This window comes from Haemaphysalis longicornis, unplaced genomic scaffold (assembly GCF_048455015.1).
Source record: "Haemaphysalis longicornis isolate Haplotype H1 unplaced genomic scaffold, Haemaphysalis longicornis Haplotype H1 scaffold_1, whole genome shotgun sequence".
Taxonomy (NCBI): Eukaryota; Metazoa; Arthropoda; class Arachnida; order Ixodida; family Ixodidae; genus Haemaphysalis; species Haemaphysalis longicornis.
Genome location: NW_027526203.1, coordinates 121081977 through 121215267, shown reverse-complemented (window position 1 = coordinate 121215267; position 133291 = coordinate 121081977). Strand labels below are relative to the sequence as shown.

At 48.6% G+C, this 133291-nt stretch overlaps 1 protein-coding gene and 1 pseudogene across 3 annotated transcripts; one reads left to right on the top strand and one right to left on the bottom strand.

The window, feature by feature from the left end:
- Positions 1-21797: 21797 nt before the first annotated feature.
- LOC144165722 (uncharacterized) lies at positions 21798-96638 on the top strand. Of its 3 annotated transcripts, none has more exons than XM_077695522.1 (9): positions 21798-21982; positions 24264-24310; positions 58016-58054; positions 60662-60697; positions 61693-61786; positions 69529-69698; positions 78933-78980; positions 79817-79852; positions 96521-96638. In XM_077695522.1, the coding sequence occupies exons 1-9, from the start codon at positions 21913-21915 to the stop codon at positions 96584-96586; spliced, it is 606 nt and encodes a 201-aa protein (XP_077551648.1). In that variant the 5' UTR covers positions 21798-21912; the 3' UTR covers positions 96587-96638. The 3 variants fall into 3 exon arrangements, with proteins under 3 accessions (XP_077551648.1, XP_077551643.1, XP_077551652.1); XM_077695517.1 differs by lacking the exon at positions 96521-96638 and adding an exon at positions 86086-86333; XM_077695526.1 differs by lacking the exons at positions 69529-69698; positions 96521-96638 and adding an exon at positions 86086-86257.
- Positions 37507-39236, bottom strand: LOC144165715 (uncharacterized; annotated as a pseudogene).
- Positions 96639-133291: the final 36653 nt, after the last annotated feature.

The window sequence follows — 133291 nt, the reverse complement described above, 5'->3', positions numbered from 1 at the left end:
GGAATGTGAGTACGGCCGTATAATTATACGACTAATAATTATACGGCTAATAAGCGCAATATAAAGTGCCACATGAGTATGCAGTTATCCGCGAAAAACCGCGTGGTAGACACTTTCCCGGAGGCTGAACCGCGTGGTTCAGCCTCCGGGAAAGTGGCCTCCGAGGCGGAATCAACCATTGCAGCACACTCTCGCTGCGCTTTTTCTCGTCCAATAGCTGCCCCTGTAGTCCCTGACCGTGGCAGCGCCCAGTACGGCCACCAGGGCGATGAGGCACAGGCTTTTCTCACCGAAAGTACGCAATTGCATGTTTGTGACTGCCGGAGAAATGAAGCATTCATAAGCGTCGCGCTAGCTTTCCCGGTTGGAGAGAGACTACTGCTCCCCAAACGGGAGAGCAGTACTCTCCCGGTTGAAGAGAGTACTGGCGTCAGAAAATTCAGCTCAATTTCAATGAATCCGCAAACTCACGACATGGTGTCAGGTTCCGTCTCGTTGAATGAATGACGCCGAAGGTACCTCAGCTACGGACCATGATTAGATTGTCTGTGGTTGAGCGTGTTCCTGAGGCGAAAATAGAATCCGAGACTTGCGTACTTACTTGTCACATGCGTGCACTTTTGTTTTCCTTGATTTTTGTTGCGTATCACAAAATGAGAAGACGAAATTTCAAACAATTGACCTTTACATCCTGGTCAAAACATTTACAACCTTAGCCAGCCTATGTTTAAACTAACCAAACACATCCCACCCGCCAAGACGGACCTGTGGTTGAACTTCGCCCCGAAATACACCACTGGCGAATCCATGCAGACGACAGGGAAATTTGGGCGATTGGCGATGCTGAGATAGGGATTGACTCAAAACTTCGGTCTGCACAGCGGCACCCCACAATGCGGGCTTGACATTTTCTAACGCTCCCTTTCTCAGTGCAGACCATTGTTGTTGAAACAGTGTTGGGCATGATCGTGTCTTCCCACGAATCTGCTTGGTTGGTGGCACGCATTGGCCACCTAAAGGCATTGCGGTGAAGCTGAACCAAGGAATTACCGTACAGTACACTGACGTATGTTCCATGATGTAAACCCTCGTTGCAAGTAAAGAAAACATCGAGGGAAAATATGCTCGTGGCCATACTTAGGCAGGTGGCAATATTTTCTACGCATATGAATTTTGAGCAGCGTATCATGCATGACACTGTAATAAAACTCAGGGAAAGAACGAATACATTGTCCCACATTTGCGGCAATAAAAGTTGAGAGCGTTATGGAACTGTCACGGAAAATGTTAGGTCCTCTTGCCAAATCACACAATGATGGTTTCGCGGGGATTAAGCACGTTGCCAGGACTAGTCTCCTTTCTTAAGGCTGAGGGGAGGCTGAGTAAAAGGTGAGGTCAAGGCTAAATACTTTGGCCAGCCTGTTGATGAGGCCCAGCCACGCAGCTTCTTCCTGGTGCAACCTCCTTCACGATCAAGCGACCCCGAGCTAACCTTTGAGACACGCTTAGTACGCACATACGTTCAGTCCTAAACTCATCGCCATTCCCCTTTTTATCTCTGTGCTGCTACACAATGGTGGGTGATTACTCCTTCCTCGAAACTAATTTCTTCACACACCGGCCCCCGCTTCTAAGAGTCCTGTGCTGCGCTGGCAGAACGACGTTAGTTTCCTAGTCAGGTTAGTGCATATAGCAACTTCAGCAGACACCCGTTGCTTGCGCGTTCAAATCCACGCCGAGACTCTCCCGCCTCCAACCGCCAAAATCGAAGTATGCTGTGTATCTTTCCTTACTGGTGACAAGCGTCGCTTACGAATACTTTTGTCAGGGTGATGACCGCTGCTACAGGGCGACGCCGCACAAGGCAACTTGTTGCCTTTGGCGGGCCATTTTACCTTTGTATACACTCCTTGTTAATAAACAAAAATATTAAATAAGAAAGAGCAAACAAAGTAGATGTAGTCAGCATTCTTACTTTGCAAAGAAGCTAGACTGGGCCTAACAGATACCACAGGGATGAAACGAATGATTTTAAATGAATTAGGCATTCGTTCCACACAATTAAAGAAAACCTCGGGTACAGTTTTATAACACCCCAGCGGAACAACAACTTACGTACCCTATGCCGCCTACGTTCAGAGACAGCTCTGCATGCAGTGGAAAAAACGCAGCTGTTCGGAATCTGCCTCCGTGTTTTGTTGTGACAAGGCCCTTGCCGCGGTGGGAAGTTAAAAAAGCAAACTGAAATTGCTACAGTTGTTTTCAATAAAGCCGACCGGTTGACTGGTAGCATAGAGTGCTGGAAACAACTTCCTTTTAGATTCATTAGGAATTAACGGTAGGTGTTTTCAGCAGACAACGTGCGTATATTGCTAAACTTCCATGTGGGTGGAAATGGGCAGGTTTCCACACAAAAATGAGTGTCGTTATTTGCTGTAGACGAAGAAAGACAGAAAAGCTTTATGTCTTGCACGATGCGGGAAGCGGAAGAATTTTTTGCTTCTCAAGATGACCCCGAACAGAACACTCAACGCACAGCCAAGGGCTGATTGAAGAAAGAAACCTGCAGAAATTTGTCTTCTGTGTGTTCCTTGCTAATCATCTATTATTGATTTCTACAAATGCAGTTTTATTATCTATCTTGAATTCCCCCTGCTTACTTCAAAGGAAGTGCGCGTACATTTGTTCGATTTATATTTTTCCTCGCTTCCAATTAGAAGAAAGCCTAGAAATGACGGAACTACACCGGCCACATTAAAACTAAAAAAAAAATGTAGTTTGAGGGTCACTCAAGACGCTAAAAAGTGTTATCGAAGTCCGTAAATAGTTCGTCATTGGGTTGTGTATTTCTTTTACTCCATAACGAAGAGCTTTCTGCCACCGCTCTTTACAGCCCTCCAGCAATTAATATTTCGGAGTGCCTAACAATTTATTATATGACAAATTCACAATCTATTCCCTTCCATGTTGCTAGCAATAATTGTCCTAAGCAATTCTCGCCATAGTTACAGGCGACAAAGTCTTCCATGGTCCCCATATATGACGTGCCGTCAACCATTACGGTTACTCAGAGTGGAGAGAAATGCTTGTGAATCTATTCTCTGCTTGCGATCGATCAGCTGATGCAAAGAGTTTAGACGGTGAAACTTCGAGCGAGTTTCAAGCGATGCAAGTTTAGCGCAACGAAGCAGAGAAGTTAGGGATTCGGTGCGTCTATTTCTGTTAAAAATGAAGCTGACAGCCTTCCGCTGTATTCTCTCAAAATAGTAATGTTTTTGTCTGTATGGGGAACCACAGTATGTTCAAATACTCAAGCATCGGCCTGATAAGCGTCACCTATGCTAGTAGTTTTGTGTCGGAGGTCGCGTGTTTAAGGGGTCGTTTTAGGTAACAAAGCTTATTGAATGGCTGTTTTGTTATATTTGTATGTGTGTAGTCCAGTTAAGGTCAGAGGAAAAAGTAATCCCCAAGTATTTGTTCTCTGTAACATTTTTTAAGAGGATGTTATGGGATCCATATGGAAAACTAAGAATCGACTTCTTTTTTGATTCTGACATTGATACGGTGTTGTCTGGGTTAATCATCATTAACCAGTCCCGACACCACTGTGCAGTGTGATTCAGTGCATTGTTCAATTTAATTTGGTCATCAACAGTTTTTATCTCTTCGTAGAACATGCAGTCGACTGCAAACAGCCTAATTTTCACGTCAACAACGTTTGCTAAATCATTTATGAAAAGTAAAAATAAAAATTACGCCCACCCTCCCGCGAGGGAACCCTTATGTGATGCGACGCATCGGGGGGGTTCAATTGGCGTTTCCATTGGGTTGATTCTCTAAGTCACGTGAAACGTGTTGTGAACGCGTATGATGCATTCCATCACATGCGGGTGTTCTCATACGCGGGAAGATGGGCGTAATTTTACTAGTCGTCGTCGTCAAGCGAAGCACAAGCAAAGTCAAGCGCAGTCAAGCGAACGCACTTGACTGAACCGGCGGAGCGCGCTCACCGCTTTATATTCAGCACTTGAAGGAGAGGAGACGAACGGAGGAGAGTTGCGCATGCGCAGCGAGAGCAAATGCGAGAGAGAAGCGTCAGCGAAGCGCGCGCAGCTGTTATGATAATGAGGCAGAGAGAGCGCGTTGCACACAGCTGTTGGCGAGAAGAACGGAGGAGAGTTCGCGCATGTGCAGTGAGCGTGCGGACAACGGCGCGACAACGACAATGGAGGGACATACGCCCGAATTGAACAAATTGATGCCGATCTGACTAACAGTTATCTCTCCATTGGAGGATACGTCCTTCAGTCAGGATTTCTTTGACCTTTACAAGTAATTTTACGTGCGATATGCGATCGAACGCCTTCGAATAGTCCATAAATATTACGTCAATCTGTTAATGGTCATTAATGCACTGCGTTAAGTCATGCACTGTTTCAACAAGCTGTGTTACTGTGGATAATGCACTACGGAAATCGTGTTGATTGGGATTGAGAATGTCATTGCGTTCGACAAATTCAGATATATGTTTCAAAATATTATGTTCTACTAATTTACTACAAGCACTGGTTAATGAAATCGGCGGACAATTTTCGGGATAACTCGTATCCCCTGCTTTGCGCACGGGAATACCTTTGGCAAGTTTGCATTCTGCTGGTAAAAGGCAATCTTGAATCAATTTATTGAAACTAACACATAGGTATTTGCTATATCTGCATATCTCCACAAAAAACTGTTCGCTATTCTGTCGGGACCACAACAGATTTTTTCATCTAAGTTTAGAAGTAGCGATAGCACGCCGCTTTCTGTAATAGCAGGGGTGCTTAACAATTTGCCTTGACGGTACGGAGCCTGTAAGTCACAGGATAGTGTACAGTCGTCCGTGAAGATAGAATTGAAGTAAACCTTAAATGAGTTGGCTCTTGCTTTCTCTTCTTGTGGTAAGAGCGCAAGCGCCGGTGTTTTATGTTTAGAGCTTACGTAGTGCCAAAATTTCCGAGGAGAGTTCTGGATAAAACTTTGTAATGTATTGTCGCAAAACATTCTTTGGCAGTACGTATTTTGTTTCTCACTAGCTTCGTTACATTGTTTATTTGAATGAAACTGAGGAATAAAAACCGTTTGTTGCACTTTCTGAGCCTTTTTTATTTTACGTTTTCTATGAATTATCTCCCGCATAATCCATTGGTTTCGTTTTTTCGTTACCTTTGCAACAGTGGGAACAAATTTTTTCATGCAGTAAATAATATATTCTTTAAATTTTAGCCGGGCCTTGTCGATAGTGCGATGTTCTTCGATCAAAACTCGTAGAAGTGTAAAGGCTCATGGGTAAGGTAGGTGCTTATAGCTGCATCATTATCCTTATTGAAGGCAGGTACGACCTCAGTACGGCCATGCGCACGACTAGGCGGTGGTGCAGCGAGACTGGAGAGCACTATTTTGTGGTCAGACAACACTTCAAGTACATGAACGGTCACGTCGTTCTCCGGAAAGTGGTCACTGGTAAAGATGATATCTAAGACGGAACCACACCCGTCATGCACTCTGGTGGGAGTGGTGATATGTTGGGTAAGGTCAAACGTAACCAGAAAGTCGACCAATAGGTTATTGATAGCAATTCCCGTGTTCAACGAGCTCCAGTTAATATCGGGTAGGTTAAAGTCTCCCACCAGCACTACCATGGAACCAGCCATGTGCTGGAGCATATAGTCAAACAACGCTTCTAGGTATGCCAATTCGGCGGTAGGCGGTCTGTACACACACCCGATAAAAACGCATCTACTTTTCAGGTAAATCTTGACCCACAAAGCTTCGACATTTGGTACAACAGGCATAACTGGGAAACCCACGTCATTTTTGAAGAAAAAATTCTGCGCCCCCGCACCTAGACTGCCTATCTTTACGCGCAATCCCATAACCCGCCGGAACGATTTCACGGTAGGGAATTTTACTGTGCAACCACGTTTCCACAATAGCGGTGATGTCGAGAGAGAGTGATAATAATAAAGCTTCAAGTTGGTCAACTTTATTTACGATGCTGCGTGCATTGATATTGAGGAGGGTTACGGAGGCCGGCGCCTGGTCACGTGCGTAGCGATATCGTCCTGGCTTTCGTTTTTTCACAGTTCAACTATATCGCTGCGGCTTTCGTCCCAAGCAAAGAGCCGGTTATTGATGCGTACCTTGTCATACGTTGTCTTTGCGGTCTCGATTGTCTGTAGTTTGTGTTCGTAGCTTTTGCGAATTCTGATTGATTGATCGTTGGTTTTAACGCGCCGACGCAACGCAGGCGATGAAGCGCGCCGTACTGGAGGGCTCCGGATTAATTTTGACCACCCGGGTATCTTTAACGTGTTCCGAAATCTCGTACAGACGGGCGTTTTTGCTTTTCGCCTCCATCTGGAAAGCGGCCGCCGCGGCCGGGAATTGAACCCGCGACTTCGTGCTCAGCAGCGCAACGCCTTAGCCACTGAACCACCGCGGCGAGTGCTTTTTTCGAATCACGCGGACAGTTTTGGAGTAGTCATCACTAATAGATTATTCTGAACCTTTAAGCTTTCTACACTGTTTGAGGATACCGGTTTTATCACGATAGTCAAGCAATTTTAATATTATGGGCCGGTGTTTGGCTTCTTTCTGTTGGTGTACTCGCCCGAGGCGGTGGATACGTCGAATGCATGATGTATTTAGTTCCAAGATATCCTGAAAGATTTCTTTTGTGACTTTTTCACACGAAATATCTTCAGACTCGTTTTCCTCTTCTTTTACGCCATAGATAATCAGGTTAGATCGTCGGCTCCTATTGTCTAGATCGTCGACTTTTCTAGTCATCACCGAGAGTTTGTGTTCCAATTCAGCTATTTTCTGCACGCAGTCGATCATCTTTTTTCTTAGGCTAGCAATTTTTTGCAGCTGTTTGTCAATCGCAATTAGCTTTGCATTATTTACACCTGTTTCTTTCTTGATTTCATATATCTCCCCGAAATCTTTTTTAGCTCTTCCATGATTTCGTCGTTATCGGGGCCCGGGTTGGCTTCAATATCTCAGCTAAGTAGTAACAAGAACCGCAACGAAACTTGTAGGCTACAAAGCAGCTCAGGGAAACGCCGTGGGCACGGCAGCAAAAACAATCAAACATCGTAGCTTCGAAAACATTTTCCGCTGGGTTTTCTCACCTGGACGACAAACAGAAAAGGATTGGCGATCTTCACACTGGCATTGCCACCGTGCCCACATCCGAGCGGTACCTGGGAGGCTCCTTTTCTACTGTCCAAACTTAATGCCGGTGTCGATGAAAGCGCCGCGCCGCGAGCACTGCCGAAGAAATCCCCGCTGCACAATATCGGCTCGCCAGGCCATAGAGTTTCATACTAATATATACTAGAGGGAAATCTGTCGCTGCTGTCGCGGCTGACCGTGGACGGTGCCATTGCCACTAGCGACGTTCCTTGCTTACTTGTCTTAACTAGCCATATGGCTTTTTTTTTGTCTCGAATCCAAAGTCAACAAAAAAGAGTAACATTTTTTCCTTGTTCATCGTGCATGAAGCTTCTACATAATCACTGACAAATTAATCTTTTTGGAGGTTAAATTTTATAGTAATAAAACAAACTAATGAACCTTCTACAGTAATATTGCTGGTTTTTTTGCAGCCAGAGCCAAATTTTCAGCCTGTTCATGAGCCATGCCAAGGACAAGTGGAACGTGCCTACCCGGTAAATGACAGAACCATCGCCGAAGCGCGGCTCCCAAAGACAGTGGCGCCAGATTTCCGTCTGGTATATATTAGTATGAAACTCTATGGGCCAGGCAGGTCCGCTCTTGCGCAGTTCGAGACGAGAAGCAGTGGCTGTCGCGCATCGCACGTTGTAGATAGCCCCAATCCATTCAAGACCTCGACGACAAATAGAAAAATGCTAATGCCCACTTACTGTAGAAGAAGTGACAGCTGCGCTAGTTGGTAATGAATTTGGGACATTTTGAAGGTAGCGCACTTAAACACGGACACTAGGAAAAGAAACGACAAACCACAGCGCTGACTCACAACTGATATTTTTAGAACGGACACACGCTTAAATACTTCAACCTCAACCCATGTGACCACACATCATACATACGTCACATTCCAGCGTATCATTTCCAAAATATGACTGGCATGAACAAACTGTGTGGATGTAGGCGCGTGTTATATGTACGTTCCAAAGCGATTGAAAAATTCAAACTCACTCTCATGTAAATGAATTGACGGTACATTGAAGTATTTAACTCTGTGTCTGTTCTAATAAAAATAAGTTGAGAGCGCTGTGGTTTGTCGTTTTTTTTTTCGAGTGTCCGTGTTTAGGTGCGCTACCTGCAAGATGTCCCATATGCCTACTTACTACTTACTGAAGGGTTACTGATGTCTACGTACATCACATAGGCCAGAGTACTAACCTATATTGCGACAACTCTGGCTCCCCGAAACCGTCGAGCATATCCTCCTAGAGTGCTCTGCCTAAACCGACGCAAGGAGCCGGTTACGGCGCACGAAGATATCTCTTCACCCTGCACCAATTACGCTGAGCCTGCTACTTGGACCATAGCACTCGCCATCGTTTCAGCAGAAAGTCATGGATGCGTTATGGATTTGAACTCTTGTAACCCTTCTTTCAACCTCTACACTGCATTTCCCCATAGTTAGTTTGCCGCCTCTGTCAGTTGCATTTCGTTTGAGTTTCTGGGTGATATAAAGGAGTGGTCGGCTTGAGAGAATTTCTTGTATTGATTGTTGTCCCCAAACATGACACCCGCCAAGCCTACCCTTCTTCAGACCAGCGACTCACTCGCGCCCAAACCGTTCTTCTCCACCAGGCTCATACCACTCCCTGCCATGTTACCCCGTTTTACATCTCATACGTAACTGCTCCGGTCCGCAAAATTGCCCTTCTTGCGACGCATGACCCTGCATCTCTCAGTGCTACTGTACTGCCACCCCACGAGCCTTCCCCCTCTCTTTCCCGCATCTCCTCATGGAAGACATGGATGACTCTCCCGCCCGGAACGGATGTTCGGGATGACCAGGAGGCTTTCTGCATTCGTGTCCAGAAGATTTCCGAGGATATTTTGGCATATTAAGAAGACACTGACAGAATCAGATACCTTTCTCAAAACGCGACTCAATCGGTGCTCACCAACGTTCCACTCACTCGATGCCCGTCTGAACTGAAGGTCTTTCATCAGCTGCACCCTTCTCCACTTCAGCACCGATGTTGCTGGCGACATGGTCACAGCACAAAGTTGTGCTATTTAGTTTCCAGATGACACATGTGAGGCGATACGCACTTAACTGCTCCCTTATTTACGGAAAAGAAGTCGCTGAATCTGTGGCCCGACCACACCCAGTAAACTACTCCAAGTGTCCCGCTTAAGCAAAAATAAAATGAAGGAAGTCGACCTTAACGCGCAACACTTGCAGGTAGCGAAGCTGTACGCAACCTTCGCGACCATCACGACAAATTTGGTCTACGATGGCAGCCGATTTGCTTTTTCTTCGCTGCCAAAATTACCTTAATTCATCATTGTTGCTATAAGTGTCAGATTGCTTTATTTCTTTAAAAGTGATAGTCACTGGACATCGCCTTGGAGGGGTCTACGCTATGACGTGTCTTTCACTTTCCGAGCAAGTGTTGCCACGATTACGGTGAGTCCTAGAGTCTTTCTCTTTCCGAGCAACTGTTGCCACAAGGAGGGCGAACGCTCGAGTTCTTTTTTTGGCCAGTCTTGGCCAATCTCCCTGAGTGGATATGCTTGGCTTGACAAACGTGCGCCGGGGACGCTAAGCAGTCGCCGCAAAAGACGCTAAAACAGGTGCTCCGAATTTTTTTGGTTTTCCTAACGGCGGGGTGGTCGCAGCAACGCACTTGTTCACGTTCGCGCGCGATCTTGCACTCGCCATTTTCTTGGCATTTTTACTTGGTAACTTGGCTTGGTAACCGATGCCTCGCGAACTGTCCACTTGCAACTTTTACGGTACAAATTTCTAGTGAGTGGTGGCAGAGTCTAAATTAAAATATTATTCACTATACTGAATAGTTCCATTTCTTACCGCAAACATACAAGAGAAGGTGTTTAGTTTATGGCAAATAACACGCCCCCCGGAAACTTTGACAGTCGCTTCAGTTATACTATCTCCCTGACAAGAGCAGGATTAACTTGACGTACTCGAACGCGGCCTAGCCTCCAGGATTTTGTCTTGGGGGGTCGACCAATAGGTCACTGATATCCTAACTCGGGTTATTTTTCTTGGTTGGAGACGGACCTGGAAGCTGCACTATCTTTTCCGTCTTCGGATCGCCGGAATGAGGGGGTCACAGAAGGTATAGCGAAATTCACGGGATCTGATTTTACTGATCACGTGCTTTCTGTTTTAAAGGTGTCCATCAGAAGTGCGTAGATTTCGTGATTGTGGAAGTTTAAAAAGTTATTTTGCTGCTCAAAAACGCAAGTATGGGGGCAACATATCTCTTAGATGGAATCTTGAAATATTCGTTAGAAAGGTTCTACATGACCGTTTGATGGCTCTCACTGCGAGAAATAACGTTCTGAGCCATTGCTAATTTTGTTTTCATTCGGAGTGGTGTGTTTATTTGGCCCAGGTTGATTAAGAAAGCCTAATTCGGCTTGCCTAGAACATGGGAAAACAGTCGACCTTGTCACATTGGATGCGACAGAGACCTACGACGTCGTAGAATATGAAGTATTGCTTCATCGTTTGATGGCCTGTAATACAAACTAAACGTTTTTAGACCATTTTAAGCAAAAAGGGTGTACCATAAGTGAAAAAAGGGTGTTGGGAGGCCTTTACACCCTTTTTCTTGAATCTCAACACCCTTTTCCTAGCTCTACACCCTTTTTGTGTGAGAAAAAGGGTGTTGATCAACTTCAAGACCCTTGGTTTTTCTTAGGGTGTTGAAATGGTGTGGAAAAGGTGTTCATCTGTTCATTGAATAAGGCCATGCTTGCATGCATAATAACACTGTAAAGAACACGACATCCCCTCATATACTCGTCTACTCACAAGAAATTTTCAAACGTAAAAAAATAATTTCTCGTATGCAATGATCGCTCATTGTCATATGCGGCGCACCTCATGCCCCAAGTTTAGGTTTGGCACGTGAAACACCAATTTGGACCTTCAAAATTAAAAAGACTATAGTCGTATGGCGAAAAGGGTGTTTACCGACTCCAACACGCTTGCCTTTCTGTAGGTTGTTGAAACGGTGTGAAATAGGTGCTCAGTTGCAAAAAAAGAACACTGGAGCTGGGGACCTAGTTTCTTCCTTTGTTGCTAAGTTTTATTATGTTTACTAAGCTTTGCAATGTCTTTCTAAGCTAGGATGACCGCTGAGGGGTGCGGCCAAGTTTAACCGTATTTTACATGGCTGTTCCAGTGTGTACCCCTCCCCCACACTGCCAGGGGATTCAAGGGGGCAACAAGCTAGGTCGGACCTCAGCTATGCTGTTTCTCCAGCCTTGCACCACTATTGCAAACTGCGCCATTTTTTTGCCTTTTAGTACCCAAATAAGACTAGTACCTTTGAAATGGTACAGTAAGAGGTGCGCATACGCTTACGCCCCTTGTGCTCACACTCTAACAAGCTCGAAAGCCGACTTCACTGTTATAATACCCTATCTGTGGTGGTGCACCCTTTACAGGTGCCTCAGGTCTTTCTTTTTGTATTTTTCTGCTAACGCCACCGAAACTAGCTCAAGCTCAAATAGCTTCACTGGTAATAAATGATGCCAATTCATTTTGCTTTAAACACCGTGAGCGCCTGTCTGTGTCTTCTTTCCTGTGTGTTGTGTATCTGCGCCACTCAGTGTGTATGTAGACCTAAACCAACATGCCCAGCAACACGTTCGCTTGAAACACCCCCGCTTTTAGAAAATGTTAAGTCCACCCGTGTAAACAGGTACAAAATGCCTCCAAAGTTGGAGGTCTCTTCACCTTTTTTCTTATTTGTCGGTCTTTTCTTACACCCTTTTTCTTACACCCTTTTTCTTTACGCCCTGTCGGGAAAAAGGGTGTTGAAATAATGAACACCCTTTTTGAAGGGTGTTGAGGTGGCGGGGAAGATTTGTTTGGTATTTAATAAAATTCTATAAGTTATGGAACACAAAAACTACCCGGTAATTAAAACGTTTTTGTAAATCCGCGTGTTGATTTGTATATTGTCATAGTAAAATTAATACTTCAAAAATTAGCGCTAAAATATCTGTTTTTTGCGAAAAGCCCACCGACTCGATCGGGGGGCTTTCCTTTGTTGGATATAAAAGCAAGAACAGCACATGTATTACTAAGTACGTATGCACTCACTGTACCGCTTACATTCCGTCGGTTTTCTTGCTCAATTCATTTGTCTTCCAACTGTAACTTGTGCGTATGACTGTTTGTGTTGAATGCTGCGCGCTCCGCCGATTCACATTGCCACTGCGCATGCCATCACCTTAAAAAAAGTGTGAGGCTCAACACCCTGTTTTAGGGTGTTGAGCATCATCAACACCCTTTTTTCATCCGTACACCCTTTTTTTGCCAAAACACCTTTTAAGGGTGTTAGGCATAGGACAAGATTTTTACACCCTTTTCGGCCAAAAAGGGCTTAAAACAGTTTAGTGTGTACAGCTCCCTACAATCGAAGAGAGGTACAGGACTTCTTGGAAGGGCGCCATTTTTGTTACTGATTCCAGGCTGAAGTCCGACTACCCCCGAGGGTTCGCTCAATCGCCAGTTGTTTTTAACATTTTAATTAGTTCACTCCTGCGTGGCCTGCAAATGACTGTCTGTGTTTATGCTGACGCAATCCCGCTTTATGCCTTTGAAGACGAACTTCAGACCCGCTGCGAATGTCTTCAACACCGCCTTGATACCTTGACGAGTTGGCTACATACTCTTCTTTCATTTTTACACAAAAAATGTTTCTCTCAGATTTTTTCTTTACAACGCCAGAGAGGGGCGCTCCGATCGCCGAAGAGAGGACGTGCTAACATCAGCTCGTGCTTTTATGCTAACTATGTTAACGCCAATCAGCAGTTACTGGGGTATAATTGGTACCAATGTGTCCATGGAGGTACGTGGCATCGACCGGTGCCAGATTCTACCAGCCTATCCGCTAAGCCTATCCGGCCGGACGAGGAGTACGGTTGCAAGGCCTAGGCACGCTAGGCCTTCCGCCGGCGTGGCGATGGAGCAAGACAACGTAGCCGCCGAGATGGAGATGACTACGTCACCACAGAAAACGCTACCGACCCCGGCCCCCAGTAACAACAGCAGCGGAAGGATGCGCATCGAGGTACAAGGAGAGGAGGTTCCCTCAGAAGAACTCAACGGTGGCCGCGGTTTGACACACGTGGGCCGACGCATAAAAGCACCGACCGACGGATACAGCGCCCCAGTCGACGCGCGAGAGGCGAGACCTAAAACGAGTGAACACATGTCCGTGAACACGAGTAAACACGTGTACCACTGTGTCCGTGGAGGTACGTGGCATCGAACGGTGCCAGATTCGATCAGGCGGTATGTTCCTTGTACGATTCACGAGGACTTTATTCCTGCGGCGGCGGCGGCGACCAGCCACTAAGCCTATCCGCTCGGACGAGGAACATGGCCGCAAGGCCTAGGCAGGCTAGGCCTTACGCCGGCGTGGGGCTGGAGCAAGACAACGTAGCCGCCGAGATGGAGATGACTACGTCATCACAGAAAACGCTACCGACCCCGGGCCCCAGCAACAACAGCAGCACAAGGATGCGTACCGAGGTGCAAGGGGAGGAGGTTCCCTCAGTAGAACTCAACGGTGGCCACGGTTTGACACACGTGGGGCGACCTATAAAAGCACCGACCGACGGAGACAGCGCCGCAGTCGACGCGGGGCAGTCGAGACCTAAAACAAGTGAACACCTGTCCATGAACACGAGTGAACACATGTACCAATGTGTCCGTGGAAGTACCTGGCATCGACCGGTGCCAGATTCGACCAGGCGGTACGTTCCTTTTACGATTTACGTGGACTTTATTCCTGCGGCGGCGGCGGCTCGCTAAGCATATCCGGTCGGACGAGAAGTACGGCCGCAAGGCCTAGGCACGCTAGGCCTTCCGCCGGCGTGGCGATGGAGCAAGACAACGTAGCCGCCGAGGTGGAGATGACTACGTCACCACAGGAAACGCTACCGACCCCGGGCCCCAGGAACAACAGCAGCGGAAGGATGCGCATCGAGGTACAAGGAGAGGAGGTTCTCTAGGAAGAACTGAATGGTGGTCACGGTTTGACACACGTGGGCCGACGCATAAAAGCACCGACCGACGGAGACAGCGCCCCAGTCGACAAGCGACAGTCGAGACCTAAAGCGAGTGAACACGCCGGCAGAAAGGCAAGGTCAACGGCAACGAAAGCAGCGAGGATGCTCTAGATATTTCTCAAGGAGGAAATCAAGGTGATAGTGAGGCTGAGAGAAGCCCTAAGCATCGCGAGAACGGAATCGCCGATCGTCGCCTCGGTAATCATGGCAGTGGCGAGAATTTCAATAGCGGACGGGGCTGTGCACACCTTCTACCCTAACGTGCGGCAGAACATAATGGTGGTGAGCACCCCTGACTGGGGGCGAGCCCTGTTCTACGCCAAGATCCAGAATTCCACATCGGAAGCAAGTCGCACGAGAAGGGAGCGTACCAGACCACGCCGGACCACACGCTAAAGAGAGTGATCAGAGGCAAACCGGTCGAGGACACCCCTGCGGGAATCGAGGGGAACATCACAGACCCAAGAAATCCGCTGGCGAGAGGAGCGCAGAGAAGCGGCAGCTCGGCGACCTTCATAGTGGTCTTCGAGGGCCAAAAGGTACCGAACTACGTATTCTATGGCCCGGTGGTCACGAAACGTACGATATACAGCAAGCACTTCGACATGTGTAAGCATTGCTGTAGGGTAAGCCACAGAAGAGACGTTTGCCCGACGCTCAACGTGAGGGCGTGCTTCAACTGCGGGGCCAACAACTCGGCGGAGGGCCACGAGTAAGTGTGTAAACCCAAGTGCAAACTGTTCGGAAGGCAGCACCTGACCGGCAGAAAACTGTAAGAACAGGTACAAGACCCCGTACGTGGTAACCAAAACGTAATGGGAGCAGCGAGATGGCGGAGCAGCCGGTGCAGTAACAACTATCCCCCAGCAAGTTCCCGCCACTCGCCGGGGCAACCGGGGGCAGCCGCCTCCACGAGCCGCGCCCCCGAAGCCACAGCAGGAACCGAAGCCAAGGCGTGAGCCGTCAATGCCGCGGCCACTCTCAATCCAGAAACCGAGTTGGCTGGGCTGACGCACCAGGGTCGGGAGACGCCGAGAGAGCGCAGGCGAAGCCGGAGTAGCAGCCCCAATGACGAGAGCAACAGCAGCAAGTTGCGCCACTAAAGCCAAGCGGCAGTAAAACCCAGGAAGAAAGCTACTCGATGAAGGCGCTAAGAGAGGCGGCCGAGAAACTCGAGCGGAGAAACACCGAGCTTGAGGCGACAGTCGACAGAATCAGCAGAGAAGTGGAAGATATGAAGATGGCGGTGACCATAATGCAGAGGGTACAGACGCAGCCACACTAACAACAGCAGACACCGCAACCAGGGCAACAAGTATAAACAAAACTTGACGAAGAAACCAACGCGAGGGCGCCGGCAGCGGGCCCACCGCCCAAGAGAAGGGCAATCGAGAACCTCAACGAGTGTAAACTGAGGGAGCAGATGGACAACCTCCAAGACCAGCTCGACCATATGGAGAACAGGCTCGACAACTTGCATGCGTACGTCCGAACTACGTTCGCCAAGTCGATAGACGACTGGTTCACCGCACTCGAAAAATACGTCCGGACGACGTTCACCAAGTCGATAGACGACCGATTCACCACGCTCGAGGTAACGTGCCAGCAGCTGGCTACGACAGTACAGAATCTACTGACACAAATGGCCAACCTCCAACAAGCATGGACAGGACACACATAGCAACAAAAGCCACAGCAGTAACGACGAAGGGCCTCCTGGTCTGGCACTGGAAACGCGACGGCTTCGCCGTGAAGAAGGCGGTACTACAGCAGTACCTACAAGTATGGAGAAACCCAGGCGTAACCATGCGGCAACAAACCCGCTTCAAAGAGGCCAGACTCCCAAGATAACGGACCCGCGCCAGCCTGCTGAGCTCGCAAGAGGCGGGCTGTAGGCACGGCCGGGGGGTCTGTACTCGGGTCCGGAGGTGCATCACGTACGTAGATCATGAACTACTAAGCGAGATCACGACAGAGCACATCACGGCGGAGGTGATCATGGGGAAGAAAAATAAGAGGGAGAGCATATTCCTGACTAACGTGTACAGCAGCCCGTCGCACGGCAGTCAGAAATTCAAGGCGTTGCTACACAAGGCTAGCAAAACGGCGGGACCGGATAACCGGTTAGTGATTTCCGGTGACTTCAACGTGCCTACCAGGGCCTGGGACTACCATACAAAAGGGAAAAGACCTAATGCATGACGCCACAGACCTGTGACTCAGGCCAATAACAGGCACCGCGTTCTCCACAAAACCCGGCAACTCGGTCGGCCGTGGCACCAAGCCAGATCTCACATTCGCCGGGGGCAGGAGCGGACGCACGGCGGAGTTCGGGTGGCGGAATACGGGAACATGCCGACTGCCTTTCCCCGCGTCGTCGACCACGGCGGAACTGGCCGGCCTGCACCTGGCTGCGGACCTGCTTCTCGAGCGGGCAGGCCAGGACTGCGAGGCCCTAGTCCTGACGCACCTCCCGGACAGCTCTGCTGCGACTTCAGGAGGCAGACCAGCCGTCCAGCTCCTGCAGGTACGTGCAGACATCGCTGGCGGCCAAACTGCATGCAGTGGCCTCTGGCGGCTGCCATGTCCAACTGCAGTGGCTGCCGTCCCACATGGGCATCCCGGGGAACGAGGAGGCTGACGCCTTGGCCAAGGGTGCCCACCAGCAGGACACTCCCGTCTCCCGGGACGTCACAGCGGATGACGCCGCACGCCAGCAGCTGACCCGACTGGCCCACACCATGCACCCAGACCACCGAATGGTGAGTGGCCAGGCCCCTCGGGTCCTCCCGGGGCGTCTGAGCAGGGACGCCCGCAGCCTGCTGCTCCGACTGCGGCTCAACTGCTGCGACGTGGCAGCCCGACTGCACCGCCAAGGCCGCTGCTCCTCCCCACCTGCGCCCACTGCCCCGAGCCTGAGACGCTGGAGCACCTGCTATGCTCCTGCCCGGAGTTTTCGGCACACCGGGGAGTGCTGCAGACTTCGCTTCAGCGTCTTGGGCTGCCCTACCAGCACCTGGAGAGCGTACTATTCCCAACGGGCCCCGCCGGAACCCGCCGTGACGTCTTCCGCCACCTGCTCATCTACCTGGAGGCCGCCGGACTCAACAAGCGCCTGTAGACGGCAGTCTGCTGTCCGCGCCATTGCTGCTGCTGCTTCGCTTAGCTTTAAGTAGAGGCTCCACGTTTTATTCTTCCTAGTTAACCCATCTCTTTCATCACCCCTTTTCGCCTCTAATCTTTCATCCCCCCTTATCGTCCTCCCCCTGCACTGCGTTGTATGCAGGTGAGCCCCCAGCTAGGCTCAATAATATCCCCAGTGCATTTCCTTTCCTTTCCACCTGAACCACTTAGTAGTAGTAGTAGTAGTAGCGGAATACGGGACATGAGCAGGGCAGTGACCACTACATCGTGGAGGTCACCGAACCCCTCGGGGACAACGAAGAGATCGGCAGAGGCCTGCGGAAACAGCAGTTCACGAACTGGAATGCCTTCTTAAAACGGCTGCCTGAAGATCGCAGACATCAAGGGGTGGGTCAACGAAATCGTGCAGAAGACGAAGGAGGCCACTAGAGAAATAGAAACGGGCGCGCGCGTTGACAGAGTGGACAGCCGCCTGGCCCACCTAATCGAGGCCAAGCAGTCTGTCACGGCGAGATGGAAGACGCAACGGACGAACAGAAAACTGCGGAAGAAGACCGCGAAACTCAACCACGAGGTCCAGTCCCACAGCAGGGCACTATGTGCGCAGGAATGCAACGTAGCCTGTAGCGTGGCGGATGGACAGATGCACTGCGGCAATACGTGGAGCATGCCAAGACATCTACTGGACGAGGCCAAGACCTAGTATCACTAGCACCACAACATGGCCAAGACCGTCCATAGGGCACTGGACGAGCCGGGAGAAGCCGAGGTGAAGAAGTGCCTCGACGAGAAGTACCTGCCGGCCACCTCCACGGAGATGCACTCGGACTACGAAGGCGAGACGAACGAGCGGCTAGTCTGGGATATAGAATTGTTGGAGGTGAGAGCGGTCCTACACGACTTGAATACCAAGTCGGCCGCCCGACCCCACCGTGTGACGAACAGAGCACTGAACAATCTGAACGAGAGAGCGATCCAGAACCTCACGGCATGTGCTGGCGAGCGAGGAAGCTGCAAAGCAGTGGAAGGAAGCCAAGACGATCCGGATCCCCAAGCCGGGCAAAGCCCCAGCATCGGGAACGACTGACCGATGTCGCTCACGTCTTGCGTGGGCAAGGCGTTATAGCACGGGCCAGTGAAGAGATGGCAGAGGTACCTGGAGCAAGCGGAGCTGTAGCCGAACACAGTGACCAGGTTTCGGAACAAGTTTGGAACGCAGGACGTCATGATGCAGCTGAAGAACGAGATCCTGGATGACGACGCCAACACGAGAGACAACCGGACGATCCTGGACCCCGACCTGCAAAGCGCCTTCAACAAAGTGAGGCAATCGGCGATCCTGACCAAGGTGTAGGGACTGAACGTGGGGAAGATAACGTGCGAGTGCGTCAGGGACTTCCTGACAAGGCGTACCACCGAGATCCACGCCGGTGACCTGAAGCTACCAGAGAAGCTCGGCAGTGTCGGGAGCCCCAGGGCTCGGTCATCTCGCCGCTGCTCTTCAGCCTGCTGGTTATCGGGGTTGCGGAGCGATTCTCGCGAGCGGCAGGGGTCCGACACACCATCTACGCCGACGACATAACGCTGTGGGGGCCGGGAGGAAGCAACGGCCACATAGAGGGCACGCTCCAAGAAGCAGTGGACGCCATCGAAGAGCAACTGGACGGTTCCGGACTCGTATGCTCCCCGAGCAAGTCCGAACTCCTGGTGATCCCACCGAAGAAAACGACCAGGAAAAAGAGGGCGGACGAAGAATCACTGAAAGAACTGGAGAAGATCAAGGTACGAATGAGTGGTGGCAACACATTCGCGGAGGTCAATATGATCCGAGTGCTCGGCATGTTGACAGAGCGCAAGCACGGTAACGGTGAGACGGTGAAACGCCTCGCGCCCAAAGTCCCCGCGGCCACACGACTCATCAGGAGGGTGTCCCACAGAAATTCAGGCATGACGGAAGAGTCATTCGCCATAAGCCACATCACATACGTAGCTACGTTCCACAACTGGAGGCAGTGCGAGTGAAACAAGATGAACGCGCTCAAGATCAAGATCAACGCGCTCAAGAGTGAAACAAGATCAACGCAAAGATCAAGATCAAACCCCAGGCGTAAAAGGCGGCACTCCGACTCTCGGACTGCACGAGCACCGAGAAGTTACTCGCCCGGGGGGTGCACAACACCATGGTGGAGATCGCGCCAGCGCAGTGGAATGCCCAGATCTCAAGGGGAACGGAAACAAGAACGGGCAGACAGATACTGCACGACCCTGGTCTGACACCTAGAGAGGAGGGAACCGAGAACGAACAGGTACGCACTCTAATACCTCAGACAGAACTACCCGAAATGGCCATAAACAAAATTCCTAGTTCTGTACTGCGTGTAATTTTTATACCTGACTCCCTATTCCTTGGAACTGCCTTTGTAAAATCTGAAATTTCTATTCATGCAAAAACAATTCGTCATTTTTTATTTCACACCGTATCTATACGTGTTGCGTGGTGCCTGGACATATAGGTGTCCTGCTTAATGTCTGGGCGGACTCAATAGTGGGTTTCGCCTTTGGTCGTCCTGTGCTAAACGCAAGGGGAAATCTCATAACCATAACTGTGGCATGTTTTTGGAGATATTTCTTACTCAGGTGGCGGTTGAATTGTATCCTGGATGCACCAGAGTATGCGAACTTAAAATGCAAATGGTGTTCAATGTTGTCTGTTTCCGCCAGTGTAAAATGACCCTCACAGCCATGTGGGGCCACCTTGCAAGTGTGAATTTATATTTGAGCAGGTCAGGATTCATAATAACAAACGCATGCTTGATTTATAATCAACCTCAATCATTACACCACCATTTCTTTAAATTTGGATGTTTCTCAGAGCAAAAACAAATTACCTTACTGTCCAAATCGAGCACCTTCGACTTGGAACTAAAACATCCGTCTTTCTCCAATTCGGTGCTAGCAGCCTTGGCACAGCAAGGAAACCATAATTTTATTTCCTTCATGAATACATCATGCCCACCGGATGACTTCTATATTATCTGATTCATACAATACTTTGTTTTCCCCCGCCCCTACGGAGCGTATCTATTCTTGATTCTATTATTGATCAATAATTTACAATTATAATTTGACCGTGTCTAGAGTGCCGTCCGACGGTATTATAAGCATTCTACTATATCGACATCCACCAGAGTTTTATAACAAAATTGCCGCGTCTGGCCGTACATCGCTCTAGATAACGTAGCTAGGCAACCTAACCTAAGCATAACATAAGATAACCTAACGCACACAAAGAAATCATTTATAACACCAAAACTAACCTAAGCCATAAAAATTACACTTCAAGTAAATAATGAAAAAAAAAACCGAATCAAGAGCCGGTCTCGAACCAAGGACTTTGGGATCAAGAAGCTAAGACAGATCCTCTACACCACGACGACAGCTTCTTTCGCCGGTGCTAGCCTAGTGTTAAATATTCGAATGTCGTCGGACGGCACTCTAGCCATGCCTGCAACGATCAGCTAGAGTGCCGTCGCACGGCACTCTAGACACAGCGTTCTAATTACATTTTTTCACTAAATAAGCATACGTCAAACTATGGCCAGTCTCCCTCATCGAGTATGTGCTATTAGCACATGGAGAACAAGAAGACTCGGCTAGTGCGCAGTGGGCCATGGCAAGGATCGGACCTTTGGACCGGGACTCCCATTCAAAGGTGTGGTTTTCTGGGGCTCGACGTCGGTCTCCGGATCCGCGGCCGGGTAGTAGGACCCCGATGCACCGCTTCTTCAACTTCAATTCGGCTAAGTTCTGTTTACAGGATACGAAGATACCATCCCATGTTGTTCTCATTTCGTGCTCTTTTGAGAAAACAAGCTCTTGTTAGCCGCCAGTAAATTCTACTTGTTAGGGTCAAATATGCAGCAGGCACCGCTTTCACCGACAAAATTGGTGGCGCATTTCGCAATATATCCACTAGACAAATCGTAATTTTTATCGCCCCTCTTTTTTAATTTTGTGAAGTCCTTGTTTGGCTCGCATCCCTCGAAACCCTTTTTTTCTATTCTAACGTTTGAAAATACTGTCGACCTCGCCGCGTGCCAGGAATTGTTACAGTTATAGTAGCGCGTCCAGATATTTTCCTTTAATGCCGCACGGGAACGAAGATATTTTTTACAAATAACGTGTGCCGCCGTGCAGTAGACAATTTTTTGCCGATATTTTGTTGTTAGACCAAAACAGTGCCCAGTGGGATAAAAATACGTTCGTTTCCCCCTGAACGGCGCAGGCACTTTATTCCGCATTTAAATAAAGGATACCCACAAGCTACAACGACACGTGTTGTTTGCGCATAGCGCGGCGCGCAGCGAATGGGGTGGCACCGAGAACTGCTGAGTGCATAAATACCTTTGCTCACTAAACGTACCCGACACAGCGGCCATGACACGTCTTACCTTCGCTCTTGCAAGCAGCTTAATACTTCCGGCACTTGTCGCGACCGCGGCATCCCGTAAGTACCCTGCTGAACGTAAACTTTTCGTTCATATTTTTTTGTTATTGTCATTATTGTATGGGCTTAAACCTTTTGCCTGAATTTTTAGCATCGAGGCCGTATATGCCTCGTTTTATACATGTAGCGTGCGAGAATAAATCGGCGAAGACTGGTAAGTTTTTGTACATCAGGTTCAGTGGCATGCGTTTTCGTCCTGAAGGACTTCTGATATTTGGAAAGCATTTTCTCGTCAAGGTTGAAGCGCATCTGGAGATTAATTTTTTCCGTGCTTGCACATCTAAGCTACGCAGATTACAGATTACCAGTTATGCTTGCACGGGTGCAGTGGTTAAAGGGGGTCGTGCACGCGCAGTCAGGCTCACCACGCTAAACGATTACATGTCTGCACTGCTCATGCGAGATTTCAACGCGGACGTCACATTGCCCGATGCCACCTGACGGCTGTCCTTCGTGGTCAAGCATTTCGTTTGGTGTGTTCAACAAAAACTCTCGAACACGAAGGACAGCAATCATGTCGCATCGGGCAATGCTACGTCCACGTTCAAATCTCTCGACGATAGAGTGGGCATCTAATCTGTGCGTGCAGGAATAAGCACAGACAATAAGGTGCTTACGCTGCATGAACACAGACATACATGCTATGCATGAGCACAGACAATAAGGTGCTCACGACGTGCGAGGAATACGAACAGCCCCTTTTTGTTAACTAGAAGAAAGCTCTAGTACTTGCAAGATTCATCCTACCAATTAGCGAGGAAGTATAATCATTTGCAAATTAATAAAACAAGTGTTTTCCTTCGTGCACAAAGCAAAGGGGGCTGTTATTATTCACTGAGTGAAAGGGCATTGACTTTGCCTGGGAAGTATTGTTTTAGTGGCGGAAGGTTTTGCACCGGAGCTGGTTGCACATATGTCCTGTATGCTGCGACGCATGCGCACCCAGTGAAGCTACCGGAGGCAGGAAATACCTACCGAAGTATTGGCAGTGAGAGAATTTGCGACAAGAAGGTTTTCAGCAGGAGGCGTTCCATAGCACGTGGGTTTCCGTAGCATGATGGAATCCAAACTGAGCAGTAGCGTGGTGGGACCATCCACACAAATGCACACGATGTAATGGAGCGGACGAATGTATTTAAACGAACGAACCGACAAGCAGAAAAATTTAGTATGGTCGTGAATTGTACGGTTGCGCAGTGTAAAAAAATTAGAAGGAGCACACCACGTAAGAGACCGATCGAATTCATTCAAACGCGTTAAGGCAGATCTCCAGACAACAAGCCTGAATCAGGAATATTACAATGGCCTCCAAGAACGTGAGGCAGAATTGAGGCACCTGATGCGTTCAAATCGACGTTCATGCTTTGGCGTTCCAAACCCTTAACAAGTACTAACGTATCCTTGGAATTTTCCTTTCCGCAATTTGTGCAACCCAAGGAACCGACATAACTTCGCTGGTTTCTGAGAACCGTAAGGAATTCTTCACCAATTGAATGTTTGCGTGCATATTGTGTCAACGCAGAAAATTTAGTCAAACGGGCGCATTAAAATTTGATTATGTTTCCAGGGTTGTTGCAAAAAAGCTTGGAAACTTCTTTTTTGTTATCTTTCCTTTATCCTCACAAGAGAACACGTAAACTCGAACTTCTTTTTTAACTACGCGTATATATTATCGTTACTTTTCTTTGTTTTCCTCAATGAAAATTACTGCCAGGTCTTCTACACAGCCCGTTTAAACGAGGTTTCCACGAGATGTGTTAGTTATAAACCTATATCTGTAGATCCCCAAATGGGTAATGAATGTAGAACCCTGCAATACAGCTGACACCAGAACTCTTGGAGGTTCAAGAGCCACTTCTGATTGCTGGAAAATATTAGTTTGTGTCGCCAAAGACAGAATAGAGGCAATAATGACGAGTGCTTTGGCACAAACTCACGATTTTAAGGAAGGAAGAGCTGACTTTGCTTCGAAGAAATTTAGAGCGTAACATGCGGTTGAGTGCTTGCCGCAGCGTTTACATATTTGATTAACTGCACCTCTCTATCGGACGTCATGAATGGTACTCAAAGATTAACAGATTTTCATTTTCTTGTATCACCCAGAATGTGCAGCAACATGGGTGTATGTGGCCTAAAGTAAACTTGAATTGCTTTGAAGCAACGTTCAGCTTGCTCCATTTTGTGCATTTTAAGGCTGACTGTAAGGACATTTCCGGGCCAACGCTTTGAACTAATATTCTAGGAAAACATACAAGCGCATATATTTTCTCGTTTCTTGCAGCGGAATGCTCCCGCTTAAGCCTGACGAATATTATTGGCTTAGGAACGGTAAGTGAAGGCGGCGCGCAAGGAAAGCAGTGATATTAGGCAAGTAAAAAAATAACAGGGGCGAAACTCACTGCGAGGAAATACGGCGTAGATACTTTGGACTCTGGATATGCGCTTCAAATTTATAATTCATTATTTCATTAATTCAACTATTTCATTGCATTTGTACACTGCTTCAAAGCGCGGATGTAGAAACAAACCCCAGTCATCCGAAACAGCCTGTGGTAATCGTGGACAACCGCAGCCCGCGATCCCGAGTCGGCGCGCGCTTCGGGACAGACGCGTTGCGCTGAAACAGGTCCGGCGCTCCACTGATTTGTCGGCAGCCCCCGAGAGACGGCACCACCGTTCCGTGCGGGGCATAGGCGCGCGGGCGGCACGAACGTGTGCGCGCGGAAGACGGAGAGAGAGTCTCGCCGGAGGCCCAGTCGGGGCAAAATCGGCGGAACAGCGCATCGGTGGCGGATACACGTATCTCAGGTGGTAACTGTTGTTTGTCGCGCGCCGTGAGTGCCTGCCTCCCGTTCGCGATCATGACCCTGACGGCGTGATTCGTGAACGCTGTCGAGCCTTCTGCTCGCATGCTTTGGTAGTCCCCAAATAAACGGCTGTGCTTCGGCACCACTGTCTACTGTGTTCTCGTATCGGCGAACCTGTCCCGGCCGACCGCGTAGCTAGCATGTCGGGAGCTAGCGTGGTGGCCTTCGCCAGAGTACTGGCTAGGTCGCCCCGAGGAACCCCACGATATTCGCATGCCGAACTCTAGTTCGCCCAACAAAAACAGTAATAATGTTTCTGGTAGCAGTTCTCCCTCTAACCTTTCGGCAATGGCTAATAACCAGCAGCCTGAGGAGACAGAAAGCATGGTTTCTAGTAAAAGCATGTTGAGTCAGTACAAAAAAAAACTAGCAGGTGATATAACTGAAATTATGCAGTTTCATTAATCTGTAAACTCTAGATTTGATGGCCTCGAATCTCGCGTGGCTTCTCTTGAATCAACCTCCGCCTTAGCGGCTGTTTCTGAGGTGTCCTGTTCCCTAAACCAAGAACTACACTCACTCATAACCACTGTTTAACAACTTACCGGAAAAAAATGATGACCTCTAAAACCGATCCCGCAGAAACAACGGAATTTTTCATGGTATTTTGAAAGATCCCGAGGAAACACATGTGTCACTGCTTTCAAAGGTGTCACAGTTTATTACAGAGGGGCATGAAATGGAATGTCGCGAATTGAAGCCTGCCATCGTTTAGGGTGAGGTAGCGAAGGCCGTCCTCCTCCTACTATTATTATACTCCTAGATTTCAACGACAAAGTCTTGATTGAGTGATTGTAGGGTTTAACGCGCCGACGAAACGCAGGCGATGAGGCGCGCCGTAGTAGAGGGCTCCGGATTAATATTGACCACCTGGAGATTTTTAACGTGCGTCGAAATCTCGTACACACGAGCTTTTTTGCTTTTCGCCTCCATCAGAAAAGCGGCCGCCGCGGCCGGGAATAGAACCCGCAACCTCGTGCTCAGCAGCGCAACGCCTTAGACACTGTGCCACCGCGGCGGGTCAACGACCAAGTCGCGATTATAAAAAGTTCCAAGAATATCGAGGACCCAGATGCTCGCGTTACTGAGAATTTTATAGCTTGCGTACGCCCACTACGTAAAAAACTGTGGGAAGCAACAAAGTCGTTTAGAGACACAGGGGCACAATGGTCCGCATTGTGTACGACCACGTCTTCATTGACAATGTTCGTCATGACTGGGACAATGCTTTTAATTCTCTCATTCGGTCTAACAGCCGCATAAAAAGGATTGCAACTACGCTCCATCCTTCCGTTCCTCAGTGAGTACCCCAAAAGAAGGAAGCTAACTTACACCTCTTGAGCATCAATGCTATAAGTATAGTAAACAAGTTTCCCGATTTCTTATCATTAATTTCAGAACATGGAGCGCACACTGTGGGCGTCACTGAGACCTGGCTGCATGAGGGAACTCATGATAGTGAAATCACTCCCTCTGGGTTTACCGTACTTCGGTCGGAGAGGAAAAGTGGGCGAGGTGGCGGGGTGGCACTTTTTTTTCGTTGAAACTTGATGTTTCATGCAATTCAAGGACCAACCGCATCGAATCAGCGTGGTGCAAATTTTACTTTGAGCACATCACTATCATAATAGGCGTTTTTTACCGTCCTCCAGGATCGTCAACGGATTCTTTAATCACCTTGACAAATTTATTAGTGAGCATAACTACAATAGCGGAAATGTAATCATTATAGGAGCTTTAACGCTCCTGGAATTTGATGGTCGACCCTGCCTTAAGCGATCCGCCCTCTCTAACAGGCACAGACCTGCTGAAATTTGCTGTTTCTCGGCCTAACCCAAGTTGTTCGAGAATTTACAAGAGAGGCTGCAGTTCTCGATTTAGCATTTGTTAGCCCAACATGGTTACAAATCACGTTTAACTGCCTTATCAATGAAGGAATTTCTGATCATAACGCCGTTTTCGTTTCGCTCTCATGTCGTGCACCCACACGCCGTATTGTGTATTCAACTTATCATGACATTAACCGCGCTGATGACGACAGTCACATGACAGTTACAGAGGATTCATTTGAAAAATTTGAACACCTTAGCAAATCTGGGGACGTCATCGATTTGGTTGCTTTCTTTGAAAATCTTGTGCATTCTTGTATCTCCCGCTTTGTTAAAAAAAAAACTAAGAAAAAAAGCTCGGCTGCCATGGATGGATGACAAAGGAGTTGTTACAAATAACACCTCGCGTAAAAAGGTTACATCGTTCGACTAGACTCCAGATCTTGCTGTGACTAAATGATTCAATAAACTTAAAGAAGAACTTAAGCCAAAACTAAAGCCACCAAACATTTCTGTTAGCAAGGAAAATGAAAAACCTGATGGCAAAAAACCCAAGAAAATTTTGGAGCTCCGTCTTGCCGAGTTCAACGCAAATTATCATGATGGACATTCATGGAGCTTCCACAAGCGACCCTGTCACAATAGCAAACGTATTTAGGTCATATTTCAAATCTGCTTTCACCATCGATAATTTGCCAACACCTGCCTTTCTGCACCCCCAATTGGTGACCTATGTTTATCTGAAGGCATTCTAAATTTGATACTTAACTTAGAGACTAAAAAAGCCCTGCTCCAGATGATATTCCCAACACCTTTTTAGTACGATATGCTTTATGCAAAAGACGCTACTTTATGGTAATATTCAAAAAATCTCTAGCAGCAGCAAATGTTGTATTATCATCGAAACTTCCTAAAGTTCTCCCCTTTTTTAAAGTCGGATGGAAAACCTCGCCGTCTAATTACAGGCCCATTTCCTTGACATCTCACTCACGCAAAATATTAGAGGAAGCCATTCATAAACACATAGTAAAATTTCAGGAAGCTAATAATATTTTAAGTGAGTTTCAACGCGGTTTAGACGTGGTTTCAGTACAATTACACAACTTACCGAATTTAGTCATGATAATATTGAATCCATTGATTCGGTTTATCAGGTAGATGCTATTTTTATTGTCTTAACGAAAGCTTTCGACACAGTTCTCCATTCCAAACTTTTACTTAAACTTAAATACATATTAAAAACCCGCTGCTAGTAGATTGGTATCTAGCTTTTTTCCGCTAACAGTACAATCTACCGCTCACAGTATGTACTTGTTAACTCAATGGCATCCAGTACCGCTGATGTAACTTCAGGTGTTCCGAAAGGCTCCGTACTTGGACCCCTTCTTGTCTTGCTATTTATTCATGACATGCCCGGTAACCTACCGTTTCAGATTAGGCTATACGCCGATGACTGCGTATTTTATCGAATAATTACTTCTGCTGAGGATAACGCAAAATTCATTTTCCAGTTTTTGTACTTGGTGCCATACCTGGCAAATCAATGTAAATTTGCCCCAAAAAACCGTGTTCATGACATTTTCGACTCGGTCATCCGCTCATCTATTACCATACTCATTCAATGGTTGCCATTTACAAAGAAAAACGGAATATAAGTATCTCGGCCTTCATTTTACTCCTAACAGGTCCTGTTCCAAGCCCATTGATATCACATATTACAAAGGCCTGAAGAGAGTGGGCCAACTACTGCGCGTTTTTCGTGTGGCGCCAACAAAACCAAGATATTAACTTTTATAACTTCAGTACGGCCATTACTTGAATACGGTTCTGTTTTTTCGTATCCTCACAAAGCGTCAGACATTGCGAAATTAGAATCCATACAAAAAAACCGTCCGTTTTATCTGTCCAAGATATTAGGGCGTTTTTTGTGGTCTTCATCCAACTTACCCCCTTTGGGTTTAACTACGTTATCTGCTCAACGCCACTCAGATTGCTTAAAATTACTGCACTGCTCGAATATTTCATCGCGCTTGCCGTCACTTCACAGGTATCTGCAGTTTGCCACACCATCCTCTGTTTACACCAGAAGCCAAGATGCGCTAAATATTACTCCATTTCACCCCAAAACTGATTTGTTGAAATATAGTTTTCTTCCTTTGACTATTGAGCTCTGGAACCCACTACCCGGTGATACTCGCGTGCTCCCTTAAGATCAGTTTCTGAGTGCAATATCAAATACGTGTTAAACAGACATTTCTATGTACTCTTGCTTTCTTTGGTCTTGTTTGTGTTCATTCTGTATCTTGTCTAGTATTGTGAACCAGACAATCTGTGCCATGCGCTCGCGTTGTTGGTTCTGCTTTTTATCACTTGATCATTTGTAAGTCCACTTTTGCAACAGCCCTGAGAAGAGTTGCAGTATGTAAAAATAAATAAATAAATAAATAAATTAATTAATTAATTAATAAATCAATAAATAAATAAATACCTTCAAAGATTTAGAGCCCAACAGCACTCAAACACTTCTTTGCCCATTTTTTTTTATCAAAATAGGTAAGTAGTTTCCGCTCGTGATATCCTCATGAAGAAATCCTTAGCCTCATACGCACAGAGCACACAAAGTACCGTTGTACAAAGTAGCTTCAACATATGACGTTTGCACCTAGCATAGAGCCGCCGAAACCAGTTCCGAGAGGGCGGCGAATGGCACCGGGCGCTACCGAGCGCAGGAATTCGCTCGCCGGGAGCTGCTCTCCTACACCGCAGCGCTGTACCGCCGTCGGCGTCACCGGACTTTTCTGACTTGTTAAATACGGCTTTCGAAAATAACCAAGTTGCCTGTGCTCTGTTCTTTGATATTAAGAAAGCATTTGACAGTGTACCCCACAGTAGGCGGTACGTACACTCTTCTTGCTTGGATTTAGAGGACCTTTCATGCAGTTGCAAAATTTCTTGCATGACCAACGTAAATGTGTCTGTGATGATCTCAGGGTTCGGTGGTGGGGACCACGAGGCGTGCACACAAGGTCAATGACAACAGAGGCACCAAATGAAGGGGAAACGTAGGAGCATTGTATTATGCGGCGAAAACGGTTCAAGTGGGTCAAAACGGGAAGAATCCAAAATGTTGACACACGCGGCAAACGGGAATAAAAAAGGAGAAAGACAAGAAGCGGGTTTTAGTCCTGCACCTTCTAACAGTCCCATGGAAGTCCCACTTCAGCAAGGGTAGCGAACGCACACATATGCGTGCAATCTGGACTGGGTTGTCGCAGTCAAAGTAGCCTGGGGTCACGGACGTACTGGTCCCGTTTGTCTGCAGAGCAGCATTCGAACCCCACGTGGCCCGACCCTGTTGCGCAGCCCAGCAGGAACACGAGACGGCCCGTCGTGGTAGCAGAGACTCCTCGCCCGGAGGCCCAAGAGAGGCAGGCAGGGGCAGCGGCCCCGACGGGTGGTCCTCTGGAACCGATAGCGGCCCCGCCTGAGGGCTGATGACCAGACGCCTCAGCGCAAGGCACGGGTGCCTGGTGTGGTGGCGTGTACGAGAGACCGGCGTTACGGCAGGTACCCCGTTACGCGGCGTTCACTGGAGGCGTCCCAGTGCGGTAGCACGGGCGCCGTCGGTGGGTGTAGATTACGTTCGGTGTTCTCCAAGCACACACCGAGCTTCGGCCGACCGATGGTGGTCCCCCTCGCGTTCCTCCTCGTCTTCCTCTTCTACCAGCTTCTATTAGCGAGTATTTGGCCACCTCTCCTTCCGCTGTTTTCTTTTCTGCGCCTTCTTTTCTACCCTGGAGCTTATCACATTACACCCGGCTTTAGAAAGGGTTTTGGGGTGAAGCCACAAACACAATTTCAGGAGACACCGGTGGGCGAAAGGTGGGGAGGAAAAGAAAACACAAACACGGTTTGCACAGTCAGCAGATTTTGCGAACCGGCAGTAAGCATCGTCTGGAGTCGACGACACCTCACTGCTGAAGCGCCAAAACAAGGTTGAACATGTTGCCCTTAGTGCACAGATGCTTATGCTCATTGTGGTCCGGATGTGCGCTATGGGCTTGTCCTTTTTCTTGAAACCAGACTTTCCGTTACTCACAGGCCAACAATCGGCATCTTTCTCCAATGAGCGACGGCCACTTCACTTTTCGGATTTTCCGTCTTGCATGGCTGACAGGTCCTAAGAAATCTTCGGAGGTCGGCGTAAATGTCTGGGTAATAAAACTCCCGGAAGATTTTTTTAGTTGGAAGAGGACTCTGCCGATGCCATCTTCATGCATTTGTCTAGAGTCTTGTACGGCGGCTGCTGTTGGCGCATCTCTTTTGTTGTAACACCGGCGAACATGATAGGACTTGCTGGGCGGTTATGTTGTACCTTGTGATGGACGCGGCTGGTGTTCTCGTCGGCCGAAGGAAGATGTGCTTCACCACCGAGCACCGCTGGAATCGCTGGATGCCTTGGTTGCTGTGGCTTCTATGCAGGGTTAGGACTCTTCGGGTCCCTAACGCCTGGTACGTTTTCAAGTGTAAGGTCGTACAGAGGATCAGCCATGCATTTGGCCAGGACTTTTCCACTGAAGTAAGGTGTATCCACGTGCATGGAAGCCTCTTCTAGCCTCCTTGTGGTATTGTCCACAAAACGGACGGTTGATGCACGGCCTGTAAGGCAACTATCTGGGACGAGGTCTCGTCGCACGATGACGGCGTTGCTGCCGGTGTCACTCAGAAGGGAAAGATGTTTTTCGTAGATCTCACGGGTTACAACAAGCATTCGCCTTGCAGCACTTTTCGTTTGGAGCTGGCGTTGCTTTTTACGCTGGGAACGTGTTAAGGCCAATGTGCCTTTATTCCCGTGGTGCTCTTGCAGTTTGTTGCGACGGCACTTCTCAATAGCGCAAGCCGACACCTGCTCTTTATCAGGAGGCCTTAGAGCGAGAGCTGTCTGCGTGATGCCGTTGTTTCCCGCAGCTTCCGCAGTGGATATTCAGGCCTAGTACTCCGCAGTGTCGCGCGCTGTGCCCAGTTTTTCCACATAAAAAGCATGTGGGAGCTCTCTTGGAAGGAAGGTTTGCATGTGGCTCTTTCTTTTCGTCCCTGACCTTTCCCACGTTTGTCAGAGCTTGGGCTTCGAAGAAGCGATCGAAACCTTCAGCAATTTCTTTCGTCGACTTGTAGTTCCTTTCCTTTATGAAAATGACCAGCTGAGACGAGAAACACTTGGAACATTGCTCCGCGATGATCGTGTCGCGTAATGCTTCGAACGTCTTGGGAACCCCAGACGTTTCCAGCCATCAAAATAACTGGAAAGTCGCGTCGCGAACTGAGTTCCGGTTTGCCGTCCTCAGCTTTCGCCTGGCGGAATTTGTCATTGTACCCTTGAGGGGTACAATGACAAGCAAGCAAGCAAGTACGAAAGAAGCCGATAAATGAGCTAACAGTAAGACGTAAAGTAGAAGAATTCAGGATCGCGCTGCAGAACCGATATTCCGCTCTTAACGAGGAAGCCGAGCTTACGACACAGGATGATAGCGACAACCTTACCCGCATTATCACGGAGTGTGCAGTAGAAGTCGGGGCACTATGGCTAGACAGGATACTGGTAAACTTTCACAGGAGACGAAAGATCTAATCAGGAAACGGCAAACCATGACAATCTCTACCGCAGCTGACAGAATAGAACTAGCGGAACTCTCGAAGTTAATCAATAGGCGTAAGACAGCTGACATACGGAAGTATAATATGGAGAGGATCGAATACGCTGTACAGAACGGAGGTAGCCTGAAAGCAGTGAAGAGACGTCTTGGCGTGGGGAAAAATAAGATGTATGCACTTAAGGATAAGCAAGGCAATGTCATCATAAATAGGGATAAAACAGTCACAAGGGCCGAGGAGTTCTATAGGGATCTGTACAGTAGCCGGGACATACAGAATAATGCCGAACGAGACAGTAGTTCAGAGGAGATAGACATCCCACCAGTAACGACCGAAGAAGTAAGGAAGGCTTTGAAAGAAATGAAAGGGGACAAAGCACCTGGTGAGGATCAGATAACAGCAGACCTCTTGAAGGATTGCGGAGAAATTGTACTTGAAAAACTGGCAAACCTGTATACGCAACGCCTAATGACCGCAAGTGTACCGGAATCTTGGAAGAACGCCAACATCATCCTAATCCATAAGAAAGGCGACATGAATCACTTGAAAAATTACAGGCCGATCAGCTTACTGTCAGTCGTGTACAGGGTACCTACCAAGGTAATCGCTAACAGAATTTCTGCAACCTTAGATTTCAGTCAATCTAAAGAACAAGCGGGGTTCCGTAAAGGTTATTCAACAATGGACCATATTCACACGATCAATCAGGTGATAGAGAAGTGCGATGAGTATACTGAACCCCTATATATAGCCTTCATAGATTATGAGAAAGCATTTGACTCGGTCGAAACCCTAGCAGTCATTCAGGCATTACGGAACCAGGGGTAGATGAGCATTATGTAAGAATACTAGAGGATATCTACAATGGGTCTACAGCTACCATCATCCTCCATAGGGAGAGCAGTAAAATACCTACAAGGAAGGGTGTTAGACAAGGAGAGACAATCTCTCCAATGTTATTCACGGCATGCTTACCAGAAGTATTCAGAACGTTGGATTGGGAACAGGTGGGAGTAAGGGTTAATGGAGAATACCTCAGTAACCTCAGATTTGCTGATGACGTTGCCTTGCTAAGTAACTCGGGGGACGAATTGCAAAGCATGCTTTCCGCACTGGGCGAACAGAATAGAACCGTGGGCCTGAAAATTAAATGGAGATGTAGGACGAGCGCCAGCGTTTCACGAGTTTCGAACGCTTATGCCTATAAACATCCCCCTCGCGAGGGGCACGATCAAATGCAGAGCATTTCCGGGGGCGCACGACATTAAGTAGTTTGCGTTACGTTAATGTTGTTGCACTTGTGGCAACTGCTGACGAGAGAGCGCTCGTCAGCAGTAATTTGAATGAGTCAACTATATGAGGCGCGTTGGTAGCCTCCCATTCTGTGTCGGCTTTGTGGCGCAGTGGGTAGAGCACCATGTACATTGCGTTCCGCCCGCAGGGTCGAGGGATCGAAACCCGGCGCCGGATAGTATTTTTTTTATATAGTAGGGACAACGACGGTGCGGACTGCGGACGTCAACGCGGGTGACATCGTGAGTTACTGAAATGCTCTGTATTTAATATGCAGAAAACTAAAGTAATGATCAATAACCACGGGACAGCACAGCAGTTTGAGATAGGTGGCGAGGCAGTGGAAGTGGTAAGCGAATATATCTACTTAGGCCAAGTTGTGACCCCAGATCCCAAACATGAGGCAGAGATAATTAGAAGGATCGGAATGGGGTGGGGTGCATATGGCAGACATTCTCAGATAATGAATAGCAGCCTACCATTGTCGCTGAAGAAGAAAGTGTATGACAGCTACATCTTACCGGTACTCACCTACGGGGCAGAAACTTGGAGGCTCACTATGAGGGTTCAACTTAAATTGAGAACGACTCAGCGGGCAATGGAGCAAAAAATGATAGGTGTAACATTAAGGGACAAGAAGAGAGCGGAGTGGGTCAGGGAGCAAACTGGTGTTAAAGACATAATAGTAGAAATTAAGAAGAAGAAATGGACGTGGGCAGGGCATGTTTTGCGAAGGCAAGATAACCGCTGGTCATTAAGGGTAACAGAGTGGATCCCTAGAGAAGGCAAGCGTTCCAGGGGGCGGCAGAAAGTTAGATGGGCAGATGAGATCAAGAAGTTTGCGGGAATAAATTGGTCACAGTTGGCACAGGACCGAGATAATTGGAGAATAATGGGAGAGGCCTTTGCCCTGCAGTGGGCGTAGATAGGCTGGTGATGACCCTTGAGGGGTAAAACGGAACTGCTGAAGTAGCGCCAGCGTGACTTTTTGGTAATCCAGAGAATCTTCTGGCGTCATCTTCTGGCTCAATCCGATGGCCCATTTCTCTTCCGGCCATTTTTGAGCTGCAGCGACCCTCTCGAACCTTAGGAGGTATGCGTCCAGGTCGTCTCTGCGTGCATCAAATGTGGGGATTAAGTTATGAGGGCTCGTCGACATGACAGGCACGGGGCTAGTTTGGGCTGCCACGGAGCCCTCAGCTTGTGGGCTGTTTTCCGCGCCTTCTTTACCCTTAAGCTGAGCCTCATCCTCTCCCGCTTTGCCCGTTCCAGCTCTGCTGCGGGCTTTAAAGCTTTTCGTTCTGCTGCCCTTTCATCGTGCAACCGATCCTGCTCCCATTTAACCCATTCCCGCAGTTCGGCATCGCGGTGTCCTAGCTCCTTTCTGCTGACCACTAACTTTTCCCCCTCCATGTCGGTTCTCTTCCGCCACGCCCCTTGGACAGGCCTCGTGACCTCTTCGAGATGTTATTGAAGAGGTCCTGTCGCGGACGCCAATTGAGATGAACTCAGTGTTCGGTGGTGGGAACCACGAGGCGTGCACACGGGGTCAGTGACGACAGAGGCCGCAACCCGAAGGGGAAACGTAGGAGCATTGTATTATGCGGCGAAAACGGCTCAAATGGGTCAAAACGGGAAGAAACCGAAACGTTGACAGACGCGGCAAACGCGAATAAAAAAAGAAGAAAAACAAGAAGTGGGATTCAGTCCTGCACCTTCTAACAGTCCCACGGAAGTCCCAGTTCAGCATGGGTAGCGATCGCACCACAACCACGTGCAATCTGGACTGGGCTCACATGGGTTGTCGCAGTCAAAGTAGCCGGAGGTCACAGACGTGCTGGTCCGATTTGGGTGCAGAGCAGCATTCCAACCACACGTGGCCCGACCCTGTGGCGCAGCCCAGCAGGAACACGAGGCGGGCTGGTGTGGTAGCACGGACCCCTCGCCCGGAGGCCCAAGAGAGGCAGGCAGGAGCGGCGGCCCCGATGGGTGGTCCTCTCGAACCGATGGCGGCCTCACCCGAGGGCTGATGACCAGACGCTCCGGTGCAAGGCACGGGTGCACGGTGTCGTGGCGGGTACGAGAGACCGGCGTTACGGCACGGCCCCGTTACGCGGCGTTCACTGGCGACGTCCCGGTGCGGTAGCACGGGTGCCGTCGGTGTGTATAGATCGCGTTCGGTGTTGTCCAAGCACACACCGAGCTTGCGCCGACCGATGGTGGTCCCCGTCGCGTTTCTCCTCCCCGTCTCGTCTACCAGCTCTTTTTGTCTCTGGAGACACATACCAAAGCCACCTAGAGAAGGTTTCAGGGCCGGGGTGCTTGTTCAGTGACGTAGAGCTAGTGGGCTTGCTCCGGCCGCACGCGAGCGCGGTGGACAAGCAATTGGACGAGTTTTTTGCCGCAGCCGCCTGCTTCCCGCTTTATGATATACTAAACAAAAAAGGGAAAAGTCGCACAAATGAGTTTTTTTTCGAGAGCAATGAAACGTTGGCTCATTTATTTGTCAGTGTCTGCAGTTTCCTTTTTCTGGACTTGTTGTTTTCGTCCTGCACTTTGTCGTTGAGCACTCGGCAGAAATGCTTGAGTAGGATGTGGGTACTGCACCACAGCACATGCTTCAAAACAACTTCACTTTTGTGTCCTTGTTCGCAGTCGTCGAAGTCGGAAGAGTAGTCATCGTTCAGCAGCTGTGACGTTAGCTCAGTGACGAGCTGTCACTGGTTGGGAACATTTAAGAACTCTGCTCGTTTAGAGAGCTCCTCAACGACAACCTAGTTGTGGGCCACAGCGTTCACCGCTGCCATTGCAGGGTAAACAAGTCCTCCCCTGTCAATATCCTTGACAAGGCTGTACATTGGATCGGTCGCTGAAACCACGATGCTCTTATCCACAGTCAGGGCGTCCTTGCAACTTTCACATTTCAGCCGCTTCAGGGCGATGTGCACTGCGTAGCCGGCGACATAAGGCAGGACAGGGGCGATGTCTGTGAGTTTCGACAGTGCTTGCGCGGTGACAACGACATTGCAGCTTGGCCGCGGTACGTCTGCTGGCTTATGAAAGTCTTCCCAATGTTGATCTTCGTCGGCTTCACTTCCAGTCCTTTCGTATGACGTCCCTATTTGGGGCAGTGTGTTTTGAAGCCGCAGCTTGGTTTCCCCTCCGTACAGCTGCCTTATGGATACGTGATATTAAGAGCCAGCCAGCCGCCTGTACCTTCCAAAGCGATCATCTAGGAGGTCCGTTTGGAATTTGCCGAGCAGGACGAATGACATATGCAGCTCATCAAAGCAGTATCTGCAGATCTCTATCAGAGCTTGGGTGGTCTGGTGTAGAGCACCGTGTGTCGCCTTTGTCAGCTTGCAAGTGTCGGCCTGTTTCTTTTTCCAGTACTCCAGCCAGTCAACGAAGTCGTACAGAAACGACAGCTTGGGGTCCCTTTCCGAAGGAAACACGGGCTTTTTGAAGTCATCACGAAAGCGAGCTCCTTTGAAGGGCGTTTTCACGTTGACAATTTTCCACCATTTGACGATGGTTTCCATAAGCTCGCTGTCTCCTCGTAGTGTTTCAGCTGGTGCTTTGCCCCGATTGCGCGAAGTGCGTTTGGCCCAGACTCACTGAACACTTGCATAGCAAGCTGGACATTTTGTTTTTCAATGTCCGATGGGGACACAGCTTTCCTGGACACAGTGTACCCGTATCGTAGCAGCTGGTCACATTCCAATTCATAAGCGGCTTTAATTGTTTTGAAATATGCGTATAGCATTTGCCGCTGCCCTGTCTCATCCGGTTCGAACGCTGGAAACCAGAAGCATTGGTCGTTGGTTTTCAGCCAGCTATTGCGCACACATTTGAGTATGTGGACAGGGTCTATCACAAATAACAGTGGCCTTTGCGCGTCGCATGGATGTGGAAACACAAAATCATTTGTGGGGGACTTTGGAGAGGACGTCGGAATGGCCGGGACGACGGTGGGTTTAAATGGCAGCATCGCTTTTCTGTTAATTGCGTTATTGTCTGTCACAACGCAGATCACCTTGAAGCCAATTTTTTTCCCGCCCATACATTACTTCTCTCAACAACTTGTGCAGAAACTCGGCGTTTGGCTTGTGGACGGGAACGGTGTGCACAACTTCCTTAAACTTGTTCATCAAGCTGTGCACCATGAAGACGAACGCGCTGTTCGCTGCTTGTCCGGAGTTCGCTGCAACGCCGGAAATGTTTCCGCCTTTGTAATCAAAGAATGGCTTGATATGAATCTCATCGGCCATTAAGGTGACGTGACGTTGAACTTCGCTTAAGTCGCCAATTCTTTTAGCAATGTAGCTAAGGAACGCTGCATCCTGCTACTCATTTTGGGGACTCATTCCAAACGATGAGCAGACGGAACGAATTGTCCGTGGGTTGGGTAGGATGAGGCTTCCATGGCTACGCAGGAATCTGTATGCATGGGCCGAAACAGTAAACAGGAGGCAGCAAAACACCATGAAGTCTACTGAATAGCGCCTTCGTTCCTTTTTCACGCAGTGTAGGTTTACTTGTTCAATCAGTAGCTTCATCCCTGGCGCTTTTTCTTCTTGTTGTGATAATTTTTCCAGAAGAGAAATTATGGTGGCCCGGGCATCATTGTCTGAATCTTCAGAGGAGGCGTTCAGGCCACTGTCATACTACTCGACGCCATCAAGAAACTCTAGCACCACCCGTTTGCTGTTTGCCACCGCTGGGACAAGCAGGTTGCACCCCAGTCTCCTGACCGCTGTCTTTGCAACGTGTAGTGTAATCGTAAGGTCTTGCTTTACGACAACAGAAAACTTGATGCTGGGCGCTTCATCGTCAGTTATGTGCAGCAAAATTAGGTTCCTGTTGGTTTCGATAGCATGCCAGAATTTGGAGTGCATGCTACTGACACACACAATTAAATCCTGTACGCAATGAATCTTGTCCGCTTCCTGCTCATTGCGGGCAGTAAGAACGGACTGAGCGAGCGCTTTTTGCAAGGACACAGCATCTAACCGTGTTCGTTTTGCCTCTTGGTCCTCTCGTCTCGTTTCTTGTTTGCTCATGTAGCCCGGGCATGACGGGAAAATCGTCGGCACTGCGTCTGGGCGCAGTCGTACTCGTGAAAGTGGCGCTGTAACTGTGCGTCCAGTCACTTCGTCCACATGACTGCCTTCACGGAGAATGTCGTCCGGCTTGAAATGGTGCTCGCATACCTGAAGTAGTATGCACGCTACGTAAATACGAGTTACCTCAACTACAAATTAATGAATGCAACATTATAACGCTCACTACAAGTGAAATAAGCCGCAAAGGCAAAATGTGCTTACCTTCGAGTGTTTCGATACGGATAAGTTATCCCTCGGTATGGCTCGTATCCATCGCTGTCGCGCTAGCTCATCTTTGGGCAACGCAAACACGTGCACTCTTGGACCGGAATCGTAGTTCCCATTGCAGCGGGGCACACAACATTTGCCGGGCATTTTCCCGGTGCACTTCACATCACGAAACACACTACAGCACAGTACACACAGCACACTGAATTTTCGCTGGAAAATTTGGCTCGAACGCGTCCTGAAATGTGGAAAGACGATCGGCGTCTCTGCCAGCCACCGACGCGAACAGGGCATGTCGGGACGTGCCGCGGTCAAACTCCGCGGCCGCTCAAGGTCGTTCGGCGGGAAGCGTCAGCCCACTACCCCGGACAAGTGGTGACGTAGGCCCACCAGAAACCCGGCCTTGCTCTAGGTGGCGTTGCGCATACCCATTAGCGAGTGATTGGCCTCCTCTCCTTCCGCTGTTTTCTTTTCTGCGCCTTCTTTTCTACCCTGGAGCTCATCACAGACTCCCTAGGAGAGTGTCCTAGCCGCTTTTAACCGATAAAATCTGGACTACCTCAAGCGTCGATACTAAGCCGCTTGCTCTTTAACAGTTTTGTTAATGATCTGTGTAATGCAGTTTCCACGTCACTGTTTTGATACGCCAATGACACTTTGATTGATTCCTCCGCATCACACGTTCGTCACACCATTGCATCGTTGTAGACTGCTGCCGCTCATGCAACGGATTGGTTTGCTGCTAATTTAATGATGGTTAATACTGTTAAAACGCAACATGTGTGCTTCCACAATCCGTTAAAAAATGTAGTGCTTGATTACCCGTTAATTTTTCCGATGTCTGCATGTTCTTTTTGTACGGGCAAGCCAGCGAAGTATGGTTCGTCTCTAAAATATCTCGGACTAATCTTTGGCAATGACCTGAGATGGAATTCTCATCTTTCGTAAGTCTGTAAAAAGCTGCGCGCCTTTCGTGCATTATGTACAACTTTCGTTACTTCATGCTGTTATCAATGCGGAAGATAATTTTGCATGCTTTGAACTACACTGTTCTTCGTTACGTTAATACAGTGTATGGACACTGTGCAGCTCGATGGCCGCAGAGGCCGAATTTCATACTAATCTCTCTGCTCAAAAATGTAGCCTATAATGTGTGCCTCACCGGAAGTGCAAATATTTTCACAACGTTACAATTGCCCAATTTTACTATGCTGTTATGAAAACAATCGTGCTCCAGGATTTTTGGACCGGTGACTTCAAAAAAATCCGTTCTTAGGCGTAGCCTTACACCGAGAGATCTGTGTTGCATACCACGGTGTCTTACAAGGTATGGTCAAAGAATGCGCTACTATGTCCCGTCGTCCTTCAATAAATTGTCACCCAGTGTGTTTGAAGTGAACAATCACTGTAAACTGAAAAATTGCCTACGTGCACTTCGCTCTGAAGTTGCCTGACTCTGCTTGGCACTGATTCCCACCTGTGTTGGCTTGTTCGCTATGTTTCCCGTTACTCTGTGCCAGGTTTTGTGTAATCGTTTTACAGTTTACCCTATTTTTTCCTCACTCGCGGTTATATTGTACCATCTTGAGTAGACGATTCTGATAGTTTGATGTTCGGCTATGTGCACTGATTTCCGCTGCCTGCCAGGCGCTGCCCTTCAAGCCTACTGTGGGTTTGGCAGGCCTGTGCCTTTGTACAGTTTTCTTTTCTGTGTAATAGAAGTTATTATTATTATTACTATTATTATGATGATGATGATGATGATTGTTATTATTTTTATTATAATTATTATTATTAGTATTGGCCGCATGATTGCGCCAAGTAAGGACAAGTGTCTTCTCTGCTGACTCGCTTTCTTCGGCAGGCAGGAGTTTTTTCTATGTTCTGCGTGTAAACGCCGTGCGCACGGAAAGTGCATTGTTCTTCCGAACGAGGAACTGCAGTGTCTGCTCAGCAGCCGTTCGTGTGTAATCTCTGTGTGGCTGCGGCGTCACCCGCAAGGCCTAGCGACCGCGGTGAGCAAACCAGCGAAGACGGTCAGCCAGCGAACATCCCGGCCGAACGAGTGGCGTCGCCTGTCGGAGCAAGCTTCGTCCATTCGGAAGACCTATGCGCAGAGGTCGCTGCTCTGAGGAATCTCCTCTCGGAAGCCTGCGCCAGCCTTTCCTTTCTCGGCGATGTTGTCACCCAGCTGCGCGAGGAGAACCGGCTTCTGCGACGGGACAATGTGGCTGGGCTTGCCCAGCAGACTGCAATCGTCGCTTCCCTGCGTGAGGAGGTTCGCTGCCTGCGAGGGGAGCTCGTGCGTCTCCCGCCTTCCCCGCCTGCTTCCCCGAAGCCTGTTAATCCTTTCATGCCGCCAGTGACGTCACCGAAGTCTGGCATCCCTACGAGGTCGTCGTTCGCCGAAGCCGCCGCCCGTGAAGCTGGTTAAAGCGCCCCCTTCCTGTCTTCTACCACCGCCTCGCCGTTCATTGAACGACCCAGCAGTCAACCTGCTACGGCCTCGAGCACTTCGGTTTCCCTTCGGTCTACCCTCTGCCCTCGCCTCCTAGGTCCGACACAGCGTTTAATGGCCCGCTTACGAACTTGCAGAAGGAAAGGAGACCTCCCCGCGTGGGTGCGTCGGAAGCTTCTCAGTTGGTTGTGGCACGGCCGCTGGATGAAAGGCGCACTTTCGTGCGGCCGGCCGCGTGCCTCCAAAGCGGCATGAGTGCGCCTAGAGCCAAATACTGCCACCTCGGCGCCACCGTTCCGGGACTGCTTGGGGCGAGCGCGGCCCGCGGGACACCGGCTTTCGGGCCGCTTATTTCGAAGTGTGGGCTTATCATGGGCGTTCTACGTTAAACTTAAGGCATTTACCAGCACTAAAGTTACGCCTGCTAAAAGACAAACACGATTAGCGCCTGCCGAGCTTCATTTGGTCAAGATGGAATTTAAATTCCGTTTGCAGCAGCAGCATTACCCGCTGATATTGGGTCTTCTGTCTCGCATTGCTGTGTCGTTGTGTTTTACATCGCCCGGCAGGCTCTATGTGACCTCATGTCCGGCAGAGATTTGCGTTTTGTCTGCATGCTGCGACTGCAGAGAATATATTAACATTCCCGACGAACAGAAACATTGTTTTTGTGACGGCGCTTGTTATTTATGAGTTCCAACACTTCTCAATGTTTAAGACATAACCAACTTTTATGTAGGTTTTTCCTCGCGCCCTAAGCAAAACACCACAATTCGTATTAATCTCACGGCACATATGACTTGATTACACGTTGTTTAATTATGAAGTAATACTACTATCACAGCTATGTCGGCCCTTTTTTTATTTTTACAATATATATATATATATATATATATATATATATATATATATATATATATATATATATATATCTTGTGAGGCCGTAGATAGCAGGCGGCCAGACCGTGGCTTCGTAGCTCCTTTATTCGGAGGCGAGTCGACGAGAACGCAAGATGGCGATCAAGCCCCAGCACTGATGATGATCTCCGAAGAAGCGGGCTCGTCGATGATGATGAGTATGTACAGGAAATGAAGAAGTGATCACCTCAAGCCGGTGGTGATGATAGTGAGCAAGTGCTACCTATGGTGGCATACAGGCTGTAGTCTCAAACAAAGCTCACACTAAATATATATATATATATATATATATATATATACAGTTGAATGAAAAGCGATTCCAGTTTCTACGTAGTAAAAGATGAGGTTCGATGTTCTTCTTGATGTTGTTAAAGATGATGATGATCTGCGTTGGTGCCTGATGGTGACGGCACTGATGACACGACGACGATGAGAGTTGATGAGGGTTTTAAAACTGTATATTTACACGGAAGACATATACAGGATATTTACAGACTGAAGTAGGCAGAGTAAGAAATAAAATGGGGTTCTAGGTCAGCTAAAACTTTGTGCACGCGGCACTCCCGTCAGCGACGGACCCTGACCTTAAAACTACCCAAGTGGTGAGATCCTCCCTAGCCTGACCTGGCTAGCCCGGCAATACGCCGGCCGTGCATAGCACATTAAAACCTTGAGGATTCGACCCCGATACCTCGTGTCTCGTGGTTTTAATGGGTTACTTAGGCCCCACCCCCAATACACAGGCCAATCGGTATCTCCTGGGCACCTGATAGGATGGATTAGTAAATCCGGGCCTAAACCACGGTGGGGAACGCCCCCTGTAACCCTCAAACACTGGTCACTCTCTCTCTCTCTCCAGATAAAAAGGAAAGGATCAAAAGCAAACCAAACAACACGATAAACACTCAAAAACCCGCGAAAACACGTGCAAGCGCCCGGGACACGCTTCCACGAACGTGGTCTGCGTGCCTGTTCCCACGCATCTCGTCCGAGACCGGACAGCTACTCAAACCAGCTGAAACCCATAAACATCCGTCGTAACGACCCGGCGCGTCCCCAAGATTCTCCGCCGATGACAGGCGATGCCCCGTTAATTGGACCGTGGGCCAGGAACAGCGCGTAGGGACAAAAGGACATGGCGGCCGCCTCAGGCGTCGCCTCTGCCGCGCCCATCCCGGGCCGCGGCGTGCGCCCTGGCCAACAAAAGGAAAGCTACCGCCATAAATCGGCCACTGTCTAACCACAGTTTACAGCTCCACGCTCCCCGTCTCCAGCCGCTCGACGGACCAAATGGTTTTACAACCGTCCCTCTGGCTAAACGCGCGCGCAGGCGGCCCCCGAAGTATCCGACCCACGCTTTCCCACGCTCGTACTGTGCTTTGAACACACTGTTCAAAACAACCTCGCAGCCTAGCTGAGGCTCAAGACAATTCGTCTCCGCGCTGTCGGCATGATCCAAAGGCCGTTCGCTCTTAGCAAGCTGGCTGCCATAAAGCCCTTCAGGGAACCGCCGCTTCCCACGCGTTCGACTTTGCAGCGTCGCTGACGCCTGGGACCCTTACACGCCCGTCACAAGATTCACGTAGGGGCCCACTGGTCACTACGGGAATAACACAAAATAAATCCGGGCGTGCAAAGCGACAGTGAAAACAATTCACATGCTTGTATGCGGAAAACACGCTAACACGAGCTCGCATGCACCCACAAACCCTTAGAACAAGGACTCCCCGAGAATAATAAGAGTTCTAAACGAACAAAAAAAATGTCCGGTGTAGCATCACGTTCGCTACACAGCGTACAGTTCGCTGTGCTCCGCTAGCGAAACACACACACAGCGGGTGCCAGTCCGCAACGTCTCGTTCGCTGTCTTCTTCAGCAGCACGACCAGTCATTGTTGCGACACGAAGCTCTCGATTGGACAGTAGGGGTCCCCCGCCATGCACCCGCATGCGAACACTGCCGCTCCCTTAGGAACAGCGCAGAAAAATGAACACCCTTCCGTCCTCGCCTAGAGCTGCCCCTCGGCGTAACTCCACCTCGAGCTCAACTTGGCCACCGAAAAGCCACACCTCACCGAAATAGCTGCAGGCCACCCAAAATGAGCGCCTGACTGTAGCTGGGTAATCAACCTGCGCCGGAGAAAACTCCCCGCGCCTGTGCATGAAGCTACCCCGGACTTGACAGTGTGAAACCTCGCCTGGAAGGCCCTTGCAAGCGAACAGACACTTGCGTACTAACAATGTGTCGGTTTCTCCTTCGCTCCAAGAACACCTGTGCTCGCCTACCCGCTCAGGCGGTCTTACCGGGGCGACATGATGCTCAATTTTGAGCGGCTTGTGCCCTTGCCCCGCCGAGCCCTGTACGCGCCTCTCGTCTGCTTGCGGCAGAACAATGCCCGAGGGGCATGTTAGCCATACCAGCGCGTCCTGCTCGACCCTGTCGCTCTGCTTGTCTCGTGGAAGCGCTACAGCTGGTTCCTCCCGACACTCCGTGTCGTCGAGAACACCTCGCGGACGGAGCGCTACCGAAGCTCCCTGCCTGCCCACCGCGTCGCTCTGCGAGCGGTGATGGAGACCACTACGCTTCGCGGCCTCAGATACGGCGACCGCGCCGTTAGTCTGCCCCTTCTGCTCGATTACCTGGATTACAGCCTCACGGTGGTGTAGGTCTACACCCTCGCTTGCATTCTCCTGAGATTGTCCGCGGTCTGGATTTACTGACCGGTCCGAGCCAGCATCGGGCGGCGACTCCTGAAGCCGCGGTGGGATCGCCGCTGCGAATGAAACTGCCGCTTCTCCGTTAGTACACGGCAAAACATTCGGCGCGTCCTCACCCATCTTTTCTACGGCCTCGTCGGCCCGCTCTGGCTCCTGAGCACCTGCCAACTGCCCTGAAGGCTCATCTCTCGGGATCGCAATCCCGCACCAGCGTGAGACCAGACACTCACGTGCGGTCTCTCTAGCCTTTTCGTGGGCTGAATGAACTGACCACAACGAGCCGGCATCGGGCGGCGGCTCCTGAACCCCTGCCGCGGCCGCAACGGGTTCGACGAACGCGCGTCCCCCCCGCCTCTGACACGTCCGCTTCATCGGTGCTTGGCTGACAATGCGGCGTCGCCTCGCACAGCTTTTGTTCCGCCGCTCCCCGGCGCGGCAACTGCCGGGCTCTTTCGCGCAGTTCCATTAGCTCTCGCTCTCGCTCTATGTCCCTAATGTTCTCCCGAACAGCCCTGAGCTCCGCTTCCATCCATTCGACTGAGCGATTCTTACTCGCCATGATTAGCTATACGAACTGAATCGTGATTTACGCTAATTCATGCCCTGACTTAACGGCAGTGATCGCACACGGGAGAAGGCAAAAGGGACTCACCCCATGACGCGCTGAGACAGACGCCGCCGTCTTCCCGGTGGCCTCTCTTCCCTGCTGCTCCTCACCGCACGATCACGGCGTTCAGTCAGTGTCCGCAGTCGCACACCTGATGCGCTGCTTTCGCAGTAGTCGCTCCGACGCCGACGCTATGTCTACGCTCCCGTTGCTCCTTCTGGTCCCCGGCAAGCTGCAATCACTTGCCGTCCCGCTGTCTGCACGGGCTTCCGGTAGACGATGTCTTCCTCCGGTTGCAGATGCGCCCCTTACTTGTTGTTCTCCAGTCGTCGCCCTCCTTGTCGTCGCGCCTCGCAGGTCCTGTCCACTGCGCCAGTAACGGATGAGGTTCGATGTTCTTCATGATGTTGTTGAAGATGATGATGATCTGCGTTGGTGCCTGATGGTGACGGCACTGATGACACGACGACGATAAGAGTTGATGAGGGTTTTAAAACTGTATATTTACACGGAAGACATATACAGGATATTTACAGACTGAAGTAGGCAGAGTAAGAAATAAAATGGGGTTCTAGGTCAGCTAAAACTTTGTGCACGCGGCACCCCCGTCAGCCACGGACCCTGACCTTAAAACTACCCAAGTGGTGAGATCCTCCCTAGCCTGACCTGGCTAGCCCGGCAATACGCCGGCCGTGCATAGCACATTAAAACCTTGAGGATTCGACCCCGAGACCTCGTGTCTCGTGGTTTTAATGGGTTACTTGGGCCCCACCCCCGATACACAGGCCAATCGGTATCTCCTGGGCACCTGATAGGATGGATTAGTAAATCCGGGCCTAAACCACGGTGGGGAACGCCCCCCGTAACCCTCAAACACTGGTCACTCTCTCTCTCTCTCTCTCCAGATAAAAAGGAAAGGATCAAAGCAAACCAAACAACACGATAAACATTCAAAAACCCGCGAAAACACGTGCAAGCGCCCGGGACACGCTTCCACGAACGTGGTCTGCGTGCCTGTTCCCACGCATCTCGTCCGAGACCGGACAGCTACTCAAACCAGCTGAAACCCATAAACATCCGTCTTAACGACCCGGCGCGTCCCCAAGATTCTCCGCCGTTGACAGGCGATGCCCCATTAATTGGACCGTGGGCCAGAAACAGCGCGTAGGGACAAAAGGACACGGCGGCCGCCTCAGGCGTCGCCTCTGCCGTGCCCATCCCGGGCCGCGGCGCGCGCCCTGGCCAACAAAATGAAAGCTATCGCCATAAATCGGCCACTGTCTAACCACAGTTGACAGCTCCACGCTCCCCGTCTCCAGCCGCTCGACGGACCAAATGGTTTTACAACCGTCCCTCTGGCTAAACGCGCGCGCAGGCGGCCCCCGAAGTATCCGACCCACGCTTTCCCGCGCTCGTAGTGTGCTTTGAACACACTGTTCAAAACAACCTCGCAGCCTAGCTGAGGCTCAAGACAATTCGTCTCCGCGCAGTCGGCATGATTCAAAGGCCGTTCGCTCTTAGCAAGCTGGCTGCCATAAAGCCCTTCAGGGAACCGCCGCTTCCCACGCTTTCGACTTTGCAGCGTCGCTGACGCCTGGGACCCTTACATACGTGATATTACTTCTTGTTCCCTGTATCCTCGAAAAAAATTAAGGAGAGCACATGGGATGTCCGGGTCCACAAAAACTTTAAAAAAAATTTTGGTGAGCTCGGCAAGCTAAATTTTTGCCCGGACACAAAAGAAAAAAGCGAAATCGTACAGAAATTCCAAAAATTGCCTAATAATGCGTAAGAATTCAAACACCGTTTTCCATTTCACATTTCCTTCTTTTCTTTGCTAATTTAGACCAACAATCTACATCTTGAAAATCATAATTATTAATTGTTCTATCTGCGTGAATTACGCATTCTTGCATTACGTAGAGATTATGCTTGGGTACTCAAAAAAGAAAACTGACATAATAATAACGTATGTGAAAATTTTCCTATGCTACGAAAATTGTCTCGAATTGAAGCGCAGTATGTTCACAGAGCAAACCTATCGCAACGTCTGTAGAGCGCGCTAATTTGAGCACATACTTGTGCTGCTCCAGGAGCCCGACCGTTATCTTCAGGGATAACGGCGATGAAATAACGGAGGAAATGTACCTAGCGCTAGTCCTCATCGCAAAGTTTGAAAAAGGCTTAGCAGCTAGGACAGTGAACACAGCGCGGTGCATTTATTTTTTTTTCTATACAACCTCTGTCATCAAGTTTTCAGTAGCGCGTTTAAAGGCATTGTCGTGCCTGCGAAAATGAAACAACCCAGATCTCTATGCGCGGCAAGACGTGATCGAGCCAGTATAAGAGTATCAAAAGACACGCAGAGCAAAATGTCTAGTCTTTTCAAATCCTTTTTCAACCATCCTATCGCGTGTCCTCGTTTTATGACGTGCGCGTTCCGCAGGCCAACATTTTTTTTCAAAGAAATGTCTTTAAGCCAAGCTTTAATTTGTCGCCGGCAAATATTCATCACTCTCCCGTGTGTCGACACCGCGTTTCCCGAGAAAATGTGACATTTTTTTTAAATTCGGACGAATAAATTCCCACCATATACCTGCCGCTTGTACTGTAACTAATCAACTTGCGGCTTTAAACTGTGCAACGCGGTTTACGTGCTGTGTGTGAGACGTTTTCAGACATAGCTAACCGGTGGTAATTATCTTTTTGCTGAATATTATCTTTTTTTAACAATGTTGTCGAATATGGGGCATCTTTTTAGATTTGTTAGATTTAAAAGGTATCGCCTATATCTCATTCAAAAATTATTTTAACTTCTGGCTGCTTCAGTCACGGCGTAGCGGTTGGATCGAGCAACAGACTGGCAGACATACATACATACTGACAGACAGTTTTCGCGGTTGAGTAGCCCAGGAATGACAACAACATCTTTTAAAACCCGTGCACTGGCTGTCTCTCAGTCGGCGCAAGCGGTCGCCTACGGGGACCACCCCGCTCCGTCCCGAAAGCAGTCCCCGAACGCTAGCGCCACGAAGGAGTCAAGCGGCGGCAAACGTAAACACCGCCACTCACGCCCTCGCTCGTTGAAATCCGGGCGACGCGGCAGGCCGCACCTTGCGTGCGCTCTCATCCAGCGGCCGTGATTGCGGTACGCCGACCACCGAGCTCCAGGGCCATTTTTGTTTCGAAACTGTCGGCTAACACCACATCTGCTCAACTGTTGGCCCACTTGTCAGCTATGCAAATTACGCCATTGTCCTGCAACCGCCTTAGGACTAAGTACGACTCCTATTCTTCTTTTTGCGTAACTGTTAAGGAGGAGTGTTTTAGGCGCCTGGACGACGCGTCTATGTGGCCAAAAGGCTGCCTCTTCAAGCCGTTCCAAGGCAGGGTCCACCCTGGTATGCTGCACAGCTGTGAAATAACTCAAAATGATCAGTAAGTACGATAGTCTCGACATCTACTATAAAAACACTCGAGGTCTACGAACTAAGTCCTCTGAATTTATTAGAAATATTGTATGCTCTACATTTTCTGCTATTGTAATTACTGAAACCTGGCTTTCCGATGATATCTCGTCTTCCTATTATTTCCCTTCTAACTATCAAATCTTTAGAAGCGAACTGGACCTAAACAAAAAGGTGGCGGGGTTCTCATTGCCGTTGATCACTCAGTGCAGTGCATGCGGCGTGCTGACCTCGAGACCCTAGATGAATCAGTCTGGCTTGAAGTAGGCCTTACGAGGGGCGAGTGGCTACTCCTCGGTGCATTCTATATATCCCGGGATGTATTACCTTCTGAATTTAATCGAACACTCACATCCATAGAAAATGTCTCAAATGCACACTCCATAAGCTCATTATACTTGGGGACTTCAACAGCCCAGGTATTCGCTGGAACAGCCTTTCCTTGGAGCACAAAAACCATTACGCAGCTCAAAAATGCAGCATGTTAGTTGATTTTCAATCGTTCACCTCCATGTAGCAGTTTTGTCGCATAGAAAACTCTTGTGGTAATGTTCTAGATTTGTGCTTCTCAAACTTAAAAAACGTACAAGTGTGTGCCTCCGAAATATCTCTTGTGCACCCCGACAAGTTTCACCTCCCTCTTATTGTCTCTGTCTCGGTCACTGCCCAGCATCGCGATGGTGGTGTTGACCATTGTGAACTCCCGCGATATGCTTTCAAGCGTGGAGATTATGCTGGGCTGTATCACTTTTATTCATCCGCTGAATGGCCAAGTGTCTTTGATGTCAATGATGTTGACGAACAGGTTCAACGTTTCACCGACATTGTCAGGAATGGCATGGAAAAGTACATCCCTCTTTACAAGCCTGTTCATTCCAAATTTCCCCACTGGTCCTCTAAAGAACTTCGAAGTTCGCTTAAATTTGAGGACAGCGCCCACAAAAAGGCCAAGCGTTCCGGGCTTGACAAGTGGAAAGCTGAGTTTAGTCGGTATCACTCACTTTGTAAAAGCCTGTACCGGCGTGACCACCAGCCCTATATAGAGTCGTTACAGGCTGCTGCGTCTCAGAAACCTCCTGACTTATGGAGGTATGTACGCGGCCGTTCTAAGGCATCTAAAGAACACATTCCCGCTTAATTCCGACAATGAACACGTTGAGGATGTTGCCACCAGCTTTGCTTAGTACTTTCACTCTGTCTTTCAACTGTCTGATGGTAACGACGAACGCTTATATCGTTTAATAATATGTCTAATTTTAATACACTTGTGTTCCATGAAAAAAGTGTCAATGATAGCCTTAAACGGATGAAACCATCATTTTCCTGTGGTGCAGATGTAATTCCAGCAGCCTTCATGAAGGCTTACGGCAACATTTTTGTGCCTGTTTTAACTTCCATTTATAATAACTGCTTACTTTTCGGCAAATTTCCTCGTGTATGGAAGATGGCTCGAATTTTTCCAATATTTAGGTCTGGTGATAAGTCAGCCGTTTCTACCTATCGCTCGATCTCACTCCTTTGTGTCACCTCAAAACTATTTAGGTCAGCTCTGCACAAAGTTCTTGCGGCTCTGCGTCAAGAACGATGCGATACCATATCAGCACGGCTTTTTCTCGGGTCGATCGACGGTCACAAATCTTGCAAGCTTTATGACACAGGCTATGGCTACAGTTTGTGAAAACGGCCAGTTGGACGTTATTTATTTTGAGCTCAGTAAGGCGTTCAATGTGGTGAACCATCAGTTAATAATTAACAAGCTTGCTACGTCCGTTTTAGACGCAAGCCTTGTTGCCTTGTTGTCCAACTATCTCCTTGACCGGTCCTTTTACGCAGATGTAAACTACGAAAAGTCTAGTGTTTACCCTGCAACAAGTGGTGTACCTCAGGGTTCCGTGCTGGGTCCATTATTGTTTTCTATCTTTATGAATGATGTGTCAACAGTGTTAACAAACTCTTCATTTCTTCTCTATGCTGATGATGGCAAACTATTTAGGCACATTAGCGGTGTTCAGGACTGCTGTGCCTTGCAGAGGGATGTGTCGGAATAATCGGTCTGGTGCAGAAAAAATTGCCTAATTTTAAACCCCGCCAAAAAAACAAAGGTTGTCACCTACAGCCGGAAAACCCACCATCTGCTGTTTTCCTACAGTATTGAGGGAGCTCCTCTGCAAAGGGTTGAGGAGGTTAGGGACATCGGGGTGCTTTTCGACAGTACTCTCTCTTTTTCATCTCACATTAGGCTAATCACCCGGCGAGCGCTCCAAAGTCTTGGAAATGTGTGTCGGATTACAGAGCAATTCTCTGTTCCAGATCCATTTCTAATTCTATATAATGCAATATGTATCCCGCAGTTAGAATATATGCTTCTGTTGCCTGGAACAGCATCTCCAATTCTAGTAGTGATTTAATAGAACATGTGAACAAGAAGTTTTTATCCATTATTAAGCACCGTCATCAAAATCACAGTCCGGGTGCTGATTCTGACTTACCCATAGTTCCTTCCATCCCCTCCTTCAACTGCAGACGTATGCGTGCAGATCTTGCATTCCTTCACACAATTGTTTATGGTGACCTTTCTTGCGCAGACCTGCTTAACTGTTTAGAGTTTAGTGTACCACAAAGGCCCACCAGGTCGCATCGCCCGTTCTTGACCGCTGCGCGCAACTCCCCAATCATTCTCCTGTGTGCAGAATACAGAATTGTTACAACCGCTTCTTTGAACGCATTGACATCTTTCAAAAATTCTAAAGCGGCTAAAGCCCTCGCTTAATTGTTGGCCAGGTGGTATTCCTGCTGCCATTCTAAAAACATATGAAAATATATTCGTTCCTGTGTGCACTTCAATATTATTAACTGTCTCCGGTCTGGCATGCTACCTCATTCATGGAGTTTCTCGTGTATTCCCTGTTTTCAAATCAGGCGCAAAAAGTGACGCCATAAACAATAGGTCAGTCTCGCTTTTTTGTTCCGCAACTAAAATATTCGAGTTATCTCGTCATAGGGTCTTGTCTTTCTCACTTAAACATGTCAACATTCCTAATTAACATGGCTTTATGCGTGGTCGTTTAACTTCCGCAAACCTCGCGTGCTTCATGGAGCAGGCTTTCCCAGCAATCGTTGGTGTGGCCAGATTGATGTGGTCTACTATGACATGAGCAAGGCCTTTGATGTAGTCAACAACTCTTTATTGCTTCCCAAGCTCATCCTGTTAGATGTCCACGCTTCTTTGGTGAGTCTTATACGTTGCTATCTCCAGGAGCGATATTGCTATGTAAGTGTTAATGGTCAAACATCATTTAGGTACAGATCAATTAGTGGTGTACCCCAGGGCTCCGTTCTGGGTCCCATTCTTTTTTCCATTTCCATTACGATGTTGCTTCTGTCATTCAAAATTATTATTTTTTGGTGTATGCTGATGATATGAAAGTCATCAGAGAGGTGCGTAATGTTCACGACTCTAATTCTCTTCAGGCTGATATCATGTCATTCCGTCGTTGCTGCACCAATATCGAGTAATTTTGAACCCTTCAAAAACGAAAGTTTTCTCCTATGGTAGAAAAACTCAACAGCTGCAATAATCTTATAAAATTGTAAGCACTGCACTGCTGACGGTGACCGAAATTTTGCACTTGGGAGTACTATTTGATTATTTTCTTACTTTCTATCCCGCGTTACACAAATTACTCGACGCTCTCTTCGATGTCTGGGTGGTGTTTGCAGGATTTCTAGAGAGTTTAAAGGTCATCTTCCTTTCTTAAAGTTTTATTCGGCTGTCTGCTTACCTCTTCTCGAATACGGTTCTGATGTTTGGAATAGAACCTGCAAGTTCAATAGTGACCGCATCGAAAGGGTTCAAAATAAGTTAATTTCTTTTAAGTGCTAATGCACTTCTTAAGCGACCCTGAACCTGCGTCCACCGGCGATGTCCGCGCACGTGGAGCAGCCTGGCCGCTGACATGGCACATACCCACGTGGGGATTGGCCAGGAATCTCCTCGTCTTCCTTGGCAACGGGGGGAGATGGGCGCGCGCTGCCTGGCCGCTGACATGGCACATACCCACGTGGGGGATTGGCCAAGAATCGGGCGTGAGAAGGGCTAATGCACCTGCTTAAAGGAGTACTGACACGAAATTTCAAAGCTGAGATCCGCTCTAGCAATCAAGTACAACGACAACACAAATAGGTGTCTGTGAATAAATGCATCTTTCTTTCTTTGTAGTTGTGTGTGTGTGTGTGATCTCTCTTTCGCGAACATTACCGAACCGCGCAAATTCAACTCGTGCATTCGCACTTTCACATTCTTCCCCTCGGGGAAATTCGGGGAATTTTTTAAGCACTGTTTCCGTGATGTGCAAGAAGACGGAAATGGCAGCGTGTCTTTTCTGAAAAGTATTCCTTATCTTTGGTGTCGACGAATGTGAGCTGAAATTATCTTTTGTTATAAACTACTTCATGGTGATATTTTGTATGATGACTTGGTTACACTTATCAATGTCAACTTGCCGAAAAAACTTTTGCGAACATTTCGAACTTCTAGGACAGATGCTTTAAGTAGACGACATTCGTCCATCTGCAGAATACCATGTGCAAACAACCAATATTCCAATCGTCTTGATATATTCCAGAGCTGTTTTATGCAGAAATGCATTATAGTCGGGGGTTGTCGTGCGTCCCTTGGCCGGCGTGCGCAGCGCGTCTGATGATGATTGTGGCATGATGCTCCTAGGAATTAGCCAACCAAACAATCCATCACGAGATAGCTTCGCGTTCAACCACCATCGTCATCTTCCCGTAGGGGAACCGCTGAAGAAGAAGAAGGAGAAGAAGACAAAGCTGCGAAGAGGAGGGCTGCGTGAGTTTTGGCTACCGTTATTCTCCTCGGCCGGCGCATCTTCCCGATTTGAACCCGGTCGAAGAGCGGCTCATCGCGCCTCGACTCCCCTTCATGAGCATCAGGCGGCTGACTCAAGGCAACGGGCAGTTTGGAATCAAGGGACAGGCGGTGAACGTGCCCTTCGACGTATCGAAGGTTGTGCGGTGCCTTCATCGCATGGTACCCGAGGACGTTGCGTTCGACTTCCACATCAAGCGGAGGCTGATGAGTCCGGCAACGTACAAGCGCGGGTTGGTGAAGCGCGGCAACATCCTGGCTTGGCTCAACCACCTGGAACACACCCCGCTGTATCGCGCCATCAACGTTCGGGTCGATTGGAGTCGGCTCGATCACTTCGATGACGGCGGCGAACGAGAGGAACCGCAGGAAGACGACGTCGATGATGCTGGCGGTGAGTTCGAAACGATTCCCGACGACTTTGACGTGAACGATCCTCTGCAGTTGGCGGTTGCGTTCAACACGGTCTCGAAGACGCTTCTCTATAACGAAGCGGAAATGACGGGTGTGGGAAAAGAAAAAAATAAATGATTACGCTCACACTCTCGCCTCTCTCTTCGCCATTAATCGCATCACACTCATCGGTGCACCCAATGCATTTCTGCATCCTCACAATCCCCCTCGGGGAGGTGCGGGGATTTTAAGTGCGAAGCACTTCTCAGTCGGGCCTACTCCTGCTTCCACCGCCGTCCTCCGTCCGCAGCCTAGCAACGGAGCTAGCTACCGTGCCTAGCAACGGCGCCGGATTTCCGACGCGTGAGGACGCTCGCATAGCCCCTCCTCTCCCCCCTCGCCTACTCTCCTAAAGCCCCTTTACTACTCTCCAGCTCCCAACACCCTCTCTCGGCGCGCCAGCCAGGCCACTACACTATATTAAAAAAAACAGCATCCGGCGCCAGGTTTCGCCGCAGCGCGACGCTCTACCGACTAAGCCACGGACGCGACTTTTTTTTCTTTATTGCCAAACGAAGCATAACAACAACAACAACTGTACAAAACACGCTGAGCCAGGGCTTACCTGGCGAAACAATGCACTTTCTTCTCATTAGTTCACTAAACAACGACAGCACTTCTTCGTCACCTTTTTCCTTCTCTATTACTTCGCGGATTCTACCAACACTTTCTACAAAGTACTGTTCGACTGAACGTGCCCTGGGGTCACTGTTTCTGACGGCCATACGCGACCGCCAGATACTGTGCAGGCCCAAGAGCATTATTAAGTCATAGGGGTATTTGTTACTCTCAACGGGAAGAAACCGGATACCGTAGGCGTCTATTGGGAGGTCCTTCTGCAGCGTGCGCTGAAGAACGTCCCAATAGAACACAGCGTCCCAACAGTCGATGAACACATGCTCTACAGTCTCCGGCTTCTTACACAACCTGCAGTCTGTACCCCATGGCACAAAAATACCTCTCTCGTGCATCCATGCCAGTACTGGCAGCGTGCCGGTGTGCAGGTTAAAAAAGAAAGTCTTCACTCCCGGCGGTAACCACATCTTTTTTACACGTTTTAGAACATTCTGGCCGGGACGGCCTGCATACACACTTCTATACAACGGTACAGGGAATACAACACTTACTAAGTCTTTATACAGAACTCGTCTACTGACACTACTCAAATACTCCGCTGAAAACCTGCTTGACAAAAAATTAAATGAGAAAACGACCTCGCGCAGGAAGCGTGAGGACACCCTCGACATTCGCAAACACGACGACACAACGAAGCTCGGCAGTTCTCCGGCTAGCGCGACCTGCATGCAAGTGCGAAGGAAAGGGTCCCTTTGATCCCTAAGAAACATAAACCGTGACACAACCTGTCTCAAGAAGAGATGCCCTAGACCCAGTCCTCCACTGCCCACCGCTCGAAACAAGTTAGTCCTCGCCGTTCGCTCCCACCCGGAGTTCCACACAAAGGTGGCGAACACACGGTGGAAAAGTTGAAGATTCGTTCGTGTACAAAACAACGCCTGCAGCACATACCAAATTTTTGCCGCGAGGAAAACGTTACAGACGGTGGCCCGCGCGAAAAGTCGCGTCCGTGGCTCAGTCGGTAGAGCGTCGCGCTGCGGCCGCAAAGCCACGGACGCGACGCTGATATCAGTGTTAGGAACGCGCCTTATATCTCTAATGCATTCAAACTACGTCGTCAGCGGCGTGCGTTGGCGACTCAGCGGCGTTATAGCGGCTTGATAACTGCGTGGTGTACACGTGATACTACAAACCCGCTAGTTCTGCATTCTCTCACGTGACTGCGCCTCCTCTCCCTTCACTCCGGTCGGCGCTTCGAAGCTGAGGTGCGCTGCGGTGCGGTGCGCTCCTCCTCTCGAACATACACGTTAATTCACCAAGATTTCCGCAGAGGGACAAACGAGGCGTGTTAAGCCGAACGTGATCACGAGGGGGTGTTAATGTAACTAACGGGCAAAATGCCACCAAACTTCAACAAACTCCCCCTCATAGCATCACCCCGTGCTTCGCACTTCCTCATACTCCCCTTCGGGGAAATGCGGGGGAATTTTTTTTTCCTTGTTCTCTAATGACTTGAAAACTGTTGTAGCTTAAGTGCCTTTATGTCATTCCAAATTTATGTGCCGTATTTAGTTTATGCAAATCACGCTCTTGCTTGTTTGTTTTTCACTTTCCTGGTTTTGTGTTGCTTGAATTTCTGTAAGTTTGAGTGTCAGAGCTGGTACCGCTGAACTTATTTTTTCCATTTTTAAACTTTCTAACATTTTGTAACAAAACCTTCGTTTTAAGCGCACAATCTATCTCTGTCATGTTCATTGAGTATTTGCTTGTATATTTCCTATTTGTACCGAGCGTTAAACGCTTCGCTGGCCGAGTTTCATGGCTTCCAACACTAGGCATCTTGTTTTTTTGCGTTTTCGCTTACTTGGATTTCTGCAACAATTTTTACTTTATCGTTTCTGTCATACATATGGTTTTGTGTGTTGTGTCGTGTTGATTTTAGTTTTTTTTTATGTTTTGTATATGGTGTACCAGTACCAAGACCCTCGGGTTGTTCCTGGGCACCGAAAATAAAGGTTGATTGACTGAATAATTTAGCGATAATTAAACGTTAGTCGTACTTCTTGTGTGGAAATAAAAATGCGGAACGCGGTGCTATCATGGGCATTTGGAAGCTGCTGTGAGCGGCCGCCGGTGCTGGCGCGCTTGCTTGGGTTCCATCAGACGCGTCTCGTCCGGCCGCCCGTAATTGCGGCCGTATTTTTCAGTTTATGGTCCGAAAACGCCAATTTTCCCGAGCATTTTCCTTCGCGTGCGTTTCTCCTTGGAACACGGTACTTTGCGTTTCCGACCCTTTTTATGTCTACTGTAACATAACATTGCTTGCGTTATCGAAAATTTGAGTGGAGTTGGCCTCTAAGGAATGGCCAACGAAACATGAATAAATCTTCGACCACAACGTTTCGAGCTGAGCAAGGTGAATAAATTCTAACGTAAGATTTAAACATTATGGTAGCCCTTGATTGTGGGTAATCAGCTGTAGTATGGTGAGAATAAAAACATATTGGCGTAGTTACAGGTGGGCATCTAAACCACAAAAAACGTGAGCTTATAATTTTAATGGAATTTGGGAATATTTGTTCTGCTACCAGTTTTGTATTTTTTAATTATGCTTAAACATTTGGTAGACGACCGGTTTTCATGTTTGAGGTAACTCATGCAAAGTACAAAGAATGTGTACTGTCACTGAGCCAGCAGAAAACACCTGGGCTATGTGAAAGGACAGATGACTAGTAATGGTTACTGGATAAACCCGTTCCAGCTCAGTTTAAGTTACGAGGCATAGTAAGAATCAGTCGTGACATTTGGCACGGAGGATACGCATCATGGGCAGAGCCCATAATAATCCTTGTATAGCTCTTACCTCTTGGATCGCTCTGGCTTTCGTACGTAACTTTGCAGCAGCGCAACTGCCACTTATCTTCTCATTTGTTGGAATAAGCATGCCATACGTTTCCTCGTTCGTTCTCTAGTGCCTGCAAAACAAAGGAGAGCTCTGCAGCCCAAATACCGTGAGTATGAATTACTAGTGTGTTTAGCGATCACTAGTTCAGTGGGAAACCATTACGTAATGCGACCAGGGAAGCCCAAGTTCTGTAAATTTCTTTGCCGTGCATTTGAAAGGTTTGAATGGAAATACGTTGTCAAATAAAGAATAGAAAACGCCCAAACTGTTGTCTGCATTAAATCACAAAAACACCCTTTGTAAGGGCCTTTTGCTGGAGCGCGGACAGGTTTTTTGCTTTTTAGAAGTACATATGCAAATGGGAACACATAAATGCCGCAAAATACACGGCCGCTGCTTCAAATAGTTGAATACCTTCATAATGACGTTATTTGTGTGTCAAGAAACTGAGCACGCACGGTGAAGCCATTTAATACGTCTAATAATATTTGGCACCTATCGATTTATGTTTCCTCAGCCCGCCGTGTGCTCAAGCCGCAAATATTGTAACCTGGTGATATCACCAACTGATATTTGCACACTGCTTAGTTCTACAGGCTTTACTTTCTGTCCGACGTGTACGGACAGCAAGCGGTGAAAAATCCTATAAATGTAACAGGTAGCCGTTTGTGGGAAACTCGGTGTAACCTGCGCATTCGAAATTCTCCCCATTTCACCTGCCGTGAAACTTCGCTGTCTTAAAAGTGCATACCTTCCTCCGAAAACGTCGAAACAAATGCTAACAATTTTTAAGCTGTCAATATTAAACCTGCGAAAATATTCACCGCCGAAGGAAGACATAAAAAAGTGATTCTTGTGTCCCCGCTGGTGAAACATTTATTGAGAAAATAGCTTTTGAAAATAGCTGTGTCGTGACTACAACGCCTTCGGTAAGGGAAAAGAACTATAATTCCATCATATCACAAGCAGAACACGTCCTGTCGCCGCCATCATTCCTCATCGTCCTCTTCTTCTCATATGTGCGATCACTTCTTTCTCGTCTAGGGAGTAAAGTTCCAACAACCTCCCCCCGCGGCAAAAAAAAAAAGACGATGGACGCGTAGGGTATTGCCGTTGCACCTGCGTTGCGCTTATACTTCCAGCAGCGGCGAAGTTTCCTTCATGGTCCTGTCCCTGTCGTTCCACGAATACGGTAGCCTCGTTGACTGTTCTTGCGCCGGGACTTCCAAAAATGACGAAGTGTAGGGAAGTCATTGCTCCTATAATCGTCGTTTGTATTATCTTTTATCCAAGACTGGACTTTATCATGGACGCGCCGTTGACGCCGTTGTCCACCAGGAACGGCTTGTGCGACGAAGAGGTCTCGTTCGCATTGGTCTTCCAGGTTTGAGCGAAATAGAAACGACCACCTGTGCTTAGTGTGAATCACATTCTCATACCTTGCCCTCTTTGCTTCTGCCAGTGTAGTCAGCGTAATCATAGTTAAGTCCTGCTTTGATGAGCCAACCTTCTTGTCAGATCGATACAACCTTCTTGGGGACATGTCGTTAGAAGCTATATCTGCAGTTTTGGCTCTGTTGCCGCTCGTTGACAAAATCAGTGCACCGTAGGGTTTTCCAGCGAGGTCAAGCAAATCGTCAAGATTTGCACCATTTTCCGCAGGCATAGCTTGAGGTTCGGTTCAAGTTGAACGGCAGATTTTGGTGCGGCTTCATGTATCTCGGTGTCGTTGCCAGAGTCCTCGATACGGGTGGAGGCAGTCAGAGAGCTGCTTGAGTCGTCAAGATGTATGTTGGCCGGTGATGCACTACCGTGCCAATTGAAGTTGCGTGAGTCGGTGCGGGCAAGAAGCTGCGATGCGACATCGCCATATCGGAGACAAGCACCATAAAGTTCGCTTAGTGGGAACTGCATCGCTTGCCTTAAGAATGATTGCTATGTTACGATGATGTCACGAAACTCAAATGTATCCATAAACTCTTGCTCAGCATGGGCACCAGTCAAAAATGGTTTGATGTTTCGGTCGATGTTCCGTAGTTGCCTTGACTCGTAGTCAAGGCGGTCGGTAATGGCGGAAATTTCTTCATCCATTGTGTCCGCGTTCAAAATGGCAGCCTTCGCTTCTGAGATCAACTTCGTTATAGTACAGCGTTGAACACTTCGTTTGCAATACAGTTGATTTTCAGTAGGCTTCGTGCGTGGTTCCTTCATGATCAAGTCGGTGTTAGTTCTTTTCAGGCATTAGTCGCAACCGTTGCATAGATACCGTCTCGAGATTTCGGGATTTCGGCACCACTATGTCGCGACTACAACACCTTCGGTAAGGGAAAAGAACTATAATTCCATCACATCACAAGCACAACACGTCCGGTCGCCGCCATCATTCCTCATCGTCCTCTTCTTCTCATATGTGCGATCACTTCTTTCTCGTCTACGGAGTAAAGTTCCCACAAGTACCAACCGAATTATTACCGTAGATGGTGTAAGGACGCTGAAGTAATCCTTGAACAATCATATAATGCAGACTCCTAGTCGCAGTCTCTGCACGAGGCGTAGGAGCCGCATGGTAGTCTTGGCCCATAAATTGCAGTTGTGATTGATTAGCACGTTTTTAAATAATCTGCTTCGTGCAGTCAATATGTTTACTGAATAATAAAGCGGCTTAGGTGTGAAATTTGTACAACGTATGTGTTTTTTTGTTTTTTTTTACAAGGGTGGTGCCGTGGAATTCTTAAAGGCCTTCTTTGAGGTAAGAATTTCCTGGGTGCGGGTTTTCGAAGCCTTCCCGCTGTACCTAATGCCTGCATCTATTTCGGCCAGCGTGTGGAGAGATTACATCAGTGCTGCTTCCTGTATGACAGTCTGAGCGGAGAGACTGTACCGTTGATCAGAATGTGAGTACTCGGTGCAACGCAGTAAATGCTAGAGCTAAGCTGCAACTGCGAAGTTATGAGTTTGTCAGCGGCAAAGATGCAGCCCCGCCAAATAGCGGTTCGTCTCAATGCCACCTTTCAGCAAGGGAGCAATGTCTGCCGGAGCAGCTTATCCAAAAGCAGCTGTTTCTCTCTCCTGTTCATGTTCATATGCGAGAGTTGGTAGTCATCTCCGTGTGTGCATCTCTTACTCTGCGTCCCGTCAGTTGGCGCTGTTTCTCACGTTTTTAACACGCACGAACCAGCCCATTTACTCCCCGATCCAAGATGTATTCATAATAGCACCGGTTCGGGAGCAGCTCCAGAGCCACCAAGAGAGGAGTGCCGGCTTACGTCAAGATTCCTGTCACCCTGCTGTGCCTAGCAGGGGCGCAGCTGTGATAACAAATACGTGCTGTGTACCATGGGCCTATACTCACCCGCAAGTCCTGCTAAAGCATATATATGCATAAACGAGCCGCCGCTTTGTTATCCTTTCCTCAAAATTCTCCTCTGATGCGCGTTCATTTGACATAAAAGTGGAAAATACTCCAGAATTTTAGCGCTAATCTTTGCGGGTCTTTCACTGCCTTACGAGATATGCGAAGTACATTCGAGTCCATGTAGGAAGAAAATTGTCGGCGCTCGTCCCTTCAAAAGAAGCGCTCCAGGAAGCACAATGTCCGGACGAGCGAAAATGGGCAATAATGCTTTACAGCTTTTGGGGCCCACAGTGTGTGTAATAATAATTATGTGAGTTTGTTTTTTCAAGAAATAGGAAATGGTTTTTTTTATTTACTTTTTCAAGTCTTGACGAAGATTTTGTTTTCAGTGCTTCTCCAGCGGCTTGAAAAAGCTGAACGTCTACGACCAGACTGTTATTTTGGTGGCGTTCTCACAGTACCTCGTCGAGAGGGTGACTGCCGGTGAGTTTCCAGGCGAATTATTTTCCAGAAAAGTAGATTTGCTCCTAAGGAGAGCGTACAATTTGTCAAGCTTTGGAGTGCGTCACAGAGAAATCCCATTGGGCCCCAAAGCGTCCCGCTCATGTGCACGTGAATATGTCGTTGCCTGCTGGTTAGGAGAATCAACTTAATGTCTTATAAAACCAGGTAACAAAAATTACAGAACTAATTACCAGCTAGGCTCAGAACGTACCGGTTTCAAAACAGGGACAGCCAAGCACAAATAAAACGTGAGCACGCAGGCCACTAAGAAGGAAATATGAACCAATGTAGAAGTGAGTGCTTCCTGTTTCTTGTGAGTTGTGGTGTTTCACAGGTGTTCGTTTTTCACCAATGGTCACGTGTTGCCATTATTTTTATGCCGCTTAGCATAGAAAAAGCATAAAGTGTCGCATGTGCGCGAGCAGCCGTGTGAGTGGCCTAATCCAATAGGCGAACTAGGCAAGCCTAAAGCCAGCGAAGGCCCAGGCAACAGAAAATCAGAAGGATTTCATTTCTGGAGTTACGGTTTGCTGCAAGCGTCTTCATTTACGACTATCTTTCAAAGAAGTTCGAGCTCTTGATTATTTTCACCAGCAGGTATGTTTGCAGCAGAAGAGAAGACCGGCCGTTACTAATGGAGACGGCCTTCCGTGCACGGCGTCATCATAACTGCCCTCTTATGTACCCGTCTTCGAAACTTCCTTCACATAGCAAAACGTTTCTTTGTTTAACGGCACGATCAGGTTTAATTTAGATAAAAAAGAGAAATAAAAGATGTCAAAACGTACGTTCTGAGTTTTAGAGCGACGAAGCAACATCTGGCATACAAGGCGCACCGTAGTGGAGGGCTCCGGGTTAATTTAGATCGCCTAGGTATCTTAAACGTGCGCCCAAGTCTCCACACAGCGGCGTCTTCGCTTTTCGCATCCCCTTGGGTGGGACGGGAACCACGTCCTTGGGATATTGGAAGTCCTAGTAAAATCTCTGACCAAAAACCAATTGAACAGTGCCAGTAAAGCAAATTTTATTATGCGAACGAAATCGACTCTGGAGTGTTGTCAACGCAAAAAAAAAAACGACTTCTAAGCGGAATATGTTACTCAAAGCTTCCTTCTGGTATTTTGAAATAGAGTTTACAGGGAAACTGGACAAATTTATAAACATTCTGGGATGATTACTTGCGCATATTGAAGTCTGGAATCCCTAGACCATGTTTCGTTCACTATGGTTGTGGTTACGCAAATTTATTTAATAGAAAATTGGAGGAAGCTCGCATTACGCGTAAGACTTAAAGCTAGCGACGCTGTACGCAGCCTTCACGATCATCACGACGGTTTAAGTCCTTAATTCCTGCCAATGTGCTCCTTCTTAGCTGGCGCAACAACCTTTAATGCGTCATTATTATACGTGTGGGCTTCTTTTATTTCTTGGGAAGTGATAATCATTGGACATCACCTTGGAGGGGCGTACGCTGTGACGTGTCTTTCTCGTTCCGAGCGAGTATTGTGAAAATTACGGTGAACGCTGACGTCTTTTTGGCCAATTTTAGTCAATCTCCCTAAGTGGGTACGCTAGCCTTTGCACACGCGCATCAGGGACGCTCGGCGGTCGCCGCGAAGCACGCACACACAAGCGCTCGGCATTTTCTGTGTTTATTGAACTGCCGGGCGGTCGCCGAAATCTTGACCAACCTCCCCAAAGTGGGTAAACGTGGGTTGACAAACGTGTGCCGGGGACGCTGGGCGGTCGTCGCGATGCACGCACACACAAGCGCTTGCCATTTTCTGGATTTTACATGCGGGCGGTCGCCACGAGGTAGGCGCTGCCGTGTGCTCGACATTTTCATGGTATTCTTAACTGTGGGCATGAAACCCTAACGATTTGCTAAACAGCTTAACTTTTCAAATCAATTTGACACTGCTTCCCTCCTCCCTGAATCCTCCATTCGGAATTTCCATGTTTGGTGTGACGTTGAGTCTTGCACGCTTCCCTTGACTTCGCGGTGCGCGAGCTCTCCAAACAGATCAACCGGCCGTCCTCCGGCTGGTCGACGCAATCCGTTCGCTCAGTTAAAACTAACCTATGACAACTTTTGGGCCCAGAAGAATGTAAATTTAGATTGTTTCTTTGTAGATGCTATCAAGGTTAGTAAAATCCAAGAAGTCTACGTGCCTCCACACAAGTGTACACACGACGCTTTGCTGACTTTCCTTCACTAGGGTTGCAAGCCCCGTCTGCCTGTGCGATTGGTACGTTAGTAAAAACTCGGAGGCCAATTAAAAGCGGGAGAAGTGTCGTCCAAGTTAATAAGGGTTATATCAACAGACAACCTCTAATTGTAAAGCGTAAACAAGGGAGCGGGAAGCACTTCTCGTTCAGGGCGAACTAGCACAGCGAGCAGCAGCATGACCGCATATTTGAGTTCCCTTTCCTGCCACGAACGCCGTTGCTAGTGACACGAATTCATGGGGTCTTCATTGACGCTGACTGGACAAGCGTTATTCGAGAAATACTCATTTCAGCTGCTGGGAATGCTGAAACAAAAAAAAAAGAAACAGACCAAATGACATATACTTCTTATTTTCTTGGCGGCAACAGTGGGTGTACGGCCGAGTGGTCTAAAATACTAGCCGTAGTGCCTCGCATAGAGCCGTTTCGATTACAGATAGGACTTGCTTCTTTTTTGGATTTGATTTGTTTGGTGATGTTTTCTATACTGCACTCACCATTTCACGCTGCAACGTTTATTGCAACACCAGCGAGTTGGAGACTGCGCGAGGACTGACCCCGGCATGTTGGCGGGGTGTAACTTGCGATCACAGTTCCGAATCAGCCACCTGTCAGCCCCGTGCGAACACGCTTTTTACGACACAAGGACGAACAAGAGAGCTCCAAAGCTTGGAATGAGCGCCCTGCAGATGAGCGTCTCCAATGGAGCCGTTGGCGTTCAGCTACTGCATGCCCCTCGGCTAGTGAACGTTGCGATTCTAAGCGGTCCTTGCAAGGTTATATGACCCACTCTACAGATGACGACATGGCAGAAGGGCTGTATGCAGATTTCAGAGCTATAAGGAATCACCAAACAACGATGACGTCAGATACCAAGCATATTCTTGCGGGGAAAGGAATCCGAAACTAGTTTCAACTGCAAACTTAGACATCGAGCAAACACATTGCAGGACAAATACGTGTCATCTGCTGTAGTTGTTAAAGCCGCCGAAAAATTCGGGTGGTGTTTCTTTTGTTTTTTCAGGCTTTATAAATAAACACGGTTTTATCGAACGGATCAACGATTAGAATTGTGTTTCTTTGAGTGAGTATATCAACGCAAACAAAAACAAAAGTTTGGCTGAAGCATTTCTCTTAAAAGGACACTTAAGTGAGTTTTTCAAACTTCTCTTTTGGTCTTCACAGCATAGGCTGGCTCGAATAAACACACGTTTATTCATTTTTACTGTCGTTAAGTAGTGTTTAATTTAAAAAAATTGCTGCGGCTTAGCTCAGCTGACCTTGGATATGCAAAGCAAAAGCTTGGCTTAGTCTGGTTCAGTCTTGGTTTCGCTTGGTTAAACCGTTGATTTAGCTGCATTGCCGACCACGGTTGAAAGCCGTTCGGTTCCGTGCAACGCTCGCAGAAGGAAGCCGGGCGAACGCGGCTTTCGCTGGGGCGAACGCGGCGTTCATTCATAGCGAACGCACCATTCTCTTCGCCGGGCGCTGGACGAGTCACGTTGGCCGAAACGATCCAGCGCAGCACGCATGGTAGGCTGCGGGGGTGGTTGGCTGCCTCGGCCGCAGCGGCGGTGGCGACCGCTGTCGGCACCCGGTCGCACCGACAGCGGTCCCGGCGAATCACGCGATGCGCTTCGAGGGTGTGTCGCCGGGGTAAGTCTCCGGTTGAAAGGTCATTTGCGCAGCATCTACGAAATCTCTGGACCAAAGAAGTAAAGCTTTGCTTAAAAAGTCTGAAAGCTGAAAAAAATACCATGCGACATTCCGGCTGCCGCACCAAATACCGCAAATGACGCGTATCCGGATGCGATGTCATTGGAGGATGTCCAACATCAGAATTCAAACCAGTTTCGGTTTCGGTTCTCTGCATCTACTTGCTTGGCACCCGGTGTTATCATTCGTTGCGCATTTTGGATATCTGAGGAATGGGAATACCGCGCTTCTTCCATATTTTTGGCTATGGCACACGTGTATAAGCCTTCCAGGACCGCTTACAATCGTAGCGTTCCCTATCCGGGGCGTACGCAATGGCTGAACGCCCTCTGAGTCGTCGAGGAAGCTTAACTGCGAGGTGATCCGGTCCCATCTTTGGACCTTACCTGGCTCGTCGCTCTGTCGTACGAGGCTTGTTCGCACTGGGCCGAGAGTCGGATGATGCGGTGCTGTGCCCGCAGGCAGCCGGCACTTATACTAACACCACGCCAGCGAGAACTCGTCATCGTGTCAGTGTCACGCTGCACGCATTCTGCCAACTCGTTCGTGTAGCAATGAAGGTTGCAGCGCAACCTGTCGAATTTAATATGAAAAACAATATATTAGTGCAAAAAAAAACAAGTTTAAAACACAAGTCCAACCGGGAATTCGAACTTGCCAATCGGACCTTCCTGCACCTAGTGCTTCAAACCACACGGCCAATGCCCCAGCGCTGTTCTTGATGGAAATATAAACTGCATAACCAATAACCTGTTTATTTTTAGCTTTAGCACCACCGGAACCTTATATGAGTATTTCCGAAATAGAACTTCAGCAGCAGGCGTCACCCAATCACCCAGGAATCCCTCTCATTCCTTAGGCAGGAAACGCAATCCCAAATATGTGGTCGTGCTTCTGAACGCTGTATACTAGTTAACTCAGCGCATAAAAGGGCTTCCTGTTCATTGTATTAACGTCCCACTATAACCGTTTCGGTTGATTTTAATTTCATCGAACATCTATTAACCCCTCTGCCTCTGCCTTTAATTGCCTTTTATTGCCTACTGCCTTTAATTGACCTTGTATTTCCTTCTAGCATACCGGTCAGCGAAGCGTCGCAAGGGGGCCTATGTGGAACTACTTTGACTTCCTAACCCGTCGAGGTGGCTCAGCGGCTAAGGCGTTGTGCTATTCAGCCTAAAGTCGTGCGTTCGATTCCCGGCCACGGTGGCCGCTTTTCTGATTGAGGCAAAAAGCAAAAACGCGTGTGTGTTCGAATGTTTGGCACAATTTAAACATCCCAGGTGGTCAAAATTATTCCGGAGCCCTCCACAACGGCGCACCTCATCGCCTGTGTAGCGTCGGTGTGTTAAACCTTGTAAAGAAATCACTTTGACTTCATAGACTTCAGTAAGTTTAACACAGCTACAAACAAACAAACTAAAGGCACATTCTTCCATCACAATTTGTGTGGTGGGTGAGCAAATGAATTGCGACGACCCCATGGGGCCAGGAGATGACTCTGTCGGAGCCGCGCTGCCAGTGTGTGGGGCAGCATAGAGCATGAAGCCAAGCCTATCTAGAGCAAGCGACATACGAAAAGTCAAAGGAAATCGGCAGGTGGGTGCAGACAGGAGCAAAGCACTTTAGAATTTATTTTCTGACTAAATGAAATCGTGTAAACGCTCCGAGGTTGGTCGAAACATGGATTTCCTAATTCGGGAGTTTCCCCTGTGGCATATTACATAAAGGCATTTACAGAAACACGAACAAGCTAGCTCGCGTATGAACTTCAGTACTCGGTGAAATAGTCCGTGCACCCAACGTTCCAGGTCAGGAGGGCGGCCAGGTTGGAAACCCCAGACTTCAATTAGCTTAAGTAATACCAAAGTTTAGAAATACGTTCAGTGTCCTTTTAAGCTAGGCATCACTTTTTTATCGAGGTGGCGTAGGCTGGAGGCTGGCAATAATTTTTCTCCTGTCAGCTTGAGACTCGTTAACGTTTCAGAGAAGCTGTGAAAACTGACTAATTGTGCGGTGGGGTTTTGTAGCAATCGTTTCCGGTCATGGCTTAGTTGTAGTCGAAGTGGCCCCGTGTGGTTTGTACGACCTTACAGCGGTGTGGCGTTCAATAATTTTCTACCTGCTGTCTTGTGGGAAGATCAAAGATTTCAAGCATCGTATTTTCGTAGAACTATTCAGTCTACTATTACGTCTAGAACACATTACCTCCTGCTTCCAGGTGTAATTTTGCACCGTCTCCTCCACCTCCTTAGGTGGTATAAAATTCATCCACGTTGATGATACTCCTTTTTTTACCCATCCAAATGTTAACCGTAGGCTTGTTCCACGAATGTTTTGATGAGGTGGGTTTTTCCGCTAAAAAATCTTACCCTGAAATAAAACGCAAAAAGAATAAGCCCCTTCCTCTATTAATGCAGTTTTACGGGGGAAATTACAGTCTATCGGCAACGGCAGAGCGAAATTTTAATATTCGTTCCGATAATTCGGGTGTAGCTTAATAATGATTGAACAATAACGCCTTATTGACGTATAAAACAAGTACAGTTTCCGGGCGTGCCCACATTTATAGCCTTCCGTACTTACTATGAACGATGTAATAGCTTTCGCAATGAATTGAAATAAATAAATGGTATTTTGTTTGTTGCCTTCGCACAGCAGGCTCGAGTAGCCCTTTTTCTGGTTTTCGGGCCCCTAGTCCAAGTCCCCTCTGGCTTGTTCGGTCTGCTTAATATGATGTAGCAGAGCGCGTTGTTTTTGCTCGTCCTGCCTGGTTATCACCAGCCCACAATGCGCTGCACTGGGCTGTTGAATGCTTGTGTTAGGGGTGTTGTGGTGCATCCGCACGTGGTGTGCAGTAGTTTTGGGGCACTTCCGCACGATTGACATAAGTGTTTATACCTGCTTGGGTAGCTTTTACTCCGGAGATTTAATCTTAGAAATTATTTCGATTGAAGTTGTCTTCATGCTGCCGCATCTTCTTTGTAGAGTTTTTGTACGTTTCTGGAGTGTGTTTCCGAATGCCTGTGCACAATTCCAGCATATGAATAGAAGTAAACGGCACTGCGCCAAAGTTAGAGTGCTGGTTCATCCGAGGTGGCACGCTTCCGTACGTGCCCTCACGCCAGACCGTTGGTGGGCCCGGCCGAGACTCTGTTCTAGCATGCCCCTGAATTTACACTAACGCGTGTTTCTTCGAGAACGTCGTTTTTATGATGTCTTCCAGCACAACATCCACACAGAACTGAAGTAAACAGCCTTATAACACCCGACGTCTTTAGGCAATGTGTTAATGACCGAAGACAATTCGAAAGATTACACGAACTCAACACGTTGAAGTAGCCTTGTTTAAGTCCTTCTGGCCATTTTCTGTCTGTTGTATTGTTTCGTGCTGAATAACCAATAATATAATATCGGTGTTATACAGGATAAGAATATGCCTTTGTAAAAACAATTATTACCTACGTTTCTGCTGGACGATATGTCGTTGTTGTGTTGTTATTTCGGCAGTGAAGACAAAATTCAGTTACTTAAAAGGAACCCTCTTTGTGCTCGCTAGATTAGGGTGAACGCATTGAACATAAACATGACATAATTTGGAAGAGGTTTGAGCTTACATAGCAGTTTTTTTATTTGTACGCAATGTTTTCAATTGAGCTCACCTGAGCTGCAGCAATACTTTACAAGAGCAAAAGCAGTAGAAAATTTGTACCATTTACAAAATACTTGTAAAATTTTACAAACATACAAAATTTCCGGTATTTATATCTACGCAGGTGCCGGTAACGAGGTTCTGCAGGGATTGTGCAAGACCCTGGAACCAATTCTAAAAATTGTAACCGGCGGAACATTGAAGCTCGACTGCGGTAACCTCCAGCTAAACAGCAAGGTCATCTGTGATGATCCTCTTAGGGTTGGAATACCTTCGGAGATCGGACTTGGCGACGTGAGCTTTTTTTACGGGAACTGTATGACCGCAAACTTTCCGAAAAATTCCAATTGGAGCCGAAATCATGTGATCTGTTTTAAAGGAACCCTGCAACACTTTATTCAAATTTTTTTGAAATCCTAAATGCTCGCAGAACGTAGTCACCCAACACACCCAGAACTTATATTAGGGGTCGCAAAGTACCTCGGCCAAACATTACTGCTCTATGCCCATCAGATAACTTATGAACTTTTTCTCTTTCCCGGTCCTGACGTTGTTCGACGGCTCGAATTACGTCACTAAGGCCATGTAACGGCTGTTGCCCGATTTTCCTTCAGTTGCAGCAATGAACTCTTTTCGATAGCAACTTAAAAAGAAAGCAACAAAAACAAAGCAGAAATTGAAGGCGTATCTGGTGCGACGAGCAAATCACGCAGTGGCAGTCCGTGCTGGCGATAACTAAAGCTTTCGCAGTGGTTCCAGACACGAAGGAAAGAGTGAAGGCGCTTATCGAAAGTGTTGCAGAGTCCCTCTAGGCAAGCAGAACCATTGGAAATGTTGTATAGGTGTAAAAGTGTGGTAGTTTTAACACTTCCATTGTCTTTTTCTGAACAAAATTTAAAACATACTTCAATGATGTGGACATCAAGTAACTTTTATTTGGTGTAGGCAGAGACCTCTCAGGAGTGCGTCTTGTAGAAGCTAATGTTTGGTACTTTCTCCTGGGCAATTCAACTACACCTACTAGACTATTGTCTGGCCTTACGAAAAAGTGTTCTCATTGTGGTAGCTCATTAGTGGCGCAAAATGGTGACATCGAAGGTACTTGTCCCTGGGATAGTAGTAATTCCTCTCATTTGATTGTCTTGAAGCCGGCCGCTGTGGAACGTAGTCTCCATGCCAAACAATTATTCTCAGCGGATGAGACTCACCCCAACAACGCAAAACAAACAGATACAACGTGCAGAGGTAGACCTCACGACATTCCAGAGGCGATGCTCGCAGCTAGTAAACCAATAGCAGGTTACTGTCTCCTTTGTATCACTTTAGGAGCCGGTGTCACTTTCCCTTGTGCTGCTTCCACAAGTAGGGCAATGAACGCCTAACTTTCGTCAGTGGTTACCGTCGTTGTGCGTTTTTACGACAGATATGCCTAACTCTAACGCTGGTGATGTATAATTGTACTACATTTCAGCGACAGGCGCGAGAAAACGACTGGAATCTTGTAACTTTAGGTCACCTTCGAACTGCCTATCTTGCTTTTCACGAACCAAAGCTTTTGGCGAGTTTTTGCTGCTATTTCGTGTTGAAATTTCACCATCGCATGACGATATGCATTCGAAGGGGACGTTATGCCTTCCCGGGCTACCAAATGTTGTTTGAGGTGGAGTGAACATTCGAGTCGTTGTTCTGACCTTAGATTATTTTGACTCGACGATACGGCTCTGGTCTGTCTAAGCGACAAAAATAGTGTTGTACCATCCCATCAAATCTACTGTAGATTACCCGTATGTTAGATGGCACTCCTGAATTGGTTTCTAAGGAAAATATGTGTCGGCTCTATAATCACCAGTACACAAGTGTAGCTTAACTCTTCATCGATACTACCAGTGCAGATGCAGCCTTCATACATCGATCTATAGAGTGAAGTGGACACCATCTATATTTAATATGTTCGTGAGCGAACAACATTTCAGACATATCAAAGTATTACTTTGTTTATTATTTTATATTTCTTCTGTGAAAATATTTTATGAAGTGAACTGAAATAGTTCACCTTCTACAACGAGACGCCCAAGGTGAGGCGACCTCCATTACCGTCAACAATAATTCAGAGCTTAACGGCAAGGCTACGCGAGGCAAGAGCGTGAGGAAGGAGGTCATTCGGGCCTCCCGCATGCCGAACATGCCTGCAGAAGAGATCAAGATCGTGCTTAGGCCCCGCGGCGGGCTAGACATCGCGAGAAGGGGCGCAGCGTGCGTCGCGGCGGCCGTCATGGCGGCAGCAGGCATCGAGAAGACGGAGCGGGCCGAAGACATGGCATGCCCCAACTACCAACAGAACATCATGGTGATCAGTACACCGAACGCAGAACCAGCCGAAAAGTGCGTCCGACTTCGAGAGATCGAGGTCCAGGGAACCAAGTACGAGGTCAACGCGTATGGGACGGCCGCACACGGCACGGTCAAAGGAGTAATCAAGGGAATACCGACGCAAGACAGCGAGGCAGATATCTTAGAGCAAATATTGACAAAGCACAACCCAACGGCGGTGGGGGGCCAAACGCATCGGCACGTCGATGACGGGGATCGTCGCCTTCGAAAGCGAAAAGGTACCAAGGTACGTGAGGTACGGGTCAGCGCTCTACCAGTGGAACCTGTACAGAAAACAAATCGAGGTGTGCAAATGCTGCGGGAAGGTCGGCCATCGCAGTGACGTATGTTCCACACCGAACGCAAAAGTCTACCTGGGGTGCGGCGCAAGCAACCCAAGAGACGACCACAAATGCGTCCCCAAGTGCAAGCTTTGCGGCGAGGGCCACCCCACTGGAGAAAAGGCCTGTAGAGCGAGATTCAAGATCCCGTTCGTGGTTCGAAGATCAAGATGGGAGCGAAGAAACACCGAGGAACAGCGGAGGCAGCGCGTGCTCTCGCCAGCCTCCTTCCCCCAGCTGGGCGACGTGGCGTCACGTGGCGCGGGCAGATCACGCCACGCATCACGCAGTGCATCACGCCACGCATCGCGGAGTGCGTCACGACGCCCGACGTCACAGCCACGTCACTCCTCCCTCAGCACCTCGCACGGCGGTCAACAACCACGAGAAGGAGTGAGCTGGGCTAACGCCATGAAGGGAGAGAACAAGATGGCGACGAACGGGCACAAGTACGGCGGCAACCAATGCTGCGAGCAACTGAGAATGGCCAACGAGTCAATGGCGAAACAGCTTGCAGAAATGGAAAAGAGGCTCTGGAACCTACAAATGCAGTTACAGCAGCAGCAACAGCAACAACAGCAGAAGAATCGAACGGGGTCAACGACCGTGACATCAGGATCCACTTCGGCAGGGAAGCAGCTACCGACGCAGCAGCAGCAACCAAGTCAACAGAAGGAGCAACAGCAGCAGGAACAAGTAAATCAGCAACCAAAGAAAGAAGCAACGACAATGGAAATCGCAAGGGAGGAAGAAGACGAAGAAGCACCAAAGAAGCGAGCAAGACCATCAACGAAGAAAAACTACGACGCCCAGATCGAGGAGCTTTCAGCCACGGTCAACAACCTCTCGGCCACGGTCAGCAACCTGACGGTCACGGTCAACAACCTAGCGACAGCGAGAGAGCAACGGTTCGCAAGACTAGAAGAGATGATCTCCACGTTGGTGGTGTCCCATAGGAACCTGAGCGAGCATTTCGAGCTCGCAGAGCAAACGCAGAAAATCATGGTACGCAGCCCAATATTCGCGGCACAGTTCGCCAACCACCCGTACCTCCAAGAACAAGCGCAGCAACCAGCAGTACAACAACCATGCCAGGGCAGTCTGATCACGCAATAAGGTCGGGAGCGCAGTCATTCACGATCTGGCAATGGAACTGCCAAAGCCTCGGAAACAAGAATACGGTACTACAGCAACACATTCGAAACTCGTCAAGGAAACCAGACATCATCATGCTGCAAGAAACGGTGGTGCAGAACCCGAAACTGCCGGGGTACAGAGCCTACGCCGACTCGTCTGGTCGGCGTGGGATTTGTACCTTCGTGCGAAAGGGACTGAGCGCGATAGAGCGACAACTGAACAACAGAAAAAAGACTAAATACGAACACATCTGCGTCGAGGTCGCACCGGGCAGGAAGTGCAGGCAGGGGCTGTACGTGGTGAACGTCTACAGCAACCCGAAAGACTACAGCCAGAGATTCAAGACCTTGCTGAGGGCAGCGAGTAAGCTGGCCAAGAGAACCACGCTGGTGGTGTGGGGTGACTTCAATGCACCACACCACTCGTGGGGGTACAACAGAGACACCGCCAAGGGTAAAGACCTGATGTACGAAGCGACGGAACAAGGATACACCCTGATCACGAACCCCAAGCAACCTACGCGCACGGGCCTCACGTCGACTCAACGGGACCCCACGCCGGACCTAACCTTCATCAAGAACGGAGGAGAGGTTACGTGGCGCAACACCGGAGACGATCTGGGGAGCGATCATTACATACTAGAGATCGAACTGGCAGGCACAGGCGGATGCAAGATCGAACACAAATGGACTGACTGGTACGCCTTCCGCAAGCAGAGAAGAGACGACCCGGGAAGGCTCGACATCTAAGATATTAAAGCATGGACGACGAAGCTGAAGAAGTCCAGGAAGCGACCCAGAAGATCGAGACCAGCGAAGACATTACATGCGTAGACAGCCGGCTGGCGCACGTCATCGAAGCGAAGAGGTCCATCAAGGAGCGCTGCAAGAAGCAGCGATGAACAGGAAGCTTCGAAAGAAGGTGGCGGAGCTAAATCGAGCGATTGAAAAACACAGCGCGTTCCTCTGCAGACAGCAGTGGGACGAGGTGTGCAACCGCATCGACGGCAGCCTCCACCAGGGCAAGGCCTGGTCTCTGATCAGACACTTGCTCCACGAGACCAAAATTAAATCATTCCAGCAGAACCGCATGGCGCAGGTCATGCGCGAAGCCGAGAAGACCCTTGGCAGAGCCGAGCTGACCAAGAAGCTGAGCGCCAAGTATCTACCACAGACGACGGCCGAACAACACCCAGGATACGCGGGGACCCCCAATGCCAGGCTGGATCGGGACATCTCGACGGCCGAGGTTGCAAAGGCCTTGCGGGAGCTGAACACCAGATTGGTAGCGGGACCACATGAAGTCTCAAATAAGGATCTGAGAATCCTCGACGACTCGTCGATCAAAGCGCTGACAAAATATTACAACAAATGCTGGCGAAGCGGCCGACTACCGAAACAGTGGAAGACAGCTAAAACGGTACTCATTCCAAAACCGGGAAAACCACCGAGCATTGAGAACCTGCGGCCAATCTCGCTAACATCGTGTGTGGGGAAGGTCCTAGAGCACGTGCTGGCGAACAGGTGGCAGGACTTCCTCGAAGAAGAGAGGCTGTATCCGGAATGGATGATCGGGTACAGGAGAGGCTTGAGCACCCAAGACGCGATGCTACAACTGAAGAAAGAAATCACCGAGGACGATACAAGGAACAGCAAGGTAGTAGTGGGCCTAGACCTGCAGAGCGCCTTCGACCGAGTGAGGCACTCGGCCATCCTGGCGGAAGTGTCAAGGCTCAACATGGGAGAGCGGAGTTACAAATACATCAAGGACTTCCTGTCGGGCCGCAAGATCGAGCTGCACGCGGGAGAGATAGATTTACCAGAACGAGACGTAGGCAGCGTGGGCACACCTCAAGGGTCGGTGATCTCACCGCTGCTCTTTAATATTGTCCTGATCGGAGTCGCCGAAGTGGTGTCGAGCGTCCAAGGCGTTCGACACACCATTTATGCAGACGACATCACCCTATGGACGGCCGGTGGCACAGACGCAGGCATCGAGAGAAGGCTGCAGAAGCCGATCTCGGCCATCGAAGACCGGTTGGACGGAACGGGTCTGCAGTGTTCGTTGTCAAAGTCAGAGCTCCTGGTATACTCGCCCCGCAAGGTTGGTCGGCAGCCGCTGCCCCCAAGGGAGTGCGATCGCCTGGAGCTGATCACAAAGACAGGCCAGCGAATACCCGAAGTGCCAGAGATCAGGGTGCTGGGCATGCTTATCAACGGCAACGGTAACAAGGAGAACCTGATGAAGAAACTGGCGACCAAAACGGCAAGTACCCTGCGGCTGCTCCAGCGCGTAATCACCAAAAAGACGGGCATGCGCGAATATGGGCTCGCGAGACTGGTGCAGTCTTTCGCGATCAGCCACGTGGCATACACGGCGGCGTACCACAAGTGGACGCAGACCGACAAGGCCAAGATAGACATTATGATCCGAAGAATGTATAAACGGGCACTAGGTCTAAACAAATCGACGAACACCGAACGACTGCTGCAACTGGGCGTCCACAACACGGTGGATGAGCTCATCGAGGCCCAGCTAGAAGCACAACGAGAACGACTGGCAGCGTCCAAGACGGGTAGAGCCATCCTCGGTACCCTGGGCTACGGCTACCAGATTACGGGGAGGCAACTCCAAGACCTAGACGAAAAGGTGCGGGAGAACGTGCGGGTGAGTCCCATTCCAAAGAACATGCACCCAGAACGCAGTCAAGAACGAAGACGCGCAAGGGCAAAATACATAATCGAGCAGTACTGTAACGACCCGCGAACACGGTACGTCGATGCGGCAGACTATGGCCAAGGCAGGTATGCGATGGTAACCATAAACGCAAGAACGGGGAGGGTGGCCAAGTCAGCGAGCGCAAAGTACGAGAACGCCACCGAGGCAGAAGAGATCGCCATAGCCCTGGCGATGTCCGAACCCACTTGCGACACGATCCTGAGCGACTCGCAAGAGGCCGTCCGCAACCTGGCGAATGGACGCGTGAGCGGCAAGGCAGCCAAGTTCATCGAGAAAACGGGTGTCCAAGAAAAAAGAAGAGTGGAAAACAGATGGATCCCGGCGCACGCGGGCGAATGCTCACCGTACACAGCGAACCACAACGAGACGGCCCACAGGGAGGCGCGCGCTGTAACACACCGCGCCCTCAGTGTGGGGAGGCGTCCCGAGTGGGCATGGTGGGTGGAGACTAAAGACAGACCCAGGGGTTACGGCGAAGCACTCAAGAACATGCGGCTGATGAGAAGAGCGTATCCGCCGCCCCACCGGGCGCTGGGTCGCGAAGAGGCAACGTATCTCAGAAGGCTACAGCCGGCGTCGGTCACGTCACCGGCAGCGCTACACTACATGTACCCCGACGAATACCCCAATGCCCAATGCAGCATATGTAAGAAAGGGCCGGCCAACCGGTGGCACGTCATGTGGGATTGTGCCTCCGACCCAGACGGCGCAAGTTTTGAAGAATACCCGGCGGACCTCCAAAGAGCCATTGAGTCAAGCAACAAGACGGATCAAGCATGGGCCATCCAGCAGGTCTTCACTGCGCTCGAAAGGCACGGGCTTCGCAAAGGGGCTAGCGCTTAGTAGGGCCGCAAAGAAGATGCGACGTTGGGCCACGTCGGGGCGGGGGTCGTAACAGACCCAAGCCCACTGCAGGTTTTATTGAAATAAAGTCATTTCGAGTCCAGTCCTAAAAAGCATAAAGGGGCAATATACAGTGATTTTTTTAATCTGCACGGGGATGAGATGTCCATATATACCTCTGAGAAAACGAGAACCAAATTTAAGTCGGTGTTAGGTCTGTTCTATATTTTGCCTTTAGGGTTTGCTTTCTTTTTTCGAGCAAGAGCGCGGCCTCGTTTACGCCAGTGAACAAATGGCGGGGTCGACATTGTCACTGTGGAGAGAAGGGAGTTACGAGCCGTTTTAGCGCGTTTCTCTTTATAGCATCTCTGATCTCGTATGACGTCGTTGTTACTACAAGTGGAGCTGATCCGTTGTTTGTTATAGCTATAAAGGTACCGTTAAACTCTTTCTAGAGGTTCCTCTGCCATATTGGGGTAATTTGAGGTCACCTACTGATGGGAATAGGTGAATCCCCGCCCGAGGGTCCGCGGAGACGTGTAGCTTTCGAGCCTTGGCAATTCCACCCTTTTGGATTAATTCTCTATTTTTCCTTTAACCGCACCTGGGTGTTTTTTTTTTTTTTTGTAGAGACGGTTTTGTAGACACAAGATTCAGATGTGGAGTGTCACACCTGTGCGCAGACGTGCTTTAAAATTTAACGTATCGCACCGATGCAAGTGGTGACTGTATCGGTGCGATAAGTAGGTGCCGTCATTCTAACACTGGAAAAAGCGTTACCGCGATGTCTCGTGATTGGATTCTTGCATTACATCGAATTATGGGCACGGCCAGCTTTTACGAAAAGAGTCAGCTCTGGGGGTGCAACACTCTGTTCGATTCCCGTATACTTCGCTGATGTGTGCCTTGGGCTTCACCAAGCATCTTTGTGACAAACGTGGCCATTTTATTCAAATCCGGAGTTATGAACTGGCAATTTATGCTTTGCAAAAAATAGGCCGATTCCACTTTCGACGCTATCATGTCTCCACACGAAACCAGAAATGAACGAAAGATCCGTACTCCGAGATTCCTGGCTGCGTCGGTGCTCGTAAGGCAAGCCGCCACGTCGAAATGTATCTGGTGTTAAGCACTACACTCGAGCAGCTCTATATTACCACCATTGGAAGGAAAAAGACCTTCACTGCAATCCTTTACTCATAAACATTTTCGTAGGCCTTATTTGTAACATCTCACTTAGCAAAACAGTGCTCATATAATGCGGAATTACTGAGTCCCTTGAATAGTATCTACTATTATGAGGCAGAGGGACAATGTATTTACTGTACAGCTCTTCTTACTAGAGTGAAAGTATGAGAGTGTCACAACGAGATCATTTTCGCAACGGGCAGTGAGTACGAGCAGTGACACGGGAAACTTTCAACACAATTTTACCGCCGCTGAACGTGCCAGTATCAAGTTACTCTTGATCACAGTTTAAATCATTCCAGGTTTTACGCGCCTAAGCAAAACCTGTGTTATGGGCGCGACGTAGTATAGGGCTCAGAATTACGTTTTGCCACCGTGAGATCTTTGGCACGCTCCGAAATCCCTAGACACGGACATCCTCGCTTTTGTCCTGCATGTGAAAAGCGCCAGCCGCCGCCGGACATTGAACGTTTTGTCACAGCTGTCAGGACGCATTGATAATTTTTATCGGCGGCATGGACGTGGTGCAGATCATCTTGTACCCTACGGAAAACTAGTGGGGAAGGCATGTATACCTTAGTTGGTCTGGCACGTTTTTTACGTTTTTTCCCGTAGTTTTTGTACATATTTTTTGAAGTTTTCTTCAACAGTTCGAGAAGTAAATGTTTACTAATTGTGAGTACAGCGTGGGTTTGTAAAACATTAATTTATAACTAAACCTAAGCATTTTAATTGCCAGCTCGAGGGTGGCAAATTTCCAATCACCAGTTCTTCAACACAAAAACTGCGGTTGTTATCGAAAGAAAATACTTGAATATTCCAAGGCCTAAGGTCACTGCTTGCCCTACTTCCTCTAGAAGAACATCGCTATTCATTGGTGGGCATTGCTGTTTTCTACACTTTTTTGCAGTGCCTCGGCAATATGGGATTGGCGTGCGTCAAAGGCCAAGTGGTTACGGTATGTTTACTGCATTATGTAGGGTTACAGGCACTGTATATAAAGGCTAGGGTAAAAAGAAGCAGATTTTAAATGATGTTCTCGGAACGCTACCTGGCAAATTGACTAAATTAGAGTACGCAAGATAGAGAACTGTCTACAAATAGGGGAGCTATATGTTTTTCATTTATACGGACAAAAATTGTGTTCAAAGCTGCATATTTTTGTGTCTATATCTCACATGTCAAGAGCTATAAAATAAAGAAACGGTGAAACTTCTGTCCATTTCGTCGAAGAAAATATCCACCATCTAGCATTGTTATTTCGTACCCCAACTCTTCGCGGTGGTTTTTTTCCTTGTATCTGCCTTTATTGATGCATAAAAATAAATTATTTGTATTTCAAGGCACCAGCTACCCATTTTTATTTTGATACGTTCAAACATTACACTTCCCACGGAGCTGTAGCCCCTTCAGCTGTACAACGGCATACTACCTGTTTCATGATAGAGCCGACAAAACAGAAATTACTGAAGTTTAACAAATCCATTCTGCTCCCGTGAAAGCCGAGTTATTGACAGTGGACTAGAATGTCCAGTAATTTTAAAAACTCACTGTTCACAATTTAGGACAAGTAAATGAAACGCGGTATCTTGGTAGCGACCAATGGACTTGGGTTTGTTTTGCCAGATACCTGCATCTGGAAGACGGCTTCACAGTCTGTGCGAGAAGGATAACTTTGCCATTGCGCTTTGGCGTGTGGGCGCCGGATACAGTTCCGGCGTTCATTGGTAGCCTTATTCAGCTTCACCATAAAATGAATACCATGTAGCTTAACAGCGATTGGCTTTTTTGCAGATGTCGGTACTGGAAAGTCTTTTCAAGTACATAAGCGTGAGTAGCATGTTCAGTTCTTCAACCGAATTTGTTTTTAGCCCATTTTTGTCTGATGTTCTTCTTAGGGTAATTTCTGCCACTAAAATCAGTGGCGATTTTTTAGCACTTGTTCTAACCGACGGTCGCTACATACCACTTAAGTCCGTGTATAGATTTGGTATGTTTTGGGAACCTCGTCACTTACTGTGTTAAAGTGAAATCCCTAGATCTCTCGTCACAAAACGAGTCAGGTGAGTTGCCCACAATAAAAAAATGCGAGGTACCGATTGATTTAAAGTGTCTTTATTATAAAAAGGAGGAAGGAAAGAAAGCGGCTATTTTAATCCCACGATTCCGCTGACCTCAAACGCCACGTTGGCTCACTCTGCCAGCCATCACTGGTCGACGGGACATAGCGTCGCAGGCTGGCCTCCCACTGTTTACTTGACATTTGTGTAACTTGAATGAGATTTACTGTGCACTTGCATACCCAAACCGCGAACTGTCCATCCACCTTGTCTTGCCGGTGCGGGCTAAAAGGGGAACATAGCGTATCGCACCAGTGGCGGGGCTTAGCCAGTGTGGGTAGTTAGGGCGTCTGTCTGTAACATCCTGAGAGTGTACTCTTCTTTAGTTTACATTTGTCTGGTGCGGTATATGCTTTTCTGATGAGACCCAATGTGCTCTAATAGTCGGCTAAATTTCCAGCCGCTATGTTCAGAGATGGGGATGGAAATAAGGGGCCGGGATAAGAAGTCCTCAGGCCGTAACATCGGCAGCATCCTTCCCCTTAAAACCGTGTGTCTGGCGTCCAGATGATACGTGTGTTTCCGTTTGGGTGTCTACAAAGGGTTTGGGGGGGGGGGGTGTTCAAGGCCTTGCCTTGTAATATTTCTCTATAATTATCCTGCGAGTAAGTTCAAATTGTTGCCCTGGTGTCGGAAACGATAGCCTGGGCGAAACCTATTCCTTTCTTCTAATCTGGCTTTATTGTAGGCGAGATTACAGCTCTTCCAGTTGGGGTTGTGACTGCCACTACCATTGTTCCTTCTTAAACTCCGGGAGCGTCCGCGTATAAGGTGTTCCAATTGTTGTCGCATTGTGTCCTTAGCAATTCGAATGTCCGTCTCTTCGCGGCATTATGCAGAATGTGCATATTATGTTGCATCCGGATGATTGCATATTTAGCCCCCATTTCTGCGGTATCGTCTTCTAGGGCTCTGCAATCTCACAGAAAATTGGAGCGCGATGTGCGGTCTGGGGATCACGCGCCGGAAAAGAAAACAGCAGTGACGGAGGGAGGTTGGAGGGAAGATCTAGTAAAGGGCGACTTAGTGCGAGCCATGAATGGGAACCTGCCCCGCAGGAGTAGGACAGGCTGCGGCCATTCGTGCAATACAATTTGCATCGAGAGGTCAAGCTTCTTACGTGGGGGACCTGGTCGGTCCTTGATTGATTGATTGTAGGGTTTTAACGCGCCGACGCAACGCAGGCGATGAGGCGCTCCGTAGTGGAGGGCTCCGGATTAATTTTGACCACCTGGGGATATTTAACGTGCGCCGAAATCTCGTACACACGGGCGTTTTTGCTTTTTGCCTCCATCAGAAAAGCGGCCGCCGCGGCCGGGAATTGAACCCGCGACCTCGTGCTCAGTAGTGCAACGCCTTAGCCACTGAGCCACCGCGGCGGGTATAACGCGGCTGCTATAACGAGCCAGGGAAACAAGCTTTTAAGGCTGCTGTGCAGGAGTTGGTGAAGTGGGGACTGGCGCGACCGCAACTTTCGTCATTAATTGACGAACATATCAATAGAACCGCCAAGCAGGCGTTGAAATTCACATTCTTGCGAAGTTCTAACCCAGCAATGTAATTTTGAGTGATGAAATGTCAAAACCTAAACTACAGATTTGTTTGAAAATAAGTCTCATTAGCATATAAAGTCTGACATTTAAGTGCAACTTTCTGTGAAATATTTTTCCGCTAAAATCGGTAGGAGTGTTCGATCATTAGGTGAATTTTACTCGTACTATCTCCTAGCTGATTTCATGAAAAAACTGCGTTTGCGTGAAGCCTGCATGGGTTTCTTAGACAATGGAAGAAAATGTTTTTTTTTGTAGCAGTACAAAAGATGCCAGTTTGGTGCCAAATTCTGGAATTTAGCATTTTGTACGGAGACCCTCCATTGAAAGCAGCTTCCTTCTGAGTGCCTTACATTTAGTTTGACGTAAAAATTTGAACTTCACGTTGTTGTTCCTGTTTACCCTAAGGTTCTTACTTGTTTCGGTGGAAGGTTCTTACTCTAAGGTTCTTACTTGTTTAAGGCGACTTCTGTTTTAAGGCGACTTATCTACGTATACTATACACCGAAACCGAAGCACATACCGCTTCTACATAAGGGAAGAAGCGGTGCTTTTTCCCAGGGTCGGGCTTTAACTTTTCGTGTAGGGACCTCGGGGCTGACGCTTCCCCATTGTCCGCGGGTTCAGGGCATTCCTTACAAACAAGACCTCTACGGTATAGGCCTCCTGCGCTGCCCAGGGGGCGCTGCGCAAGCGGCTTCCGGGCAGTACTTCCGGGTAGTACAAAGCTGCGCGGGTCCCATAGGATCCCGTGTTGACAGAAGCAAAATGAGCTCGACGCTCCCGATTATTTTGAGACGTGGTCACCAGCTCATCCCCGACGCGTCCGATCTATTTCGGCGATCAACTTGGCATTAGGGGAAAAAGCTTTGCAGCGCTAAACACGTTCACAGCGCCGACGAAAGCCCCGGGACCGTGACGGCGTCTGCTACTCGCAGGTTCACGGATCGATGGTCGTACGAAGTGAAATTTTAAGCGAAATTTCTAGTTTAAACTAATACTCTGGGTGACAAAGACTTCTCAAAAACAGCCGATCAAAAAAGAAGAGTGACGCAATCGGCGATCATCACGCTTTAAAAAGCCAGCGAGTCTGGCGGACCGCAGGCTCGCCTGCTGCGGTGCGCCGCTCTTTTGCGTACCTGCACACTATGCGTGCACTTGCATTAAACAGTGCTCGTTTGCGTCGCCGTTACGAATACATGGTGCATCGTTAGCTTGCCGTTTTGTTGCGTGTCTCAGTGACAAAATGCCCCGACCGTCAGAAGCGTGAAATCTGTTTTGGAATTCCGAAATTAGTGGCCGTAAAATAAAGTGGTCGGGAGAACTAAGAGGCCGCTCGCTTTCCTTGTTTGCTCTCACTTTACTTAATTGCGCTCTTGCAGTATACATTCCCAGTTCGCACTTAATAGCCTAGAATGAGGGTCAGCAACGGCCGAGTTCCATGCAGCCGACACGGCGGAGGGCTGGACGGCAAATGGGTGAAGGGGGGGAGGAGGAGGAGGAGGAGGAGGGGGGCTTTGAATGCAAAGAGAAAAAATTTAATATTTGAAAATAATCTGGCGAAGTGTGAAGATGGGGGGGGGGGGACAATTCAACTGGAGGACGCCAATTCTCTGTTCTTGTCTCGCTGTCTAACTCCATTTGAAGTCAAAACTGGCGTGTCGGCGTTCAGATTCGACGACCCCTGCACTAGAAAACCAACAGATGTTATAGAAGTACGCATCTCTGCAGGCAGCGGGCGTGTGATTTGGTGCGTGTTTTGCGTCCTTTAATAGCGCTTAATTTGATTATTTAATTGGCGCTATTGCCCCACCTACTCGCTAGTATACATGTACCCTGCCGTTCGTAAATCGTGCGGCGTAAAACGTTACGCAAGAATCATTTAGTTTGCGAAAATACGAAACAAAATTTCCACTCGTTTCAAAGGCGGTGCCAGGCCAGCTGTCAGCTGTGTCGGCTGCGCAATTCTTGCGTTCGCTTGCATGCTCCCGATGAAGCAACCTTTTGCAGTTACCTCAAGATGTAAGATGAGCAGCGTTCCGTGTTCATGCTACTCGTGAACTTTCCTTTGTCGACCGCACGCAAGAAGAAAAAACTAACTTTCGTCAAACAGTTAAACCACCCGACCTGGCGATACTGTCCCACGCCGCGACCACCGCGACAGCTCGCTCAAAAGAAAGCCGACAAATCGGCTTCTTTTATCGGGTATTATTTTCTTTAGCCTCTGCAGCTACTTTAAGTGCTATTTCAAACAGTATGCAGTCATTTAAACACGCCACAAAGCGCCACAACCAACTTTCACTCTGGCTTGTAATTGAAAACACATGAAGGGCGGCGAGGGTCGTCTGCTTTTGTACTACCCAGAGGCGTCGGCCGCTAGGGGCGCTGCATGTCGCCAAAACTCCAGCGCAGGAGGCCTATATGTGGCGTTCGCAATTTCTAAAGACGTGTTGTTTTGGTGGACGAGCTGCACCTCCAATGTGCGCGGATCCTATAAAGTCGATGATTATAAATTGACGTGCCGCTTTTTCAATCACCGTCATTACCTAGCGTATGCTGCTGGTTCGTTTTATATATTTCTGAATCCAGCGTTACTCCGACGTACTGTACGTCGTGCTTACTATAGTAAGATAAGCGGCTAGTTGGAAGTTGCTCAAACTAAAGGGACCTGGGGCCTGTGTAGGCAGCTTCGCTCCCAATGCTTGCTGCTGTTGGTTAGATTAGCGGACAGTTGTAATCGCATTTTACGAAATCGCAGAGCTATTCCTCTGCTATTCCTCTCCGAGCTAAGTCCTCTGCTGCCACAAAGGCTGAAATAATGTAGCTGCGTGAATTTTAAACAACATGCACCTTTTTTCACAGCAAACCGTTTAATGACACACGGTTGAAAAGTAACAGTGCAAAATTACGCTGGCAAATAAATAAAAACTTAAATCTTTGTTCGGTGAAGAAGCCGGTTTTTTTGTGATTCACTCAAAGTGAAGAAAAGGTATGCAGCCTGTATAGTTGACACTAAGATCCGTGAACGGTTTTCTTTTACTCGGACTCAAATGAAACAGGAACGCCAACACGGCGGCAGTAAGATCAACGTGCCCAGTGCTGTATTACCGCGGTGACATTTTCAAGAGCGATACGTTCACTTTAGGTATATGAACTTTAGGTATGTGAACGGAAACGACGTTGACTCGCTCATCGGGTGGATAAAACATATCACCTTTAGGATTTTACTGAAGTCAATAAAGAAAGTCCCGCGTCTATAGCGGATGAGTATTTTTCAGTTTTTATGTACCCAATGCCTGATTATGCCGGGGAACTCTGAGCAAATTTCGCGTCAACCTTCATGAGAAGTGCGTTTTCTTAAATATTGGAATGCCGTGCCGCTTGAATTTTCGTTACCCTTTGCCAATCTGTACCTGTATGTGTACCAATAAGTACCTGTAGTGTCTGACCAAGCGGCCGACTCACCAACGCCAGTTCCATAAACAGCTAGATCTCACTGCCTTATATTTCCGGTGTACAGTTTTCTCAGCGCCTAGTTGATCCCTGAAACTGTATTTTGGGAATGCCTGCGCCTTAGCAGGAAAAGTTGGAAGATGTGATTTTGAAAGTCGTAATTATGTTAGTTGCCTGTATGGATATATAAGTTGCCTTTTCTGATTGATTTTGCCCGTCAATACTCAAAGTTAGGTTTGCCGTAACGAAACCGTATTATGATAATTTGCATACGGGAGCATATTTAATTTTTTAGGACTCCTCTAAAATATGCTCCAGCGGAGGACATAGTGAAATGATTTTGATAATAAACGCTCTTTAATCGCATAATTTCCCTCGCTCCCGAAGAATTGCTTCAGTATTTTTCTTACCGCAGTGCTGCGATGTTATAAACGATAGTAACTAGGATGCTGCCTTTTCGTCAGAAGTAACTGACTGGATAGTTTGACTAGAACTGTATCCGAATTGCTTTTACAAGTCAGATCATGCAGCTAGGCTGGAACGTACGCTCTTGTATCGTACATTCTTGTATCGTACTTGTATCGTAGAAATAATTTTGTATCGTTACATAGCCACAACACGAATAAAAAAATTATTCGACCACTCCTGCGCCCATAATTAAGGCGTAATATAGCAGCCCTTCAGAGCTACTTTAGATTTCCGCCTCGCGCTCCAGCATGCAGCACAGGAAGTTACATGCGGAGCAAACCTGCATTTCAAATTTCTTTCATAGTGTTAAGCGCCATTCATTCATCGTAGTCTGGTTCCTCAGTGCGGAGTTGTAAAGTTCTGGAAGTGATGAACAATAGTTTGCACGACACTTCTTGCATTGTTTTTAACACTGGGAATTTTCCAATTATGTATTGCTGCGAGTGCGGTAACAAATGAGTATCTGTTTCAGTGCGTGATCGACAACCTGCTTAAAACGGATCCCGATGAATACTTGGTGGAAATCCTCTGCTATTACACCGATTTACCAATGTATGCGATTGGAGGTGTACTGGGGACAGCCATATCGCAGACTCTTGAGAAGGCATTAAACGTGAACTGTGCTTGAATTCTCCCAGAAGACACAGACGGGGGTGCGAAGTTTTGCCTTCTTCGGGCTTCATAATGGGAAATAAATGAGAATGCAAATAAAGTGAAACAAACGAGAATACAACTTTTAAACGTGTCTAGTGTAAAATAATAAGAAAATTTTATTTCTAGCGTCAGTGATACAAGATTAATGTGGACGTCTCATTATATATCCTGAATAATCAATTTTACACTTGGTAAGAAGCATTTTACGGTGTTTTGGGGGTTTTTCGCATTATCAATATGGACACTTCTCGCCGTAATAGTTCAAAGAGGTCATAAAATGTTATAATATGTTAAGGTAGTGTTGTCCCGCAGTCCAATTAGGAGACTGTGTTATTGACCATGACTAGCATCTCAGCGGCTGTGACGCGTCACGTATCCTCTCCGAAATTTTACAACCGCCTACAATGCACATTCATTTATAAAAAAAAGACCACGAAGGTTTGAGTTCAAATCAACTAATCATAGTGCACCCCTTGCACCGCTCAACCAATCCGCATAAGTTTTCATAAACATGTTATTAGCTAATGCCCCTCACGCACCCGAAGAATCCGCAAGTGGTGCATGTCCACAACGATACCCAAACGGCCTTATTTTTAAGACAGATCAAAGCAACTTTCAAGAAACTGGCTTGGTACTACCTTAAATTCATGCGATGCGAAATCTCTCTGTCGCCCACCTCTGATTCCAATACCCCTGTAAGCCGTACTTGGAAATCATTAGCATTCCACCCTCTCTCTTTAAACACTGTCCCTGAGGCTGTAGCAATCCGTACGATAATGTATAATAGGTTGATAACGGTATGCTCCATTTACATCTCTCCTGATTTTGCACTTCTGAGCTCTGATATCGAGCCACTGGTTGATCAGCTCCCCGAGCCATACATCCTCATAGGCAACCTTAGTGCGCACAACTCTCTTTCGGCCTCCTCCCGAACGCATGCCCGAGGTCGCCTGATAGAGAAGTTTCTCACATCCTCTGGAGCATGCCCATTCAACAAAAAACAGCCTACATACTACATACATATACATATTCACATGCAATACATATTCGAATCTTGACTTGGCTGCTGGTTCTGCTGTTCTCTTTCCATGTCTTGAGTGGGGTGTGGGCACGGACCCATATGGTAGTGACCATTTCATCACTTCAGTTACTTGTATAGGTACAGGCCCGAGCAGTCCATCTTCCCATAAGAGGTTTAATGAATCAAAACCAAACTGGAGCACATTCACAGAAACATCTAAACTACACCACGCATCCATAAAACACTTACACGTGGAGGAAGCCGCCCAACTCCTCATGGCGCACATCCTCGACGCCGCCGAAAAGTCCATTCCCCAGGCCTCCAGTGCGTCCCGCAACCCAAGGAGGCGCTGGTGGAATGAGGACTGCAGGCGGGCGCGAGAGGCCCAGAACAAAGCGTGGGGTGTCCTTCGCCGGTACCCCACGTCGGATAATCTCATTTCGTTTAAACGGGCAAAGGCCTTTGGAAAAAGTGTACGTCGTCAGGCGAAAAGGGAGAGTTGGCGCGCTTTCCTCACTTCCATCAACTCATACACAGGCACTCACAAGTTATGGACAAGAATACGTAAACTCAAGGGACAACAAACACACAGCCTGCCCTTGGTCAGCACCACTGGGGACACACTAAAAGATCAGGCTAACACACTCGCACAACACTTTCAACACGTGTCCAGCTCTGCACACTACACAAACACTTTCTTGATACATAAAGCCTCTTGTGAAAAGAAGTCCCTACGCGACAAAAACAAATCACAGACTTCTTACAACTCCCTGTTTTCACTACATGAGCTGAGGGCTGCTCTAAGCACGTGTAAACCCTCAGCTGCAGGCCCAGACAACATTACATACACTATGATGCAACATTTACACGCAGACACACTTGAAACACTCCTTCACCTCTACAACAAAACGTTTCTTTCGGGGCGCCTTCCAGGGTCTTGGAGGGAGGCCGTCGTAGCTGTTTTTCTGAAGTAGGGAAAAGATCCGTCTTCCCCTGTTAGTTATCGTCCCATCACAAGCTGCCTGTGCAAGCTGCTCGAGAAGATGATCAATAGGAGACTTGTGTACTTTCTAGAGTACAGTGCTCTTCTCGAGAGCTGCCAGGCAGGCTTCAGGGCGGGGTGATCTACAAATAATCAACTTGTTTCTTTAGAGGCTTACATTAAGGATGCATACATACACAAGCAATACTGCATGATGGTATTTTTCGATATTGAAAAGGCATATGATACGGCATGGCGCTACGGCATTCTTAGAGACTTAAAATCTTTTGGTATTTCAGGTAACTTGCTGAACCCTCTTTCTAGTTACATGTCTACACGAACGTTCCGTGTCAGAGTTGGGTCGGCACTATAAAATGTTCACGTGTAGGAGAATGGCGTGCCTCAAGGTGGTGTTTTGAGCTGCACATTCTTCATCGTTAAGATGAACTCTCTCCAAAAGGCACTGCCGCCCTCTACCTCTTGCCTCGTTTATGTTGATGACGCTCAAATATCTTCCAAATCATGTAACATGTCCATATGTGAACGTCAGGTTCAGCTTGGGGTAAACAAACTTTCTCGCTGGGCAGACGAAAATGGTTTCAGACCTAATCCTGCGAAAAGAACCTGTGTTGTATTCTCAAAAAGGCGCGGCATCCTGCCCGATCCTAACATTAAACTCATCCCAGTAAAAAAGGAACACAAGTTTTCGGGTGTGGTGTTTGACGAAAAACTCACTTTCATCCCTCACATAAAACGACTCAAACAAAAATGCCTAAAAAAATCAATATCCTGAAAGTCCTATCTCACCAATCATACGGTGCAGACAAACAACTTCTGCTTCGCCTTTATGCCGCATTGGTAGGGTCACGGTTGGAGTACGGAAGTGTTGTGTATGGGTCAGCCACGAAAACAGCACTTAAAATGCTCGACCCAGTGCTTCACTTGAGGCTTCGCCTGTCTTGTGACGCATTTCGTACTAGTCACAGTCTTTATGCAGAGTGCGACAAATGGTGCTTAGCGTACCAGCGAACTTATGTTGACCTTCTATATGCCTCCAAAATTTCATCAATGGATAACCACCCCTTTATACCAGTTTTTCATGGTGTATCCAGGACTCAACTCTTTGTAAACCGTCCATCAATTTCTGTTCCCTTCTCGCAGAGAGTGAGGGACGACATGGCTATTCATGATGTCTCCTTCTTCGGCACAGTCAAATCATCTCACCCTGATATTGTATCACCATGGCACCTTCGTCCTGTGTCGTGTTACTTGTCGTTCGTACAATACAATAGGAACAGGACACCAAGGAACAGGACACCAAAAACTGTGATTTTGCAGCATTTCATGTATCTGCAAGACAAATACAGGGCTGCAGAGTTTTTCAGGGATGCATCTAAAACGTTCACTGCAGTTTCTTGTGGTGCACATGGACCTAACTTTGAAGCAAGTAGAACCATGAATGTAAAGACCAGTATTTTTACGGCGAAAGCATATGGCATTTTTCTGGTTTTAAGTCACATAGTTGAACCTTATATTCCTAAATCCATCATCTGCACAGATTTGCTGAGTGTCGTCCGTGTATTGTCATCCGGAAAGTCATCGATAAACCATAAAATTAACCTTGTCTTCAAATCATTTATGATAGCTGATTCGCCAAAACTTGGGGTGACTGTGTGTTGGGTGCCAGGCCACTCTGGCATCGGCGGAAATGAACTGGCGGATGAAATGGCCGCCAATGCTGCACTCCGAAACACAGTAAACTTAACAACACTACCTTACACAGACCTCAAGCCTCACATAAGACAGCAACTCCGTAAAACTTGGCAAGCAGACTGGAGCGAACAGACAGACAACAAACTACACGTAATAAAACCACACTTGGGACAATACACTACTGACTCACACAACAGGCACATTGAAGTTACCTTAGCTAGATTAAGGATAGGCCATACACATCCAACGCACTCGCACCAGCTCACGGAATCTACAAGACCTTTGTGTAGCAGTTCACATACTCCGTAGTTCAGATACTCATTCAATGGAAGGCACTGGACACAACACGACGCAAACACTTCAGAGAACTGCACAGACAACATATTCCCCTACACCCATCGTTGTTTCTTGGTGACGATGCCATGGTTTCTGTGAAACGCGTGTTTAAGTATTTGTCAGCCGTTAAGTTTTTAAACCTCCTTTCTTATCATGCATAATCAAATCTGGCCCTACACATCAGCCATCACCATTATCTTTATTTAATTTTACTATGTCCGGTTTACACGTTTTTATACCTAACTTTTTGTGGTAATCACTTCTCTTGATTAAATAACTTCTTCTCTGGCGCTCTTTGCCCTCGTTGGCCTTGCGCCATTAAACACCAACCATCATCATCATCGATTTGCAGAAGTGATTTTATGTTGATTCCACCCGCGCTTACGGCGGGAAAAAATTACGGCCAGAAACGTAGCTCTATCATATGGAAAGCGAAGATGGTTTAGGTCAACAGAAGAGTGAATCCGCGCAAACCCGCTGAGAGCGCCGGAAGTCTCCTCAATATGCCATTCCACTAATTGTTCGTGTGGGTACTGAAGTTCAAACTATAATCGGACACGGCACCTAAGAGCGTCAGCTCTGTGCGTTATGGCAAATTTGTGCCACAGAGATTAATAGGTGGTTTTCCTTGCACACCTGTCTGCACTCTCGAGACCAGGCCGCATGCATACGTGCGCGCATAAGCAAACGGAGGACGGGAGTGGTGGCCGCACTGCAGCGCTCCGCCGCGTATGGGCACCCACAGGAACCAAAGAGCGCCGGTCCATAGCCTCCGTCTGTGGTCGGTCTAAGCGTGTGCTCGCACTGCCCCCGCCGCCCTATCTGGTAAGTTTAATCGGCGCTCTGATGGCGGGTCATACTGGGCGTAGCAGTTTTCTAAAGGCAGCGTTGGGCTATAGAGGGCGCTTGTTGCATTGCCGCTCGCAGGCATCAGCGGCGACCGAGTGTACCGCTGTTGAGCTAGACGAAGCTACGCACGCTTGGTAACGTGCTTTGTTCGGCGCTGTACGGTTTGCTATAGCCGCACGGTTTGCCATAGCTTGTCTTTGCGATATAATTCATTGTAAGCCGAACACAAAAATGCCTGGACGAAATAGAAAAACACACTCACAGAAAGGTTTGTTATTCGGGGAAAAAAACCCAACATTGTGGTTCTTATTTTCGGTTTCTCCCACGTTACTGCTGCCGCTCAGTTCAGGTCTGAGGTCTGCTCTGGAAAAAGAAAAAATGCCCATGTGGTGGAAAGTTTCTGTGTTATAGAACGCTGTAAAAAATAGATACAATCGGGGTCTTTTATTGCAGCGGCCTCACAGGGAGCATATTTTACTGTCGCATTAAAACGGACGTTGTTATTTTTAACGAGCACGTTCTATTAGTTAAGGAGAGGTTGCAACTTTGAATTAAACTTATTGGCTCTGTTATGCCGATGATAAGGCAAAGAGAATACTGACCAGCTGATGCTCCGACACGCCCCATTAAAAAAATTCAGCGCCCTGCTATTCTGTGAGGAACGATAACCACCGGAGATGTGGTGCCTAACGTAACAGTCGTATTTGCGGCTAATTGTCATATATATTGTTTCCCCACAGTCCGGTGAAAAAACAGTTACTGCCGTTTTCTGAAACTGTACTCCCTGCATACATGACCATGTATTGACGGCACACAGTAATTCTTTATCGTTGACCCGCCGCGGTGGCTCAGTGGCTATAGCGTTGTGCTGCTGGGAACGAGGACGCGGTTTCGAAAAGCAAAAACGCCCGTGTGTTCGAGGTTTCGCCACACATCCCCCCCCCCGCCTCCTCCCCCCCTGTGGTCAAAATTATTCCGAAGGCCTCCACTACGGCACGCCTCATCGCCTGCGTTGAGTAGGCGCGATAAACACTACAGTCAATCAATTCAGTACCGTTCACAACGTCACGGTTACCTCAATAACAAGAAATTTGGAGCCACCATCTTAAATCATACCCCTCTCCCCCCACCCGACCCCCCCCCCGCCTCCCCGTAGATGGCCATGCTTTTTGGCGCAACAGGCAATGTGGGAAATCCAGCCTACAAAGACCAAACTTGCACCGAATTTTCGTTACATCGCTTCCCGTGTTAGGAGAAATGCCCAGCTGTAAGACATTTCTGCAGGGGCAATGAAATCCGTACGGAAATCCTAGTACCTTGCTGGATGTTTTCATGAGTTTTATTCCATGTATCCATATTCCCAGCATAGATACATGGAATAAAACTCAAACCGGAAGCAGCGTCACGCGATACCACACCGAAGTGTCGTAAAACACAGACGTACAACAGCTCTGCTGTCAAAAACACCTTGTCAAGCCCCCTAGCAGCGCGGAAGAAGTTGCAATTAGTTCCGTATCTGGAGGGTGCGTGAAGAGAAATGGGCAACGTCAGGATCTTGACTGTCCGATTCATTTACATTTTCAATACATGAAAATATTTTACATGTTTCGGAAAAAAATACATGAAAATTTCTTAGATGAATATTTTACGTGAACATAATCGATAAGTTGCAAGGAAATTTATTTTGTTTAAGCATTCAATGGCGGGTGTAGGTGCCTTTCACCCTAATGGCGTCGTGAATCCTGAGAGAAGGTAGGCGTACCCTGGCTTTTGGCGGAAGGCTTCCCATTCCGCCTTTAGAGCCAGGCACCAATCGCTGGCTGTCGCTGTGGTGAAGTATAGAGATGAGCAAAGATCGAATTCATGGCCTCTCGAATGTCCTCTGTGCAGTTGAGTTCGGCCCCATTCTGGGGTCACTGTAGCAGCCGCACACCCCTATTTTCCCGCAGCCGCCGAAGGGCTTCGAAAATGTGGACGGGACGTCGATGTTTTAAGATGTAGCACACGTCTTTGGAGGGCCGTTCAGGGCGTCAGGAATGAGCGCGCTGTCGAAGACTTGGCAGTATTCGGCCGAGTTGAAAAGGCGTGGGAAAGGGGGCCAAGGTCGTCCCTCGTTATGGTCCCCCACACATTCACGGAACAGCAACCGCTACTGAAGACCTGGCACGCACACTCGACAGGAGGTAGAATCGTCTTAGCAGCCGATTGGCATATATTTTGTTTTTTATAGTTTTGATAAAAAAAGAGTGACAGCCGTTTTCAGTAATAAATGGGGACACCGAGAAATGTCCAGCTTCGCCGTAAAACAGATGCAATCCCGCTGCCATTTGGATGGAAATAAAACTTCCAGGGGTTTATAATTTTGTCAGTGTAAATTTAGTGGGCGGAATTTTTATCGTCAATGCAGATCTATCGGCTTCATGACGATACTCGTATTGCGCAAGCTCTAAAGAAAAGCACTTGGAGTGTCGACTACACAAGAAGCTACCACTGTCGGGGTACATGGAGCCGCAGTACAGAGTCAGTCACGCCCGCACACATTGGAAGGGGGTAAACATCTCAAAGGGGGCTCCATGTGCAAAGAATGCTTGCGGATTGTGTGCTCCCGAAAGGTTGTATTAGGTTGTCAGATTTGCTGCAGCAAATATTATTTATTCCTGGCGTAATGACTGGTTTAAAACCGATACGTAGGATTCAATGACTGACATCTGAAGTGACGAACTTCACTTTTGTGGCAGCCTTTCAGTTTTCGCGCTGCATCTGTTTGCGCTCAAAATGCAACGTTAGGATAATCTGCTTCAACGTTAACAGCACTTGCCCAAAGAAATGCATTGCTCAAGACTTCACAGCTACTGCTTTCTTAGAGAGTAGCATTTGCAAGGTATACGTGATGCTCTTTTAGAGTGCAAACTCAGCTTGCTTTCAGAGCCACAGTTGTACAAGACCTGTGTTTTATCATACCTCATCTGTTTCGCATGTCGTGATAAGCGCGACACTCCGGGCCTGAAGAGGAAATGTTAACAGCTGGGAGCAAATGAGTGAATTAAGCTTGGTTAAGCGGAATTCACACGAGAGACTAGGAAGCCCGCGAGGGCCCGCAGAGACGAACATATATGTGACGTCAACACAACGTCACCGGATGGTACGGTTTGGCGGCGCATCCACACCTGCGGAGCGACTAGCAGACGACAGCGCGGAGGAAGCGCGGCGTCTCTCGGGAGGCACATGTAGACACACCCTAGCTGCCCTGGCTCTCGATCGCCCAAAGCGGCCCCAAACGCCAAGCACTTATTACCTCCACACGTGTCGACCACGCCGCGTCGGAAAAGCCGCCCTGTACCCTGGTTTAAAAAAAAAACGCGTGACCGCACTGCCAGAAACAGGCTGCATTACCCGCGAATGTCCGCTGTGATCGACCGAAAACATGCGGCGGCATATTCATTCCCGTGGCATCCGCGAGATATCCCAGCCGATATGCTTTGCCTGAAACTGGTCACGTGAGCGGGGTTCGCGGGCCAGAAAGACAGAATTTCCCCGCCGTGAGGAGCCCGCTTTACAGGGTGGTGGGAGCTTCACGGTTTCGTACATGGGAGCACTTCTTCGAACGCTCTGCTCAAGAGTTCCGACTGCGTCCACGATATTAAGTAATGACTTTTCTTGGTGCACATTTTGCCACCTACGCACTTTCAGCGGGCAACAGCAGTCTTCGGTGGAAACCGAAACTCTGAAAGGCCAACAGTGGCTGTTGCGACGCTAGTGCCATCTGGGTAAGGGGGGCCCAATGGCTCGTGTTAAACGGTCAATACGGAATTTTGTGTCCCTGAAATATCGAGCTGCTACCGAGAACCTATCTTCAACGGATCCGTTCCGCATCACTCCCTATGTAGTGTTCAGACAGCTAATACACTAATGTGAGTTTTGCCGCAACACCCCTGCTGGGTGGACAAAGACACCCCCCGTTCACCTCCTTGTCATTGCGTGCTGCCTTGAGGACCCCGCATAGCTGGACATTCTCCTGGAAAGTGCCCCCGCCGGCGGTCACCAGGCGTCCACCTTCTCTTGGAGTCCCCGCAGCTCCTGCCACGAGAGGGCGCTGGGCGACGAAAGGGGCCGCCTCACGGGCGCCACTGACAGCGACTGGCTGGAGTACGGGGAGCAGGAGCCCTCGCTGGCCGACCCCGGGGAGAGGGCCCGCTCGTAGGAGCAGGAAGAGGACGTTCGACCAGCCTCGGGTTGCTCACCGACTGCGCGATCTGACGCAGGGCCTGAACATGAAAATGAAATGCACCAAAAATGAAATTCCTGCGTGAGGAAACGACTTACTCCGAGAGCTGCTCAACAAAGAGGGTTTCAGGGACAAAAACCTTTTTTCCCACCATTAAGTCCGAGACCCCTGCCTAAATCCGTTACCCACACGGATATTTGATATTCGGAAGGCTCTAGCGTACCGAATGCATTACCTGTTGCGTCGCGTGTTCGGGTACATTGCCGCCACTGATCAAAAGATCCCGTTACTTGACCCAGATTCGTCACGGGACCTTCGGTATCTTTTATATCGGTATATCGGGGTCAGTCTCTTCGGCCGCCACTTTCTACACGACTCATACTAGCCGCAAGATATGTTCTTCGCGTAATGTAGACTGGACAGCCCTATTCCATTCCAATTCCCCTTGAGCAATTTAAACTCCCGTAATTCTAACCCTCTGAATTTATTACTGTAAATAAAAACTGTGCGAATTCTTACAACCTCAAAAAGGAAGATCCGCAAGGACTGGCGCAGGCTCGATGATGGGCGCCGACAAAACGGGAGGCACACAGACTGCGGCCGTCCTTGTGTACTTTCGTTATTGTGGTCGCCTCAATTAACGCAGTTTTTAATCTACGTTAAAGATGCACCAACAAGTTCTTTAGCCTCGGAATTCCGCGGAATTCCTAAATTTTGCGCATTCACACACCCATAAATGGCCCAAAAATTCAATTAGATTTATGTAATTCTTCAGTGTAGGTGCTATTTAATGGCGCTTATGTCGAGTTACCTACATGTTCCAGAACAAGCGGACGTTATCACACGATTAGGGAACTGCAAAAACGTGCATACACGCGGTCATGGTCGAAGGGTCTTGCAGCTTGGTGACATCGCAGACAAAACAACCGCCCTTTTAATTCACAAATGAAGAGTACTCCAGATCTCTACTAAGGCGTACTAAATCCACGTGTACTCAAACTCGGATATCTCGAAATATCGGATAAATGGAAAGTTCTTCTCGCTGTGCATTTTTCTCCCATAGGGGCTACATATATGCCACCCCGGCTTTATGTCTCCAACCATGGAGATTCCCAGGAGATTCCCAGGCAACCAAGGGAATCTCCAAATGTTGGCAGAGAGGGCACCAGGGAAGATACGCTACGGGCAGTTGATAATTTCGATCCCTGCGAACGTTCCACTCCAACTACCTGCCGAACGCGACTGTGAACGGTAAGTTTGAAATTCGCGCCGCCGCGGCGATTTCCTATCCCCCTTGTCTAGCTACAATGGCAGTGATAACGTGTGCGTCACCGATGCCTCCATCGGTGACGCTACTTTTGCGGGAGTGAGAGTGATCACGGATGATCAGGAGTTGTTGCGCTTGCTTCGCAACAAGTTAGAATGTAGCAGCGGCGACCAACGACTGATGCGATGCATTGAGCAGCTCGAGAACTCTTTGTGGACCAATACAAGCGAGCATCTTAGTTTGTTTTTCTCAAATATTAAAAATTTCTTTTTCCTGAGAACTTTTTCGGCCTTTAGGTTAACTGGAAACTCCGCTGCTCTGAAAATATTTCGTCGATTTTTTGAGGTAACCAGTTATGTCGAGGTAACGATGTATTTTTGCATTTGCATGATCAGCGTGCTGTAATTGCTTGCTCTTGCAAGGTGCTAGAGGAAAAATACGGTGCTGCATTCTTGTTTTCTTTTGCACAGTGTGTTGCATGTTTACCTTTATTCACACTTCGCGTATCGTCACACTAGCTCCGTTACACAGCTCAAGTGGACAGTGCGTCGCCTGCATCGTGTTGACATCAATGCATGCACTCATAATCCCATGCTTAATGATTCCGAGTGCGGGTAGACCAGGGACCGTCGTAGTAATTGCGCGCTGTATGAGGCAGGAGCGTCCTCATTTTTCGCTCCTGTGAGCAGGTTAGGTTAGGTTAGGTTAGGTTAGGTTGGGTTACATGGGCGAAGCCGTGCGATTATGACCCTTCCCGTCCTTTTAGCGTGGTGGGCGAGCGGCGCGCAGGGGAGCTGCCCCTCTTCCGACGATGAAGAGCCGAAGTTAAGCTTCACTTTTTCATTGAATAGCGAATAGGGAACTACGATAACGCAGCTAGCAGCACACTGGCATGCGTGCAACATGAATACTCGACCGGGGAGAGAAATGTATTTCGCAAATGCCCAGGAGGCACTGCCCCCTCGTCGGAAATAGAGTCTTGAATGCAACGGTCAAAACACACACACACTAGCAAAACAGTGTAGCAGAGTAGGAGAGGCTATGACTCCGACACCGCAGCTGCCAATGGCCGCTGTGGCATCCTCTGCATGCAATGCTCAGGAGGGTTCTGGCTGCACCACATTCTCGTTATCTCAGGTGCGCGCGCCAACTTGCCTGGTCCACCGCTATAGGGGCCCGAACGTGGGACAGGTGGCGCTGCTGGCGCCGTTCAACATCGCCCCCCGCGGAAGAAAATTGCATAAATGGCCTGGACATGCCCTGGCGTGTGCATGTAGAGCACGCGTGTTTCCGTGTTGCTTAAAAGTGCAACCGCTCGTTACCCTGATATGACACTCACATTTTTTTGTCAGAAATTATGTGCGGGCGACGCTTATTAATTTTAACAATTACCTAATTTAGCTTAATTATAATTAGTCATTGATTGGGTGTAAAGTCAAATTGATGTCACTTGGGCTTGTGAGGTATCAAATTAATTTAAAGGTCTCGATGAGGGGAACCACGTGGGACGAATTAAAAATCCCCTCCTAGCTATAGTCATCAGATAGTCACGTCAGTTATAGATCGAGTTAAAAGCCAAATTGATGCCACTAGGGCTTGTGAGGTATCAAATTAAAGGTCTCGATGAGGGGAATCACATGGGACAAATTAAAAATTGCTTCCTCCTATAGTCGTGAGGTAGTCATGTGAGTCATAGATTGGGTTAAAGTCAAAGTGATGAAACAATGGCTTGTGAGGTACCAAATTAAAGGCCTCGATAAGGGGAATCACGTGGGATGAATTAAAAATCGCTTCCTAGTTATACTCATGAATAGTCACGTGAGTTATAAATTGGGTTAAAAGTCAAATTGATGCCACTAGGGCTTGTGAGGTATCAAATTAAAGGTATCGGTGAGTGGAATCACGCGGGACAAATTAAAATTCACTTCCTAGTTATAGTCATGAGATAGTCACGTGATTCATGGATTCGGTTAAAAGTCAAATTGATGTCACTGGGGCTTGTGACGTATCGAATTAAGGATCTCGATGCGGGGAATCACAAGGGACAAATTAAAAATCGCCTAGCTATAGTCATGAGATAGTGACGTGAGTCATAGAGTGGGCTAGAAGTCAAATTGATGCCACTATAGCTTGTGACGTATCGAATTAAGGATCTCGATGCGGGGAATCACAAGGGACAAATTAAAAATCGCCTAGCTATAGTCATGAGATAGTGACGTGAGTCATAGAGTGGGCTAGAAGTCACATTGATGCCACTAGATCTTCTGAGGTATCAAATTAAAGGTCTCGATGAGGGGAATCACGACAGACAAATTAAAAATCGCTTCCTAGCTATAGTCATGAGGTAGTCACGTGAGTCATAGATCGAGTTAAAAGTCAAATGATGCCACTAGGGCTTGTGAGGTATAAAATAAAGGTCTCGATAAGGGGAATCACGTGGGAAAAATTAAAAATCGCTTCCTAGTTATAGTCATGGAATAGTCACGTGAGTTTTGGGTTAAAAGTCAAATTGGTGCCACTAGAGCTTCTGAGGTATCAAATTAAAGGTCTCGATGTTGTGAATCATGTGGGACAAATTAAAACTCGCTTCCTAGTTATAGTCGATAGTCAGGTGAGTCATAGATTGGGTTAAAAGTCAAATTGATGCCACTCGGGCTTCTGAGGTATCAAATTAAAGGTCTCAATGAGGGGAATCACGTGGGACATATTAAAATTGCTTCCTGGTTATAGTCATAAGATAGTGACGTGAGTCATGGATTGGGGTAAAAGTCAGTGATTCCCCAGAGCTTGTTATCGCCCGCCCGAATGTGAAAAAAAAGTTACGCATGTGAGAAAGGGGCTGAGGGCGTGTTGAAATATTGTGCTAGGAATGTGTTCAAAAGGACGTAGAATGGGGCCAGTTGGTGGTCCTTCATGTTAATTGCGCTAAGTATACAAACGAAAGGACACTAACAGGACAAGGACGAGGGGCAAACTTGCAGCTGTTTATTTAAAAGACGACAGAAACGGGGGACACCTAAATATACACACATGGGCGGCACTTTGCGCTTGCGCAGTAAAACCGATAAAACCAAAAACCAAACCATGAAGGCGCAGAAACATATCTACTCAGCCGACAACAATACACGAGAACACTGGCAGGAAAAATGTGGGCGTGACTGCTTGCTGTATCTTATCTTTCTGATCATGGTGGCTCTCTCTGAATGAATCTTCGCACCTCACCAGTGAGCAGTATTGACGGAGTACTAACGTACCCTTCCTCTTCTGTGATTGTGTGAAATGCTTCTATGACCTCGCGCGTAATCCTGTCGTTAGCGCGTGCAAGAATGGGCGTGTTCTGAAACTGTGGTGTGCTCTCGCGCGGTTTGCAAGTTTTGCAATTGAGTGACAGGTTGCTCGTTGCCTGTGTTTGCTGACCTGCGAATCGGTGTTCTCGGAGGTGTTCATTGGCGCACCTTCCGCTTTGTCCGATATCAACTTTCCCACACGCCAGCGGTATTTTCTATACTACACGCGTCTGACAATCAGCAAATTTCTGCCTGTGTTTCACGCCGTATTCTTCCTTGCTTTCCTCTCTGCCGTTCACTTTTCCACACATGCATTCTAGCTGTGAAGGCGCAGAGAAAACCGCTCTGACATCATTCTTTTCGGCCAGCTTTTTTAACCTGTGTGATATTCCTTCGATGTATGGCATAGCTACCGGAGTCTTTTTCTCTGGTACATCCTTTTCTGTGTTCCTAGTTCCTCCTGTGATAGACTGGAGCAGTTTTTCACTGACCGATGCCAGCAGGCTGTCTGGGTATCCCTGATTACTGAGCCTAGAAATTTGTAAGAGCTTTCTTCAGTGAGGTGGTAGCAAGTTTTTCTGATGGCCTGTGTCAAGCAAGAGACTGCAATGCCCCTTTTAACTATTTTTGAATGTGCCGAGGCGTACCTCAAAAGCCCTTTTTCCGACCTAGTTTTGTACATCCAGAAAGTGTGAGTGAGGCCTATTTTGATTTGTAGATCTAGAAACTGAATGCAAGAATTTTCAGGGACCTCGTGGGTGAATTCGAGCATGCCGAAGGCATCTTTGAAAACGGTTGTCTATTGCTCGGGGGTGTCTGCGGGTTCGAGCCTTGTGTTAAGGCATATTAACTAGTAATCTACTTATCTGAAGCAGGCTACCACATTCGTGTTGCTAAGCTCTGCACCGATTACTCGGTCCCCTGCAGCCAGAAAAATATCTGACAACACGGGCGTCAAACACGAACCAATGGAAATGCCGTCATCTTGCACATACAAATCCCCCTCAAAATCGATGTTCAAGGATTTCAAGTATAACTCGAGTAATCGTAAGAAATCCTTAACAAAAAACATACCCATTTTTGGAACTTAAGAGCTCCGTATGTGTCAATCGCTTCTTCGACGGCGCTGATTGATTCGTTCTGGGGTGTGGTGTAATAGAGATCCTTAATATCGATCGATACACAGGTCACAGGCGGACATGTCTTAAGTAATTCTACCACTTCTTCAGAGTTCCTTATCAGGAATGGGTCGTCGACTGGTAGCAAGGAGAGCTTTGCCTGAAGGATGGTTGCGAGCTTCCATTGCCATGTGCCTTTGTCCTCGACTAGGACTCGGAGCGGGCTGTCAGCTTTGTGGGTTTTGACCGAGAAGAAAGGTGTCAAAGTTCCGTCTTTACAGTCTTTGATCGCCTTGGCTAACTTTTTGAGGCCCATACGCTCACAAATGACGTTGGCTTGAACGCTGTGCTTTACGGTGATCTGTGTTTGCGCCGGTGTGTTCGCGCTGGTAGTGAAAGCAACTATCCAACTCCAGGTTCCGGTCCCTATAGGTGGCCTTCACCTCACATCTCCCGTGCTTTGCGGGAATGTGCAACGTTGCGTCGTCGCGTTGTGCGCTGTTGAAGCCTGCGCGCGACGTCAACACCACACCACCATTGAATCGTGGCAGCAAATATGAAATACATATAAAAAACCATTGAAACACCCAAGCTATATCTTATAGAGTGATAATGTGCGAGCATCAATTTTTTCGAGTTATTTTTCCGAGTTGTGTCGCTGACTATAGTGTCGCTAACTTTGTGCTGCAGAGTATATGATGTTGTGAAACACTGAAGGTCAGCAACAGACCAGGTTGAGACCTTTTCATCGTTACCTTTTTTGCTTTGCGTCTTTTCTTTCTTTTGTTGTTATGGCTAAGAGCCTTGACTTATCACCCTTGTTCGGCCTATGCCCAGGCTTAATGTTGGTGGCCCCAATGAGGCTGGTGGCGTGCTAGCAACATCAAACTCATTCCATGCAAGTAGCACGGCCTCCACGATCGGCTGCCGGCGGAGCGCCGTAGCTCCGGCCGTCCCATTCGGCCCGTCGCCCGGCAAAAAATGTAATGCGGCTCACTCCGCAACGTGCCACGAAGTGGCGGTGTTAGCCGATGGTTCGGCCGCTCGCACTGACTCCTCTGAATGGATTGGCGGAGATTGCGTGGCTGGGTGTCTTCGCTTTCGTAATTCCTCTTAACCACCCTTCGGGCGTTAGTTTGATGGAATAAGCGACTCGACAATGACTTTATGAAGTCGGCTTGTCTTAGCTTCTGAGAGAAACTTATTTAAATGAAGCAAAGGTGCGCCAGCGCTCAACGAAAGGGTGACCATGTTTCAACCCTGTAGCGAGCATACGGAATTGTACGCAGTACTTTCTGGGAGGTTATTTATAGAGTTATTTTGAATAGTTATTAGGGGTGATGAACAAGTTTGCGGTTGCCATGTCTTGTTGTTGCAACGGTCACCGACCAGGCCCCATCGCGCAAGAAACTTCAAAATCCAGGCCACTGCAAAGCAATTTGAAATTTTAAGCATATATATCAAATTTTTCACCGCACTGAATTGTTTTCTGCTTGTGACAGGCACACGCTTCGAGATCCTACATTGGGGAATAAAAGTACTCGCTATATTGAAAAAAAAAGTTTACTGCCGCTCCCCTCTCTGAAGGCTGACCAGCGGACCAGCAGGGTGCAATCGAAGAAGTGCATGAAACAAACACGTTTGTAATTTGTAATGGAACGTATACTCTTTACTTAATTGGCTTAAAGGGACACTGAAGTGAATTTGTCAAGCTCCCGTTTTTGCTTGCACTGTGTAGACTGGCTCAAATTAACACACTATTCATCGTTTATCCGGTTGACAAATCGGTAATTATTTTGCAAAGCGCGAAAGAAGAAAAACTACTATGCGCGGTTTGCGGCGGCCGCACCAACTAAAGGCTGTGACGTCAGGAGGGGGGGGGCACCGTGATTGGACGATGCGCAAGGTTAGCAATCAAAAGTTTCGGTTTTGGTTTCGGTTCTGTAAAACAATATTCTTGACATCTGATGGCGTTGTTGGATGGGCATTCTCGATTTCTCAATTATCGCCGTACCGCACTTCTGCCATGTTGTCGGCTGTCAAATGTCCAAGATAAACCTCCCAGGGCGGCTTGGAATCGTAGAAATCACTAGACGAGGCCTACGCAGTGGATTGAACGCCCTCCGCGTCACCGCAGACTCTCAAATGCCATGCGCTTTTCCCGCATATTAGGAGCTTGCCTCACTCATGTCTGTTCGTAAAAAGCTAGTTCGCACCAGGCCAAGGGTGTGCTGATTCAGGCCTGGGCCCACTGCCCGCAAGCAGTCGGTGCTTGTGGCAACAGCACGCCAACGAGAACTCGCTAGCGCGTCATTGTCAGTATGCGCGCGTTCTGCGATCTCGCTCGTGGAGCAGTGAACGTTACGGCCCAAAAATGTGAACTCAGTTCAGAAAACATCGGCCGCATACGAAAAAATCAACTTACAAAAACAAAATACATGTACCCACGGGGATTCGAACTTGCGACTTTCAAAAGAAATTCCAGTGCCTCAAACCGCTAGGCCGCGAGCCGGCGCTGGCCGGTTTGGATATAGAAGGTTTATAATGTATGACCAGTTTACACTTTTATTTATTTTAAGCATTTTAAGTACTTTATGTGACTATTTGTTGTATATCACTCCTGCAGTAAGTGTCCCCCAAACTTCCACAATATCTCACGTCTAGCAATTGCATTTCTTTGACGGAAAATCGTTCGCAGATGTGCGGTCGTGCTGCTGACCGCTGTGCTTGTTTACCCAACGCAAAACGTGCTTCCTGCTCCCTAGTTTTGCGCTGTACGGTAAAAGTTTCAGGTGATTTTATTTTCTTAGTACCTATATTGACTTCGCTGACTCTTCTCCCGCCTTCAATTGGCCTTAGATTTTCCTACTAGCGTAAAGTCAGCGAAGCGTCGCATGTGCACTTGTGCAGCGCTTGTGTGGAGCGACCCGGACTCTGAGTTTGACACAGTGTACAAACTAACAAAGTAAGGAAAGGCACATTCTTTCATTCACAAAGGCGTTGTGGCTTAGTTTCAGTTGAGCGAGCGAATAGCGACGACCCGTCGGCGGCCGGCGGACGAAACGCTGGGCCGACTGACTCGATCGGTAGGTCGGCTGGTCGGCGAACCGTGCAGTAGCGCAGCCATTTTCCAGCTCATCTCCTGCTGACGTCACACGAAAACGCCACAGAAAATGGGCGAGCGTAAAGAGAGGAGGACAGCATTTTCGAATTGATTTTTCTACTAAATAAATTCGCGTAAACGCGGCCAGAGTGGTCGAAACAATGCCTACGGACTCCGAACTACAATTTGCGCTAGTAATCCCGCAATGTTTACAAATCACTTCAGTGTCCCTTTAATGCAACTTGGAGCGCCTAGAGTTTATTCTAGCGGAGAACCAAGGAGCTGTCCGTTTCCCTCACGTAGATGTATTGACAGCAGACGGGAATTCCAAATTCAGCTGTGAACTACGTAATAGTGAAAAACAGATAAAACCAAGCGTAATGTTGGGGTCGTTTCCGCTGCTAATTGCCATATTTGTTTCGCGAACGTTTTCATAAAACAAAAGTTACAGCCGCGTTTTGCATTTATACACTCCCAGGGGGGCATACGTAGAGCAGACGGGAATTCTGTAACGTTTATAATTTCACTGTAAACTAATTATGACAAATAAATGAAGCACAGCGTAATGATAGAACCGCCCTCGCGACGAATTTCGTTATGATTTTCTTAGGACCGAGATTAGGTCGACGTATACAGAGCAAACGCCAGAAAGTTGACTTTGCTGAAAGATATATGCTGTCAACGCGACTTTTTTTCTACGCACCCTGTCGACGCTCGCAGCTATTGATCGGAAGCTAGCCTGTAACACTTCACCTCTAAAAACGTTCTCAGAGACACTTTGATTACTTGCAGGAATACGAACGCATTTTATTTTAAGATTATATGCGATCCTCAATGTACGTCCGTCGTGGTTGTGTCACCTTATATTTCGACAATGTATTAGTCTTCAGAGGGATATGTCGGGCGTATTATCTACGTGTCGTAACGGTTGAGGAGGCGTCGATTAGGAGTGGTTCTAGCTGCAGCGAGAGCTTGCGTCTTTGTACGCCTTGCGTCATTTTTTTTGTTCCCTTGCATCTTCTTGCGAGGCCTCCCTCCCGTGGTTGCCCATTGTGGACCTGAGGACCAGTCTATCAGGCCACAGCGCATTCACTGGCCATTTTGCAGGCGAAGCGTGTTTTACACCTGGCTATCCGTCGACTCTGAATTCCATTTCCTGATCAAAATACACCGCGTTTTCTTTCATTTTATTTTCTCCGCGCGGCCTGCAATTTTCGGAACCACATCTCGCTCGCGCTGACCCCCAACACCAGATTTTTGCGCAATTGGGTATTTATTGCTTCCGCAGTGATTATGTAAATACGCCATGCGGCTCCTGGACCTCCATGTGCGCTTGTGGTGAGTAACCGTTTAGGGTGAACAGAAATGGCTGACATTCAAACCAAACATACATGCTAAGTTACACAGATGGGACCTGAAATCAGGAATGAAAGTGCTTCTATTTTGGGTATTGATACAAATCACAGTGATAATTGCGATTCCCAGTAGGCACCGAAATACCTTTAGGAACGAAATAAAAACGGAGTACATCTAAGTTAAACTTTCTTTGTTTTTTGCCGCTGAACTGGAAAACGTAACAGCGTAACGCAGGTGGGCCACGGAGATTACAATGTCGCTGAGGAATCACGCAAACAATTCGCTTCCAGTGTTTTTCAGCCACAACCGGCATTATTTCCAATAAAGGTTGATTCGAATGCCAGAAAAGAGAGCGGCCACCCGTTGTCTTAACTTAATACCCTTAGCTGTATAGAACTGAATTAAGACCGCACACACGCATAAGAAATAACAATACCTGTTTATGTGTTGAACCATTTAAATGCGGGAAATTTCGCAACCGCGGTATTATCGGAAAGACATAGTCGGTTCCTTGGAGCGTATGTACGGGACAGCGCATGTGAAATAAAACCGTCTAGTCGCCGCCGTAGGTGACATATATGCATCACCAGGTGCTGCAAGATTACTGTCTATTCATTAGAGCAGCTATGACCGTTAATTTTTTGTCATAGGAAGCGCAAAAGCTGTCAAAAGCCATTTCGCGGACCGCCGCAGCACGGAAAGCCGTTGCTTTCAACCATCGGCTCCGCGCGCCGCTGGGCGGCGGAAAACGGCCAAAATGCCCTTTCGAAATTACGGTCTCTCCGGCCGAATGTAGCTTCGAGTACAGGTTGACGATGTTAAAGCTGAAAGCTTAAAGGGGCAGTGACACAAAAATTTTGCATCTTGTTTTTTTTGTTGCGATAAGTAGCTAGTGACCTACTTATAACCTGTAGAAATCTCATCTGCTTCAGCGTGCGACGGTTGTTTAATTAGAGGCATTTTCAATGCGGCCAGTCGCAGTTTCAGTTTCAGCGAGTGCCGCGAAAGGATGGATTTTGTGGATTTTGTGTGAACAAAGCTGGCCACGTGACCGTCGGAGGGATATCACAGAGCAGAGCCGCCGTAGCACTGTCGAATCCGCATCGACGGCAGTTTCTGGGAATGCCCCCACGTACTGATCTCGTGAGGCGCTTAATTAAAAAAATTCACAGCATATCCACGGGGTGAATGATGATGAGTGGGCGAAGCTCCTGAGGGGAAATCATCGGTAAAACCGTGACTCTTCAGTGAAAGTTCGCCCACTACATCTGTGTCCGAACGTAACGTCTAGAAAGTCTCGCTTAAACCGTGCGTCGGCACCTTGGGGCTGAGCTCGCCTGATGCGTTTTGCAGACGCCTCACGAGCTCTCACTGCATCGGGGTCTGCCTGCCGATACGCGCGCTTTCTCGCCGCTTCCCGTTCTCTGACGTTTTGGAGATCCTCTTCGCGCCGCAGCCGTGCCGCTTCGCGTACGGCAGGGTCCTCGCGCCGTTGCCGTGACGCTTGGGCCTCTCGTTCTCGAACGCTTGAATGTTGGCGGCGTCGTCGCGCAGCCAGACAACACGCTTCGGCCTCCCGCTCTCGTACGGCAGGATCTTGGCGGCGGCGTCGCGCAGCTTCACGGAGCGCTTCTGCCTCGCGGGCTCGCACATCTGCAGCCTTATCCATCGGGCGACTCCGAGCGCGCGCCAACAGCGAACGGATTTTATTACAACGCTCCCCGCCATCTAGTAAACAATCCAAGAACTAAACTAGAGGTAGCCACGCCATCTAGTAAACAATCCAAGCGCATCTTTTCATCATATACAAGTACCGCCTTCTAGTAAACAATCCAAGAACTAAACTAGAGGTAGCCACGCCATCTAGTAAACAATCCAAGAACTAAACTAGAGGTGGCTACATACATGCGTCGAGGATGGACAGACCCACGCCCTAAGGAGCTTCGCCCCTAAACGCGACCGTGGATGTGACGCAGGCGCTGCGAGTGCAAATGCTACCGCGGCTAAAGAACGACGCGCGACGCTCGAGACGGTGGGTGGTAAGACGCGCGCTGGGAGCAGCCGGCCGGTCTGCCTACAGGTCCGCCTACAGATGTGTTCGGCTTAGCACTGCGGCGGATATTCGAGTGCCGCTCTCGTAAGCGGTGCAGATGACAATTTTAATGCAACCCGCCATCGCATCATTAACTCCTTTCTCATGTAAGCCACCATGGTCGGGACTTGGGGACAATTTCGTGCAGCGGTAACAAGCTATCACTCGAGCTACCTGCGCCGGCCTGGGCCACTTCGCGGCCGTGGCCGCCGCCTGCACAGCGACCGTGCGGCTAGCTCAGTGGGCTTTTCGTGCCTCCGGCGCGTTTTCGCATCCAATGGTAATAAACAGTAATAGAAACAGAGTCTGCCTGAAATCGCTGTAGAACTTTGGTCGCGGCCAGCTGCCCGATTAGCTGACGAAATCACGGCGCCTCCGCCGCCAACGATCGGGTCGTTCGTTCTCGAGAGCAGAAGCTCCGCCCTCCGGCCCTCCGATTGGAGCGGCGAGCCGGGCGAACCGGCGAAAAACGCTGGCAGTGCGGAAGCGGAAAACACAAACTCATGACGTATTGGATGTGGTTTATTTACACAATATCCTCGGGATGTCGATTCCTCTGCTGGCTGCTCGATTGCGTTTCGCACACTTTAAAATTGATTTTAAATATATTCTAGGCTGTATTCGCCGCTGATATTTTGCAGATGATGTATATGTGTTCCCACCAATCTATCTCCGAAGTTATCTCGCCTTCAAAATTTTGTGTCAGTGCCCCTTTAACGTTATGATTAACCTTGAAAAACACATCCTTCCGATGCATTAAAGCAAAGCTTTCTATCTCTACTAGCCAACGGTTGTTTTGTGCTGTGGGAGGCAACAAACTTCGAACCTTGAGGAGGCGGCGGCGGGAGGAGAGGAGGCGGAGGGTTTCACTCACGGAGCAGACTAAACATGGCACGGCGGATTTACCCAGCGCTCCCCGCGCGGATGTGCCTGCTCACCGGCGCCGGCGTCGGCGGCAGGACTTCGTCGGCTGCTTCAGCGGACGTTGTTTTGGGCCGGTTTTGGTGCAGCTTCCGCGTCCATTGCGCGGTGCCTTCGCACTGCTTCAGCGGACGTTGTTTTGGGCCGGTTTTGGTGCAGCTTCCGCGTCCATTGCGCGGTGCCTTCGCACGGCATGAATAAATTGTTCGACAGCACTTCCAGCGCAACCCGCATCCGACGGAATTAAGTGGTCGTGCGGTAAACATACATTAAGGATTGGTTTCCATGGCGGGAAAACAGAATGTAGAGATCACATACAGTCACCTGGCAGTTAGAGAAACGCTAACTTTTGCGCACTGCTTGCCACGAATGGAACTCCGATTTGTAAATAGGTGAATACAAATTCTGTTGTGTATTAAGAGGTATTACAAAAGACGAAAGCAGCAACTGGTTCTGATAGATAGCAATTATAAAAGTTCCTTCCGCTTCATCGCAATTGTTAAACTTACTAAACTAACTAGTTTAAATCAGTATAAATGGAAATAACTAAGCTCACATGCCGGGTTCTTTAGGTGTCTGCGCTTGTGCCGCGCCTTGGCGTAGCCCCAAGATAGCACATCAGGATGGCTAGGTTCCGCTGTCTCACCTTTCGAAAGGCGCTGCTCTGCGTTTTCTTTCTCCCGACTCACGGCGGGGCTACAGCGGCGGCGTCCGCTGCTCTTGCCCGGCCGTTGCCGGCGCTGCTGCTGCGTTCGGGACGCCGCCCCGCGAATTCCAGGTAAAGGCTGGGAGAATGTCTGGTTTCACTCTTTGTAGAGCCACGTGTGTGAATGCATATGCAATTATTGTGGGTGTCGTTTCAAGCTTTGCTTTCCAAACACCTTCACAGCGTGGATTGGAGCCAATCTTCTTTTTTTCCAGTTGGGAAACTAGCAGGCCAAGGATGACGTACTACAAGCAGGGGCGAGATTTTCCCATGATTTCCTTCTTATCACAATAAAACCTGGAGTTCAAAAGATAAGCACTTTTTTCACTGCAAAAAGGTAGGCTTGATGCAGGACCAGCGCATAGTACTTAAAATGTAGCAGACTGTAGCAGGATTTGTCTTTAGCACAGTTGAATGCATCTGGGGAAAATGACACCGCTGTTGTATTGACATCGTGGTCTGATATCTGCTTGGCCGTCGTTCATGAAGCAGCAGCACTGGTCTTGAAACACCGCACATTTTAACCTTCCGCATACGTAAGGCAGGCACTACTGCAGTTCATTAGACACTGGGAATCAACCACCTCACTGTGTCCACTGCTACTGCTATCACTCCATATCCAGCTTCCAACAGGATGTATCTCTCGCGGACGCGATTGATGCACGCTTATGCGCACAACGCTGGTTTGGATCCTGTTAGTTTTAACTTAGCTGCCTGGAGTACCTCGGGTATGAAATAAATGACGGTCGTCTGCAGCACTATGTAAAGTGAACGATCTTGGACCAACGTTTCTTCGATGCATTTTAAACTGTGAATGTAAGTTATCTGCTGCCTGACGAGATGCTTGGGTGAAGCTCAATCGGTAAATGTTAAATACACGCGTTAGACGAAGCACCCATACAACCTGAGTCTTGTTAAATTTATCTAAATGTAATCGATAAATGCCTCGCTAAATGTAAACGTGAAAAAAATACTTCACGATGCGCTTTATCGTCACACCATTTGCTTAAAAGCGCATATAGAAACAAGGTGCAATGTACCCGCCAACAACCGACGAAACTACGATCCGGTAACAGAACTTTCGTTATGCAGGCTTTTGTAGCTAGCAATGCACGCAGTCACTTGCCGTGCAGTGTGACTCAAAGGAGAGAATGCATACCTGCGGGAGGAGATGGGCGTCTGGCCGTGGGTGACGGGCGGCGTCGACGAACTCGGGGATGTTCCCGGCGGCCCCACCGTGCTCCCCCGTATCTGGGCGGAAAAGACGAGGTTGAACAGGTTAAGCCCCAGGAAGAAGCCTGTGTTCGATGGGGTGGCCACCGGGCTCACATCCAGGGGCTACATGCCACCCGTCAGCTCTGGGCGATCGGCTTGGTGACGGTCTGAAGGGAAAGCAGAGTTCCGGTGGGGGACATTCGCAGTTCCTTGACACCAGGTCTTGTGAACGAAACTTTGCGAACACCGGGAACAGCACAAGGAGTGTGAGCTGCGGCGCTGCAGTCATGTATTACATCGGTAATAGTGGTCGCTTTTCGCACGAGACCTATTCTCTGCAATGCCGGAGTTGTGCGTAACCTGTTATCTCTGCTACCAAAATATTCATAGGTCGACATAAGGCCGTGTCCTGGACACCGGCTACTTCAGAAAACGTGAGCAGGAGGAAAGTGTGTCGTATTTTACCTCTAAGTCAAAAGTGCCTACACATGGTATAAATGAGATCCAGCGTAGCCTTTCTGTCGCCCGGGAGTACCCGAATGATAATAAATAGGCATTCGATAATAACTTCTTCTGCTTTTCCTCGATTTGAGGCCCCCGTTCCTTGTCACGCCTCTGCCACTCGCCTTTTACCCTTCTCTCCTTCTCCACTTTGTTTCCCATATTCATCACTGCATGGGTGCATACAGCATGGGAAGGCAGAACGGCCCGTAGTTTTTCGGAGGCGTTTACAACATGTTTGGAATTTCTTCCGATTCTTTTGTTTTAACTTTACGTTGAAGCACCTAATTACGTCCCTTCACGCCGGTTGTATGAACACTTTTTGGACGAGTAATACAAATTGTGACGTGTAGGTAACTACACCCAACAAGTATTTATAAAGAGGTCTTGGGAGCTGGGTATTTACTAACATGACCGTTCAAATGCTCCAATTGAGAGCTTCGGCCGTATTTTGAAAATTTGAATTTCACTGCTGTTCCGGTTTCCTAGAGCGCATACGTACTCAATTCTGACCCAGAAAAACAAGCCTTTATTTCTTTTCGTCGACTTGTTTTTGCGAATGGTTAAAGCAAGCCCAGCACAAGCCGAGTATTGAGCAATTTTCGTCTGCTATGGTAGTTGTGTCTAATATATTGCAGTTCTTCTCGGCTTTCCGCGTGACGCTAGTCCGTTTCTATTTGAGCAATTCTTGCTGCCTGTTTGAATGTGTACGTTTCAGGTTCCTATGGGCCTCTGCGAAGGGCAGGGACCCTCCGTTGTTTGGTTTAAATGTCAGCGTCTCTAACAATAGCGAATAATGCCTTGGCGATACGTTGATAGCAGTACGCTAACAACGCCGAGGTGTTCCCCAAGGTAAGAAATACCAAAATTGGGGAGTAACGCTTAGTGAAAGCAATATGTATCCTAAGTGGACGGTGTCACAAGTTCGTTCTCGCGTTTAGTGTTGTGCACAAACCTAGCGCGTACGTTCACCTCGGCCTCTTCCGTCCGCGGGTATCCACTTGCTTGGGCAACGCCGCAGCCAATTCGTTCCTTGCCGGCTTCCCCTATATACCACATTTTCCGACTCCTACTTATACTTTCCCTGTCCCACAAGTTCTCACTAGCACTTTTTTTTTGCTATTAAGATAGATTGGTAACCTTTTTCTTTACATAGGGCGGAGATGTCGAACGCCCGTTCTTGCGGTTTAGCGGGGTCAGGTCAAACTGGAGACATGTAGCACACTGAAGGATGAAAGAGGGCAAAAGATTAAGTGCCTCATAATCCAACGTGACGAAATATCCAAGAGTGAAGATTTCGTATATCGTCGGACCTGTCATCTCATACATTCCGGTGGAATATTATCTACCGTCTCGCCTTCCATGAGCGCTAAATTCGAAGGATGTTTGTTGACAACACTATTAGCATTGACTCAACGTCAGTACTTGAAAAAATTACGCCCACCTCCCCTCGCGGGAACCCCTGGTGTGATGCGACGCTGAAGGGGGTTCCATTGGCGTTTCCGTTGGGTCGATAAGTCGAATTGCGTGAAATGTGTAATCACATGTGTGTTCTCACGCGAGGGGATGCGGGCGTAATTTTGAGCATGCACATGCAAATGAGAGACGTTGTTGTCCTTTAGACGGAGGCTTTATTACACACGAGAACAATGGCTTTATGGTCCGTGACATGCACAGTCAGGGGTTCGGGTGCGTCTGCCGCGGCTATGATGCAACACAATCGAACAAAATCCACTTTAATCCAATACAATCCAAATCCAATCCAAGCCAAGCCAAGCCAAGCCAAGCCAAGCCAATCCAAATGAATCCAATCCAATGCCCCTCGCGAGAGAGTGTTCGCTATCGGAGAGGAGAGGGGGAGAGTGGAGGATAGACGCAGCCCTGCGGACAACAACAACGGACGCACGCAGGAAGGCAGCGGTGCGGACAACAACGGACGCACGCAGGAAGGCAGCGGTGCGGACAACAACAACGGACGCACGCAGGAAGGACAGGGCAGCCGACAAGAGATGCTCTCAGCGTCGCATCTAAAAACAGCACTCTTCCCACAAAACAGAGTGTCTTTCAGATCTACTTTTCGGGTAAGAATATCATTGTTTTCACGATAATGATAATCAGGGAGGCCAGAGTGCGAGCACAAATCCACCAAGAAAGGCGGCCTTTTCTACGTGATTTCTCTCTTGTCATTAGAAAACATGACTTCGAAGGGCAACGACTGTTTTTTATTAGTTCGAGCATTTTTTGTCAAGTACCCCTATAACCAGGAGGGTGTAACTCCCTGAATTTGCACAAAAATTCATAGTTGGGAGAAGTTCACACATTTAGCCGTTATGATTACGTTAGTGAAGGTAATTGCCAAATGTTATTTTGAATACCAAAATATGTGAACAATACAGAAAATGAAAATTTAATGAAAACGCATTAACGAAATCGAGAATACATATCTTATAGGCCACTTTAAAAAAATCTGGGGCAAAATAGAAAGGCTTTAAAGAGAGGGCGGTGAAATGAAAAAAGAAGTTAAAACGCGCTCACTGTGTAACACCCTGAATTTTACAAAAAAAACATAATTTACGGAAGTATTACATTTGGCAATATAATAGCGCAAATGCAAATAATTAGCGAATAAAATTTTGAAAATCTCAATAAAAAGTGGTAAAAAATTGCATCCCCATAAAAATGAATATTGTTGGGGTTAAGCAGTTAAGCGCGATAATAGCGTAAATATACAATATGGGCAAAAAAAACGAACAGTAAAGCAATAAAAAAACCAGCGCACTTGGCTACTCAACAAAGTATGGCTATAACACTCAAAACAAAGAAAGGTGCGTTGGAATGGATTTAGTAGTTCTTCGAAATTCTCCACATTTTCGTGAACCTTCGCCATTTTAAGTAGTAGACCTTAGAGCAAATCCCGGTAACATTTTTTCACTGATGCAATATTCCACCATGACAGCCAATTCGCATCATTTTGCACTTGTTTAGGTACCTAAAACAGCCCGTGTTAGCTTCATGCACCTAACACTGGCTGTTTTAAGATACCGAGAAACGAGGGGCTTCTTGCACATGGGACCAATAAAGGACACTCGTAATTGCGTAGAACGCGGCGCTAAAAAGGAATGCTTTAAACACGGCTTAGCCACTCATTATACCAAATTCGTGTTGGTGGCCAAACAATGGCAAGCTTTGCCAAACACCGCCCTGCCAGTTGGCCAAACGGGAGTTATACACGGACGTCGGAAAGGGAGAGCTGCTATAAGCTGCTGAACCCTCCACCCCCAATCCCTCCGTGACAATGCTAACAAGTTTTGCCTTAAGAAAAAACGAGCTCTCTGTTGACGCGCATAGGGTGCCCCCGCACACCGCTCTGTGTTCTATCCAAGGCGGAGGGCCTCGGAAGTGGCTGCCTCCGGCAGCCCCTTGCGCCAGTCGAACCGGCGCAGGCTGGAACAGGTCGCATCGGATCGGAGAGGCTTCGGCCACCGGTGGATGGCGGGATGGGACGCAGGTCGACCGTGTTCAGCGCCTGCGGTCACATCAGGCCTCTGGACGACGCTGAGATGGCCTCGCGACAGCACGAGAGCGCGAGACGCACGCCCCATGCCCGGTTTCAGTGCACCGCACACTGACACTTGCCTACAGCAGAAAAACTAGAAGAATGGCAAGCAAAGCTATGTCAGGGCGGGAAGGGTGTTAAAATACAGTCCCAAGGAAGGGCTCAGCCGCCTGTAAATTCCACATACAAGCTCCAACGGGAGAGCCGTATGAGTTACAACCCTGGCTAGACCCGCCGGGGGGCGCGTACAAAACTCCTTGAGGTAATCATCATCCTCATAAGCGTTTCCAGAATACTGATGATGCTGCAACTGTTGTAACTGTACTTAGAGAGATGCGGTTTCCCCACAAAGCGAAAAACCCAGCAAAATGGCCTTCAATGGCCCAAAAGGTATAATAATCAATCTGCAAGACGAGAGACCTCTGGGATTCAAACTAGGGACAATGTGTTCAGAATCATTACATGATAAGTGTAATAAATAATGCTCTGTTAATTGGTTTGCGAATCACCAGCTTTTTTGACTCTAAAGCTCCCCCAAGAGCCGGTTTCCTACCAAAGACCCACGAAAGTAGATGCCGTTAATAAGTCAAGTATACAATTTTATATGACACTTATCCCAGCTGCCGTATTATTACCTAACTGCAGAATTGTATGATCATAAAAATTTGTTGGTTCTTAATTGGGGAATGTTCATAAACCTAATTTGATGATGACAATTGGTATTCTTGGGCATTATTGACGAGGATAATGGACAGTGACATTCGTTGCTTCTTTATAATTCGGCCGGTATAATCGTTGTGGCATGTCTGTGTGTGCCTTACCACTGTACCGGACTATGGACACCACTTTTAACTTCCAACCAAGTTGGGTAGACTGGTTGTGGGAAGGGAAAGAAGCATGTGTCTTTTTAAACAAGGAGGGAGTGGAGACGTTGAGGCGGACCCTGAGTGCCGGGAGTTGCCAGCTCAACCTGGATCCAGGGTTTCCGACACAAATCCCGCGAAGCACAAGCAGCAGTCCTCCTCGGCATGGCCTGTGGGCCAAAATGTGGTGGGCCAAATCTTTGACAATTTGGGGAATCACCTAGCAAAGCTTTTGCAGTGTCGCTGCATAGCACACATTTATGACACAAAACACACTTGAATAGAACAGAGTCCGAAAGCGTGAACGGAGCTGCTGCGTCTTGTCAGCCAGTAGTGTTTACATGATTGACAGCAAGAGCAGCTGTCTCGCCTTCGATGCCACACTCTATCCCCAATTTCCGCCGTGGCCATTTCCCCTTTTCGTGGATCTGATGCAGAGCGGGCGAGACTACACCCTTCTCTGCCCGTCTTCTCTCCCTAACTAGATTACATTACCCGGATGAATTCTGCTTCTGCATATTTTGCGGCTCGGCTTCTGGCCCTGGGAGTGCTTGCTGGCAATGCGCACTGGGCCTAGAGGTAAACTGCAACACTCTTAAATGATGTGCCTTATTGCTTTGCTGCACTACCAGCGTGAAAAGAGGTGCCTCAATCAAACATTCTCTGGCATGACGTTCAATTCCAATGCAGACACACGCTTCACAGCTGTGCTGTTCTGAGTAAGGCTTCGCCACAGATGCATATATGCTTGATTCAGTCACCTTGTTTTATGGCGAAAGCTACACTACGCTACCTGAGCAAGACATCGCGGGGTGACCAGTTTTGGCCTTGATAGCTAGAGGTCAAACACCCCCTTACGCAAGCGCCCGGCACGGAACAGCGGCCCGACGTCGGGGAGAGAGAGGCTTAACCTTACGTGAAACCATCTCGAAGTTAAACAAATACAAAGGAGGCAGAACACAATAACCGCTGCTGGTCTGACAATAATGTTATTATAAAGAAGGTGAACATTAACACTCAACACAGTCAAATAAAAAAAAATCGCGCCAATCCACCCCGTGGATGTGGTTGGAAAGCAAAGCTGTAAACGGCACCCATAACGATTACTCATGCGACGTCACTTAAAATCACTCACATCGCTCTACAAATAGTAAAACCAGAGAGAAGTGAAATGCACTTAACCACACCATTTATTAGTTCAAAGAGATATTCTTGGTAAGGTTAAATCAATGCATGATGCATGAACGGTGTTTGGTTGAGTTGTACTGGTGTAGCAAGAGTGGAAACTTTTTTTTAAAATCAAAGTAAGCTCCAACCCGGTGTTAGACGATCTGACTTCTCCGTCTCCACGCCGCGGACGGAGGCGACGAGACTTGCGGCTGAGAAGGAGGAGGAAGAAATACTTCTGTTCAGATTTCTGAACGGCCCAGAGTGCAGCCTTGGGGAGTGATTCCTTCTTCTGTGGGGCCCATATGCAGTCCGCGCGGCCTGTGTTCTGTCCACCCGCTGAAGCTGGGTAGGTAGAGAGGGCCTGGACAGCAGCATCTCCTATTGCTCTTGTTGGGTAGTTGACGGAAAGAGAGGAGGGTGCTCAGGGCTAAAGTCGCACACCCCGATTACGGGGCGGAGTATTCCTACTTCTGAGAAAAATTTACATTCAGCGTCGTAGCGATTTGAATGCAATACGTGAAGACGCGTAGGCTGTGGGAAGGAGCCCGGATTGTATAAGCCGTAGGGTAGTTTGTTGTTCTCTGGAAAGGTCAGGGTAAGGCGAAGGTACGGTCTGTCTCAGAAGGCGATAATGCTGGATTATCTTCGTGGACGTGACAAGCGGGTGACTGTCCTCGTGCAGCTCCATAGCACGGGAGTTAAAAGCGCAGGCTTGTTGGGTGGGCGTATTTGTTGCCCTCCATTGAAGCGTGAGGCGGTGTCCAGATGAGCTGAATGGAACTGTTTGGGGAGTGGTTTTTTAGCACGCGCTGTGCAGGTCAGAACACCGAACCCTATTAGTAATTCCAGTAGGCTTGCTGGGAATCGATGACTACCCTCCGAACCCCTGGTTGAGTGAGAGCCAAGGTGATGGCTGGCTCTTCTGCTGCCGTCATTTGTTGGGTCCTAAGCGAGGTACACGCAAGGAGGTTGGTTCTGGAGGTAGCCACGATGATGGCGTGTTGCTGCCCTCAATGTTAGGAGAAGTCTGTGTAGATAACTGCATGAGCCCCACCGAGGGTGGTGTTTAGCGCTTGAGCCCGTGCTTTTCGTTGACCCTCGTCATGTGAGGGGTTCATATTTCTAAGCAAAGGAAGCATGTTTAGTTTTAGTCGCCAAGACTCTGGGAGTACGTCAAGCGGAGTGACATTCTGGGCTGCCCAGCCAATCTGGCGAATCATGCGGTTACCCACCGCAGTTCTGAGTCGGACCTTCTGGTTTATAAAGATGGCCTTCTATCAGCTCTTCCACCGTGTTTTGGAGCCCGTGCTAAGCAGCCTCGGTGTGGACGCTCTGATGAGAAGACCAATGGCCTGCTCAACCGCCTTTCTAATTATTATATAAAGCATCTCTATGTCTTCCTTGTCGAGAAGAAGATAGGGGTTTTTCGCAAGTAACTCTCGAGAGGACAAAAGCTTCAATTAATCGAAAGGTACCGGATTCTTTTAGGCCTCGCTTCTTGGTGGCAACTCGCCTGATCATGTGTATGATTAGATTAATGCTGTTTTTGAGGCGCTGCAAGGAGACGTCACTCTTGGTGTTGGCCTGGAAATGTAGGCCCATAATCTTGATGCTGGGGTTTGGAGTGATGGCCTCGTCATCAAGGAGTATTTGAATGTATTCCTTGATTTGGCGTGAGGGTGGACGACAAGGAGCTGTGTTTTTTTACGTGAACACTGGAGGCCACAGGCTTTAGCACATTGGCGTACTAAAAGTGAGATTCCATGGATTGGTGTGAGCTTCCTTTAATTTTTGTAATCCTTAGCACATGAGCAAGATGCGTACAGGGCCGCTAGACGGGCGTGAGTGGTCGTGTGACGCTTTCACGTGGCATTCAGAGGGAACGCAGGGGGTAAACCCGTAGATGTGCTTGATCAGTACACCATTTGTCTTCCCGTGTTCGCGTGGGCTCGTAGCTAAATCGGTAAGACAACGGGGTCTCGCTTTGTTAGTCTATTAGTTCCAGGTTCAATTCCCGGCTGTGACAGTAAATTCTTTTATTTGTTCGCTGGAGTTTTGTGGTGACACCAACGGTCGCGAAAGAACCCTTGGGGGGTAGAGGTAGAAAGCGTTGATTTAAAACACTGCGCATGAGTGCAACAAGCTAGAAAGTCACCGTGATAAGGCAACTAAACACCGGCGACAGTCAAAGCCCACGCAGATAGCAATCTCGTTGGCATGACGACACACGCTTGCTTGGTTGAAACACTTGTCTCCTCTTTCTCATTTATTGATTGTAGGGTTTAACGCGCCGACGCAACACAGGCGATGAGGCGCTCCGAATTAATTTTGACCACCTGGGGATCTTTAACGCGCGCCCAAATCTCGTACACACGGGCGTTTTTGCTTTTCGCCTCCATCAGAAAAGCGGCCGCCGCAGCCGGGAATCGAACTCGCGACCTCGTGCTCAGCAGCGCAACGCCTTAGCCCCGGAGCCACCGCGGCGGGTGGTCTCCTCTTTCTGCTATGTGGAATGGTTCTATAATTACGCGGGGCCTTTGTTCAAGCTGCCTACATAAAATGACAGCGTCAGGAAAATTAGGTTCCCATTTGCTGCGCTTTGTACAATGTGAAGAAAGATGGTATGATGGGGGCCCTTTAATGACAATTCATGCCCCCTCAAACGCACGATGGTACAACTGGTTTCACACTTTCTTTGTCTGTGTTTAAGTTCGCGCTGGTTTCATCTAATAATATCTCTTTCTAGCTAGCCCAGCTTTCAACCCTTCCGCCCAGAGATAGGCGAGGAGGGAACGGAGACGTGCGCGGAACCTGTGTCGCCACCTGGCGCAGGAAGGTGATGAGACCGTCGCCTCAGCGATAAGCGCGCGCCACGAAGGAAGGCCAGGAGGCCACGTGTGGCGAAGAGCCGTGTGCGATGGAATCCACCTGTCCACCTTGAATCCACCGGAATCCACCTGTCTTCCACCCTCCGGTCTTCTCGGGTACCCGACTTTATGATCTTTATTGCTTTGCGGCTTACGCGTCCATTCGCCAGGTTTGGGACGGCTTCTTGGGAGTCGCTCAATATTGTGTCGCAGCCAGCTTCGGTCACTGCCAGGCTTATGGCCCCCGCCGTGGTGGCTCAGTGGCTAAGGCGTTGCGCTGCTGAGCACGAGGACGCGGGTTCTTTTCCCGACCGCGGCGGCCGCTTTTCTGATAAAGGCGAAAAGCAAAAACGCCCGTGTGTACGAGATTTCGGCGCACGTAAAAGATCCCCAGGTGGCCAAAATTAATCCGGAGCCATGCACTACGGCGCGCCTGATCGCCTGCGCTGCGTCGGCGCGTTAAGCCTTACAATCAATCAAGGGCTATGGCGATTTCTTCGGCCTCCGTGGCATTCGCGCACCTTGCGCTCGCTGCCGTGGCTGTTCTTACCGTTCTTGCGTTGATCGTGACAGCACCGTATCTGCCTTGGCCGTAGTCCTCCGCGTCGACGTATCTCGTTCTCGGGTCGTCGCTTTGTTGCTCGACGATGTACTTGGCTCTCGCCCTTCTCCTTTCCCGGTTGTATTCTGGGTGTATGTTCATCGGTATGAGGCTCACGCCTAGGTTTGCGCACGTTTCAGAGTCGAGTTCTTGCATTCGTCTTCTCGTGGTTCGGTGTCTTTAGCCCAGTGTCTCGAGAATGGTTCTGCCTGTCTTGGTTGAGGATAGCCGCTCTTGCTGCGCCTCCAGTTGCTCCTCGATGAGCTCGTCTACCGTGTTGTGGGTGCCTAGCTGCAGCAGTCTTCTTGTATTCGTTGACTCGCTCTAGCCGAGCGCTCGCTTGTGAATCCTCCGTCCTAATGTCAATATTGGCCTTTTCAGTCTGCGTCCACTTGTGCTACGCGACCGTGTAGGCGACGTGGCTGATTGCAAAGGACTGCACTACTCTCGGCAACGCCTCCTCACGCATGCCCGTCTTCTTAGTTGACACACGCTGTAGCAGTCGCATCGTACTTGCCGTCTTGGTTGCCAGCTTTCTAATGAGGTTCTCCGTGTTCCTTTTGCCATTGATGAGCATGCCCAGAACCCTGATCTCCTGCACTTCGGGGATTCGTTGGCACGTCTTTGTGATTAGTTCTGGCGGTCCAATTCTCTCGGGGGCAGTGGTTGTTTACCCGGCTTGCGGGGAGAGTACGTCAGTACCTCTGACTTGGCCGATGAGCACTCTAAGCCCGTCTCTTCCAGCCTGTTCTCGGTGGCCGTGATCGCCTTCTGCCTCCTTCTTTCGATGCCCTCGTCCGCACCACCGGCCGTCCATAGGGTAATGTCGTCCGCATAGGTGGTGTGTCGGACGCCCTTGACTTCCGCAACCGCTTTGGCCACGCTGATCATTACGATGTTGAAGAGTAGCGGCGAGATTACCGACCCGGGGGGGGGGGGGGGGGGGCTCCCACGCCGCTTGCGCCTTGTTCTGGTATTTCTATTCCTCCCGCGCGGAGCTCGATCTTGCGGCCCGTCAGGAAGTAGTCTTTGTACTTGTAGCTTCGCTCTCCCATACCGAGTCTCCACACTTGCGCCAGTATAGCTGAGTGTTTTACTCGGTCAAAAGCGCTTTGTATGTCCAGACCCAGTGTCATTTTACTGTCTATGGTTTCGCTTTCGATGACTGCTTGTTTTAGTTGCAGCATGGTATCTTGGATGCTTAAGCCTCTTCGGAATCCGACCATCGAGCCCGGGTACAGACCCTCTTCTTCAAGATATTCCGTCCACCTGTTCACCAGCACGTGCTCGAGGAGTTTCCCCACAGCTCGATGTCAGCGAGATGGTTCGCAGGTTTTCGATGCTCGGTGGTTTGCCCGGTTTCGGGATGAGCACCGTTCTTGCCGTTTTCCACTGTATTGGTAGTTCGCTGCTCTGCCAGCACTTGTAGTATTTCGTGAGTGCTTCTATCGATCAGTCGTCGAAATTCCTCAGGGCCGTGTTTGATATCCCGTCTGTACCCGCTGCCGATCTCCTGTTCAGCTCTGGTATGGCTTGCGTTACTTCGGGCGTCGTAATATCTCGGTGCAGTTTTTCATTGGGGGCTCCTGCGCACCCCGGATGTATCTCGGTCTCCGTTTTTGGCATGTACTTAGTTTTGAGATTCTCGATCCGTTCTTCATTGCCCAGGGACGTTTCAGCTTCGTGCATGACTTGGCCATGCGGTTCTGCTGATACAACTTCGTTTTGGTTTCATCTAGTAGGTGTCTCATTAGGGACCAGGCCTTGCTCAGGTGCAGGCTGCCGTCGATGCTGTTGCGTACCTCGTACTCTTTCTGCCTGCATAGCAGCGCGCTGTGCTTCTCGATGGACCGGATCACCTCCGTTACCCTCTTGCGTAGTTTGCGGTTTCACCGCTGCTTTTTCCAGCGCTCAATGATTGACTTCCTCACCTCAATTAGGTGAGCCAAGCAACTGTCCACGCAGGCGACGCTCTCGTTCATCTCTATCTTTTTGGTCGCCTCTTGTATCCCCTTCCTTAGCTCGGGCCTCTATGCTTCGATGTCTTCGATGTCCGTCTGCTCCGGGCCGTTTCTTCCCTACTGACGGAAGGCATCCCAGTCGGTCTATTTGTGTTCGATTGTGCGTCCCCGTTTGTTCTTTAGCTCGATCTCCAGTATGTAGTGGTCGCTCCCCAGGTCTTCCTTCCTCTGTGTTGCGCCACGTTACTTCCCCTCCGTTTTTGACGAAGGTCAGGTCCGGTGTGTAGTCCCGTTGGGTCGACGTCGGGGCCGTTGTCGTAGGCAATTTGTGGTCCGTGATTAGGGTGTACCCTTGCTCCGTTGCATCGCGCACTACGTCTCTGCCCTTGGCCGTGTCTCTGCTGTAGCGCCACGCCTGGTGCGGTGCGTTGAAGTCGCCTCCCACCACCATCGGTGCAGCTGCTCTGGCCAGATTGTTCGTCGCTCTCAGAATGATCTTGAAATTTTGGCCGTAGTCCTTTGGGTTGCTGTAGACGTTCGTTATGCAGAGGCCCCGCTTACACCCTTTTCCTAGGATTATTTCAATGCAGACGAGTTGGCACTTGGTTTTTTTACTCAGTTTTATTTTTGTTGCGGTCAGGCCCTTTCGTACGAAGGTGCAGCCCCCTCGTCGACCGGTCGTGTAGCTGTGTGCTCTGTACCGCGTTAGTTTCGGGTCCTGCACCAGTGTCTCCTGAAGCATGATCATGTCAGGCTCTTTTTTGACTAGCTCCGAATGTGTTGCTGCAGCGCCGCCTTCTTGTTTCGGAAGCTTTGTCAGTTCCAATGCCAGATCGTGAACGGCTCGGTTTCTCGCTTTATTGTGCGCTGTCTTGGCATTGTTGTTATGGCATCGTGGGTTGCTGCACCTGTTCTTGGACGTAGGGATGATTGGTGAACTGCTCCGAAAATATAATGTTGCGTATCATTATCTTCTGCGTCTGTTCGACGATGTCGAAGCGCTCGCACAGGTTCCCGTGGGACGCCGTCAGCGTGGAGAGCATCTCTTCCAGCCTTGCGAAGCGCTGTTCCGTTGCTGTCGCCAGGTGTTTGACCGTGGTCGTTAGGTTGCCCACCATGGTCGTCAGCTTTTCGATTTGGGCGTCGTAATTTTAAAGACGATAGTCTTTCTTGGGCTACTGAAACCCACAAATTTTAGATGCGAACGCATCTCATTCACTGGCCTTGTCCCTGCATGCATCCGGCGTTGTCGGCGTCCACCCCTCCCCCATTCCCCTCGCCGCGCCAGCTGCGCTCTCCGCCGCTCACCCCCTCTCCTCTCCGATAGCGAACACTCTCTCGCGAGGGGCATTGGATTGGATTCGATTGGCTTGGCTTGGCTTGGATTGGATTGGATTGGCTTTGCTTGGATTAAAGTGGATTGTGTTGGATTGTGTTGCGTCATAGCCGCGGCAGACGCACTGGCGCCGGCGCGTCCCCTCACCGTTATATGCGCTATAAAACGTGGTGCCTGCGCCGCTCCGCTCCATCGTTCCAGCGTCGTTCCTCCCCTGTCCAACGCTGCAACGTGAACACCCTATGCGTCGCATCTACACAGGGTCTCCCGCGAGATGAGGTGGGAGTTTTAAAGACGATAGTCTTTCTTGGGCTACTTAAACCCAGAAATTTTGGTCTGTCTGTCTGTCTGTCTGTCTGTCTGTCCGTATGTCTGTCTGTGACTCGATTCAGCCACCCGGCCAAAGGAAAACAATGCCTGCGCACCTAACGCTCACCTGTGCAAGACGGAAGCAAGTGTCTCTCGGTGTGTATGTGTGCGCGTGCGTGTGTGGGCGCGTGTCCGTGCGTGTGTCCGTGCGTGTGCGTATTCGTGTGCGTGCGTGTGTGCATGTGTGGATGTGTGCGTGCATGCGTGCACGTACACGTACACGTCCGTGCACGTCCGTGCTTGTGTGTGTGTGCGTGTGCGTGTGTGTGCGTGTGCATGTGCGTGTGCGTGTGCATGTGCGTGTGCGTGTGCGTGTGTGTGTGTGTGCGTGTGTGTGTGTGCGTGTGCGCGCGCGCGTGTGTGCGTGTGTGTGCGCGTGCGCGTGTGCGTGCGTGCGTGCGTGCGTGCGTGCGTGTGCGTGCGTGCGTGTGCGTGCGTGCGCGTGCGCGTGTGCGTGTGCGTGTGCGTGCGTGCGTGCGTGCGTGCGTGCGTGTGTGTGTGCGTGTGCGTGTGCGTGTGTGTGTGTGTGTGTGTGTGTGTGTGTGTGTGTGTGTGTGTGTGTGTGTGTGTGTGTGTGTGTGTGTGTGTGTGTGTGTGTGTGTGTGTGTGTTTACGTATTATTTTGAAGCTAGATAGATGCCCCTCCTGGCACCCTATACCATCTCGTACTGGGATGTCAACAATAGCCGTCCCTTACTCCTTATTCCGATCCTGCAAACGAGCAGTAGGTGGCACTGCGGACAAGCTCAGACCACTTTTCAAGTAGAGCCTGCTGGAGAGGGCCCTGGGGGACATAGCAGGCCAGGATATCCCGGACTAGAGGAAACTCCCACTAGGCAGTGTGCCCAGACATCAGCACGTAAGGCTAGTCGAAATAGTTTATTCCTCCTCCTCCGTAACTTTTTTCTCGTCCATCTATTTTTACTTTTGTAAAGTGAACAGCGGAGGCTCCTTGGCCACTGGAAGCCCCTTTAGTTGATTTCTACCCCATGGATGTGTTCCACACTTAGACTTCTGGAGACTTCTGCTTGTGGTGTTGGGTATTTTTATTTGACGCTAAAATTTACCCAGCAGTAGATGATGGTGATGATGTTCCTGGGTGAATGGCACATACCCAAACAGGGGATCGGCCAAACATCAGGGGTATGAAAAATTACACCATCTTCCGGAAGGGAACCCTGAGGTGATACAAAGCATCGTGGAGCTCCCTTTATTTTCACTTGCGTTGGTTACCCACATCGCGTGAACGTTTGGAAACTCCGCGATGCCTCGCATCACCTCAGGGTTCCCCTCTGACAAACGGCTCTGTTAACTGGTTGATTGATGCTGGCTGAACTTGTGTCAGCCAATCCGCTACCAGGACTCTCGGTACACATCAGACGCCGGAGCGAGACTCATCAGACGAAGCAACTGAGCCAGCGGCACGTGCACGCGGTTATATATAGCGCTGGCGTGGAGAGGAGGACGGAGGGAGAGGCGCGCAGGCGCGCGCTATCGCGCAGCTGGCTTGGAGAGGAGGACGGAGGGAGCAGCGCGCTATCGCGCAGCTGGCGTGGAGAGGAGGACGGAGGGAGTAGCGCGCTATCGCCCAGCTGGTGTGGAGAGGAGGATGGAGTGAGAAGGGCATTATGACACAGCTGGCGTGGAGAGGGGGATGACAAGGAGAGGTGCGGACGCCAACGGACAACGTACAACGGACATAGCCATGACCAAAAGATGCTTTGCATCTAAAAGATGTTATTTATTTACAGGCTCCCGTAGATAGTAACCAGGGGGTAGATGAGCATTATGTAAGAACACCAGAGGATATCTACAATGGGTCGACAGCTACCATCATCCTCCATAAGGAGAGCAGTAAAATACCTATAAGGAAGGGCGTCAGACAAGGGGACACTATCTCTCCAATATTATCCACAGCATGGTTACAACAAGTATTCAGAACGTTGGATTGGGAACAGGTGGGAGTAAGAGTTAATGGAGAATACCTCAGTAACCTCAGATTTGCTGATGACGTTGCCTTGCTAAATAAATCGGGGAACGAATAGCAAAACATGCTTATGGCACTGGACAAACAGAGTAGAACCGTGGGCCTGAAAAATTAAAATGCAGAAAACCAAAGTAATGATCAATAACTTCGGGACAGAACAGCGGTTTGGGATAGGGGGCGAGGGAGTGGAAGTGTTAAGCGAATATATCTACTTAGGCCAAGTTGTGACCCCGGATGAGGCAGAGATGATTAGAAGGATAAGAATGTGGTGGAGGGCATACGGCAGACATTCTCAGATAATGAATGGCAGTCTACCATCGCCCCTGAAGAAGAAAGTGTATGGCAGCTGCATCTTACCGGTACTCACCTACGGGCAGAAACTTGGAGGCTAACTAAGGGGGTTCAACTTATATTGAGAACGACTGAGAGGGCAATGGAGCGGAAGATGATAGGTGTAACATTAAGGGACAAGAAGAGAGCGGAGTGGGTCAGGGAACAAACGCGTGTTAAGGATATATTAGTAGAAATTAAGAAGAAGAAATGGACGTGGGCAGGGCATGTAATCCGAAGGCAAGATAACCGTTGGGCATTAAGGGTAACAGAGTGGATCCCTAGAGAAGGCAAGCGTTGCAGGGGGCAGCATAAAGTTAGATGGGCAGATGAGATCAAGAAGTTCACGGGGATAAATTGGTAACTGTTAGCACAGGACCGGGGTAATTGGAGAATAACGGGAGAGGCATTTGCCCTGCAGTAGCCGTAAATACGCTGGTGGTGTAGATAGTAAATTTCGAGATGTTGGCAATACTTTTTGAGAGGAAAATCCGAGGAAAAAAAAAGAAAATTAGAAAAATAAAAAAAAGCGTTCGGGTGACCTCAAACGAATTACATAAGTTTCAGCGCAAAAGAATGCCATATCCTGATACCATATCCTGTGGGAAAATTTGGTTCGGTATTCTTTTTATGCACAGTAGTCGCACATTCAGCGTTCGAGGAGCACGACTACAAATGTACCCTCTGTAGCCTTCTTTTTCTTCTTTTTTTTTGTACACTCGACTGCAAGTTTGCAATATAAATATACTGTGCCCGCACGCTGCCTGCCACCGGAGCAGGGGCCCTAGTCAGGATTCAAGCATTTAGCATCTGCTCCCCTTTCTTTACGGAAAGAAAGAAATAAAGAAAGAAGGAAAGAAACAAAGAAGGAAAGAGAGAAAGAATCCAATCAGAGCGGGAATCAATATGAATGTTCCATGAAGCTCAGAAGGGCTGCGCACACATCCCGGCTGCAGAACCCCGTCTCGGACGCCCCAAGCGGAAGGAGACTCGGCACAGATAATTTAATCCCCAGGCTGCGAAGCTGCCCTTCAAGAAGCTGAAATCTGATGGTAGAAAAACGTAGACAGGTCATAAGATTAATGGTCGACGGACTTATCCTCATTATCGCAGCTCCAAAGAGGAGATAGCGATAAACGTGACCTATCAAGATACCTGTTCGATTGTGGAGCACGACAGCGGATAGTGGTTAAAATAACTTCAAGGTTACGGGAAGGGCGCCAATCTGGATTCCACGGAAATTTGAGGACAAACACAGGTGTTTCTGCTACCTCGATCTTCTTCTTCCACACACGGCGTAAGGCAGTGTGCGGTGCACTTGAACTGCCAGAGGGTGCATGCACCTCATGCTCTCGCGCGGGACTGCCGCGCGGAGATTATCTGGAACGTCGAACCTCGCCATCCAGGGTGAAGACCTTCGGACCGAGCTGTCTCCTCGCAAGCTTCTACAAGTCTTCCCGTTTCGCAGCTTCGTCGTTCCAGAATCGAGTGCACGGACTCGAGTGGGGCACCGGCGGCGACGGCATCTGGGTATCGTTTGTAAGGCCCCACGCCTTGAATTTAGCTCATGGATGGAGGGGCAAGTGATAGCGGGCTAACGCATTCTTTTCTCCTTGTGAACGTTATACTGAGGTTAATTACGTTAAAGATCTGATTCGAGATTTGCTGGTATATATGATTGTAGAGGGGATTTTATTTGTTTGCTAGTTCAAAATTTTGAGAATCGGCGAAGAGGCTAACCCATTTTAGTGCTGTCATTTTAACGCCTATGCGTGGTCTTGTCAGCAAATAGGGGAGGAGGGCGTGCAGTGAGCGAGTTCAACCTACTAACCAGCCCAGTCCTTGGCTCCAGTTTGTGGCAGGCTTGACATCGGGCGCCTGACTTAAGCTTGAGTTGTTTACTCTATGCACTACAGCGGTGAAAATTTGATACCGTGCCCCCCCCCCCCCCCCCCCCTGCTGCATAGGTGTGCTTTCTCAGCGTTAAATGCTACGTTTTGTTGTCCTATTAAACTGTTCTCCGAACGGTCATCGCTGCAGCGAGGAGTTGTTTAGGCGCTTTTACGGCACTAACATGGGACGAAAAGAGTGCCGGTGATGCATTTGGCATTGCCTACTTTGAATGAAAGTGTGGCCACAGGAGAATACGGCTCCAAGGTGTATTCCTATATGCGATATTCGATGAAAATAAAACCGTGTTGGACCACTGCACGACATTAGACATGGGTGTGTTCAGCATAACGTTGCAATGGGGTGAATTATGTAATTGTCTGCTAAACACCTGCCAATGCATAGCAAAAGCAAATGGTCTCTTTGAACGGCTCCGACTTTCATATGTAACCAGTTAAATTCCGGTTATTATTTGTTATGCGCAATTTCTAACTACACTTACAACGGACATGAAAGTGTATAGTTTCGAGCGTATTTCTAACCACAGCTTGAAGTTTAAAATCCGGCGCATTGCGTGTGTAGCAACCTCTCATCGGGCTAACAAGACAGCGAAACGGTCTGCAACGCTAATTCCCTAAAACCTATAACGCAGTATTTTTTCGCTGGGACAGGAGTGTATCCAATCCAATTCCATCGCACAAGCCAGCTCAAGTATTCTAGATGCGCATATGGAAACGATAGCAGCTTCTATCGCATTGTTTGGTCACGATCTTAACTATACCCGCACACGCTGGTCATTTCTACCGCATTGGGCGAACTGAAGTCGTCTCTCAGAATGGTTTCCCGCATTCACTGGCGCAGACTCAAAGCGAATGTTTCGCTGAAGTCGAGTGACAATCACGGCCTCGCTATTCTGAACATATATTCTCCCTCCGTTCGTAATCCTTCTATTCTTCCGTACATTTTGCCAGAGTCCTTCAATGCCTTACTGGTCATGAAACTTCGCCGTCACGCTATGGGAGAGCTTCGTACTCTGCCCAGGGAGGCCGCACCGCGGCGCTGGTGTTGATCGGAGGGCAGTCGGGGGCGTGGTCCGAGCGCGTTTGGCAAGGAACGGACCACGGAGTAAGAGAAAACAGACGCTCGCCGCCTTATCAGCAGTGCGCTTTCGCTTTACGTGTTGTGGGCCGCTCAAATGGGCTTATCATTTTGTGAGTGGCGAAAAAATTTGGTGCGAACGGGCATGCTGCTACTGCTTTCTGCCTGCCGGTCTGGCTACAGAGCAGCGGCGGCCGCCTGATGCCCTCCGATCTGCGGTGGCGCCCCTCGTGGTAGCCTTTGTCCCCGTACGAAACTGGGCCGGGAGTTTCATGACCAGAGCAGAGCGCATTGAAGGCCTCTGATTTTGCTCTGATTGAAAGAATTGTGTCTCCCCCGAAACGTGAAATAAAACTTTTCATTAAACCTGTTGCAAATTTTAAATCGTCATAAGCACTTTACAAGAAAAAGTCCAATTAGAGATAATAACGAACTGAAAGAACAGGATATCTCACGTGTAGTCCGAAGGCAGGAGTAGAACCTAAGGGTTCATTTATTCTTACCTGAATATTGCGCATTTAATATAAGTGAAACTACTCCCCTACGCTCTTTTCTTTCTGTTCTCCACTGCTGGCTTTCTTTGGCGCCAAAGAGAAAGCATTAACCTGCGGTTTTTGGGACCATGCGTGGTAACCTTATACTGCTCCCATTCTCCGCGTTAGTCCAAGGCTTCTAAGACCGCCTGCATTCGTTTGAAGCGAAGAGGACACTTGTGACTACCCAACAGAATACAACCGCGAAATGCTTTCAAGATCAACGGTATGAGTATCGGGGAATTTTCGGACTCATTTTCCTTTGATGGCATCCGCAGTATTGCTTACAGTCTTTCCAAAAATAAGTCATGAACTTGTATTTACTTCAACCAGGGTACCTGCCGCGGGACTCAATGGCTCAGAATTGCGGTACTGAGAACTGGGTAGACAGCTTCATTTTTAACCTTGACCCCTGTGGAGGCAAAAAAAAACAGAAACACGCATTTGTGGAGACGTCAGGCGGACTTCAAATACTCGTAAGTCATGTGAATCATTCCGTAGTTTTCCTAAATCGCACTTCGCCCTTGAACTGCACCTCCACCTCCGCAGTGACTCCCGTGTCTTGTCCATACACCTATCCGAGGGAACCTCCATGCAAATGCAGTTTTCTTCGCTATCAGTCGACTCTAATGCCTTTAGCGATACCCCAAACCTCCCATGAACATTTTTGGAAAAAAAAAAGCACAATGGTTTTTCTGGGAGGAGAATAAACACTGCAAATCTCAAGTCAGGTAGCCGCGGGCTGAGCGAACATTGCTGCTCAATCCCTCTTAAATAACTTAAGGTCGCTCACTTGCCGTAGTGGCGCAAGGCCAAAGCGTTGCACTACAAAGCCCAATGTCGTCGGTCGGTTTAATCGCGGTCGCGGCAGCCGCTTTTGTGATGGAGGCGAAAAAGGGAAAACGCTTTTGGTCTATATCTCGCGCGCGTAGGAGAGACCCAGGCGGTCTACACGTCCTGTACGGCGCGGCTCACAGCCGAAGTGGACCTTCGCCGCGTTAAACCAACGCAGGTTTGAAATTTTCGTTCAGACAGCTTGCTGGCTCCCGGAATTATTCCAACTTTAGAGATTTCAATTCCTGGAAACGATGGAGTACGCTTGAGCTTTGGCTTCAAACCGGGGAACGGGAGGTGTTATCAGCTGCGTTCGCATTGCATCCGAACTTCCCTAGCCGTGACAGTTTTCCCAGCCTGCTCTCACGCTATTTTTTAAGGCAGCCTCTTACAATCCCAAGGGTGACAGCCGGTGCCGTAAGGTGGCGCTAGGAAATTTTTCCGCATGGCGATTTTTCATTCACGGTCAACGCCACCAATGACGTCGGATTTTCCGGGCCATACGGCCATTAACGATACACCTTATAACACTTTTAACTCAGTCACCCTGTGACGTTTGTTTATTTCGTGGTTTGAGGACCGATTGACAAGCATGCGCACAGTGTGACCGCCGTTCCGCTGGTATGCAGATTCCACATTGGCCGTCGGTCGTCGTCTCTGATGGCTGCAATTATCCTGGCTTCGACCAACGCAAACGCGCCATCTGACCACATCAATGAATTCTATCATTCTTTGCGCCGGCCCGTGATTCGAGTTCGTATTGGCCGATCCGCGCAAGGCTATCCTACCTTGCCTGACAGCGAACACGCACTTGAACCCCGCTCTCTAACCGCCTAATAACTGTATATTCTTGGCGCATGTCTTCCATCTCAATGCATGTTTCTGTAATTCACTGCGCTGCACAAACTACCCCGTCATTCATTTTACTGAACTGATCAGTCGAGAACAATATTCGGCTTCTGCTTTGTTGTACATTTCTTGTGAATCAGCCTTTCATTTTTGAGTAATGAGTGTTCGTTGGCATTTATATATACATACATGTGTCTGCCCTCATGTCGCCCTCACAGTGCGTCTGGAATGGGGGCGCCGTTCGTCTCCCTCCCCGCGCAACCCGGGTGCTGGCAGTGGCCGGTGGACGTGTCCAACGCGTCTCCGCCCCCTAATCCGCCTGGCTGTATCCTGCAGCGGCACACGGGGGACGCAGTGCCTCTCGCCCGCATTTTTGGATGGAGCCAGCGTCGTCCCTGAACGCCCCCTGCCTCCGAGTCATCCAGGCCGCATCAGGTATGCGCACGGATGAACATGCAAAAACCCTGATTCATCGGACGGAAACTACACTCCTCCGAAACCGTCTCCATTAAAGACGACGTGTTTTGAGTGTTACTGGGTTCTGACTTCGCACCTATGAACGCGCCGGCTGCATCCTCGGGACGGCGGCGGAGCTGTTAAGACAACTTTGCGTCGCGAGAAGAAAAAGAAAGAGCAAGCAGACAAAAAATAAGGGGTGACTACGTGTTAACGACGAGGCAGTAGCTACGTAAAACGGACGCGCTGGGGAGGAAGCCGCAATTGTGGTCACCCCAGCGAGTAAATTGACGGCCCTGGCCAGCTGTTTGGGACACAGGTGAAAAAGGAGCCGAATCAGACGAAGAGGGCAAAAGCTGCCACAAACGAAAAATAACAATGGACAACCTAAAGCAAGGCGCAGACCTAGCACTTGAAATGCTTGCACACCTGTTCTGGGATGCCTCAGAATATGAAAGTCTGACTGGTCTGGAAAACAAACATAATTCTACGTGAGAGTGCGGGCGTTGTCAAAGATATACGGCGACCGATACAGCGCGTTTTTATGTATTAGTCGTTTCGAAATGTATTAGTGAACCGCATAAGGCGCAGCCTAGATTTATAATCGGCTATAGATAACAGGCTGGATTTAGTAAAGGCTCCTCCTAAATTCAACATCAGTAAGGTAATATGTAGTACGCACATTTCTGCGCGGCACTTACAAACGATTGAACACATTCGATTCAGTAAACACCGCCCTAGTAATAGAAGCACTGAGATGCGAGATAATGGAGACCTGCGTGGGCCTTTTGGAGGATATATACCGAGAATTCACGGAAAGATACAGCATTAGAAGATGCAAAAGCCCATTTTCAAAAATGGCTTCAGACAATTGTAGACACAATCTTTCCACAAAAGTTTTAGCTTGTTTAGGAGGGTGGGTGTGTGATAAGCAGAATGGACAGCTGTTTATGTTGGTAATATGTAAGGGCGTGAAGCGATGAATATTATATTAAGGAGCTTACTTGCGGGTCGCTAAGGATACGAGTACGTCGGAGATATCTGAGCAACTTGGTATTGGCGGATGAAACTGCCTTGTTAAGTGAGCGTGGAAAACTACCGATATTAACCGTTCAGTAGCAGCACTATTCCGAGGTCAGGAAGGTTGGTGATAATTGTGGAGAAAGGAAATGTAATGTAATATTGGTCAACCACCAGTTAAGGATAATTATGAGGAAAGGAAATTTTATGTAATCATTCTTGCATGAAGCTTCGCTTTAATTTTTGGTAAATGAGCGCGCGAAACCAGCAACTCCATGTACCGATAAAAGTTAACTTTTTTTGTTTCTCTGTTACCATTTAGTAAAAGTGTGAAGAAATTGGTGAATATATATTGCTTGGAGGAGTCACTACCGATCATAATCCCCGGAATGAAATTAGACGGAGAATTAGTCTGGATTTCGGTTCATTCAGTATGCAGTCCCTGGTAATAACCCGCAGCAGCCTCTCTCATTGAAAGAGTCGTTTACAGCGAAAGTTCGCGGACAATTGGCGTAGAAACTTTTGACACCTTTGACAGACCACTGTGGTCAGCCCAGTTAGTAATGGTAATGGTGACAGCAGTAGCGCTTAGGGAATGAAAAACGAGCGTCT

Coding starts and splice junctions, on each gene's coding strand:
- LOC144165722 (XM_077695517.1), top strand. CDS start 21,913: ATGACACGTCTTACCTTCGCTCTTGCAAGCAGCTTAATACTTCCGGCA. Junction 21,983..24,263: donor TGTCGCGACCGCGGCATCCC/GTAAGTACCCTG, acceptor CGTTTCTTGCAG/CGGAATGCTCCCGCTTAAGC. Junction 58,055..60,661: donor AGCTCTGCAGCCCAAATACC/GTGAGTATGAAT, acceptor TTTTTTTACAAG/GGTGGTGCCGTGGAATTCTT.